Source organism: Nyctereutes procyonoides, unplaced genomic scaffold, assembly GCF_905146905.1.
Source record: "Nyctereutes procyonoides isolate TBG_1078 unplaced genomic scaffold, NYPRO_anot_genome, whole genome shotgun sequence".
Lineage (NCBI taxonomy): Eukaryota > Metazoa > Chordata > Mammalia > Carnivora > Canidae > Nyctereutes > Nyctereutes procyonoides.
In genome coordinates this window covers 146541-290719 of record NW_026575023.1, presented here as the reverse complement: position 1 = coordinate 290719, position 144179 = coordinate 146541, and the positions used below count along the sequence as shown (strand labels likewise).

Here is a 144179-nt window from a genome sequence, read left to right as displayed (position 1 = left end):
TCCTTGAGAATGAGTTTGCACATGACTTGTGCTGATGCTGTCATTGGTAATGTCATTGCTGATGCAGGTAGCATTGTCCCATCTGTTATTAATCACAAATTCAAAAAGCAATATAAAAATTACTTCAAAATATTTCTAAATGACTGAAGGGAGAAAAGATAAACTCAAAACTCTAACAGATCACACAGAAACTTGCTGGGAATTTCAGAGGCTGATTTACCCTCTAAACCAAACTATGAAAAAAATAAATAAATAAATTATGTATCTTAGGGACTATCTGCTGGATTGATGGAAAACAGAAAAATTTCCATGTGGTTCAACCATTCTGAGTACCTTAAATCATTCTAATTGGTCGAGAACTATGCTGAGACCTGTGTGTTTCTGGTTTTGTGGTGTGATTTTGTTTTTTTCCGTGGTATTAGCATCTCTCAGCAGGTCTGGCATTTCTATGCCCAGGATAACCACAGGGACGGGCTAGACCTATAGCCTGCTATTATGTCAAGTGTCAAAAATCCATAGATAGCAAAATTAAGACTATAAGATAGATAAAATAGTATGTAGTAAGAGTATTCAGTATATTGTGTGTATATTGATATTTCATAAATTGGAAGCTCAAGCCAACGGTGGAATGAGGCTCAGAGGTGCACTGTTATAGGACAGCTTACACGGCGAAAAGGCAGAGGCCATTTTTCATTACAGTAATTAGTTATAGCACAAGAATTTTCCAAGCCATGCTGCTATGGGAAAAAAGTGGTCACCTCATGCCAATTTGGGCTTAAGTTTTATTCATGATTCTCAGAGAAAAAGCAACTACCTAGGTTAAGTTTCACGTATGTTCATGAAACAAGATAGATTTAGTTTTGCTTACATGATTTATAGGGTTTTATCCACTTAGGAAATTTACAAGTTTGGTCTTCATTTTGTGTTTAATTTTAGCAATGCAGTATGCTTGTCTCACTTATTTTTAAAGATTTTATTTATTTATTCATGAGAGACACACAGAGAGAGGCAGAGAGGAGACATAGGCAGAGGGAGAAGCAGGCTCCCTGAGGGAAGCCTGATGTGGGACTCGATCCCAGGACCCCAGGATCATGACCTGAGCCAAAGGCAGATGCTCAACCACTGAGCCACCCAGACGTCCTGATTGTCTCACTTTTCTGATGTATGTTTTACTTTTCTTTGGTAACAGAACCTTACTGTGAAACTTAGCTTTCTTTCTTTGATTCTGGAAGCTTGCCTGTCTTCTTGATTTCCTTTCCCTTATGCCTTATTGTCCAAACTACTTTATTTTTAGGCAGGATCATAATCATAAATGTATTTTTCAGGCCACCACAACTAGTTGTATTGCTACCTGTCTTATTTTTTAGTATTGCCTCCCAGACAAACATGTTATTCTCTACTATATTAAGCCTATTGAGTATAAGTCAAACACACACACACACACACACGAACACACACACACACACACAAAATCAAAGAAGTACAAAATCAAAAGGTGACAAAATGGAATTAAGGTTTTTACAGCTTCAAGGCCTGACTAGGAACTGGTACAGTTCCTAAAAATCTCAATTCTTGCTATTTCTGAATGAGAATCCCAGAATGCTACTTAGGCAAGTAATGGGTTAGATCTCTTTTTGGTTATACTTATATTTAAGAATTTTAATTCCAGAGTCCCTACCCACAGTACTAATATTCCCTTCAAAGTTTGTCCAATATGTGACACAACATTTTCACATTATTTATTTTCATATTTTTACATAGCCTACCTGGATGAGAATATATTTATGGTAAATCTGTTGCATATATCAACTTCAAAGTGTTAAATTTCTTTTTCTTTTTAACGAATAATTCACACTTTTTTAATGAATAAGGCAAATGGTTTGTAGATAGAATCTAATCTCCAACATTTATAAATGTATCCTATATATATTCTACTTGGTCTCAACTATTAACAGAAGAAAAAAGGGTAGGCATAAAATGCAATGATTTTGAAAATTTATTTTACATTGAGAGATGAGAAAAATAAGTTTGTAAGCTGTCATTTATTCACTTATGCATGCTTTTGAAATATTTATTTAGGATCTATTATTTGTAAATCAGAAGTAAAATAAATCCAGAGGCCCAGCTTTCCAATTTTTAATCTAGCACTCTGATCAGAAAAGATCAGCTACTATATTTACAGCCATTATTGGTTCTGATCTATTGGCAAAGGATTGTATTATGAATAGTTTTGGTTGCTAATAAGTATTCATCGTTCTGCAACTTCATCTTTCTAAATTTGGCTCAAACTTGCTTTATAATTTTTTACACACATCACTGTGTAAATATCATATAACCTGGAAAATATTAAAAATAAAAAAACATATTTTATTTTTTCTCAAAAATATAAACCATTATCAGTTTTTTGTTTCATCTGTTAGGCACATTTAATTAACAGAAATATTTATTATAAATATATTTTAACTGCTAATAATTCAAAAACAGAAAAAGTTCTTAAAGTTTCCATTTAAAGGCTAAACTTAGCTTTGGCAGGTGATTTTAAACTCTGTCTAACCAATTAACCCTAGATACTGATAATTCAGTATAACATGGAGTATATATCTATGATTTATGAATATTATTTTTCTATATTTTTAATGTGAAAAAGCAACAATAGTATTTACAATGAAACATATGTGAATGAATAGGCTTGATATATTTTAATGGAAAATGTTTGGATTAACTATTAGAAATGACTAGATTGTAGCTAATTACCTTTTTAAAATTTTTTTTTTTTGAGAGAGAAAGAGAGAAATAAAGAGGGATAAAGAATGTGAAAGCAGGGGAGGGGCAGAGGGAGTTAGAGAGAGAAAATCCTCAAGCTGACCCCAGACTCTCCCTGCTGGGTGCCGAGCCCCGGAGCTCAATCCTAGAACCCTTAGATCGTGACCTGAGCCAGAATCCAGAGTCAGAAACTCAACTGATTGATTCACCCAGGCACGTCTAATTAATTTTCTATCAAACCTCAACAAGTATTTTTAGGAAGTGTCCTCTTTTAATCGTATCAGTATACATGTATTGTATATTGTAACAGCAACTTTCTAAAAACATCTCACCAAAAAAGTTTTCAGGAAAATATTTTAGATTAAAATTCTCTATTAGTCTATTCAGTGAAAGATAATAGAATATTTCTGTGTTATAGCATTTCTAAATTAACCTAAGTAAGCAAATTTTATTGTTCTATTCTTAGGTCTTTGTATGACAATGAGGAAAATATAATATCACCTTTATTTTTTCTAAATTGTTAAGTTAAAGTGTTTCTCATGTACACCAGAAACTCTAAATCTCTTTTGTTATAAAATCTGTTTTATAGTAGCACTAGGGAGGCTACTTTCATTTACACCTTAATTGAAAAACAATAGCGAAAAAACGTTAGCAAGATGATAAAAAGAAGCCTATTTATTTCACCTAAACTTAGGTGTCACTTGTTCATTCCTGCAAGATAGGAAAATAACAAGACTATCCAATTAATTAATTACTCACGTAGATTGAAATTTTGCAGGCATCTCCTGGCAAAAATGAGAAATCTATTAATCAATGAAAATGAAATGAATCATAAGCTCCCCTGCCCCCATGCACAATTTTTAATTTTTGTCTGCTGTGGACTGGGATGTTTGTATAGATTTGAAGATGAATATGCTCATTTATTTAGTCAGATTTCATTCATTAAATTGTTCCTTGTGTCTATGCTGTATGATATCAAACTACTTGAAATAAAATCTTATTCAATGCTTAAGACAAGAGGCTTATTAGCCCTAAAGGATGGCCTGAGTGTTGGAAGCCAATATGTGATGTGTTTATAATTCCTTTCTTTTCAGTATAATTGAGAAACTACTATTTATAATGCAGAGGGATTGTACTACTGCATATTCTTAATCATGTTGAAAAATTTCTGGTGAAATTATAGTGATGTTTCCCATCAAATAAACTTTGTATGTGTGGGTAAAATAGTTTAGCTGTTTTGCTAAATAAAACTACCTATTAATTTCCTTCTAGTAGGAAAATATAATATTTGTAGGGCCACACTTATTGTAGATTGTCTTCTAAACTCCTGAATATTTTTTTTCCTTTATCTTTGGGATAACCTGATCAAGTGTCTTTTATTCAGATCTGTAGAGAATTTTGTGCCTTAGTGTTACCATAACTTCAATATTGTGTTTAAAATAACTATATCTATATAATTCTAAATTCATTATGGAAATCATTGCGATTTAGGATGGAGAAAAACAGGAAAATACCAGATGTTTCAATAGTATTGAGGTAATATTATTGACCTAAGCAAACTGTTATCAAAAGCCAAGTTGAGAAGATCATGGATAAATATTAGTTTTCATGAGATAAAAATTAACTAGGAGTATTAAATTGCTACTCTGTGATTTTATAAAATCTGTTAACATTGAGTAAATCCACAAGTATATTTTGGAGGTTTCCATCATATAAATCAGAAACTTTCCCTTCAGTCAGGCCTCTTAACAAAATGTGAAATTTAACAATAAGAAATGAAAATATGTAAAGCCAGTTGTTAGCCATTTCACTATATACCCTGGATAAATTGTTTTTATTGTGATAAACACAAAGGGCAAGGTGTTCAGCTCTACTTAATACTATCAACAACTGAAGAGAGGCTCTGAGCAAGTCATCATCTTTTATGTCCTCCACTACTTCACCTCCATTATGTGCCCAGGCAGATCTCAGTGGGATTCCTCTTATCATCATTCTTCTGATCACTTCATGTCCACCAACTCTCTTTGATATTCCCATCTTATCCTTATGGTTAAAACAATTTTTCTTCTGTTCCAGCATTGGTAAGACTGCAAGGCTAGGATCAATCTTCAGAAATTCAGAGTAAGTCCCTTTTTACCTAGAATATTGCTTTATCCTTGGAGCTGTTTCTTATAATTGAAATGATATCCTCTGTTTCAAATTGCACAAGTGTTTCTAAAAGTTTTAGTTACTCTTTGGTGTTTTGTCTGTGGAGTATATAAATATTTCTGTCTATGATATCACAATATAACTCGTGTCTACCCCTCCATCCATCCATATATTCATCCATCTATTCACCGATCCATTGATCTACTATCTTAAAAATATTTATTGGATATCTACTGAGTGGAAGGCAATGTTCTTGGTACAGGGACTACATAATTACACAAAGCAGATAAAGTTCTTGCCATCATAGTCTCACATTCAAGTGGCATAAGTAATAAACAAATTAACTCTGCAAGAAACAAGTGTTGGTGAGGATCTGAAGAGAAAGGAACCCTATTGCTGTTAATGGGAATGCAAACTGGTGCAGCCACTGTGGAAAACAATATGGAAATACCTCAAAAATTTAAAAAGAGAACTACCCTACTATCCAGCAATTGAACTACTAGGTATTTACCCAAAGAATATAAAAACTCTAATACAAAGGGATGCATATGCCCCTATGTTTATAGCAGCATTATTTACATTAGCTAAATTAAGAAGGCAGCCCATGTGTCCATCAAGAGTAGAATGGATAAAGAAGATTATTCAGTCATAAAAAAAGAAAGAAATCCTGCCATTTGCAATGACATGCATAGAGCTAGAAAGTATAATACTAAATGAAATCAGCCTGCCAGAGAAAAACAAATATCATATGATTTCACTCAAATGCTGAATTTAAGAAGCAAAACAAATGAGCATATGGAAAAAAGAAAGGAAAAGGCAAAACACACACACACACACACACACAAACACAAAAAAAAAAAAAAAAAAAACACCAGAATCTTAACTATAGAGAACAAACTGGTGTTTACCAGAGGGGAGGTGGGTGGGAAGATGAGTGAAATGGGTTATGGGATTAAGGAGTACACTTGTGACGAGCAATGGGCAATATATGGAATTTTTGGATCACTATATTGTACACCTGAAACTAATATAACTTTGTATGTCAGCTATCCTGGAATTAAAATTTAGAAAAAAATTAAAAACCCAAATAAATTATATGTGCCATATAGTTATGTGAAGCCTGTTGATAAGGCTAAGGGATCTTAGGTGTGCCTGACTATTTCATAGATGGTAACTAGCAAGAATCTCTATAACAAGGTCACATTGGAGCAAGTTAATAAAAAAAAATACAGATGTGAACATCTGTAGTGGCATCAGGAGGGTTTCCAGGAGACAAAAGAGGGAGGGCAGAGGCCTTGAAATAGGAACCTTCTTGGTGTTTTCCATGCCCAGAAAATAATCAAATATTACTGGAAGAGAATAAGCCACAGGGAAAAAAAACTGACAGTGAAGTCAGAGAACTGGATATGTGGTAGGGGGAAGACTACACATAGCTTTGCAGAGCATTATAAAGACTTGGATTTATAATCTGAATAAAATGGGAGGCAAATGTAGTACTTTTCACAGACTGTTAATATGATTTTATTTTGTCTTTAAAAGATCTTTGACTGCTGTGTGGAGACGCATGTTAGAAAGAGAAATAAAGTTAATATTGAAATAATCCAGGTAACAGATTACTCTAGTTTGCACCAGAATAAAAAGAGTGGTTGGACTGTGTGTTTATCTCTGTGTATATGTGTTTGAAAATTTTGAGAAGGGAGAATGTTTTTGGATAGTAAGATGATTTGAGTGTAGAGTAAAAGAGAAAGGAATCAAAGATAGTTTCAATTATTGTGAGTATATTTGTGTGTGTGTGTGTTTATGTGTATGAATGTGTGTGCCACAGTAACTAGTTAAAGCAGTACCCATCAACTGAAGTAAAAGATTGTGATAGAATAGTTTTACAGAAAGGATATATTCTGTCCTGGATTTATTAAGTTTGAGATAACTTCTAAAGGCAGAGTTCATGTTTGCAGGTTGACACACAGATTTGAGTTTAAAGGTAGAGTCTAGTTTGAAGATGCAGAGTTTGAAATCTTAACATGTTAATGGTATTTGCAGACATAAACTCAAAAACAGTGTTGAGTACAAATAAAAAAAAAAAAGAATGGGCCCTCTAAGATGTAGAAGCCTACATCTTTGAAGTTGGTTAAGAATCTACAGAAGAAACTGAGTAGAAATCACACGATCTACAAGAAGAGAACGAAAATGAATAGTGTTTCAGAATTCACATGAAAATTTCTCAAGAAGGAGGATATGATGAACTTTTCCAACACTCCTCATAGTTCCAGTAAGATAAAAGCTAAAGGTTTTGCATTGGATTTGGCATATAGAAGCCACTTGTGACCTTGACAAGAAGGTTCCTTAAACTAGCAGGCAGGATGGCCTGACTAGAATAATTTGAGTAATAATTGGAGGTGAAGAAATGGGAATAATGACTGTGATGATGTTTATTTAAGTGTTCGGGTTTCAAGGAGAAATGAAAATGAGGTAGTTGCTTAGGGAGAAAGCAAAATCAAGAAGATACTTTTTTTTTAATCTTTTGAAGATGTTATAATGTCCTTTACTATTATACCTATAGCATCAGAATGATAATCAAGAGGAAGAATATAGTTCCTAGTTCCTCATCTAGAAATATTCTCTCTAACCTAGACAGAGGTGATGTCCCTGGAACCCCATATCTCTGGCACTTGAAGGCTCTGATGCACCACATTTTCCAGGGGTATATAGCAGTCCATAAGTTCACAGTGGAAAGAAACGTTATGAGTTCATGGCAAATGGCAAAGATGCTTCTAGACTTGATTTTACAAGATTGTTGAAGGCTCTCTGACACAGACTCCAGATCACAACAGTGGGAACAGTTCTTTGGTGTGCAAGAAGGGATGAAATTTAATTTACAAAGGAGGCTGTCATATAAGAGTTTACCCATCTTAACAATACTTAAAGAAATTTATGTGGAAGCAAATTCATTTATGTGTAAAAGGAATGTGTGAAATGTCTTTTTTAAATTGCTCCTATTTCCACTGATAAATAGGTAGCATATTTATCCATAGAGTTTAAAGGTAGGAGAAAAATTTCTGGAAGCTTGAAGAGATGAGAAAATTTGTGAAAAAGGCATCTTGGAAAGTGACAGAGCAGAGTAGAAAAACATGGTAGACAAATTGGAAAATACTCAGAAATTAGATATTTTTGGTCCCGAATATAAAGTGAGTGCAATCAGTGTGGGTTTCTGAGATTTTCAAATATATACACCCATCTAGAATTAGGTAAAATTAGGCAATACTTTGGAGTTAGCCAGAGTAGGAATTAAGGTAGGCAAAAGAATGGCAAAATTGATACTCATGACTTGTAATTGACATTGTATAGGCTCAACTGAATGGAATTTTATACACTTTTATATTAAAAATGAATATGACATTATTTTTACTGGAGAAAATAGAATCTTTTTCCCTATGTTTAAATCCATAATAGCTGAAAAAAGAGAAGAGAGAGAGAGAGAGGCAGAGGGATTCCTCTTTCCTTTGTTACCATTCTTATGTTGTAATATTTTCAGATCTAATTGAAGCAAAATCACTTTTCCCCTAATTGCATTTAAGACTAATTTGCCTAATTTCATTGATGCAATTGAAGGTTAATCCCATTGCTTTTTTTTTTTACTTTAGAGTAAAATTCTCCAGTCTCTTTAGTTTAAAATAAATTCATTTTATTGATCAAAATATCTACTTATTTGTAATGATTAATTTTGTCGACTTTGCTAGGCCAAGATACTCAGGTCTTTGGTCAAACACCAAACACAACACTGTATGGTAACTATGTTGGAATTTAAAATACAAAACAAAATGACAACAAAATGTCTAGATGTTTCCATTAAGGTATTTTTTAGATAAGATTAACATTTGAATCAATAGACTTTGATTAAATCAATCAAAGGATATTGGTCAATATCCTTCCAATGTTGGAGAAGCGGCCAGGCCAGTCTTAGTTGACTAGCACAGTAATGATCTGTCACTGACATTCTCTAAGTTCTAGGTAATCACACTCTGTCTTTCCTGAAAAGCTTTGTAGGCTTTTCAAACTGTCTTCTGCTGGGGACCCCTCACCTGTGTTTCACTTACGAGAACTTGTATTTCCACCAGATGGCCACTTAAAATTCTTCCCCTAACTCTCTTGATATGGTCCATGCCTCCTCATGCAGGCAAGTGAGAAAGATGTAAAAATAACTGCCCTCCAGCTTTTTTTCTTACTCCTGAGAGACAATTCTAAGCATTCCTTCCTTGCTCCAACACACTCTAGAAGCTGTCTTTAGGAAGATGCCTCTCCAGATTCTGTCCTCAATTAAGTCCTCTTGGAACTAACCCTCTAGCTCTGTAAGCAGACTCCAGCAGACAAACATCAAATTCTGTTTGCTCTTTTCATAAAGCTTTTTTGACTACACTAATTGTGAGACTGAAAATAATTCTCTCCCTTTCTCCATTGTGAGAGAAGAGGATCTATTACAGGGTTGTGAGAGTCACCAAGGAAATTCTACTACCCAATCTATTAAAGTTTTAATTTAAATCATTTTTTTTACATGCACCACCTGAATGGGCCACCAAGAGTTACAAAACATAATTGTTAAGCCTAAGTGAAGCAAATGTCTTCTTTTTATAATTTGTTTTCTTTTGTGTACCTTTAGAATTATAAATTCTAAATCTAATGCAATAATATATAATTCTAAATATAAATATGCATCTGATTCTTTATTTTCCAAGTAAAAATACTAATTATAAGATATTGTTGTTTGTGTTGTTTTGTTTTGTTTATCTCTACTTTTATTTTTTTTTCCATTCAAGGGAATATTAAGTCGTTCATTGATTACACATGATAATGGATGATACACAAGCTTTAATCGCATCTATAATTTTATCTGATGCCATAATTTATTTTTTAAAATATTTATGTATTTATTTATTTATGATAGACATAGAGAGAGAGAGAGAGAGGCAGAGACACAGGAGGAGGGAGAAGCAGGCTCCACGCCAGGAGCCCGATGTGAGACTCGATCCCAGGACTCCAGTATCGTGCCCTGGGCTAAAGGCAGGCATTAAACCACTGAGCCACCCAGGGATCCCCTGATACCATAATTCAATTTATATATATTGCATAGGATGTGCCAACAATCATAATAACCAAATAAGCTCCAGGCTGACCCTTTTAATGGTGAACTCCAGCAGCACATTAGCTGTCAGTTCAACCACACCAAGGTATGTGGAGACAATGGCTTCTGTGCCCAAGCAGGTTGCAAATAAATTTTGAATGGAACCTGGCATCACCCTGAAGGAATTCTAACTTCACATTGTTGGGGTAGTTTACTAAGATGGATTCAGAGTAGACTAACTTTACACAGCATATTTAAAAAAAAGACCCATTTATTCAGCGTCATGATCAGACTATTACATTTAGCAATCAAGAGCATGGGTGCAAAAAAAAAAAAATCTACATTAAAACCCTTTGTTGGAATGCTTTACACTTTCCACAGAACATAAACTAAAATAACCTGTTATACAATTTGTCACAAATACAGTCCTTGAGTTTTTTGCCCATACACATGAGTATTGTCTAAAATATGTCTTCTTTGTAGCAGCGAGGCCCTGCCACCACTGTGCTTGGTTGAGTTCACAGATCTGTTGTAACCTGTAGCTTCCCTGTCACTTCTCTGGGTCTCCTCTCCTGCTAAGCTTTGTTTCCTGGCAGTAATTAAAACCTTCTGCCACTGCCATAGCTGCTGCTGCTGCTGCCGGAACGGCCATAGCCACCTTGGTTTTGTGGTTTGGCAAAGTATTTTCCTCCACCACCATAGGGGCCAGAGCTTCTGCCTCCAAAATTTCCTCTTTTCCTGGGTCCAAAATGTGAGGATTGATTGTTGTAATTGCCATAACCATTACAGCTTCTGCCACCTCCAAAGTTGCTTCCTAGCACATCATTACCAAATCATTATAGCCATCCCCACTGCCACCATATCCACCACCACTCCGGCTGCCACCGAAGCCACCTCTACCACTGAAGTTCCCTCCATGACCAAAGTTGTCATTCCCACCAAAACCACCTCCACGACCACCACCAAAGTTTCCAGAACCACTTTGGCCTCTTTGGCTGGATGAAGCACTAGCCATGTCTTGCTTTGATAGGGCTTTCCTTACTTCACAGTTGTGGCTATTCACAGCATGGGATTTTTGAATGACAATCTCGTCTACAGAGTCATTGTCATCAAATGTCACAAAAGCAAAACCTCTCTTTTTGCCACTGCCTCAGTCAGTTATGATCTCAATCACTTCAGTTTTCCCATACTGTACAAAATAATCTCTTAGATGATGTTCTTCAATGTCTGTTTAATGCCACCAACAAAAATCTTTTTCACAGTTAAGTGGGCACCAGGTCTTTGAGAATCTTCTCGTGAGACAGCCCTCTTTGGTTCCACAACTCTTCCATCCACCTTGTGTGGCCTTGGATTCATGGCTGTATCCACCTCCTCCACAGTGAAGGTGAGAAACCCAAAGCCTCTGGAGGGCTTGGTGTTGGGGTCTCTCATTACCACACAGTCTGTAAGCGTCCCCCATTGCTCAAAATGGCTCCTCAGACTCTCATCAGTTGTTTAGAAGCTCAAACCTCCGATGAAGAGCTTCCCCAGCTGCTCAGGCTCTTTGGAAGACTCTGACTTAGACATGATGGCTGTGGGAGGGGAGATTTTAATGTTGCTTACTCGGCGGTGCCCAGGGGCAGAAAGGAGTAATATAACGAATGTATCTTATCTCTACTTTTAAATTTGATCATTTCTGGTATAGGGCTCCTCTCCTTTACCCCTGTAGGATTTAATTCTGTATTTTCATTAACCACTTGGAACACAAGTACATAAATACGTAATGAACAAGCACACAATTTAACAAATGTGTGAGGATCCTGGCAGTTTATGCTGAAGGCCTGAAGCAGGGATGAACCCACAGAAGTGACTTCGTAGCCTATTCACCCTGGAAGAATGAAATTGGGACTTGTGTATGAGAAAGTTTGCATGCAAACTGAATTTTTACCCATTAACAGGAAATATAAATTGAGTTTCTGTTAGAACCTGAGATGTGTGTTTCTCTTTTTGTGTGTTAGAATATATTTTTTCTCTTTTTTGGAAGCTTTCCTACGAATTTTGAAAAGACTTGTAAGAAGGGATTTTGGTACCTACATTCACTGAAACTTATTTTTCTTATTTCTGTGCTGAGAATTTTATAGAAAATAATTCTCAGTTGGAAAAAAAATCACTAAAATATGTATTGTGAACATGATCATTTTTTAAAATCAGTTAGTGCCTCTCATAGCCTGTGTTTCTATGAGAATGTAGCCAGATGACTTATCATGTGAGTTTCCCCAGAAACTAGCCTGTTTGTCAAAAAAGTAGCAGGAGGGCAGGAATTAAATTTTTATTAGTGCTATTGTACAAGTTTATATGAGAAACATATACAAAATACATGTGTATTGATATATTTTGCTTAAATTTAAAGCAAAATGCAAAAATGTTAAGGGAGATGCAGAATTTTAGTTTAGTGTTATAGTTCTCTTATTTGAATTTTAATTGTATATTACAGAACTAGATATTTAAAATTAAAGAAATGATGGCATTTTATTCTACTAATACTATTTAGATAAAATGGAGTTTTGATGGAAGAAATATTAATATTTGATATATGTTTTGATAGTTAAAAGCTTTAGCCAGCTTATGACTAATTTCAGGCTATTTAAAGGGTTCTATAATTCAAGTATGTATTTGTGATAATGATTTAGTATGCACATTTAGTATTATCAATTATACATATATTATTAAAGCTGCAAAACAGATAAAATGACTCAACTTGGAGGAATTAAAGACAACAATATATTTTTAGTTAAACTGTTAAACACATGATTTTTTTTTCTGGATAATTTCTTCTGACACCATTATTTTACTTGATGCCTATCTCTATTTCCATTTTCTGTGCTGTTTTCTTTGATCCAACAAATTTATGGAATACTCCTGCTTCAAATGGGATAAGTTAAGTCTACAGGGTAACCTTACAGAGTCCGAGAACAGAGAAGTTGAGTTCTAGAGAAAACATATGGATAAGCAAAACTGTGTGAGAGATGAGACTCTCTAGTGGTGTTCAAATAAAGCAGATGTACAATCAGCTGAACCTTGAATAAACTCTAAGCAGTTTATGTTCAGTGTTATTGAAATTAAATCTTAGATTATTGATTCTTACTGAAACATTCAATATTTTATACATTTTTATTGAGAGTTTTCTCTGTGCTAGACACTGCATTATGCATTTGTAGGATTCAAAAACTAAAGCGTACATTATTTCATAAAATTTTGTTAGTGATTAATCTAGTGGAGAATCCACACTAGGGTACAACCTAGGACACATCACATGTATGATACATGATGGGGTTAGAGACACTATGAGTTAATAGTGATTGCATTGTAGTAATTACTGGATTACAGAGTTATAGATAATTTCTGAATCCAAAAGATAGTTTATACTCATGTGGGTTTTTTTTTTTTTTTTTTTTTTTTTTTTTTAGTGATTAGTAGAAAATGTCCTTTCTTTAGGATTTTTGAACTTGGGTACCAACGTTAGTTGTTTTTATGTGTTCCCCATAGTGGCTAAAACTCTAAACAGATACTGGTCACCTGATTTTCCATAACATACAGAAAGTTCATGTGTAGAAAGAAAGGAAAATGAAATGGAGCTACAGAAAAATATAGAGATCACAAATAGATAGAAAATCCCTAAACCCAACAAATTCTGTAGCCCTAATTATAATTATCAAATTCCCAGTAAGTTTGCTCAACCAGACACTTTTTCCTCAACTCTCTTTTGCATTTCATGAAGTACCCTCATGTCCCAACCATAAATCTCCCTTACTCCTACTTCTCCCCCTTTTTTTGTCTTACATTAAGATTGATTTCAGTCATTTGCGATCAAAGTAGTACTTATCAATAGAGGACATAATATTTTTGTATACTAAAAAGAAATATTTTCTAAAAACAGAATGCCATAGTCTTATCCAGAGGAATCCTATCACTCAATTCCAATTTCTGATCAGTTTTTGTATACATGTGCCATTTTTCTCAAAATAAAGATTCAAATAAATACATTGTAACTGAAAAGATAGTGGAATGCATTCAAATAATTTAAACAAAATAGCCTCCTAAAAGAAAAGGCTTGATTCTTGCATGCTTTATTTATTTTTGTGATAGAAAAAAGTATAAGTGACAAAGACAAAAATCTTGAGAATTATCCTTTAAATATGTTGTAGGTTTTTAATTTCTCTTAGGGTGACTTGTGTATTTATTAATAATATAGTTATAATACTACTATGAATAATTATTTTGAGTCATTTTATTTTTACATTGTTATAATAGACTCCAACTCCCATTTGCTTCATGCTTTCGATTTTGATGGCAATATTAATATTTTACTTATTGTTTTGTTTTGCTTTTTTCAGATTTATTTATTTATTTGATAGAGAGCAAAAGAGACTTCACATGAGCAGGGGAGCTGTAGGGGGAGAGGAAGACAAGCAGGCTCTGCATCAAGCCGGGGGTGGGGGACTGCACACAGGACTTAATCTTACAACCGGGAGATCATGATCTGAGCCAAAATTATGAGTCAGAGGCTTAACTGACTGAGCCACCCAGGTGCCTTTTTTTTTCTTTTAATAAGAAAAAATCAAATTGCCCAGCCTAGAATCTTATGCCATCTCACAGGAAGCAATCACTTTCTCTGTCTCTTTCTCAGGAATAACCCAGTTCTCTTTTTGTGTGATGATAAATCATCTTCTGAAGATCTCATTGTCAGTTTCAAATGGCTTAACAAAATATTTCTTCCCAGTATATGCAATGCTCTCATCAAGAGAAATTCTAATGAATAAAAAATATCCTTGCCCCATTAAAATATTTATCAGATGATAATATGCAAGAACCACTGAGTTTTGTGGGGTATTGCAGTCAATACCACTCAGGGTTACTGGTTACATGCTATAGAATTCAACTCTAGCTGTAAGAAACAAAAAGTAGAATTATTTTAAAGGTATGAGAATGTGGATGGGTCACTAATAGGCTGGAGAAATCAGTTTTAAGTAGCGCTTCCTCTAGCACAAACTGTGGAAGTTAATAAATTAAGGAGTCAGTTAATGCATTTCACCCACTCCTGTGTATCAGCACTGCCAATGGGTGTAGCTGTCCTTGCTAAATACCTCTGAGTACTACACCTTACTCACTCTTTCCAAATGAGTCACTCAATCAGGAGCCTAAGTTGCTGGCAGGAGAGGCTAGACTAACTATCAATGTCTTGTCTGGCAAAAAAAAAAAAAAAAAAAAAAAGGAATAATATCCAAAGGGAATAATAGAAAATTCCCAAAACTTATGAGAATATTAAAATGCCCTATGGGCAAGAAGTGACAAATTTTGGACCCATATTTACTCCACAAATTAAAGACATGGATAGCTAGTGATAATAGAGAATAAAATATGAAGCAGGAAGAATCTTATGGTAGTTTTGCTCAAGTATTTTTAATTAAGTTTGTTTAAAACCCATCTGATTTGTTCCAATTAAAGAGCACATTAAATCAATTTGAGATGCACTTTTATTCACAAAATGTATAGCATTTATAAATAGCAGTATTAGTATTCAGGAGTATGAAAGAAATAGTTACATTGCACTGTTCAGGAATGCATAAACTATGAAACTATTTTGATAATAGGAAAATATATAAAATGTACATATTTTTTGATGGAGCACTTCATTTTCAAGGCCTTATATTAAATGAGTAGAGATTGCAGTATGCTTACTAATAAATATGATCTCCTGATTGTCTTTTCCAATGCTTTCCTACCATGGTCACTCCTGACACTCTCCTGCAATCTTAAGTTATTCATAACCAGCCTGCCAGCAATTCATATTTCCTCATGCTCCAGAATTTGAACACAATGCATGATTCCCACTGCGGCCTCCCCATTAGAAGTCCATCATTTTTAGCCTTGAGCATTGAAGCAACCTCCTAACTAATCTCATTGCTTCTCTGTTTGTCCAGGTATTACTCTATCCTTAACTAGACAGCCAAAATAACACTAGTTATTTAGATCATGCTACTAGTTTGTATTTTTAAGAAATCCCCCAATGCATTATCATTTCTTTCCCAATAAAAGGTAAGTGCTAACTATGACCCCTAACATTCAGCATGACCTGACCCTCTGCTATCTCCTGATGTCATCCTCAAATGGTTTTTCACGTCTAGTTCAATGTAGCACTTTGGCTTCAACCCCATAGTATGCTGCCACTATGGGACTTTGTACTTGCTGTTATCTCTTTCTGGAATGCTCTGCCAGATATTCACATGACTGGTTTCTGATTCATGTCTTCATCAAAATACTTTCTCAGAGAAACTTTTCCTGATCACTCTATTATTTCACACAGCAAACCCTGATAATCCGTATCTGCCTTTCTCAGTATTTAGCACAATACAAAATACTACATCTATACTATTCTGTTATTTGTGTTGGTTTTCACCAAGATTGCAAGTTCTATAAGGGTAAAGATTTTTGTTTGTTTTTATCACTATTATATCCTAATAACAAAGCATAGGAATAGAAAATTGGAAACAAATCTCTAAAAGATAGATAACTGATTAAATTGGTTTTGATATATAAATCATGAAGTCACTAACATTCTTTTGAAAAGTGGTTTACTAAATAATTTTGTGTTACATTGGTTACGACATTCTTTATAAAATGTTATTAAAGCATAAATAGTTTCATATATTGAACTGTTAGCAGTGATTATTTTTTGGAGATTGATTGATAAAGATTTTATTTATTTATTCATGAGAGACATAGAGAGATAGGCAGAGACGTAGGCAGAGGAAGAAGCAGGCTCCATGCAGGGAGCGCAACGTGGAACTCCACCCTGGACTCTGGAATCATGCCTTGAGCTAAAGGCAGACACTCAACCACTGAGCCACCCGGGTGTCCCTGGAGTCATATTTAAAGGCATTTTTTGGACTTTCCATATACTAAAAATGAACCTGAATCTTAACTGAATCTAAAAAACAAACAAACATGATTTTCAAAGAAAGTTAATTTAAGGTTAATATTTGATGAGAAAATGACCAAGACTTATACAAAATGGAATGATACCAATTCTCTCAATCTGTTAGCCTAGTTGACTTCCAAGAATGGTCAAAAAGAAGACATCCACATCCGACTAATATTTGATAAAGGAGGAAAGACTATCCACTTATCCACTGGAAGAAAGACAGTCTCTTCAATGAATGGTGCTGGGAAAATTGGACATCCACATGCAGAAGAATGAAACTAGACCACTCTCTTGCACCATACACAAAGATGAACTCAAAATGGATGAAAGATCTAAATGTGAGACAAGATTCCATCAAAATCCTAGAGGAGAACACAGGCAACACCCTTTTTGAACTCGGCCACAGTATCTTCTTGCAAGATACATCCATGAAAGCAAAAGAAACAAAAGCAAAAATGAACTATTGGGACTTCATCAAGATAAGAAGCTTCTGCACAGCAAAGGATACAGTCAACAAAACTCAAAGACAACCTACAGAATGGGAGAAGATATTTGCAAATGACGTATCAGATAAAGGGCTAGTTTTCAAGATATACAAAGAACTTATTAAACTCAACAGCAAAGAAACAAACAATCCAATCATGAAATGGGCAAAAGACATGAAGAGAAATCTCACAGAGGAAGACATAGACATGGCCAACATGCACATGAGAAAATGCTCCGCATCACTTGCCATCAGGGAAATACAAATCAAAACCACAGTGAGATCCCACCTCACACCAGTGAGAATGGGAAAAATTAACAAGGCAGGAAACCACAAATGTTGGAGAGGATGTGGAGAAAAGGGAACCCTCTTGCACTGTTGGTGGGAATGTGAACTGGTGCAGCCACTCTGGAAAACTGTGTGGAGGTTCCTCAAAGAGTTAAAAATAGACCTGCCCTATGACCCAGCAATTGCACTGCTGGGGATTTACCCCAAAGATACAGATGCAATGAAACGCGGGGACACCTGCACCCCGATGTTTCTAGCAGCCATGTCCACAATAGCCAAACTGTGGAAGGAGCCTCGGTGTCCACCGAAAGATGAATGGATAAAGAAGATGTGGTTTATGTATACAATGGAATATTCCTCAGCCATTAGAAATGACAAATACCCACCATTTGCTCCAACGTGGATGGAACTGGAGGGTATTACGCTGAGTGAAATAAGTCAATCGGAGAAGGACAAACATTATATAGTCTCTTTCATTTGGGGAATATAAATAATAGTGAAAGGGAATAGAAGGGAAGGGAGAAGAAATGGGTAGGGAATATCAGAAAGGGAGACAGATTATAAAGACTCCTAACTCTGGGAAATGAACTAGGGGTGGTGGAAGGGGAGGAGGGTGGGGGATGGAGTGACTGGGTGAAGGGCACTGAGGGGGGCACTTGACAGGATGAGCACTGGATGTTATTCTGTATGTTGGCAAATTGAACACCAATAAAAAATAAATTTATTATTAAAAAAAAAGAAGAAGACATCCACATCTGGATATATTTAAGGGACCAAAGATAAAGAAAGGATCTTTAGTTTTACATTTCCCTGATAACTAGTGATGTTGACCATCTTTTCATATGTCTGTTGACCAATTTCCTTTCTTTTTTTGGAAAAAAAAATGTCTACTCAAATTGCTGTCCACTTTTTAATTGGATCGTTTGGGTCTTTTAGTTTTGAGTTGTATAAGTTATTTATATATTTCCAATATTAACCTCTTATTGGATATATCATTTACAAATATTTTCTCCCATTCAGTAGATTGACTTTTTTTTTATGATGGTTTCTTTTACTTATGAAAAAGCTTTTTATTTAGATGGAATCCCAATAGTTTATTTTTGCTTTTGTTTCCCTTGCCTGAGGAGACATATTTAAGAAAATATTGCTATTATTGATGTCAGAGCAATTATCTGTATTTTCTTTTAGGATTTTTATGGCTTCAGATCTCACACTTAGGTCTTTAATCCATTTCGAGTTTATTTTTGTGTGCGGCGTTAGGAGGTGGTCCAGTTTCATTCTTTTCCATGTAGCTGTCCAATTTTCCCAGTGCCATTTATTGAAGCAACTGTTTTCTCCATTGTATATTCTTGTCTCTATGGTGTAGCTTAATTGACCATATGAGCATGGATTTCTTTCCAGGCTCTGTGTTCTGTTCCATTGATCTATGTCTATTTTTTTTTGTGCCACCACCATCCTGTTTTGATTAATAAGGCTTTGTAGTATATCTTGAAATCTGGAATTATGATACCTCCAGCTTTTTTTATCTCTCAAAATTGCTTTGGCTTTGGGGTCTTTTGAGGTTCTTTACAAATGTTGGGGTTATTTCTTCTAGTTCTGTGAAGATTGTGTTTATATTTTGATAGGGGTTGCATTGAATATGAAGATTGCAATCTCTGGATCTAATTTGAATTTTGATACAGATTAACAAGCTGTTAGCAAAAATGATGGTCATGGGGAATTTGGGGGAAATTTTATACCCTGACTAGCTTTTCTGATGTTAGTAAGGAATTATTGTGGAATTAAGGAGTGTTATTAAAGAATTACTGTGATTTTTAAAAATATTTTATTTATTTATTCATGAGAGACACAGAGAAAGAGGTAGAGACATAGAGGGAGAAGAAGGCTCCATGCAGGGAGCCCATTGTGGACTCTATCCTGGGGCTCCAGGATCACACCCTGACCAAAGGCAGATGCTCAACTGCTGAGCCACTCTGGTGTCCCTATTGTGAAATTTTTAGATGGCAAAGGTATTTTTAAAATATTTCTGAAGATTATTTAGCTTTTGACATGGATATAAAATATTTATGTGAAAGTATTTGAGATTAACTGAAAAATAATCAGAAGATGAAAGGGACATGGATGAGGATAGCAGATGGAAAGTGGATAGAGATGACACAAGATGGCTAAATCAATTAATATCAAATCCAAGTGATAAGTGCATGTAGATGTTGCTTTTCTATACATTTTAAACTTTTTCTAATAAAATGGTTTCTTAAAAAATATTTTCTAGACAGGAGGGTCTTTAGAGCATCCTGGAAAAAAGGAAAAAAAAAAAAAGAAAAGAGGGGGTAATAGATTACTTAGAGAAAAATGAAAGTAGACTGTTAATACCTTAACAGTAACAATGAAAGCATAAACAACAAAATAATATATTCAATAACTGAATACTGATTGCACAGTTAATTAAAAAAGGGAAAATATTTCCAGATGTACAGTAGCTTACTACTTTTGTTCCAGCAAAGTATCTCTGTAGGAAATTGAAAAATGAATTTAAGAAGAAGAGAAAATTCATTCATGAAATCTGAGAAAAAAATCATGATCAAAGGAAACAGAAAGTGTTTGAAAAATCTAAACAATTAAAAAAATCTAAACAATTTAAAGGACTACTGACTTAATACTAATAATTGTAGCATGAATAAATCGATATAAAATAAACATATTAGAGAACAAAGTATGACTATTAAGAAATTAATCAGACAAAATAATCTAAATTCATTATATTGCTTCGGACTGAGAACAACTATCAAATAGCATCCACATTTTAAGTTTAATATGAGTGTTAAATTTTTAATTTACTAATGAATATAAGTAAGTGTGAAATTCCCAAAGAAAAAGGAATAAGGAGAAAGAAAATAGTGTAACAAAAAACAGAGGATGCAATATAAACCAATTCAAGAAAGTGGTTAAAGACAGAGTAAGAGAGAAAATCATAAAAGTAATGGAAATTAATCCATATTAATCATTTTAATATATAAGAAATATGTGATAAATGTAAATGATCTAAATTATCCAGTTCTAGAAAAATATTATCAGAGTTGAGTTTTTATAATTCAGATTTGAGACTTCTTCAAAATAAGATAGTATAATCAGTGACAGGCTAATTATTACACTGAGAATAATCAGGAAAATAATTTAAAATATAAAAACCATTAATTTTTAAGGCATAAGGTAGTTGCAAAAGGAATAGGAGGAAGAGAAGGCATACATTTTCAATGACTGTAGAAACTCTTGGAGTTTAGCTGGTGGCTTTTAGTTGTTTTTTTTTTTTTTTTTTTTCCATGGAGGTTTGTCTGATTCTTACCTTGGCCAAGAATTTAAAACGTTGATTTAGGTCCAGGCAGAGGACTACTACCAATAGGAAAAATAATCTAACAGAACTTTTGGTGGTCTCAAGGAACTGCAGGGACAAATATGGATTCTTGAGAGTATTTGGACCCCAAATCCTGAACAACTAATGGGTCAAAGAAGATATCAAAAGAGAAATTCAAAATATATATTGAGACAAATAGTAAAACACATAACTAATGGAAAACAGCAAAAGCAGTTCTGAGTATCTATAACAGTAAATGCCTATAGAACAAAACAATACAAAACCCCAAAGATCGCCAATAGACAACCTACCTTTATATATCAAGGAACTGAAAAATGAGAGCAGACTAAAACCAAAGGTAAAGCAGAAACCAATGAAATAGAGACTAAAAAGATAATAGATCAACAAAAACTAAGAGTTGGTTTTTGAAAAGATAAACAAAATTGACAAGTCTTTAGCTAGACTAAGAAAAAAAGAGAAAATTTAAATAAAATCAGAAACAAAAGAGGAAACTTTTCAACTTATACTACAGAAATCTCTTTAGAAGACGAGGAGAGGTTATTATGAACCATCATACACCAACAAATTGAATAACCTAGAAGAAAGGGACAAATTTTAGGAACATACAACCTACCAACACTGGACCATGAAGAAATAGAAAATGTGTACAGATCAAAAACAAATCAAGAGAATAAAGCATACTAAAAAGTTTCCCAACAAAGAAAATCCAGGACCAGATGGTGAATTCTACTAAATTTTCTATTTTCTAATAAAAAAAAGGATTCTATTTATTTATTCATGAGAGACACAGAAAGAGACAGAGACAAAGGCAGAGGGAGAAGCAAGCTCCATGTAGGAAGCCCGATGTGGGACTCGATCCTGAGACTCTGGGATCACTCCTTGGAGCCAGAGGCAGATGCTCAACTGCTGAGCCACCCAGGTGTCCCTCTACTAAATCTTTTAAGAAGGAGTTAATGCTAGTTCTCGTCAAACTCTTCCAAAGAATTGAGTAGGAAGGAACATTTCCAAACTTAATTTACAAAGCCAGCATTATTCTGACACCAAAGCCAGGTAAAGATATTACAAAAAAAGAAAACTGCAGGCCAATATCCCTGATGAGTATAGATGCAAAATCCCTCAGTCTGGTATGGGATTCTGGTGCTTCTAGAACCTTTGTTCTTTTCCAAATCCTAACCTTTGTTCTTAGTGGTCTCCAGGAGACCATGGCTTACCAAGTGCAGTCAGTGCCCGAAGAGGGAAATTCCTGCAAGCTCATTAGACCTCCAGGGGACAACTAATTGCCTGCCCGGTCAGCTCCTAGATAGGAGCTAATTGGAAGCCTTTCTGGCAGCAGTTGTGAGATGTCAGATACACAGCCTACTTCCTTTCAGGGAGAAACCAGGAGCTGGGTGTTTTTCCTACTGGCCCTGTACTGAGCCAGGGGGATAGCCACTTGTGCATTCATATAAAATCACCTGTTTGTGCAGTGTGTCCTGTGGGACCCAAAAATAAAGAGCTCCATCAGCTCCCAGAAGCTATTGATGTTGAGAGCTCTCCCCTGGGCGACAGTCTCCTAACGAGAAGCTGGCGACTCTTTTATTATTGGAGTGAGCTGGAAGGAGAAGATGGCAGACAAAGTAACTATAAACCCATTCAGGCTCCTAGAGGATCCCAGTCAGCTCCCAGATGCAGACTTATTAGGAGCCTGACTCTCAGACAGCCTCTGGGAGAGCATAGAGTCAAACCCCATCCAAGGCAGACACTGGGAGCCTTGCCATTTTGCTTGCTTCTTCTGCCCTGGTGCTGCTGGAGGATTCTGTTTAACACTGTCTCTGTTTACCATTATCTGCAGGAGACTTGCAAACACAAAGCCTGATCAGCTCCCAGAGCCAGGTGAACTGGTAACCAGTCCCTAGACTGGCAGCCATGAAAGGAAGGGTGCTAACTGTGCAGTCCAAATGCTTTGCTCTGTCAGAAGAACTTGGGGGTTGAGGTTTCCCTCTCAATTATAAGGCTCTGTGCCCAAGGATGGGGTTTAAGGTAGGAGTATGTCTCCGCTTTTCCAACCCATTTGAATGTGAGCACTTTTCCAGTCACGCCTTGTGTAGGAAACACTCAACTAGTTTTTGGATTTCTCTCGAATGGAAATGATTCATGTGTAGCTGTTTACTCAGGGTGTCTGTGAGAAGAGGGGAAGTCAGGAGCTTCCTACTGCACCTTCCTGCTGATGTCTTCCTCACCATTTCTTTTTAAAAATGAGTTACAGGGGTGCCTGGGTGGCTCAGTGGGTTAGGCCTCTAACTCTTGATTTCAGCTCAGGTCATGATATCAGGATTGTGGGATCAATCCCTGTGTCGGGCTCTGTGCTCAGAGCAGGGCCTTCTTGTTCCCCTCCCTCTATACGTAGGTTTTAATCGTTTTATCTTTGAAATATGTTATAAATTCAAAATACCTCATACGACATACTTTAAAGTTCAAAATGTATCAATAAAGCAAAAAACTCAAGTTTCATGATGTGGCACTAAAAAATAATATTTAAAGTTTTCTTTGTGATCTCAAAAGCATCTTGCTTTCTCCTTCAAATTCCCCTGCAGTTTGGATTATTTACCTCTAAATAATATATTCTGTTGGGTTTCAGAAACCACTTTTCAATTGCTTTTCTTTGTTTTTAAATATTTATTTATTTGTTTGAGATAGAGAGAGAATGAGAGGGGATGGGAGGCAGAGGAAGAAAGATCCAAGCCGACTCTACATTGAACACAGAGCCAAATGCCAGGCTCCATCTCACTAGCCTGAGATCACCACCTGAGCCAAAATCAAGAGCTTGTCCCCTTAACCATCTGTATCACCCAGGTGCCTCTGTCTGTGATTTGACACTGAATATTTGTATTACATACTTGTCATAGCTTGGGGATTTCGTTTTCAATTATTTTCTTTGACAATTTTGCAAAACAATTTTGCAACAAAAATCCACGTACATCACAATTGGTACACACAGGAAAATATCTCAGTATGTGTTTAACACCCAGAAGTACAGTACTGTGCCATAAATGCAGGCATGTTCAGTTGTGCTGAAAAATGAAAATCATTTTCCAAAGTTATTGCATAGATTTAAATATTCAGCAGAAGTCTCTGAAATTTCCATTGCTCCACAACCTTTTCTGCTTTTGATATTGTCAAATCAATTGTGTGTGGTTTCTACCTAGTATCTGAATTTTCATTTCCAATAGTTTTCATGAGATTGAGGATGTTTTCATGTTTTTTGATGATACGCTTTTCCTTTTTTGTCAAAATCACCTCAAGATTTTTGTTTATGTTTTATATTGAACTGTTTATTCCTTTAAGTGATTTGCAGAGATTCTTCAAAGTTTTGGTATTTAAATCTTGTATTGATTATGTATATTGTTAATATATTGACCAGACTTTTTACTTGTCAAATCTCATTCTTAGTTTCTTAACTTTGCAGTTGCCTAATTTATCAGGTTTTTTTTCTTTGCCTAATTGCTTTTGGACCTTTAAAGCTTTTCATTTGCTGAACTAATAAATCTTGTCTTCTATATTTTATTCATAAGTTTTCAAATTTTGCCTTCTAAATATATCATTGTAATTCAATAAGAATTGATTATTATGTTATAATGAGTGTCCCATTTTTCCCCACGTATAATAAATGGATCCAACACCATATACTTAATAATCCACTATTGCCCTGATAATCTGCAGTGCCAGCTGTATATGTACAAATTTTTCATATAAATAAGTACTGATCTGATTCTGTGGATAGGTAAGTTGTCGATTCCTGCACCATTGTAATAGTATTTGTTTTACTATAATGTTATAAGTAGCTATGAGATAAACTGGACAATCCTCTCATTTGGTTGTTCTGCTGGAGTATCTTGTATATGTTTGGTTCCTTTCTATTTTATATTAATTTTTGAATTATGCTTTAAGTTCCTTAAGAAGCTTGATTGTGAATAAAATTTGGAGAAAATAACATTTGTATTCATTTTAATAATTTCCTATCCCACCATACCTACAGAAACATGCATAAACTCAAATTGGAGCCTATTAGGGTTCAATCCTTAACACTCAGCTTCCATTACACATAAACACTTTCATTTTTCTTATACATATTTTCATTTTTTGCCGTCTACCTAACTAAATTTTTGGTTGAATTACAGGTGGTCATTACATTTTCCTCAAAAGACCTGGGGTCAAGCCCAGTTGTGCCCTCTAGAACCCTTGTCAAATTGCCTAACTAACCTGTTTCATAGCATCAAATTCTATTTAATGAAGATAAACTTATGACACATGACTGTTTTTGAGTAACAAGATTATTGGTAAGTATATGAAATGGCATTACAAAAAATGGGCAATTTTACTTGCTGTTTGTTTTCCAACATCAGGGTACTTCAGAACATGTATACATATCTATATGCATTTTGAATTTGTGTTGACATAATTTGAAACAAGAAAATATTTCCTTCCTTCTATATTAAAAGCAAGCATTATCTCATAGCATTTGACTTAGTCATTTGCTAAATTAATGATGACACAATCAAAATAACGCAATGTGCTGGAAGTTTTTCCACACAATGGAACTTTCAAAGTGCAAGGTGACGGGATCCCTGGGTGGCGCAGCGGTTTAGCGCCTGCCTTTGGCCCAGGGCGCGATCCTGGAGACCCGGGATCGAATCCCACGTCGGGCTCCCGGTGCATGGAGCCTGCTTCTCCCTCTGCCTGTGTCTCTGCCTCTCTCTCTGTGTGTGTGTGCCTATCATAAATAAATAAAAATTAAAAAAAAAAAGAAATTCAAAGTGCAAGGTGACCTACCACAGACAGTTAATGATAGCCCAAGCATTTATTAAAAACATCAATTTATTTGTTTCAGGTTGGTATTAGATATTCAACTAATGTATGTAATTATCAAGTATTTAATTATTTTTAAAGTGTATAATTATTAAGAAAAGTATAAAAAACCTATGCATTTATTTTTTAAAAATATATACAGTAGAATATACAATGCACATTTGAAGATACAGTTGAATATGAGGATTAAACAGTATTTTTCAAGTAAACCTAGTTTTATTTTATTTTATTTTATTTTTATTTTTTATTTATTCATGATAGACAGGGAGAGAGAGAGAGTAAGAGACACAGGCAGAGGGAGAAGCAGGCCCCATGCAGGGAGCCTGACGTGGGACTCGATCCCGGACTCCAGGATAGCGCCTTGGGCCAAAGGCAGGCGCTAAACCACTGAGACACCCAGTGATCCCCCTAGTTTTTTTTCTTAATCAAATTTTAGCCAGCAGAACAACATCCTAAGACATGGATATAGCCTTCCTGAATTCCCTTCAAACATAGAATTTGTGAAGCTAGGAAAAGCAATATAAATGGATATTATCTGCTCTACTAATCTAAATAGAATATCTTTTAAAAATTAGCCAGACTTTATAAAGTTGAAATAAGTAGTTTAAAAAAAAAAAGAAATAAGTAGTTTAGAATGAAGATGTGATTCTGAACAGCCTGTGTATGTGATGAATATGTTGTTTTACTGATGTAAAACTTTGACACTTTATGTAAAATACTAGTATACACCATAAAACAGAGGTCAGCATTTAAGGGAAAGTAATTGTAGAGAGAAAATTCCAGATCTCAGCCTTCTGTACTAAGTTTTAACCCTCAAAATATATTGTCACCCTGCAGAATGTAACTAAGCTTTATTTTAGTGCTAGGGGAATAGTTTCATGAGCCATGTGTTTCTTACTGTATCAGATAGAATATTTATTTTCAATTCTATATTTTTCATGTCAACATTCTATTTAATATTATTCTTTACTGGAGTAACTGGATTAGTAGATCATTTAGTTTTGCCAATTCAATAAGCATCAACACAGAGAATATGAAATACTAATAAATAACAGAAGTTGATTTTCATGAATGAAAAATGAATGCTTAGAAATTTGATGAAAGTACTGTGATATAATTATGAAGTGGTTGGAGGGGGGGGAAGCTGCCAGTATAGTGCACTAAGTAAAATACACATAATTTAGTTAAAAGAACTATTTCATAATTACTTAAAAACTTTTTTTAAATAATTGTGACATTTAAGCATTTTTTTTTAATTTAAGTTGTTGCTGAATGTATCAGGTAGTCAGTATTTGTCTGTGTTCTCAAAACTGAGATGGTTTGCATCCATGCTTTTTTTTTTACTTTTTTTTAATGGAAACTCAAGATACCTCTTTAGACTGATAGCCAAGGAATATTAGTTCTTCTCTATTATTCTCTTGCGTAATATAGTCTGTCTGAGAAAACAAGAAAAAAAAATCCTAGAAACTTATTTTTCTTCTTTTGAGACCAAGAGAAAGAGAGAATGCATGTACCTGTGCATGAAGGTGAGGGGCATAGGGAGAGAGAGAAAAATCTTAAGCAGTCTCCAGACCCAGCATGGAGCCCCATGGGAGGCTCGATTATCATCTTGAGATCAATCCAAAATCAAGAGTTGGTTGCCTAACCTACTGAACTACCAGACACTCCTCCTAGAAACTTTTGAGAAGAGTCAGAGGTATGAAGGAAATAATTTCTGGTCTATGTTTTTTTCTCTACATCAAGTATATATACATATATATGTATATATATATAAACATATATATCTATATTCTTAGATTTTGATAGCTATCAAACAACTATATCTTTTTTATTTTTTTTTCAAACAACTATATCTTAAGACAACTTTAAACTACAATAATCTATAGCACATTTAAATTGCTTGCCACACATTTAATTTGTTCAATATACATTCAATAAATATTTCTCATAAACTTTCTACTATGTTGCTGACAATTATTCTTGGTGTCAAAGACACAATGTTAAAGAAAATAAACTAATTCCTACTCTACAGAGCTTATATTCTAATGGAGATAAAAGAAGGATAAAAATACAAAGAATTGCATACTTAATGGGTCAAATGGTGATGTGTGCTCAGAAAAAATAAAGGTGGGTAAGGACCCAGACTTGTGGCCAATGGAGATGGAGTGATTAGGAATGTCCTCTCTGAAATAGTGATATTTAAGTAGAGAAAAAAAAAAAAGCTTTTAAGTACTCTTGCAAATATCTCCTACAATTAGGAGAAAAACAATGCTTATTTTTATGGCATTTTTTTCCATAGTTCCTGGTATCTGGTATAAAGTAGTTGGTGCAATGTGAATTTATAGTAATTTTATGGTAATTACACATTTCTATAATTTATTAATTCTTTATGTGTGGACTGCACTAAAATGTAAATGATGTAATGTAATAACAGTTAAAGTCATTGCAATGAAGACTAGCCAAAGAAGCAAACTACTAACACATTTGCCAGGAGGTTAAGGATTTCAACATGTCATGGATTTCTGGATAATTCCACATTGGTATTATCTTTTTGTATCAAATCTCATTGCAAATGAGCAATACATTTTAAATTAAACGTTTGTACCCTAATATACTTATCTTTCATCTCTTTTGAGATGATATATATATATCATAACCTCTTCATTTGTAACAAAAATCCTTATTTTTAAATAGCTACAAGCTTAAAAATTAGTAACAATAACAATAGAAAGAACATCTATAACCCAGATTACATTTTTTTTTAAATTTGTAGGTATATACTATATTTTCCTAAACTATTTGAAAGTTAATCTCAAATGTCATGGTCTTTTCCTCTAAATAATTCAACATTTATGTCCTAAGTACACTCCTTTTATAGCTATGATAAAATGATCTAACTTAGCACATTAAATCTTTACCCAGTAATATTATTTAATATATAACTCATTATTTCTTTTTTTTAATTTTTTTTAAATTTTTATTTACTTATGATAGTCACAGAGAGAGAGAGAGGCAGAGACACAGGCAGAGGGAGAAGCAGGCTCCATGCACCGGGAGCCCGACGTGGGATTCGATCCCGGGTCTCCAGGATCGCGCCCTGGGCCAAAGGCAGGCGCCAAACCGCTGCGCCACCCACGGATCCCTAACTCATTATTTCTTCGATTATCTCAAATTCATCCTTTTTTTTTTTTTTGAAGTATCATTGACATAATATCCTGTTAGTTTCAGGGATGCATCATAGTGATTCCATATTTTTACACATTATGAAATGACTCAAGAAAAAAAAAAAGAAATGACTCCCATGATCATTCTAGTTGACCTCTGTCACCATACAAAGTTGTCACAATACTATTGACTAATTCCCTATGTTTTTGTGGATACATTACATCTCCATGACTTACTTATTGTAGAGCTGAAGCTTTTGCCTGATCCTGCCCCTATTTGAGAATAAAATATTAATTATTGATCATGTTTCTTGAGTCTTTCCTTCATTTGGAGGAGTTATTTACTCATTGCCTTATGCTGTAACTTTTGAAGAATGTAGCCCAGATGTCTTACTTATTGTTATCTGATGTTTTCTTATGATTAGAGGAAGCAATTGTGTTTGGGAGGATATTACAGAACCAATATGTTCTTCTTAGGACTTTGCATCAGGGGACACAAGATAATAATTTATTGCATTTTTGTTTGTGTTGCAATAGATCACTTATGGCAATGGCTACCAAGTTTCTTCAATGAAACATTGCACTTTCCCTCCACACTTAGTTGTGACTTTATGGGGAGACATTAAAAACTATGTGACTATCCTGTTTCACTGTCCATTGAAACTGTTGGTAAAATTATGAAAAATTATGATGGTAGAAAAGTGGTATCTTTGTGATTCTATTATTCCTTATTGGTTGGTATTCACCTGCAATGAATTGCCATTGTTCACTATTTATGTGATTATGTAGACCACTAGAAGATACACAAGCCTGGATTTTGTGTCTTCCTGATAAGTGATTTCTCTTAATTCATCCAGTGTCACTCCATTCCACCAGTGGAGACAGACAGCAGAGTTTAAATATGTCTGCTTTTGTCTGGATCTTTCTTTCTGAACATAAGCAAAGGAAGATTCTGGCCCAGGTACATCCTAGCCCAGTAATGATATTGACTGTACTTATTAACATAAAGCTATGTTTTATCTTTTTAATACTGTCTTTAGCATACTTTTATTTCCATTTATTAGTGTATCCATTAAAATGGTTTGAATGTCTGTCATTTTTACACACTAGGTACTATGTTTATTATTTCAAAAATAGATTAAGATAAATTCTGAAACTTTAAAATAATGCAATTCTTTCATAAAAATGCATAATATACCAAATCAGAAGACAAAACAAAATGACTACTCAGCACAGTGCAGTTTAATTCCCTTATATAGCAAACATAATGACCCCTTACTGATCTACTTCAGTCCTTAAGAAATTTGTGTAACTCTAGGTATCATTATGGCTCAAGTAAATCCCAGAATAGCTGTGATGTAAGAATGGCAGGAAAAGTGACTCATGGAGTAAACTTAGAGTGAATAAAAGCCAGAGGAGTGTGAGCCTATGTATTTGTCAGGGGACATTATGTTTGTTATTTCATTAAGGGTACACTCCCCAAAGAACACCACCAATTGCTCTAAGCCATCGTACCTACACACACACATGCATTTGTATGGACAAACATACTCACACATAGATGCTATTGTTATGTGAAAGATCCATAGGTATTGAAAGCGTGTCACTGAAAAATGTGTGTGTGTGTGTGTCTACCATTTTGCAGTCACAGTTATATTTTAAGCATTAAATGTGAAGATAATAGGCCTTTTCATACATACATGCTCAGCTCTGTGTATGTATGTGTGTGGTCATGAAAAGTGAGGCTGGGAAGTGATCAGGAACTTAACTGGTTTGTGACCACTTTTTGACTATGGTTTGGTCAAGTTATGTGTCTCAGTTTCTGCATCTGGAATACATGCCACGCTATAGAGTTGCTATATGCATAAGCATGGCGTACACTGCCTGGACCATAATAAGCCTGACCTGAGCATGGGCTGTTATCCTGTTAATATCAAATACTCTAGCATAGACATATCTCTTCTTTTTCTAAGTAGGTTTAAACTATGTAAATCTTGTGGTATAAGATATATCAAAATGAAAATAATATGACGATGCCAGAGAATCATAAAACAAGATACTTCAAATATTGATAGTCAATCACTCTGCTTACAGCTGAAAATGCACTTCAAATACCTCAGGCCATATTACTTACATTTATTTAAATGTGCATTGAAAACACCTGAATAAAAATATCATTGAATTTTAAATTATGAGGATGAATAATACCCTCCTTCCATTTTTACTGCTTCATTATTAGTTCTCTGACGTATCTTAAATTTCCTTGAAGATCTATGAAACCAAAGCAATTCACCTGCTTCGATCCTCTCACTGGAATGAAAAAAACCGGTACATGTAATAAAAAATCAAGAAACTGAGTTCTTGATTCTCAGACTAAACCTCAAATTTTTGTTTGACCATGATTTCTCCAAACTTACCAAAATGGCGGGGTGGGGGGGGGCACCTGCATAAGAAGTGTTCAATTTTGTTTGTTTGTTTGTTTTTTTTTTTTTTTTCAGGCTTTTTTTTTGAACTTTGTTAAGGAAGCTCTATAGTCCACACCAATCCTGACAACAAATCCCTAAAAGAAGGATGAGAAATAGGCTTGGCCTAAGCTCCCAAAATAAAGGGTAGCTTGTGCCAACACACATCAGCGAACAACTGCAATCTTAAGACAGGCTCTGGGGAAGGGCAGGCCTGAATGATCTGGAAATTCTCCAGGAATGATTCAAAGAACGCAAGAGAGGGCATAGCCAACTGCCCTAATAAAAGCATAGTATGCAATTAAGGGAAATGAAGCAGGCACTGAATTAGAGACTGAGATTGTTTGTGATGAGTTTATAATCCGTAAAAATGATTCAAAGGAAACATTTTAGTAAATATTCAAATCAAAATTAAAAGAACAAACACAATCAAGAGAAACAGAAATCCATGGTCAGCTTGAAACTGTGATATTAAGTTCTGTCCTTTCCTTTTCCTTTTCCACTTCCATGGAAATTTTAATTTTACAAAAAAAAAAAAAAACAACTTGGTTAGACACATAAAATGAGATTATATTTTACTCAATTTTCTTTAAAAAAGATTAAATCTCAGTCCAATGGGTATGCCTTTCAGTAAACCATTAAATTCATTGTAGTCTTGGTGAAGAACAGATATTTAAAATCCAGTCTGATTTATTAATAATAATGTCACAGATTTTAGAGTACATTTTTACAAACATTACTTAAATTCCAATGTCCTTGTGATTGAAGGACTATTATGCAGATTTTATTTCTCCTTCTTTGTTATGGTTGATTTATTTTATTTTATTATTATTATTAATTATTATTATTATTATTATTATTATTTTGTTATGGCTGATTTTAAAGAGGAAACAAACTTTTAAATACTTGGATACAATGTAGTATTAGTTTCAAGTGTAAAATTTAGTGATTCATCACTTATATATTGGAATTTAAATAAAAAAATTTAAAAAAGATGAATAAATAAATAAAATATTACTTGGAAATCACAGTTACAGGGGTCATTTGAGATCATGATGAGAATGTACTCATTTCATGAATGTTATAACTGCTATTCAGAGAGGTTACCTAGTTTATCCAATATCACACAGCACATGGTGGCAGAATTAGAATATTCTAAGAATCTGTATTTCTTTCTTTAATACCTGAGCTCTTTCCACTAGGTTTCAGCTACACTGTCTTTTGAATAGAGCAACTATGATTTATCTGTAATTTGAACTGATGCATTTGCCATTGTTTTTTTAATTGATAATTGGTTCAGATCAATTATCCTAATCTGTTAATCAAAAATGTAAAATGCAAACTTCTTCATAATAAGAACATCTGTTTTTCTCTTCTGTCCCTTTACTTCTATTAAGAGTGATTTATTTTATGTGACCAAAATAGTTTTTCAGTTACTATGTATATGTTTTTCAATTATTACGTATTAGTTGAAATGTTAACATCAGTGATTTTAATCACTTAATAGTTTCAGGACTTTCAGAAGCTTGTATAATAGATTAGGATATAAAATATTATTTTGGGAAAATTCATATCCTCTGAGGACTCAGAAAATAATTTATTTTTTATATTACTAAGGTCCTTCCTATCTGCTTTAGCCTGCTGATTCAGAGCCCATTTCATAGTTCATTGGTATCACTAACATTGGGAAAAATGGAGGAAAAAAAGGACCATATAAACTTCACAGGGGACGAGGATAATTCACTTGTGGATATTTTGGGGAGTCAACAGAACTAAGTTAGAACACTGCTTGTAACTGTGGTTATTATGAATAAGTTTCACTTTCCTGTAAACTAGTATTATAACTATTCAGGTTTAGAAAGGTAGAGAACAGAAATAATTTGAATGCTTGTGTAGGGTGATGGAGTGAAGGAAGGCATAGATCTGATTTGGAGAGGCATAAATCTGACTTTGGAGACCAACAATGAGAAAGTTACAAGTATAAATTGGGAGTGCCTGGCTGGCTCAGTCAGTAGAGTTTGAGACTCTTGTAAGTACATATTGAATGCCTTCTAATTTTCAGAAACTTCTCTATGTACTCCATATACATTGTCCTATTCAGTTTTATAAAAATTTCATGAAATTTATAATATGATCAAAGTGTGAAGATGATGGAAAGGTTGATATCTCACAGCTATTTAATTACAAGTAACTTCTTGAGCTCATACTATTTCCACTAAACAATGTTATTTTCTAGGCACATGTTGCTTGCTTATGTATTTGCCTAGGTTCAAGAATAGCATATCTTGATGTATATTTTGATATTCTGCTCATGTTAACTTCTTAAACTCCAATTCTTTGTAACTAATATATGAGATTTTCCCATAAGCTTTGACAAAAAAAAAAAATCCAGGACAAGTGGTTTGTCTTTTGCTTCTTATATTTTTCTTTTTTACCCACCTAATCTCAGATTTAGTGTCTTCCAGAAGTTACTCAAATGACATACAGCACTGAATAAAAGCATAGTTTATCATGAAGGCCTTCCTACCAACAAAGATGTTCATAAACTCCAGTCACTACTTTATTGTGATATTAGTCATTAATATACCAGTTTAGAGGGAAAAATTCAATTATATGATGATTTGCTTATTCAACAAACGTCAAGTACTTACTATATGTCATGAATTATACTATGCCTTATCGGTAGAGTGATGGACAAAACCACATCTGATCTCAGCTTCATGAATCTTAGGCAGGTGACACAGTTCTTGGTAAATGTCACAAACCTGGGACACCTGAGTGGCTAAGTGGTTAAGTGTCTGCCTTCCTGGGATTGAGTCCCTCATCAGGCACCCCAAAGAGCCTGCCTCTCTTTCTGCCTATGTCTCTGCCTCTCTCTCTGTGTGTCTCTCATGCATAAATAAATAAAATCTTAAAAAAATGTCACAAATATGTATAGATGACTATAATTTCCATTGTTTGACTAGTCTATTGACAACAAATGTTAAATATAGAGAATTGAACTACTCTCTAGAGGAAGGGCCAACAATTATTTATCCACTGATGGGCATAAGATCCCTTCCTTTTTTGCATTTTTATCAGTGATTCAGAGCAAAGGTATATTAGTTTTGCAAATATCCAATCCTATGACCTTATGAGAAAAATTCATTGTTAACATGCAAGTATTCAAATTTGATAGAGTGTGATTTAGAAAATATACAATGCAATTTTGGAAACAAATGGAGTATTCATGATAAAAACTGGACCAAGACACAGAAAAGCTCTCACAATACTGAAGAACAAACTTGGATGACTGACACTACTCAATATCAAGACTTACTATAAAACTACGCGAATAAAAGACAAATGTGATGTTGGCAAAAGAATAGATAGATCAGTGGGTCAGAATAGAGACTCAGAAATAGATCTACACAAACATAAGTTACCAATCATAGGCAATTCAATGGAGAAGAAGTAGTCTATCCAGCATCTGCTACTAGTACAACTATGCACTCACGGCTAAGCAAAAATAAAATGAATCTATACACAGACTTTAAATCTTTCACATAATTATGCTAAGTGACAGAAGTCAGAGAAAGACAAATAGCATATGCTTTCACTCAAATGTAGGATTTAAGAAACAAAACAGATGAACATAGGGGAAGGGGAAGGGGAAGAAAAAGGGAAGCAAACTGTAAGAGACTCTTAACTACAGAACAAACTGATGGTTGATGGAGGGAGATGGGATACATGGGTGATGGGTATTAAGTAGGGTACTTGTGATGAGCACTGGGTATTTCACGTAAGTGATGAATCACTAAATTCTACTCTTGAAACCAATATTATACTGTATGTTAGCTAAAATTGTAAAAAATTAAATAAGAAGTTAACAGTTGAAATAAATTAAGTTTACTGTCAAAGGAAATTTCTTTTCACATAAATTAAGACAAAATAAATCATAGACCTAATTGTAAAGTGCAAAACTATACAATTTCTGGGATAATATGGGAGAAAATCTAGATTATCTTTTATTTGGTGATGCCTTTTTCAATAATACCAAAAGCATGATCCATGAACAACAACAAAAAAAGATAAATTGGGCTTCACTGAAACTAAAATCTTTTGCTCTGCAAAAGATAATATTAAGAGAACGAGAAGACAAGCCACATACTGGAAAAAGATATTTGGAAAAACGTACCTGCTAATGGACTTCTATCTAAATTCTACAAAGAACTCTTAAAACTCAACAATAAGAAAAAAATACAAAATGAACAAAAGATGAATAGATACCTCATCTGGGAAGACATACAAATAAGCATAAGAAAAGATGCTCCTAAAAATGTTTCACATCATTTTCCACTAGAGAATTGCATCTTAAACCAATGAGATACCATGTCACACCTAGCAGGATGGCCAAAAATCCAGAACACTGACAACACCAAATTCTGATAGGGATGCGGAGCAAGAGGAACTCCCACTTACTGCTGGTGGGAACGCAAAATGCTACAACCACTTTGGAAGACAGTCTGGGGCAGCCCTGGTGGTGCAGCGGTTTGGTGCTGCCTGCAGCCCGGGGTGTGATCCTGGAGACCTGGGATCGAGTCCTACATCGGGCTCCCTGCATGGAGCCTGCTTCTCCCTCTGCCTGTGTCTCTGCCTCTCTCTGTGTGTCTATGAATAAATAAATAAAATCTTAAAAAAAAGAAGTCTGATAGTTTCTTAAATAGGCTTACCATCCAATCCAGCAATCACACTCCTAGCTATTACCCTAATAATTTGAAAATTATATTCACACAAAAACCTGAACATGAATGTTTATAATAGCAACCAAGATACTCTTCGATGAATGAGTGAATATACAAACAGTGGTATATCCTTACACTAAGGTATTATTTACACACACAATATGCATGACAGAGAGAGAAATCTCAAATTATGAAAAAGCATGGGGGAAACTTAAAAGCATACTGCTAAATGAAAGGCACCCTCTGAAAATACTATATATTATATGATTTCAACTAATAATACAGAAGAAAAAGTGAAACTTTGAAGACAGAAAATAGATCATTCATTGTCAGGAGTTTGGATTAGGGGAACAGTGGGGAAGTTGTAACACAGGACACTTTCAGGTCAGTGAAACTATTCTGTGTGATACCATCAAGGTGGGTACATGACTTTATACATTTGTCAAAACTCAGAGAACTATAAAACACAAAGACTAAAGTCTAAAACAAACTATGGACTTTGATTAATAAATATCTGTCAATATTAGTTCAGTTTTAACAAAAAATCCACACTAATGCAAGATATTAATTGAAGGTTTGGATCATAGGGGAGGAAGGGAGTATAAGGCAATGCTGTATATTCAATCATGTATTTTTTTTCTGTAAACTAAAATTGCTTTTAAAAATAAATCTGTTAATTATTTAAAATAACCTCAGAAGAAATGGAAAGTGAACTGAAATGGATAACTTCTGTCAAAAATAAATGAAAATTATGAGAGTAAAGAACAATAATATCTTGGGGTGCCTGGGTGGCCCCCCAGGTGGTGGTTGGTTAAGTGTCTGCCTTAGGCTCAGGTCATGATCCAGGGTCCTGGGATCCAGCCCTGCATCAGGATTCCTGCTCAGCTAGGAATCTATTTCTCTTTCTTCCTTTGATCATCTCCACTGCCTTGTGCTTGCTCTCTCTCTTTCTCAAATCAATAAATAAAAATCTTAAAAAAAGAATAATATCTTAACCACCCTCCTTCACACTTTATTATAAATAAATGCAATTAGAAATAAGATTCCTATTTGACACTCCATCTTTTTGTAAACTTTTTGTATTTAAAATATATTTTGAATTGCAATCTATTTTACCAAGGCATATCCCAGGTCTACTATTAAACAAATATTAATTAAGGGTTTTATTTTCATTATGATCCATTTAGCAATAATCTTATAAGAACACCTTAGCAGGGACACCCTTATGGCTCAATGATTGAGTGTCTGCCTTTGGCTCAGGGTATGATCCTAGGGTACTGGGATCAAGTCTTGCATCAGGCACCCCATAGGGACCCTGCTTCTCCCTCTGCCTATGTCTCTGCCTCTCTCTCTGTGTCTCTCATGAATAAATAAATAAAATATATTTTTAAAGGGCACCTTGGCAAATATAAAACATTTTATTCTATTTTTTTAAAAGATTTATTTATTTATTTATTTATTTATTTATTTATTTATTTATTTATTTATTTATTTATGATAGAGATAGAAAGAGAGAGGCAGAGACACAGGAGGAGGGAGAAGCAGGCTCCATGCAGGGAGCCCGACGTGGGACTCAATCCCGAGACTCCAGGATCGCGCCCTGGGCCAAAGGCAGGCACTAAACCACTGAGCCACCCAGGGATCCCCAAACATTTTATTTTTAAAAACTACTTCAAAAATACAAAATGCAGTATGGAATAATATAATACCTTAGGCGATATTTATTCTCTTTCCAATTTTTAACTTGAATGATTGGCACGGATGAAAACCTGAGTTTCTTTCCTCTTTAAACTGTCTTTCATATCCATTTTTTCCTCTTTCTCCATTCCTTATTTTATGTGTTGGTATGAGTGTGTGTTTCTTTTATGCTTTGCATTTTGGAAGAGTTCTACAAAAACAACGAAAAGGAGATCCAGAGGGGTTTTTTGTGTACCTTTTACCTGGCTTCTCCCAATTTTAACATCATGTATAACCATGGTATGTTTATCAAAATTCAGAAATTAGCACTGGCACAATACTATTAATTGAACTACAAATGTTTTTCTCTTATCACTGTTTTTCCATTAACTCCTTTTTCTGTTCCAGGAAACAATCTAGACACCATTATCTTTTTTAGTCATGTTATCATATAATCTCTTTTCATCTGTCACAGTTTCTTAGTTTTTTCCTTATTTTCAAATTTTGACAGTTTTGAAGAATATTAAGTATGTCTCTCAATTTATATTTTCTCATGGTTAGACTAAAGAAGTGAATTTTGGAAAAATCCTGCAGAGGTCTTTACCTGTCTTCATTTCATGATACAGTGGGTACACAATAGCAACATGAGTTTTCAGGGTGATATTCAACTTGGCCTCTTGGTTTAAATGCTGTCTTCCTGCCAGTTTAGTCCTCCATAAATTGTCCATCTTCCTTTCCATTCATTATTTTTTGTAAGGGTGTCACTATGTGAAAACCACACTCAGGAAGAGAGTATACTTATATACTATTTGGGATTCCTGTGTAAAGAAAATTCATTCCTTATCTCATTTATTTATTATTTATAAAATCATTTATTCTTAACAGTATGGACTCATGGATATTTATATTGTTCTTCGAGTTAGAATCCATTTCTATCAGTATTTATTTTCTTATTTAAAATATTCCAGCTTTGGCAACGGGAGCTCTTTCAGTTTGGTTCCTGTGTCCTTTAGACTATTGCCTTTTTTTTTTTTTTAAGATTTTATTTATTTACTCATGAGAGACACACAGAAAGAGAGAGGCAGAGACACAGGCAGAGTGAGCCGGACATGGGACTCGATCTGGGGTCTCCAGGATCACATCCTGGGCTGAAGGCAGCGCTAAACCGCTGAGCCACCCGGGCTGCCCGAGACTATTCCTTTTTTAAAACAGAAACTATATTTGAAGAGACATATAGGTTAGCGTTTATGTCATTTTAGTGTAAGACAACAGTTTACCTGAGCATTCTATTAGCATCACACCATTCTGCCTACAACTTCAAGATACATTTACTGATTATTTATTTATAATAATAAATATATATATTCACTCTATATAATATATATATTATATATAAATAATATAATATATAAGTTATATATATATATTCACTCTAGAGAGTTTAAGGAATGAGATCAGAGATATAACAAGGTGCTGATGATGCAGACTTTGCAGACCTTTGCAAAGAACTTTAGCTTTTTTATTCTATAAAATGGGAAGCCTCTGCAGTGTGCTGAGCAGATTATTAGATTATTCACTTTAGCATAGACTCTGATCACTCTAGCTGAGGTATTAAAATACCAGATTGGCCAGTGTTGGCACAGGGAGACTAGTTTAGAAAAGCAATACAATTCAGATTGATGCTTTGAAGGTAGCATAGGATGGTGACAAGACTGTGTTCTTGATTTCTGATGGGTTAGAACTGAAGTGTGGGAGAAAGGGAGATGTTATGATGATTCCAAGTTTGGAGTCCTGTACAACTAAGGTGATGAAATTGCACAACACATGTGTGTGTGTTTATAAATACATGCAAATGCACACACAGACATATATATCCTTGTCTTCTATATTTTCAAAATATAAAATATTAAGAACAATGGTTGTCTAGAGTACGAAAATGATAACTGAACAATGTGTAAGTGGATCTCTTTTGCATAAAGTTTGGTCAAAATTAAAAACCAATACATTATTTTATTATAGAAATAAATTTAGCCTCATAGAGATACATAGATTCATCTCTTTATGATTATTATTATTATTATTTTAAGGGAGCCCCACACCCAGTGGGGTTTGAACTCATGACCCTGTGATCAAGACCTGAGCCATGCACTCAAGAGTCTGTCGCTTAATAGACTGAGACACTCAGGTGTCCCACATGCCTCTATAATTTTAATCATTTTCCTTTTCATGTCATCATTAAAACTAACATCTCAGAATATTTTCCTGTGATATCCCTTTATATCAGTGACAATATGTTTTGGATATTTTTCAGTTGTTTCTTCACCAGATATACCAGTTATTCGAGTACTTGGGATTCTTTTCCACAAACTTCCTTTCTCAGGTTAACATTTTTCTTTGTTCTTCTTGAGATTATTTCAGTCTGCCATAGTTTAGTGTTGTGGTAAATATGGGGTTTAGCACTGACTTTCTATATAAATTCAAAGGTTTTCCAGCAGTTTATAATATACAGAAATGTTGAAAGGAGATTTGCTTCTTTTTCTTCCAGTTATAAAATTGCTTTCTACATATTCTAATCTCATAGATGATTTGCCATCTTTCTATTCCCTGTACAAAGTGAAGAATTCATCCATTTATATCATATATATAGCACATTTGTATATATACTATACAATATTTGTATTGGATTATAATATGTACCATGTTTAATATTTATATTTATTTACATTTATTATATATTATTTAATAATTATATTTATTTATATCTATAATTGAAATATGCACAAGTGTTTATCTTGACAGCATTTATAAAAATTTTCTTATGTAATAATGCCCCAGGAGTTTTTAAATTTGTCTCTAGGATAGCCCTAAACTGATTTTAAACACATTTAAATGGAAACCTGTGAATAATAATATGTGTGTTTGGAGATTAGTGTATACAGAATTCAGAGATAATAAAAATTCTTTCTACTCTCTCTCTCTCTTTTTTTTTTTTTTTTTTTTTTTGCTTTGGAATTTCAGATACTAGTGACCATATTAAGAAGCAGAGATAAAAGGAGAAAGCAAGAAATAACTGGAAGGCTGGTAAAGTAATCCTCTACGCTGCCACAATTTACAATAGCGTGTTACAGATAGAAATAGATCATTTTTTTCAAGCCTGCTAAATAAAACTGAACTCTTGGAATGGCATGGCACTTGACCTTTCCCGGTTTCACCAGCAGTATTTAAACTGGTGCAAAGGCAATGCTCTTGCAAGTGTCTTCTGTTGACATGACAGATTCTCTTGCTAGTTCACACCATGTTCAGGAGGCATAAGTCCCTGGCTTCGGATCGCAGGAGAGAAGTATTTTCTCGAGGGGCTGCACGGTCCCTATTGAAGAATGACCTGAGAAACTTTCAGTGTTTGTCTCAACTTGTGCTCTCAGCGGGCCCTCTGAAATCAATTCCAGTAGTTAAACATTCAAAAACTGTGCACTTTGAGATTGAAATACTTGATGCTCAAACCAGAAAGCAGATATGCATTGTGGATAAGGTAAGTTCTATTTGCTCATTAAATTTTTCTTATCTGTCCCAAAGATTTTTACTTTTCGATTTAATGCTGACAAGTCTGTATCAAAATATATTCCTTGCTTTTAATGTTAGGTTTATGAATGGTAGCATAGATTGTATATGATTTCAGTGGAAGATACTTACTGCATCTTTCATAGTTTAAATGGTAGCTAATAATTATTAGGTTCTGTTTTTCTTGCTAACAGTCACCATTGTCCAAAATTTCCTTTGCTCAACTTCTTAAGCCTACATCACAAAATTTCTCTAGGTTTTTCTCTCCATGCACTTCATTACTTATTCAAATTATCACAGTTTTATAGTGTTCCTAGAAAATAGCAAGCAAAAGGCATTAAATTTACTGAAGTAAATGCTATTTAGCGTATATGGTAAAGTCTAATCATTTAAAAGTTATTTAGAGTTAATTATCTGAAAAAGGAACATTTCACTTTTTACAAAAACTTTACTTATTTCAAAGTTACAGTATTTAAGTTCCTAAAGAAAAGTCTTGCTTAATACATTACACTTTTATTTTCACATCACAGACGTTTCTCTCAGGCATGATAGGCACTTGCTGGGTTAGAAAATCAACACATAAATAAATAATTAAATAAATAAATAAAATAAACAAACATTGTGGATATACATATGTGAATACAGTATTTCAAATATTTTCAGTTTTTAAGTTTGAAAAGTCACTAGTAATTTAATTTTTTGAGAAAGATTGATATTTTAAAGATGATGTATTTTCACTTATTTTGCTATAAAGACATTATAAAAAAGTTTTGCTATTGTTCTAAAAATAAAATTCAACTGCTGATTTCCTTTAACTATACTCTAGCTATGTTTCCAGATAAAAGGGACAGAGACAAAATGTTTACAGCTTCTAATTGTAGATGATACATAATTTCTTGCTTAATAATAATAATTCTAACACTGTACCAACCTATTAGTTGAGTAATATTAACTGTTATTTACAGATGGAAATAAAAGATAAAGAACTCTTACAAGTTCACACAGGTCATAAGTGGAATGCAAGAGATTTAGAACTATTTCTGTGCAATTCTAAATCACATTCTTTTTCTGTTTCCACTAGTCATATATAAATGAGAAATATATAATACTAATAATAGAATTTTAACTTATTAATTTCATGCATGTTATAACTTACTTCTATTTCATATCTTAATAAAGTTTTTGTATTTTTTAAATATCATACAGGAATAAGACAAAAAAATCATCCAGAATTTGCTTACATTTGCATTATCTCACTCTTAAAAATTCAAAACTTATAAGAAAAATACAGTTAAATTAAAGGAAATAAGGTACTGAATGGAGTGGATATTAAACTGATCAAGGATTTCCATACACCAAGATTCTAGACTGCGACTGGTTTTTGTGCCCTTTCTGATTTGATGCGAGATACAACTTAAAGTAACGAGAAATTGCTAATGGGCTGCTAATTATTTTCCCCCTACATCAAATTTTTTATATTGAGATTATCCTTGAAAGTAAAACATGGAGGTTTACATTTCCAGTTACTACTTAAATTGCAAAAAAAAAAAAAAAAAAAAAAAAAAATTAAGCATGCAGAAAGCCAGCATTCTTTAGAGATAAGGATTTGGCTTAGGAATTTTGATTTAGAAATTTTGCTTACATTTGAATAGTCCTGGTTGAAAAAAAAAAAGAGTCCTGGTAATTGGATTTCCAGTGGGAAACCTTTGGGAAAACTCACTAGGCCAACTAGGGGATTACTCTGGATTCCACAATGGCCTTTATTGCACAATGAACACCATATGATGTACAACTTGCAACATAGAGGTGTTTGACTTGTCAGAAATGGATTTTGTTTTGCCTCATTTTAGTTTTGTCATTTGATTAATTAACTCAACAATGAAAGACATTTAAAAGAAAAAAAAACTGAATTAATTTACATTTTTTTGCTCCATGACTCCTACAAGTTCGAATTTGTAAACATGAGAAAGATTGATTTTGTTTGCTGTTTGAGATACTGGTTTTCTTAGACAAAGTAACAGCTATATTGACAGTAAGGTCATGTGAAATGTTTTTCATTGTACTTGGCTCTACTCAGTATACTAAATAAGTGTTGCTTATGACTTAGTCCCTGTCTTTTAGTAAGTATTGTGTTATGAAGCAGTAAAAGTTAAAGGTCATGTACTTTGGAACTAAGTATATCTGGACCAAATCCCAGCTGCATCAATCATATTTATCAAGGCTCAGGCAAGTGAATGAATTGCTGATCAACAGGACCTTTATTTAGAAAATAGGTTAATAAAATCTATTTTGTAAGCTTAGAGTGAAAAGTAGGAATAGTATGTGTAACCTGCTTAGCATAGTGCCTTGAACACAACAGGGACAAGGTATATATTTTTAGTTTTAATAATCATTTGGAGTAATAAAATTAATGTGCATAAATATTCAAGAGAAAATTAAGTGATGAGTTTTGTAATACCAGCACAGAGTTTAAATTTTATTTCTTGATAATTGTCCATTGACATGATTGTCATAATGCTTTGGTCATATATCAATACTCAAATACCGTGAGTGGAATGTACGTATTTTAGTAATAGTAGAAATTTAGTTTGCATCCAGATCCTATAACTTAAATTTCAAATGGGCAAGATATCTACTGAAGATAGTCATGAAACAGAAACATTCATAGAATTCCTGGGGTTAAAGAAGATATACTGAATCATGTCCTTTTATTTAGTATTTTTATTATTTATTTATTTATTTATTTATTTATTTATTTTCTTTTATTTAGTATTACACACACACACACACACACCACAAAGAAACAAACCCAAACCTCTTGCCCTCACTACCTTCAGCTTCTGTCCCATTTCTCTAATAACTTTCATCCTTTTCATATTCCCTATCCACATTTCTCTCTTCTCATTCTATCCTAAACCTACTCCATTCAGGCATTTTCCTTTGTAAACTGTCAAGAGTTTGAACTGGCCAAGATCACCAGTGAGGCAATGTTGGATTTCCTTGCTGAACCCAAAGGTCAATACTTTAGTGTATCAGCAACATTTGCCACTGATAAGCATGCCCCCCTCTTTAAAACACTTTTCTTATGTGAGTTTCAAAACAATAGATGCGTATTTTAAAAACTCAGTTCATTGCTTCTTCCTTTCCTTTCGCTGCTGCTTCATCATCTGACTTAACTGGGCGTGGACTGTCACTAACTCAGTTATCAGAACTTCTCCCCATCTTTATTCATTCACCTTATTGAGTCTGATAGCTTTAAATATTATCTATTGATGACTTATAAATATGTAACTACACCTTCTCCTTTTCTCCTGAGCTGCAAATCCACTTGTCTAAATATGTACACATCTAGGTATTTACTTACCTATGTGTCTATGTATCTATTTATATACTACCTATCCATCTATCTTGATGTTTACTAGGCATCTCAAGCCTACTGTATCTAAAACCGAGCACTTGGTCTTACCCTCAAATTTTATCACAGAGTTTCCCAAGTCAATAAGTGGCAACTACATCCTTCAAATACCTCAAGCCAAACACTTAGAGGCATCGTAACTCATATCTTAATCTCACACCGCACATACAATCCATCTTCTCAGTGATATTTTCAAATATATCCAAACTGACATATTTTCACCCTCTACTGCTAGCACTAAATCTTTCCTCTACTTCTGTTCTTAGCATCCTCAGTATATTCCTTATGTAGCCACCAGGACTAGCCTGCTAAACCGTGTCAGAGAATATCATTTCCTACATAAAGTTATTCAGTGTCTTCTTTAGTTCTGCTTAATTGTCACTTCTTCTTTGGGGGCTTTTGCTAACTACTTTTTTAAGACTGTAAAATCGACCAATATTCTCTGTTACCCATTCCTGTTCTATTGCTTTACTACTACTAATTACCATCTAACATATTGTTTATTTTCCCTTTTACCTTTTGTTTATAATTTGGCCTATTCCTGGTGCGCCAGCTTCACAAAATCTGGGTTCTAGTGTTTTTTTTTTTTTCATTCCTATCTCTCCAACGTCCAGAACAGTAGTTGACACAATGAAAATGTTTAACAACAGCAACACCATCAAAAAAAGTGTTCCACCAATATGTACTGAATAAATGATACCTGTTCAAGAAATGTGGGATTTAACAATGCGCTCATGGTTAGCAGTGATAGTTTTGAAATGAAGGAGGAGGATTTGAAAGTACTTTTTACTATTCTCTAAATCACATTATTATTGAAATAAATAGAAATATATTCACAGAACAAGACATTTGATCAAATGGTTTCACTAAATGCCAGAATTCTTCCTAGGTTGCTCCCAGCCAAAATGTGTAGGATTTAACTCTGTATTAGTGTATAATTTACTGACAGTCATGTTCTGATTATAAAAAGTGAACAGGTTTTTTGTAAGACAGACAATGCAGAGGGGGGTATTTATTTAACTAATTTAGTTATATCCCATATGTGATTAAAATAATATGACTAATCAAGGGTGATAAGATGAAGAGCTGATTTAGAATGTAAATATCATTCTTGTTTTGATTGGAACATAAAACATGTATGGAAAGCAATTTTTAAAACTTTAACAATGAGTTATTTTCAGTTGCTCACTATCTTTGTCTCACTTCTATTTTGTAAAATGTCAGAAGCTTATCTAGTGATATATTGATGATTCAAGAGCACAGCAAGAACTCGAAAAGCTAGGATTGATAAATGTTTCCAATATCTTCCCATTCTTTTTTCTTTAATCTTTTATCCAAGGAACTTGACCTCAAGAGCCCTCTCTCTCCTATTATTTTATTTGCTCTATGTCAAAACTCTAAAAAGCATTTTAAAGACTACTTAGAGGAATGCACTTGTGATGAGCACTGGGTGATGCATGGAATTGTTGAATCACTATATTGTATACCTGAAACTAATAAAACACTGTGTGTTAAAAAAAAAAGGCTACTTATAAATAAAAGAAACCACTCAGTAATTCTCCAATCCTTCTAATGGTAAAATATCAGTTTTTATTTTTTATTTTTTTATGATAGTCACACACAGAGAGAGAGAGAGAGAGAGGCAGAGACAGGCAGAGGGAGAAGCAGGCTCCATGCACTGGGAGCCCGACGTGGTATTCGATCCCGGGTCTCCAGGATCGCGTCCTGGGCCAAAGGCAGGTGCCAAACCGCTGTGCCACCCAGGGATCCCCAAAATATCAGTTTTTAAAATAGGAGAGAGAATTATAAGGTAGTCAGACTGAATAAAAAATGTGCTTTTAATACTTGAGTTAAAAATTTTGAGAATTCTTAATTTCTAATATTGTCACTTTTAATATTTTACCTTGGGCAGCATGCAACTAAGCATACATATGCCTCAATTTGTTCATTTGTAAAATGAGAATGGCATCTGTCTTAAAATATCCTCATGGAAGTTTTCAGTATTTCATGTGTATACAATGACAGTATCTCATTTTTCTTCCATTCCTCTCCTTCTTCCCCCTCCTTCTCTTCTTTTTTTCTTCTTCCCCTTCTCCTTCTCTATCATTCACCTTTTTCTCCCATCCCTGTCCCCTTTCTCCTTCCTTCTACTTCAGTCCTCTTCCTCCTATTTCTCATTGTGAGCATGATATAATTGAAGCTTATGAGCTTTGAATTCACATAGAAAGAATTTTAATATGAATCTGATTGCTTTTACTTTCTCTTTAGACGTAATCCAGTATCTCTGCACTTTATTATCATTTTCTGTAGAAAAAAGATTAGAGTATTATTACTCATTTATAAAGGAAGAACAGTTGCACAGAGACTTAAAATGAAGGACTTATTGTATGTTAGAATCAAGCTTTGAACTGATCAATATATGTCCTGGTCTTTGCTCTTTACTATACACTACCACTTGACACATACTAATAGCTTCCATTAGTCCAAATTCTCACATTCTCTTTAATTTCATAATTGGGACAGGGCATCCAACTTCTGATACAAACAATGTGTTTCAGAACAGAGATGCTATTTCCTTTTTTTTTTTTTTTTGCATCTTCCATCACCATCTTCTTTTCTTTTTTTCTCTTTTTTTCAACATTTCAAGCTTTTATTTAAATTTATTTAGTTAACACATAGTGTAATATTAGTTTCAGGAGTAGAATTTGTGATTCATCACTTACATATAACACCCAGAGCTCATTACAAGTGCCTTCCTTAATATCCATCACCCATTTAGCCCATCCCTCATCAATCTCCTCTCCAAGAATCCTCAGTTTGTTCTCTACAGTTAAGAGTCTCATTTATGGTTTGCCTCCCTCTTTTTAAATTTTTTTTCTTTCCCCTATGTTCATCTGTTTTATTTAAGGGGCTATTTTTGAAGGATATCTACCTCCCTTCCATTTGATATAAAAAAGTTCCAAAACATTTTTTCTATTTTTTATATACAGACATATGATAGCATATTCAAACCTAGAAATTAAACATATCTTTGAAGTATTTTTAATAATAAATTAAGCAACAAATTTGTTCAAAATGTTTATATCATTAAAAATTATAAAATTGAGATGAGCAATTCCTCCCCCAAAGGGGTAATTAATATAATCATTTTTATGAGCCTAGAGGAGCCTCAATGCCCCCTCCTTTTTTTGGATATACTTGGGAATTCCATAATACAGTGCAATTCTAATTTCAAAAGAATCAGTGTACTTTGGTCTTAATATATTTTAGTATCATCTCCCCGACTTAGATTTCCCTCAGCAAAATTGGACTTACTATATTTAACAAATAGATAATGCCATGGGAGGCAATGTGATGCAGTAGTTTATGCATAGAAGTCAGGCATTTGTGTCTGCATTTGAGCTTTGCAAATTATTAATGATTTATCATCTTAACATGTTACTTAACTACTCAGATTTTTGCTTTTCCAGGTAGGGTAAATATCAAATCAAAGTACACTAAATATCTATCTTTCAGGAGTAGAGTTTTTATGTTAGTGTAAATGTGAAAAATATAGCACCGTATCTGCCACATGATTGGTTTTCTGTAAATGAGTGCCGTATTTTAGATAGTGGCAGTATATCAGTAATATTGTTCCACTGATGTGGAAAAATAATTAATACTTTTCTAACTGTCAGATTTTAGTCATTTTTTATGACAGTCCTTATGGTTCCTTTCTGAAAAGGTTAAGAAGCATTAGAATTTGAAAGTATAGTCACAGAGACCATCTTTGTATTATCACTTTCTGCCATCCTATATCCAACTCTCATACTCCAGGTGATATGCACTGGGTACTTATACCATGATATACCATGAATGATACCAATGGATATATAAGCATTGCACATCAACATATAGTAGAGAAAAATTAGTATACTCTAGAAAACTATTCATAAATAACATTTACAAAACAAGTATAAACTATTATGTGTATTCTGTTAAATTATGTCTGGAGTCACCTGAACAAATACCATCTTCTAGCAGATATTTCCATGAGGAAATGCCTATGGCCCATTGCCTTGAATTAAATAGAATGTTGCTAACAAATTCAAATCTACAAACGTAATAATAATATAAACATGTTCACATCATTTAAATATATTAAAAACTATAAAATGAAGGGAGGTTTAACAAAGTTTTCACACTGTATTAAGAGTATTGAAGTTAATTTTTTCTTCTTTCTGTATGTGTGTATTACCCATATTTGGGGAGTAAGTAAAAAAAAAACAGTTTAAATCAAATATAAATCATTGGGCACATCTTTAGGACACAATTGAACCTTAAAGTAATAAGCATATACCCATATATTTCTAACAATCTTTATTGGACAACACAGTTTATGTAACAAAACAAAATAATTATGTAATAAATATACTGTAGTTTCTATCAAATGTGGTTACAATCTACGTGGGTTAGACAAGATGTATATAACTGAGTACAACAAAATATAATGTGGTATTATAGGTCAAAGGAATATGATATTCCATTACCATTTTATTTCAGTTAGGTTTAATTTAACAGGGATTTTGCTATTTGAACTTGTGATGAATCAAGGCAATCTTCTTTTCATAAACCTATTATGAATCCGTCAAATGAACACATGTTAAGTGAAACGCAGGGTGCCAGATGGTGAGCCAAGGTTCTACAACAGACCACAAGAGAAATGAAGATAGAGAAGTTTATTAATAATTCACAGGTTCTGGCGGAAGTATCCAGCAGGCTTCAGAGAGCTCCAGTGGGAGGTGAGAGAAGACGGGGTACAGATATAGATACACAGGACCTGGGGCACATGCCTTTATTAGGGTTTGTGATTGGAGCACTAGGGGTTCCTGTATTAAGGCTCAGTTAGTCAATCCAAACCAAAAGAGGAGGTTTTGGTAAGCCCCAAGGAAGTCTTATCCTAGGGGCACATAAAAGTTGTCGGGAAACGGGAGATTGTTAGTCCCAAGGGCTGTTGAAAAAGTCATATCGGAATGTACATTTACTTGTGACTCTGAGGGCTGCTATCTTGGGCATGTTCTTGTCAGAGGTCTCATGTCAGGTGGAGGTCACTGCAGGCTGCTTGGTCAAACAAAACAGATGCCAAAGCAGCAATAGCTTAGTCCAGCTAAACTCTTGACAAAATCTGATGAGCAGAGTGTAGAAGTTATCAGGAAGTTCATGATGGAGGAATTCTTAGTTCTTTCATGATCTAACAGTTCAAACAAAAAAGGATTAAAGCCTGCACTTACATACATATTTCAGGGACATAGTTTTGTTTTGGTATTTTTATGTTTTCTTTGATTCTTGTTTTTAAAGAAATTTTAAAAAATTATATTTTAAGCATGTACCTTGTCCAGATTAACATTATACTGCTACTTTTGGGTAGCCTGATAAAGAACTATCAAAATCATTACTGAACATGTTGCTGTGATCCTAACATTACTTAAATGCAACATACTTTTTTTAAATTGTTCCTTTTATAGACCTTTAGTGCTCGAAATGTTCTAGTAACAACTTTCTTTCCTGTACTATAACTCATAACATTAGTATTTAACCAATGAGGAGTAATTTAAGGCAATATTAAGAAATAAACATTCCATTTTTTTTTTAATCTCAGGGCTTCAGGGCAAGAGGTCTGAAGGTACAAGATCGCAGAAAGTGGAAACTAATGTTGATATCATTTAAACCTTTTAATATCCTCACAATACATGTCTGTGCTTCTTGACAACATAGACTATAGCAGTGACAAAATTTATATTTTTGTTAGAATTTGTGTAATGATAGAATCTAAGTTCCATGCGGTCCCAAATTATACATAAATGTGAGTGATCTTAGATTTATGTATGCTTACATTGCATTTTACCATTTGCTGTGAAAGCTGTGGTATTTGCATGGCTACATGATAAGATCTCCAAGGTTTGGAGCCAATCATTGTTTAAAGGTGATAGTATCCTTAAAAGTGTGTTCAATTGATCAAGGTCCTACAAGAATATCTCACAAGCGCAGAATCCTAGAACATCACCTTTCTCTTCCCTTCCTCCCTCCTTCCTTATTTCCTTGCTTCTCGTTTATCTTTCTTTTTTTCGCATACATTGGAGAATACCAATCTTCCATTGTAACAGACCCTGGGAACACCAGCATGAAAATCAAACCAAACCCCCCAAAATATGTTCTGTCCTCTTCAGACATTCTCTGTATTTTGATGGATAATCACACGTAAATAGTCCAACAGAAGATAATATGCCATGAGTCAAAATAGAGGCATGAGCAAGATGCTGAGTCCAAGTGGATGATTTTCCTTTTTACTGCAGAAATTGAGAGAGACTTTAGAAACCTCCTCCAGGGATCCCTGGGTGGCGCAGCGGTTTGGCGCCTGCCTTTGGCCCAGGGCGCGATCCTGGAGACCCAGGATCGAATCCCACATCGGGCTCCCGGTGCATGGAGCCTGCTTCTCCCTCTGCCTATGTCTCCGCCTCTCTCTCTCTCTCTCTGTGTGTGACTATCATAAATAAAAAAAATTAAAAAAAAAAAAAAAAAAAAGAAACCTCCTCCAGTTATAAGCAGTCCCAGCACACTGACGGATCATCCAGAGGATATCTCTTAACAGTAAAGGGCAATATCCTAAAGTAGAAATTATCTCCTCTAAATGCTTTATATCCTCAGCTTTTCAGGCTTTAACTGAAGGCAGAGATACCTCTGGAGAATTTAGGAAGCAAGGCCAAGATGAATTCTCTACCCACTTAAGAGTTTCAAATGTGCAAACTTTTTGGGCTCTGTAACATTAGTATGTTATATTTTATTAGTGGATTTTTAAACTGACAGTCATCAAGTAATTTTCAATCCCTGTTGATCTACTGGGATTCAGCTAAGTAACCCGAGCCCACCAGTCTGTCACCACATGAAGCCTATGAATGTCACACTCATTTATTTTCCTATGAGAAGTTAGTTCTCTTTTTTAGAGAGATGTATTTTGAACTGCCTACTACCTCAACAAATTGGATATTTTATTTGAGAATTGATCTTCCTCTTAAGAATGCTGTGCCTCTGCCTTCTTATAAACTCATCATTTTAATATCATTTTGGGAAAAGCGTGTATTAATTATCACTTGTCTTTTTTCTTATTGCAGTTTAAATTTCCTTATTACACATTTTCACTGCCTCCAAAATAAACGTTTAATATTACTTCATATTTAGGCATTTCTGACTTTTCAATTATTGGTTATTTGATTTCTTAAAAATAAAAATGTAATATAATTGTAATTTATTTTAGCAAAACATTTGTTGAATGGCTGCATAACTGAGTCCTTCATTTGTCAATACTGGTCTATGTGCCATTGAATATGTATTTATTATCTATTTCTCATTACCTTCATTTAACAAGATCCATTCATAATCTGAATTTAATTTAATAAGGACCTTAATAGAGAATCTTGAGACATCCAGAAGATATGCTACTTCTCCTCACAGGAAAATTTCAAAGAGCTTTCGCACTAAAATTCCTGAGAAACTACTTTTGCCGTAAGAGATATTTTGTGTGGAATCCTTTTAACTCAACGTTATAAGAAGAACATAAACAGCAAGAACAACCACAAACCCTGAGCTGTTGATTGCTAAAATAAAATCTGCTTCATTTCAAATGGGAAGGAAAAAAAATTCAATGTTCTTTTCTATAACTATAAAAAAATAGATTCAGAAATGTACTGATTTGCTTTTACTTTTAATCAGTGTTTCTGGCATTCCATACCTATAATGTCTCCTTTTTTAAAGAATTTAAAAAAAATCAGTTTAGTTAACGTATACTGTATTAATTTCAGGGGAACATAATGTCTTCTTAGACTAACTTTGTTAATAATAGAATTATTCTAACTTAAATTAATGGTTCATATATGTCATGATTTAAATATGTAAGTACAATTTCAATAAAATACTTAATTTCAAGCTATTTCTTCTTGGGGATCTACTGTCATATAACAGAAAAAAAATCTGGATTTTCAGCTTAGCTTCACTTCTGTACACAATAACACCATATCCCCTCTGCCAGATTATATCTCTTCTCAATACTCATGTCATCCAACGCCATATCTATCCTAAAAGAAGGGACTAACCTCTGGAGTACTATAATACATAATGCATGTGTGATGTAGTGTTTTTTTTTTTTTTTTTCAGATGGGCCCCTGTTCTTGGCTCATGATTATTCATTTGGAAGGTTGAAGACACCAACACTCAGCAAGTGATTACAAGATAATCAACATTTCTCCATCAGTGGAGAATCCATGGAGCTAATTCTTTAATGAGCTAAAAACTTAGCTTATCAATCTGCTTTAACTCTCTAGAATTTCTCCCTGTCTGTACTACATTCAATCAGTAAATCCTTTTATTCTATACACAATATATCTTCTCACTGAACTTTACCATCCTATTTCAAATCCTTATCACTTCTAATGTAAAGATTGGTCTACGTGGGTCTTCACTAACCACCCACTGTGTATGTAGCAAAATAGTAAATATACTATACTTCAGATCAGCCGTATTTATAGCCCATACATGTTCCACAGTATCACCAAGTATCAATAGAAATTGGAATTTGTTATTATAGTTGAAATCATTTATTATTGCATTATCTTTTTACTTGTTACCGAGAGTCTGTTTATCTTACAGAAGCCAGATTGATTCTTTTAAAACTTGAATTATATCATGTCACTGCTCTGATGAAAACCCTCCAACAAGTACATATGCAACTCAGAAGAAAATCCAAATTACTCTCCCATATTCTAGAAGGTTACTCGTTACATACCGCCCTTGTCTCTTTGGTCATGTCTTTGACCATGCTGTGGTTACTCACTCTGCTCCAGTCATATGGGCCTGCTTGCTATTTTTCAAGTACTCTGGATGTGATGAGCCGTCAGGGTCTCTGTCCTTGATTTACCTCTATCTGGAAGAATCTTCTTCAAGCAGATACATATCTGGCTTTCTATCTAGGCTTTTGCTCATATATCTTTTACTTTCAGAATCATATTTCTTCTTCCCATCATTCTGATCTCTTATCTCCTTTATGTTTTCTTCTTAGAACTTATCATACTCAGATATATTACATATGCATTTCTTTATTCTCTGTCTCGTTTCTTAAATATTAGATATAATTGAATATTAGTTCAATGTGTGCCATTGTGTCATAGTTAGAAAGTGCTTTCAGGTATAGGACTGGGACTGAAAGTGTATATAACCCAGTTCTGCTTCTTACTGGCTATGTGACAGCACACAGATCTCAAAATCTAAGTGCATCAGTCTCTGCTCTGTTAACTGTGGAAAATAGTGCCTAACTCTTGATTGTTACAAGTTCACATGATTAACTGTTTAGAAGAGTACCTGGTACACATAAGACACTACGTAAGTGCTGATTGTTATTTTAAAATAGAATGAGAGAGAGAGAGAGAGAGAGAGAGAGAGAGACAGACAGACAGAGTTTTTCCACTTTGATATAGAAAAGTTACTTGAGCGTATTTGGTGCTCAATATTTTTTTTATTTTAAATATTTTATTTATTTATTCATGAGAGACACACAGAGAGAGAGAGAGAGAGAGAGAGGCAGAGACACAGGCAGAGGGAGAAGCAGGCTCCATGCAGGGAGCCCGACGTGGGACTCGATCCTGGGTCCCCAGGATCAAGCCCTGGGCAGAAGGTGGTGCTAAACTGCTGAGCCACCCAGGCTGCCCTCAGTTAATATTCTTGAATGAAACAAAACAAGCCCCACACATATGTACCATATCATATTTGTTGTTAGTCTGAATCCTTTATTGCATTTTGTATTTTATCTTAATGAAAGATAAATTTGTATATTCGATAATTGATTTTTTAATTAACAATAATAAATATCTAAAATATAATTCTTGGAATAAATATTAATGAATAGTAAGACACGACATTGAACAGTTTCTCAAGTGTGTGTGTGTGTGTGTGTGTGTGTGTGTGTGTTTAACCATATTAGTAAATTTACTGGTTGTGTAACTTCAGGAAGACACTCATATTTCATGACCATAATCTTCATCTTTTAACAAGTCTCACTGTCATTTACCTCATAAGGTTGCTTATGATGATCAAGTGCCTATCTGGATAGGCCATAAAGCAGTACTTACAATGATAAATAGTCAATATATTTTCCTCCATCCTCTACCTTCACCTTTTCCACCCTCTCCACTAGATGGTACACCATGGTGAAGAATAAGTTTTGGACCTGGCTATTTGCATTCAAAGTCCATTCTTGTTGCTCGTTAGCTGTGTCATGCAGATAAATTACTTAATCACTCTGAGGCAGTTTCCTTGTATGTAAAATGAAGATAATAATGTTATATCTAAAGTCATAAAGATGGTGTGTGAATTAAATTACTTAATAAAGGGAAAGGTCTTGGAATTGTGCCAGACTCATCAAGCATTCAGTGATGTACTTATGAGTGCTAGCAGTATTCTTAATGGTTTTCAATGCTATTTCTCCATTATATATTAATTTAAAACAAAAATGAGATAAGTAATTTAATTACAACATAATACTAGATAGCAAACACTTCAGTGATGAAACCTAGTAATCTATATCAAAATAATGGATGATAGAAGAGCTAATAGTATATATCAATATATCAATATATATATCAATATATATCAAGCATTTGAAAGTGATCAAAGTTCTAGGTTTCAATAACATTCAGTTTCTTTAAGGTCCATAGTAGCTGTTTAGGACAGTTAATGTCCAGAAGAGAAGTGATAGAACTCCTTACCTGGATCATGCTTTTTATCCCAGTTTCCTGGTGCATATAATGGTAACATTTTGTTCACACTTAAAATTGTCTTCATTGGAATTATAAAATACCTGGTCGCCTTTTCTACATTTAAGCCTGTGAGAAATGTGCACTCTAGAAGCCTATGTCCTGCTAAACTACTTTTGTAAGAAATTGATAAAAGTGGGCAGCCCGGGTGGCTCAGTGGTTTAGCACCGTCTTCAGCCCAGGGTGTGACCCTGGAGACCCGGGATCGAGTCCCACGTCGGGCTCCCTGTGTGGAGACTGCTTCTCCCTCTGCCTGTGTCTCTGCACCTCTCTCTCTGTGTCTCTCATGAATAAATAAATAAAATATTAAAAAAATAAATTGATAAAAGTTATTGTTAAAGAAATTCTAGCTGTACAACAATGGGGAAAATGATGCTGTTATGCCTCATAGTTGCCACTTTTGTACCATGAGGAACAGTGGCTAAGAGCCTGCCATATTCAGTGAAAAAGAAATTTTGATTATTTGCAGTCATGATTTTATGAACACTATACCCAGCATGACATGTTTATGATAGAGGCAATTTTATAATTGATGTAAAAAAATAGTAGATCTTTATGGAATTACCGAATCACTATATTGAAGCTAATGTAGCACTGTATGTTAATATAGTTAATATAGCACTGTAAGTTGACTACCTGGAATTAGAATAAAAAACAACAAGAAGGAAATAATAAAAAATAAACTGGAGAAAACAAATAGTTGATTTTATATTTATTTAACATGTGATGATCTGACTATTCTTATTTCTGTCATATGCCTAAGAAACTAATGTCTTGGTCAAGGATAGAAATCATACACCTTATGTGAAGGAGGGAAACTGAATTATTTTTCATATCCTATCCCCTCCCCACACACGCGAATGGAACCAGTATTTTCCAAAAATAATGTTTGAAATACATAATATATAACCTATCTATATATCTATATCTATCCATCAAGAGGATAGATACATAGATGAGGACATGGTGTGTGTATTTTGAAATGTAAGGTATAGAAAACCAAATATTTGATGATCAGAAGGATAAACTCTGGTAAACATTAGTGCTGTTTATTAACAACTTTTGGTGGATTCTCACACAGAAAATTGGTAAAATTGAACTTGCCTACTTCTTCGAAGTAACTTGTTTTGTGCTGTGAAATAAGGGTGAGAAGCATGCATTTATTTCCTGAGGGAAGCTTTCAGAACCTAATCTAATTTCACCTCCTTTTCTTTTTTAACTTCTGCCTTGGAAATAAGCAGTGTTCCATATGATGTCTGCTTCATCAGTGTAGATCCTAGAGTGAGGAAAATGTACAGTAGATCCATCAGCTAGTCTGTGATATACATGTAGTATGTGTGAAAAATAAGCATGTGTTTTTTTTTTGAATCGTTTTTTGTGGTGCAACCTATTTTGAGAAGTACACTCAATGAAACATGCATTAAAATGATTAAATCATTTTAGAGAGGTAATTTGAATATAAAAATCATTTCATGATTTTGTCAGTTCATTATTAAGGATCCTTCTATCATTAGAAAAACTTACAACAAAGAGAAAGGGAGAGAGAAGTTTTATATATAATTGTCATTTTTATTTTCTTCCACTTAAAGCTGTAATTCAGGACTACATCAAACTTAAAAAAAAAAATCTGCTTAGCAAAGGAAATCATCCACAAATGAAAAAACAACTTATAGAATGGGAGAAAATATATGCAAACCAGATATCTAATAAGAGGTTTATTTAAAGAATATAAAAGGAACTCATACCACTCGAAGCAAAAGAACAAATAACACAATTTAAAAATGAGCAAAGGAATTAAAACAGTATTTTTTTCAAAGAAAACATACACGTGGTCAATGGAAATGAAAAAATGCTCATTGTCACTAATTATCAGGAAAATGCAAATTAAAACCACAATGAGATATCACCTTGGAACTCCTATGATCGCTATTTTAAAAAAGACAAGAGGTATCAAGTGTTGGCAGGATGTGGAGTAAAAAGAACCTTGTACACTGTTGGTCAGAGTGTAAATCAGTACAGCCATTGTGAAGACAGTATGGAGGTTCCTCAAAGAATCAAAAATAGAATTATCATAGGGCAGCCCTGACGGCCCAGCGGTTTGGCGCCGCTTTCAGTCTGGGGTATGATCCTGGGGACCCGGGTTCGAGTCCCACGTCGGGCTCCCTGCATGGAGCCTGCTTCTCCCTCTGCCTGTGTCTCTGCCTCTCTCTCTCTCTCTCTCTCTCTCTCTCTCTCTCTCTCTCTGACTATCATAAATTAAAAAAAAAAAGATCCTCTCTCTCTCCCTCTTTGTCCCTCCCCACCAACTGTTGTGCTCTATCAAAAAATTTTAAATAAATAAATAAATAAATAATAATAGAACTATCATATATGATCATTCATCCAGTTTTGAGATATATATCCAAAAGAAGTAAACTCATTATCTCAAAGAGATATCTGTACTGCCATGTTTATTGCAGCATTGTTTACAGAAGCCAAAGTATGGAAACTGTCTAAGTGTCTATCAACAGTTAAATAAAGGTGTTGGGTGTATGTTTGCATAACGTGAAATACTAATCAGCAGCCAGGAAAAAAGGAGATTATGTGATTTACAGTAACGTATAAAGCTGGAGGGCATTATGCTAAATTAAATAACTCAGAGTGGGAAAGACAAATACTACATGATATCACTTATATATGGAATTAAAAAAAAATGAACTCCTAGAAACAGAGAGTAGAAAAGTGGTTGTCAGGGGCTAGGGAGTGGGGGAAATAAGGAGAGGTTGGTAAAATGATACAAAATTTCAGTTATAAGATGAATAAAATCAGAGAATCTACTGTATAACCTGATGACTTTAGGTAATAACACTATTGTATGATTGGAATTTGCTACGAGAGTAGAACTTCAATGTCTTCACCATAAACAAACGAACGAAAAAGTGAGATGATAGATGGGTTAATTAACTCAATGGGGAGAAATGCTTTAACCTTGTAAATCTGTTTATATCAAATCCTCACATGGCACATTTTAAGTATCTTACCATTTAATTTGTCAATTATACCTCAGTAAAGCTGAAAAATATATAATAAAACTATTTTAGTGATGGTCTAAAGATTTTTTATTAGTAAAATATTTCATTACTCAAAGAACTCTTTATCCATCCTGAGTAAAATATATGCAGTATATGCAAGTCCATATTCTATTTGGTAATGTAAAATCTCCCAATGGAAATTCTTAAAGGAATTTATATATTTTTTATTTTCCTGATATAATCAATCTTAAAATATGATTGTCCAGGCTACTACTCTTCCTTGGGACTCAAAAACCAGGGACAAAAAGCTCATGCCAGTTAACAAAACTGCACTAGATGTTTTGTATATGTGTGTGTATTTTTGTGCCTCTCTATCCATTTCTATTCAATTCATCTTTTATTCTGTTTTTCTGTGTCTTTACTGTTGGACACATTCCTTTTCTAACCAAAGTTTACTGACAATTTTTTGGTTTGTGCATTGCAATTACTGTCAAATGAATTTCAAAGAGTTTGTTGTTTTTCCTTATCCCTTAATTTTCATTTCTTTAAGCAGGATAAGCAGTATTCTGTAGACATCTGTTCATTTCAAGGAGTTTCTGAGAAAATAGCTAAAAATTTAGTTCTAAAAAGTAGCAATAGTACAAAGAGTTCTTTTGTGAAATTTTGCAGTATCTTCATAGGGGACAAATTCAAGCAAATCCTAGATTTCACTTGAATGTGAAAAGCTTTTTCTAAGTCTATTGATTTAAATCATTGGATACAGTAATAATGACCCCAAACTGAATGATGATCAGTTGAAATTAGGGGTACATTTTTGATTCAACTAACAAACACCATTTACCTTTTCTATTTAACATTTTAAGATTAATTTCCTCTAATGAGAAAGAAACATTAATGAAGAGAATTTCTAGATTTCAGATGTTATAATACTTATGTCTCCCATCTGCACAATTAATTGTAATTTATAAGAGTGAATACATTATTGTGATGATAGTTTGTCCTTTTTAAGAGGTATTAAAACTGGCTAAAAAGTAGACATTATTATGAATAAACTTCCTGATGAAGCTACAGAGACATCTATTTTAGTAATCAGAAAGTCTTACATACTCTGTTAATTATCATCTTTTCCTCTCTTTGTGCTCTAAGTACAACTGAAGAACTGGAGGAGTTGATCAAGCATAGTCTTGTGACTAATTGAGCAATGCCGTCTGAATCATTTAAGAGTTAATTATTTTTTTTCTTCTGTATTTAACAAAAATTGCTCCAGATAGGGCAGTTCTCAAAGATTTATTCAAAATCAGCACTTTCCTAACATGTGAAAGTCAAATATAATTTTTAAAAGGTAAATTAAAAACTTTGTTAAGAGCTTGGCAATAACAACCCATTTCCAATCTAGGTTTCTTTCAGGAGAATATAATTTTAGTTCTGAAAGTTTGTAATTCAGCGAAGAAAAATGCATATATCAAATTAGAAGATTTTCATTAAAAATATCCTAGTAAAGCACATACCTTTTAGACAGAAATCTACTTGGGAAAGACTTTTCATGCCAGATTTTAAAACTTGTTTTCACATGACTTTGCAGTCACAGATCTATTTTTTATTTCAACAGAAGTGACTTTAAACATTATGATATACTATTTGGTACACTAGATGTTGAAGTGCAGACTACAATGACGCCAGGTCGTTGTCCTCAAGGACTTTACAGACAGTTGATACAATCACTATGTAAACACAAGATAATGCATTCATTAAGTGATAGCGAAGCAACAGCAAACTCTGAGGAGTTATTGATTATGAAAATTATCTGTTTTCCCAAATTAGATGGCCCTTGAATGAGTGGTAAATAGTTGATACTCTAGAAAATTGTATGTGGATTTTAGGCGTCCTTATCAGAGGAAGCAACGTATAAAATTGTTTTGTGACACAGTAACATTAAGATAAAACAATAAACAATGTTAAAACAAAGCACCATGCTTTAAAAAAATGCAATTCAAATATAAAAGTTAAATTATCAATACTAAAATGAAATATATGTTCAAGTATTTAAATATATATTACCTTCTCTAAAAACTGTTTTACAAATGTTTTCTAACATCTTCCAAACAAGAGCAATGTTATAAAATATTTGAAATTTTCATACCAATTCTTTAAGCTCCTTTTGTTATTTACTGCACTACTCACATGGGAATTGACATCATCATTCAGTGCTTAAGTCTTAGAACTTTCTTACTTAGTAAACTATATCCATAGAAGAAATCAGAAAAAAAATTATGAATAGTGTAGCATATCCTATTATAGATCTACTAATCAGAGTGGAATATGGTAAAATAAATGCATTCATTGTTATACTTCTAATATTTAATTAAATATTTAATATAATAATGTTAATACGAACTGCTTGGGGTATTATTAAGTGCCGTCCATGACACACTTTTATCTTTCACTTCCCTCTCCCAAAATAGCTATAAGATTTTAGTGTATCAACACAATAAATCATGAACATAATATTCTATATGTGTTTAGAGAAAATAAATATATTTGTATGGGAATGAATATGTCCTTTTCTATAGACTTTGAAGTATTGTCGGTTTTTTCATAAGCCAATGAAAGGCAACACAGTGGGGAAAAATTTCACTTTGCAAGTTTGATATGATCAAAGGCAGAAAGTTAAAAAATATGTGATGGTTTGAAGTATTTAAATAAAACTCTTATCCTCATACGTTTTGCAATTCTGATGAAACCATGTATCTAACATGAATAAATAGTAATAATAAAATATCCAATTATTTATTTAATACATCTAACTTGAATTTTGATTGACCTATAGCATTTTTGGATGACAGTTTTAATAACATAATTAAGGAGAAGTTGGATAGGCTATTTTTTCTGATGATATTTTGAAGTAAACATTACCCTCTTTTGCCCATGTAAATCAATTTCATATACTGAAGCTCCTCTCTATAAACTCTTTTACCTTCTCTCTATCTTGTATATTTATTCATATTTTAATTGATAGTCTCATCATTGAATATAATGGGAAAAGAACATTCAAAAATATATTTTGGAGATGAACATTTAGATAAACTTATATAACACCATTACTGCTACAAACAAAATTTTAGAGAAAAGATATTGATGCAATACTTCAAGGTTGTCAAAGCAGTAATGATTAAATAGTCAAACAAAACACAGTGGCTAAATCATAGTAATTTTATACTTTTGAAGACTATATTTTCTTTTTAGATATATAGCAAACAAATACTTTTTAAAATAATTCTCTGTATATGTTTTCTTTTCTTTCTTAGGTGGTGCAAACATCTACTATTCATGATGTTAAACAAAAATTCCATAAAGCATGTAAGTTTTATATATAATTTAGAATTTATGTTATAGTTTTCTCAAACTGATTCAATTTTTTCTGTAAGAATAAGTTCAATATAATGAGGGAAAGAATGTATGGAAACCGTATTTTTACAAGAAACTCAGAAATAATATGGTATACCCCTCTTGACTGTGAATATTTTCATATCTAACTCTCATATCTTAGTTTTTTCACAAAATTATTTTCTCCTTCATTTTTGGACATTTTTATTATAACAGGAAACATTTTATTTATGAGGAATTAATTGGTACAAAATATTCCTATGTAAGCAAAATATTAAGCAAAAGTTTTACTCCATGTATTTATACTAGTCAAATTTCTTTCACATAGGAATTCTTTACATAGTAAATTGAAACTGTACTATTTAATTTTATTAATAGCTAAATTTATCTCATTAAGAGGTCTCATTATTACTAACTTACAAATATTTATATGAGGTCTGTTTTAATTAGATTTTTATTTTACGACTTTCCAATAAAGTTTATTCATAACTTAAACATGGTGAAAATGTTTATAATTACTAGGAAACATTTTTTTTGTAGACTTTAATTTTAAAGCAGTTTTACATTCATAGGAAAACTAAGTAGAAAGTACACAGTTTTTACATTCTGCCCTCACACATGCACAGAATATTTCACCAACATTTCACATCATAGTACACTTGTTACAGTCGATGAACCTATATTGATGAATCGTTATTTTTCAGGATCCCTAGTTTACTTTAGAGTTCATTCTTGGTGTTGTTATAATGTATGGTTTTTGCTAGTGAGCGTTTTCAATCTCTTGTATTTAGTTGAACAATATTTTTTCTGAAAAATCTTCTCATAATTTAGTGTATCAAACTGTTTAAAAATACCTTAAAATAGGTAGAGTTTTTAATGGTATATACAATAGGGGGTAGAATTATTTAAAATATGCTTAACCTGTTAAAAATTCTTCAAAAGGTAAGTTCTAATATTTCCCACAAAGACATGTAGGTTTGGATATGCAGAAATGAATCAGAAAGGGATTATGGTAAGGAAAAAGAGAACAAAACAAGCATAGAGATCTGTCATGAAATTTGTTCTCTAACTTCTGGCATGAAAATAAAATTCCCTGGATATTTATGCCAGTCTTTCTAAGTTACGGAAAATTTTTTCAAGCTCAAAATTTGTGCCTCATCACATTACTTATGTGATAACCATGTTATCCTGATTATTTACATAAGTATTTCCAGTTTATTTACATACTAATGCATTGGTTTTGAGTTATTCCTATCTTTGCATAAAATATGGATCTCAAACTAATAATTGAGTTGTCATCGTTGGAAAGGCTTGGTTTAAACTTATGTAATGAGGTGGTTTCAGAAAGTGTAGACTGTAGTAATAAGTGAGAAGACATATGAAAACAATATTTTAACTAGAGAGTAGAAAGTTGAAAGAAAATGATTGTCTTTAAATTAATAATGACAACATAATAAATATGATTTTTATTATTATATGGAAATGAAGAAAATAATCAAAGGCTAATGCATGTATAGAAAAAATGTGTAAGGGGATCCCTGGGTGGCGCAGCGGTTTAGCGCCTGCCTTTGGCCCAGGGTGCGATCCTGGAGACCCGGGATCGAATCCCACCTCAGGCTCCCGGTGCATGGAGCCTGCTTCTCCCTCTGCCTATGTCTCTGCCTCTCTCTCTGTGTGTGACTATCATAAATAAATAAAAAATTAAAAAAAAAAGAAAAAATGTGTAATTATCTTGATGTGTAAGTCTATGCCTGCTTTTAGGATGGTTTGTAATATATAGAGACATACATAACCAGAAATCTTAAAATTTTTTGAGCCAGAAGTTCTGTATTTATGTAGTCTAGAGCCTATTCTAGTAATAAGTGAAATTAAGAAGCTTACAGAAAATATTAGAAATGCCCAGTTTCTGAACTGGATAATTAAAAATACAACTGGGGCACCTGGGTGGCTCAGTTGGTTGAACATTGGACTGTTAGTTTTTGCTCAGGTCATGATCTCAGGGTTGTAGAATTCAGCCCCAATTTGGGTTCTGTGCTTAGTGTGGATCTTGAGTTTCTCTCTCCCTCTCCTTCTGCCCCTTATGCTCTATAGACAAACAAACAAATAAATAAAATCCTTTAAAAATATTTTACAATAATATGATTAGTTTTAAAAGCTATATCAAGACTTAAGGATTTCTTTTTTTTTAGACTTAATAATTTCTTGATGACTATCATTTTATTCATTTTCCTAAGCACAGTTCTAACCTTTAACAACTTTATGTAAGTTATGACCTTTGCACTTTTTAAAAATTAGTGCTAATATCCCATTACTTACAAAATAATATTCAGGTATTTCTGTAATTATTATACCACATTTTATGTGCCTAACACAAAAAATGCTCAACATCACTAATTATGAAGGAAATGAAAATTAATACAATAAGAAATCACCTCACATCTTTCAGAATGGCTATTCTCAAAAAGACAAGAAATATAAAGTGCTGATGAGGATGTGGGGAAAAGGGAATCCTTGTGCACTGTTGGTAGGAACGTAAATTGGTTCAGCCACTGTGGAAAACAGCATGGAAGATCTGTAAAATATAAAAATAGAACTACCATATGATCCAACAATTCCTCTTGTGGGTAATTAATCAAATGAAATAAAAACACTAATTCAGAAAGATAAATGCACCCCTATGTTCATCAGAACAGTTTTAAAATTTTTTTATTAGAGTTCAATTTGCCAACATCTAGCATAACACCCAGTGCTCATCCCATCAAGTGCCCCCCTCAGTGCCCATCACCCAGTCACCCCATCCCCCCGCCCAACTCCTCTTCCCCTACCCCTTGTTCGTTTCCCAGAGTTGGGTGTTTCTCATGTTCTGTCACCTTCACTGATATTTCCCAGTCATCTCTCTCTCTCTTTTCTGCTTTATTCTTTTTCACTAATTTTATATTCCCAAAGGAATGAGACCATATAATGTTTGTGTTTCTCCGATTGACTTATTTCACTCAGCATAAACCCTTCAGTTCCTTCCACGTTGAAGCAAATGGTGGGTATTTGTCGTTCCTAATGGCTGAGTAATATTCCATTGTATACATAGACCAGGTCTTCTTTATCCATTCATCTTTCGATGGACACCGAGGCTCCTTCCACAGTTTGGCTACTGTGGACATTGCTGCTAGAAACATCAGAGTGCAGGTATCCTGCCGTTTCACTGCATCTGTATTTTTGGGGTAAATCCCCAGCAGTGCAATTGCTGGGTCATAGGGCAGGTCTATTTTTAACTCTTTGAGGAACCTCCACACAGTTTTCCAGAGTGGCTGCACCAGTTCACATTCCCACCAACAGTGCAAGAGGGTTCGCCTTTCTCCACATCCTCTCCAACATGTGTTGTTTCCTGCCTTGTTAATTTTCAGCATTCTCCCTGGTGTGAGGTGGGATCTCATTGTGGTTTTGATTTGCATTTCGCTGATGGCAAGTGATGGGGAAGATTTTCTCATGTGCTTGTTGGCCATGTCTATGTCTTCCTCTGTGAGATTTCTCCTCATGTCTTTTGCCCATTTCATGATTGGATTGTTTGTTTCTTTGCTGTTGAGTTTAATAAGTTCTTTATAGATTTTGGAAACTAGCCCTTTATCTGATATGTCATTTGCAAATATCTTCTCCCATTCTGTAGGTTGTCTTTTAGTTCTGTTGACTGTTTCTTTTGCTGTGCAGAAGCTTTTATCTTGATTAAGTCCCAGTAATTCATTTTTGCTTTTGTTTCCCTTGCCTTCATGGATGTATCTTGCAAGAAGTTGCTGTGGCCCAGTTCATAAAGGGTATTGCCTGTGTTCTCCTCTAGGATTTTGATGGATTCTTGTCTCACATTTAGATCTTTCATCTATTTTGAGTTTATCTTTGTGTATGGTGTAAGAAAATGGTCTAGTTTCATTCTTCTGCACATGGCTGTCCAATTTTCCCAGCACCATTTATTGAAGAGACTGTCCTTTTGCCAGGGGATAGTCTTTCCTGCTTTGGTGAATATTAGTTGACCATAGAGTTGAGGTGCCATTTCTGGGTTCTCTATTTTGTTCCATTGATCTATGTGTCTGTTTTTGTGCCAGTTCCATATTGTCTTGATGATCATAGCTATGTAGGACAGCTGATTTCTGAGCATTAATTTTGTATCCTGCCACACTGCCAAATTGCTGTATGAGTTCTAGCAATCTTGGGGTGAGTCTTTTGGGTTTTCTACATACAGTATCATGTCATCTGCAAAGACGGAGAGTTTGAGTTCTTCTTTGCCAATTTGAATGCCTTTATTTCTTCTTGTTGCCTGATTGCTGAGGCTAGGAATTCTAGTACTATATTGAATAGCAGTGGTGAAAGTGGACATCCCTGTCATGTACCTGATCTTAGGGGAAAGGCTCCCAGTGTTTCCCCATTGAGAATGATATTTGTTGTGGGCTTTTTGCAGATGGCTTTTAAGATGCTGAGGAATATTCCCTCTATCCCTACACTCTGAAAAGTTGTGATCAGGAATGGATGCTGCATTTTGTCAAATGTGTTCTTTGCATCTATTGAGAGGATCATAAGGTTCTGGTTTTTTCTCTTGTTGATATGATCTATCATATTGATTACTTTACAAGTGTTGAACCAGCCTTGCATCCTGGGGACAAATCCTACTTGGTTATGGTGAATAGTCTACTTAATGTACTGTTGGATCCTTTGGCTAGTATCTTCTTGGGAATTTTTGCATCTGTGTTCATCAGAGATATTGGTCTATAATTCTCCTTTTTTGGTGGGGTCTTTGTCTAGTTTTGGAATTAAGGTGATGCTGGCCTCATAGAACGAGATTGGAAGTATTCTATCCCTTTCTATCTTTCAGAACAGCTTTAGTAGAATAGGTATTGTTTTTTCTTTGAACATTTGATAGAGGGGAACCCTGGGTGGCTCAGCGGTTTCGCGCCTGCCTTTGGCCCAGGGCACGATCCTGGAGTCCCGGGATCGGTCCCGCATCGGGCTCCCAGCCTGGGGCCTGCTTCTCCCTCTCCTCTGCCTGTGTCTCTGCCTCTCTCTCTATCATAATAAATAAATAAATAAATAAATAAATAAATAAATAAATAAATAAATAAATAAAAATAATAAATAAATAAACAAACAAACATTTTGATAGAACTCCCCTGGGAAGCCATCTGGCCCTGGATTTTTGTGTCTTGGGGGGTTTTGGATGACTGCTTCAATTTCCTCCTTGGTTATTGGCCTGTTCAAGTTTTTGACTTCTTTCTGTTCCAATTTTGGTAGTTTGTGGTTTTCCCGAAATGTGTCCATTTCTTCTAGTTGCTTAATTTATTGGCATATAGCTGCTCATATTATGTTTTTAAAATCGTTTGTATTTCCTTGGTATTGGTTGTGATCTCTCCTTTTTCATTAGTGATTTTATTAATTTGAGTCTTTTCTCTTTTGTTTTTACTAAGGCTGGCTAATGGTTTATCTATCTTATTCTTTCAAATATCCAAATCCGTTTTTTTTTTTTTTTTAATATGTTCTACAGTTCTTCTGGTCTCTATTTCATTAGTTCTGCTAGAATCTTCATTAGCTCTCTTCTGCTGGTGTAGGTTTTATTCACTGTTCTTTCTCCAGTTCCTTTAGGTGCAAGGTTAGCTTGTGTATATGAGTTTTTTTCCAATTTTTGAGGGATGCTTGTATTGTGATGTATTTCCCTCTCAGGACTGCTTTTGCTGCATCCCAAAGATTTTGAACAGTTGTATCTTCATTTTCATTAGTTTCCATGATTTTTTTAAATTCTTCTCTAATTTCCTGGTTGACCCTTTCATATTTCAGCAGGATGCTCTTTAACCTCCACATGTTTGAGTTTCTTCCAAATTTCTTCCTCTGATTGAGTTCTACTTTCAAAGCATTGTGGTCTGAAAATATGCAGGGGACAATCCTAATCTTTTGGTATCAGTTGAAACCTGATTGTGACCCAGTATGTGGTCTATTCTGGAGAAAGTTCCATGTGGCTTTGAGAAGAATGTATATTCAGGTGCATTAGGATGGAAAGTTCTGTATATATCTTTGAAATCCATCTGGTCCAGTGTATCATTTAAGACCCTTGTTTCTCTGGAGATGTTGTGCTTATAAATCTGTCATTCGCAGAAAGTGCCATGTTGAAGTCTCCCTGTATTAGTGTATTACTATCTAAGTATGTCTTTACTTTGGTTATTAATTGATATACTTGGCAGCTCCCACAGTAGGGGCATAAATATTGATGATTGTTAGGTCTTCTTGTTGGTTAGATCCTTTAAGTATGATATAGTCTCCCTCTTCATCTCTTACAGTCTTTGGGATAAACTATAATTTATCTGATGTGAGGATTGCTACCCCAACTTTCTTTTAAGGACTGTTTGATTGCCAGAGGGTGGGGGGAGTAGGGAGATGAAGAAAATAGGTGAAAGAGATTAAGTGTAGGCCTCCGTTTATGAAATAAACACATGGGGATATGGTGTAAAGCATAGGAAATACAGTCAATGATATAAAAATGTTGTATTGTGACACATGGTAAATTTACATATAGTGGTGATCATTTCATAATATATATAGGTACTGAGTCACTATGTTGCACACCTGAAAATAATATATTATGTGTCAATTATACTTCAATAAAAAAGAAGTATAATATCAAGGCAATTCAAATTCATTATACATTATTTCAAAAACTTACTGATCTTCAAGCTTTTCAAAGCACAAAAACATTTTTTGCTGTATCAAGTTACAGATAATTACCAGTAAGTCAATTAAATTGGAGATTATGTTGAATGTATCTATCAAATAATAAAGGCAAGCAAAAAATAATTGTTAACACTAATAATTTTACAATGTTAAAATGAAACAAAACAAAGTTATGTGTTGATTACCTTAAAAATTTATATTTAGCATATTTAAAACCCAATAATATTGAATTCTTTATTGAATTTCATAAATACACTCAAATAATAATAATCTTATATATATGTATATATATAACTATACTTGTTAGATTTTTACAAACTTACTTCTTTATTTTCTGAGACAGAATAAATTTTTTATTAGGACACTTCTGACACTGTTTATTTTCGGGCCCTGCAGTTATAATAAGAATTGTTAATCCTGTAAAGAAAGAAACGAAGTCATCAGAGGACTGGATTTACTGGGGGAGAGTTCTCTTTATATGTCTTTTATCTCTATTCTTTGTTCTCTTAGGTGTTGTGATTGATCTTGATTTCTGGTCTCCCTGTTTTCTTGACTTTGTGTCAGCTTTGCATTTTTCGTGGTTCCATTTTAAAGCTTTATTTACTGTGATTTTTCTTGCCCTGTAAAATAGTTTTCTTATTCTTTTCCAGGGTTTATAATTTTTTAGTTCTGCTCTGTTATGAATCATCTTTTAGATTGTGCTGGTGATACCATGACACTCAAACTGGTGAAGAAATGGAATGGAAAGGAAATCACAATTAAAATATTAGCTGTTAAGATGAGAGAGAAAAAACAATGGTTTCATGAAAAAGATTCTAATAAAACTTTATATATATATATATATATATATATATATATATATATATATATATACACACATATACTTTCATCTCTTTTTCTTCTCATTTAATGGACCAAGATTTTCTGAAATGCCTCAGCTGCAATACTCCCCTGATCTTTCCAGACCTCCACACACATCTTTATTAACACTTGTGATGACTGCTCCTGTTTGTATCCTAAAGCCTCTCTTAGAGAGTCTCAGTGATCATCCTGCTCACATCCCTATAGGTCATGCTCTATTTACTCCCATTTTCTCACAAAGGTTGTGCAGAAGAAGGAAATCTTGTTGTTAAAGCTGAGCCAAAAAATTAAGACTCATACGAGTCCAGGTGACACTCTGACTAAAACTATGTGAATGAGTCCTAAGAGTTCAAGGAATTAAAAAGAAAAAAAAAAAAAACCCTCCATGTTCAACAACAACAACTCTTATATATTTAAGCTGAGTAGCATTATTTCACACTACTCAATTCAACAACTATTTCATGATTTATTTAAAATTTAATTTATTTCCGTCTTTGGGTACATTATGACTTTATTAGAATAGTTCCTAATAGTTTTAGAACATAATAGAACTTATAAAAAGCCACAGCCAACTGTATATATTAATTTAAATTTGTAATGTTCTATTCCATTTTGTGGATTTAATCATTCAACAATCAAAATGTTTGCCAGAATAACAAGTAAATTACAGTGGAAAAATTTTGCCTGAATGTTATTTTGTTATGCTTCATCATACCCAAATATATTTAAGTTCCTATAGTCTAGATCTCCTTAGAAACTGGATAAAATAGAAGATATATTTATAAAAAGAATTGAAAGGTTTTTTAAAGGAAAGCTCAGTGGATATATTCTTTCAAAACTGTGCTATTATTTGTCTTAGGAAAGAAGCCAGGGAAAATAAAGCTGAGATTAGACAATACTATTGCTGTTTAAAGTTGTATAAAGGTAGGATTTCATCTAAATAGTCTAAAAAAAAAAAAAAACACCTTTTCTTCAAATCCTTAAAAAATATTACTGGTCTTGTAGCTAAAGGTGATTTGCAACCACAACAAGATAAGGTACTCTGAATGCTATTAAAATGTCATGTGTAATCTCTAAAAATAAATAAGCCATCAACCCCTTATTGTGAATGATGACTTCTGTGATTATTTGGTGGAGGTAAAGACCATAATTATAATTAAAATGGTTGAGAGAAAAACTCTCTGAAGATCTGATATACAAGGGGGAAACCATTTTAGAGTTCTTTCCAAGTTAACAGGAGTGTATATAAACTTCATTTAAACCAAAAGGCTGATTAATGGCCTACCAAGCGTACATTGTAAATGAGTAGCCTAAAGGAAACCATCTTGCCCTTAAGATTTCAATGCTCCCACTCCCTGCATTCCATGCCACTAAAATATGTGATTCCTGCCTATATGCTAATCCATAAGCTTTTAAGCTTTTACAAAAAGTACAAAGTATATAAAACTGCAAATACTCTTCATTCTCCAGAGCATTTTCTTTCATATGAAAACCATATTTCCAGGCAGGATCTTAACTTAGGCTCATATAAAACTGTCTTTTTTTAAAAAAAATTGAGTTATTTATAATATGTATATATATTATGTATATATATATTTTTTTATCTTTTTAAAATTTTTACTTGAATTCTAATTAGTGATCATATTATGCAATATTGACTTCAGGAGTGGAATTCAGTGATTCATCACCTACATACTAAACCCAGTGCTCATCAAAAGTGCCCTCCTTTTAAAGTTGGATGAGAGATAAAATCCAATGGATATTTGAAGAATATTGAATGAAATTCAATTTTTTAAAAATATTGTATTTATTTATTCATGAGTGACACAGAGAGGGAGAGACATAAGCAGAGGAAGAAGTTTGCTCCCTAAGTGGGAGCCCCATTAGGAACTTGGTCCCAGGAACCTAGGATCACACTCTGAGCCAGATGCTCACATTGTGGAGCCACCCAGGCATCTCAAATTCAATCTTTATGTAGTAACAAATCACATAACATTTACTAAATATTTTTAAGCTTATATCAAAACCTATATTTCCAAAGCTTATATTAAAGCTTGTACTTAACTGACAAGATTAATCACATGAGATTTTGATTAATATGAGCATTTGTACTATACACTTGAATAGTTTCTTTCTAGATAGTTCATCATAAATATTTTGGATCCTTATTTGAGACTAATGTTAAAAAAATTTTTAGAAAATTTTAAGTAGTAAATGCTTTTGATTGTTTCTAGATCATATTTATTTTTAAATTATCAAAATAAATTTGTATGCTGCAATGTTTTGATTTATAATAAGAAATATACATTTGGTTTTCATCCATTTCTGGCACAAAGCTCCTAAAACCCTGAGAATATCTTAAGTAATGAAAGCAATAAAGGTGTTTTATGTAATGTTCATGAGGTAAATTGAAGACTACACCTAGGAATTGGGGGTTGTTGCCAGGAGGTTTGGAACTTCTGATCTCACCTCCAGGCCTACGGGGAGGGGAATGGATCTAAAGTTTGAATCAACCGTCAACAGCCAAGAGGACTGGATTCCAAGAGCTTCTGGAGGACATGTGGAGAATCAGGGAATGCAGTTTCCTGGGAGAAATCATTGAAGCTCTGAGGCATTTCCCCATCCCCTCTGTATGCATCTCTTCCCTGACTATTCCTCAGTTATCCTTTCATAATAAACTGGTTATCTTCTAAGTGAAATATTTTTCCGAATTCTGTTAGCAGCTCCAGCAAATTAATGATACCTGAGGAAAGGTTTGTGGGAAACTTTGTTTTATGACAGTCAGAAGCAGAGGTGACAACCTGAACTTGCAACTGGTTTCTGAAGGAATGAAAAGGCGGTCTTATAGGACTGAACTCTTAACCTGTGGTATCTGTTGGTACCTCCAGGTAGATAGTGTCAGAATTTAGTTAAATTGTAGGACACCATGGTCGTATCCCAAGCCCACACTCCTTCCCTCCAGCACAAGTTGGAATTGGGTGCAAAACTCAACATAGAATCTTATAGCCAAAAAAAAAAAAAAAAATCAGAAATATTATCGCCATGAAATTAGAATGGTATTCCAAGGAACTTTTCTACTCATCAATTTTGTATGGACTAGTAACATATATGTCAAAATTGATAACCAGTTATGTTTAAGAACACTGGAGGAGGGGTACCCGGATGAGTCACTTGGTTAAGCATCTGTCTTCTGCTTAAGTCATGATCTCAGAGTCCTGGGATCAAGCCAGGCTCCCTGATCAGCGAGGAGTCTGCTTCTACCTCTCCTTCTCCCCATCTCCCTCTGCTAGTACTCTGTCTCTTGCTTTTTCTATCTCAAATAAATAAATAAAATCTTAAAAAAAGAATAAAAATAAAAAGGAAAATTAGAGGAAACCCTGAAGGCAAGGAATATGATAAGAGAAGCTCTTTCCTTGTGACGTTTATCTTGTTGTTCTCTCTTCTTTCCTCAAATCTAGGTGTCTCTAATTATTAGTATCCTTGTGCTTTTCAAACATTCCTCAAAAACATAACTCTCTTAGCTTTCATTAGTGTCTGTAGGCTGCAGAAATCTATTTTTATTGGAAAATCCATTTCCAAAATCTATAAGATTTTTCTCCCCGTAACTGACTCTTGATATTTATAACCCCTATTTCTCCTTCAAATGAATTTCTTTTTTTTAATTTTCATTTTCTGCGAATGATTATAACATCGTTTTTTACTTATTTTTTGGATATTTGAATCACTTTAAAAAATTGTTTATTAAGTTTAAATTGGCTCTTAGGCAGAGTATCACTATTCCTTCCCCCTATGTTTGCTCATGTCTTTTGTATTACTTGTAAACATCTGTCTATCTTTAAAAGTTTACTAAATTATCAAGACATAAATGCCTTTTTGTTCTCTATGAGAATCTCTGATTTTTCTTAATTATATTCTCATTTTTTAAATAGAAAGATTATAGCTGACATCAAAGTTGAGTAGTTACTATCAAATATTGTGCCTTACAAAAATATCTTTTCATGTCCTACTCTAGTTACCTTACATTAGCATTCATAATGAGGAAAATAAATATAGCTAACTTTTATTAAAGTTACTCTTTGTTATGAATATCCTAAGAAAAATCTGTGCATAAAATATTTAAAAAATAACTTTATGATCATCTAGTAGTATTTTAATTTCCATTTTTACAGATAAAATTATTTGAAAAAGATTAGATAACTTTCCCAGAGTCACATAGCTAATAAGGGGCAGAGTTGGAATTTAAACTCAGGGAATATGACTCCGTAACCTGTACTTGAACCACTAACCTCCATTGCCTCTATATTACTGAGTCATATTTTTAATTATTTTTAAGGCAGAAATTCACATAATACTTGTGTATTTTACTTCAGAAATGCTGTCAGTAGTCCTCATTTGCAAATAGAGAACCAACTTAAAAGTTAGCTTTAGAAATTACGTAATGAATAATATTGTTCTAAGTCTAAGCGTAGTTCACAATTAGTTATAAAAATTAAAATCCCTATGTAATATCACATGGCACCATGTAAGATTGACCGTTAAATTAAAAACAACAGTTAATATAAATAAGAGGAATGAACACAAATTTGGTTTGAGATTGCCAATGGAATTTTCTCCTGTGAGACTGATCTAAGAATTAATAATATATGAACTGAAGTAAAAAGTGAAGGATAATCAATTGAAGTATAATTTGTGCAGTCATTCTGTCATAAAAGAAGTTTCTGAAAGAAGAAACTAGTCATTTTACTCATGATCTATGTGTTATTTATTAGTTAGCAACACCATACAAACTTTCAGTGATGTTCATAATCTATTGGACTACTTGTCTTCAAGTTTCCAGAAAAAGCCTGGGGTAGGCGGAGGGTGAGAAGAGAGGGAGAGAGAGGAACAATGAAATTAGCAGACCAATTGCAGTTTCAGCCACATGAAGGGCTAAATAATTTATTGTGACAGTTGAAATGTATATAATTTTTTGCCAAAAGGCCAGGGGGATATAAACAATGCTAAACTTTGAAAGGTTCAAGGAGAATAATTCAAAACAAAGATATCACAGTAGAAGGATTTATGAGATATAGTGTAGAATAATGAGTATTCTCTAGGCAGTCTGAAAGGAGCCTCTTGGACAAGGCTGTAGAATTCCCTGATTTCCATGAAAGTGCTAGAAAAATGATAAATGTAACCAAGGGAAGAAGTGGCAGGATGTTTTTCTTAAAAAAGCTCTCCAACCCTAACTCTAGATGTAAACATTCTTTCTTTAATAGTTTCTTCAGCAACAAAAATTATGAGCCTTATAAGTAATTTAGATAAAGATATGGAATTATTTGGTAGGTTATTCAGCCTTGGGTCAATAGCTGAGGTTACGTTTTGTGAAATCTATGGGAATTGACTCTTTCCCTTCTAGAAATCTCATCACGATGGTCCAGCAAGACCCTTCACTAGTAGTCAGAAATCTCACCAAAATTTTCATATTACATGTAGATTTCAAGATTGAGATAAGTTAATAAATCCTGTTAATATTGATATTCTGGTCATTGAAAAAAATTTAATGAATGTACCAATTGACACATTAAAAATAGATTTTAGGGGATCCCTGGGGGGGTGGCAGTTTAGCGCCTGCCTTTGGCCCAGGGTGCAATCCTGGAGACCCGGGATTGAATCCCACATCGGGCTCCCGATGCATGGAGCCTGCTTCTCCCTCTGCCTGTGTCTCTGCCTCTCTCTCTCTCTCTCTCTCTCTCTCTCTCTCTGTGACTATCATAAATAAATAAAAAAAAATAAAAAAAAATAAAATAAAAATAGATTTTATGGGTCTCTCTGAGCTAGAAGTAACAAAAGAGATTTATTATTTAACAGCAACCTTGATGAGCCTTATGCAAATTATTTCAAGAAAAGAATGAATTTTTATGAATCATATTTATCCCACTTAAAATTTAACAGGATTTTCAAAGTATCTGTGTATTTAACATATTACATTTATTTTTATTTTTACTTTTTTAAGATTCTATTTATTTAATCATAAGAGACAGAGAATGAGAGGCAGAGACATAGGCAGAGGGAGAAGCAGGCTCCCTTTGGGGAGCACAATGAGGGACTCAATCCCAGGACCCCAGGATCACGACCTGAGCCAAAAGCAGATGTTCAACCACAAAGCCACCCAGGTATCCCTCTATACAACATTTTAACAATTTTTCCCACATATTTTTAATTTTTCTTCAGTAAAGAAAGAATCATTACAATTTGGAGCCAAACAATATTTGGTAATTAAAAAAAATTGTTTCACAGAATATGTGTCCACATGATTGTCTTGCAAAATAATACTTTAATATTTTTGTATTTTCAATCTTTTTAAGAAACAAATTTTTTGCTACTTGAGTAGCAAAACTTATTTAATTCAACTTAATTCAACAAATACTGATGAATTAAATTATCAGGTATTAGGCAGTACTAAAGATGCATATTCATAGTCTAACCATCAAGAGTTTTTAGCATGCAGAAACACATGTACATACGCACAACCATCATGCATACACACAAATTGAATGACCTTCCATAACTGCGTAATTAGTTAAAAATAATTAATTTTTTACATTAATATTAGTAAATGTCACTCTGTATGGCCACAAATGTTCTCTTGATTCTTAAAAGGAATTGAACGTTCTTTTTCTTGAGTATATTTCAAAATAGTCAACATCTTATATATGTCAATGAAAATAAATGTCAAATCTAAAAAGGAAAAAAATAATGCTGACAGACAATTGCTTCTCTAATCTTGAAATTTTAGACGGATTGATGATTAATTTGCTCTTAAGGTGGCAAGTTGAGACTTTTGAAAAAAAAGAGAACTAAAGAATGTATCACCCACACATGATATTAAAAGCTGCAAACATTTTGTGATAATAATATTTTGAAAAGAAACTACATATCAAATGTATTCTATAATACTATGCATGCATGACGTAATCACAAAGTATGATATATTGTTCAAAACATGGTTTCTTACAGTACCTCATTAATGTTTTCTATTATGAAATTCAGCTAATGATATATAGAATAATATGATTTTGTTTTCTCTGTCTTCTTAACCGACTAAAAGGCCCTTGCTATAACTTTCTTATTTAAGCCAATATTTTCTTTGTGGCTTCAGTTCAAATCATAGTATAAAATACTGGGGTATATTAATGTACCAGGTATTGCAAATAGATCACTTCTCACTGTGTCTACTTTAAAATACTGGTCAACTTTATATTACTGTATACTTAATATCATCAGAAATTCATATATAAGTCTTAAAAATTCCATTTACCTATGTGATGTATTATTTTTTGCAGAATCTAAGAAGACCAAATTGTTAGGAAGGGATGTCCATTTTGCCAGGCTTCATGTAATACAACTGTCATAATTAGAACAATTCTTAAAGTGCATGTGGTATCATCCTGTCTGTAGATTGTTTTGTATTTCATTATGGCACGTTTAAGCCTGTGTGTTGCTGTGGAAAGTCAGAGCTGTTTTTATTTATCCTTAATGACATGCTGATATTCCCAAAGCCTGATATTATGAAATAATTGTATTTTATAATTTCCAAGCATCAAAATAGTTGGGATAGCAATATTTGAACTTGAACATTATATATTCACCAAATATTAGAAGAGATAGTCTATCTTTTGCAGATGATTGATTTCCAATTTATATTTGAATATGTGTCTGTGTGAGGAAATTTATTTATTTTTTTAAAGATTTTATTCATTTATTCATGAAAGAGAGAGAGAGAGTCACAGGCAAAGAGAGAAGCTGGGTCCATGCAGGGAGCCCAAAGCGGGACTTGATCCTGTGACTCCAGGATCATGCCCTGGGCAGAAGGCAGATGTTCAACCCTTGAGCCATCCAGACATTCTTGCGTGAGGAACTTTAAATTCCAAAGGAATCAGATACCTTGGCAGTGAAATATCTGAACTGGTTATTATACTGTATAAACGAATGTTCTCAAATATACAAAACCAGAAACACAGGGCACTAAAGCCACTGGTATGAAGGCAAAGGTCATCTTGCAAACTTTAATGAACAAGCAAATGTTCTTTTAGTTGTTTTTAATTTTATTTTCTTTGTTTTTAATTTTGTTTTGCTGCTGTTTTTGGTTAAATTTCAATCATTAGCAGGATTATGGATATAATGTTTGATGAGTAATATAAAAGGAGCAAAGAATCTATTAAGACATAGTAGTAGCAGCATTAGTCCTCTCTTTTTGAGATTTTATTCCTTAAGGAAATTTTCAGAAAGTCATGGAATGCATCACAATTAAATTCTATGTGAAAAATCCAAAATCAAGCACATGAGCTTTTAAAATGCTTTATTAATTGTAGCTCATTATTACAAGAAAATGTCTAAAATAGATTATTCTTTATATTTAGCCAACTATCCAGTTAGGTAAAAATATCTTTAATTTGTCATATTCCAAAAAATAGGTCATATTTGAAGTTAATTGGATTGAATTACAAATCTGAAAATATAATTTCATTGTTAAATTCAGATGTGCTAAAGTGTATCACAATATTTTTTGTAATCCCAGAAGATATTAGTGTGTAAATGTCTCATTTTCTTTTCTTTTTTTTCTTAGATTTTATTTATTTGAGTGAATATGTGTGAGAGAGAGAGAGAAAGAGAGAGAGAATGAATGGGTGAGAGGAAGAAGGAGAGGCAGGCTCCTCATGATTACCTGGGATCATAATCTGAGCAGAAGATAGATACTTACCTGACTGGGCCACGCAGGCACCCCACAAATATCTCATTTTCATATATGATTTTTTTGTTTGATATGCATGTACTTTGTTGGCAGAGCATCAGATTCAATAAATGAGATTATTTTGCAAGATAACAATAGCTTTGCCCTATAATAAAATAATGAATAGACATATAGATATATTATTGTGTAAATATATCTTAATCTACATCACTGGAGATATATTATACTTTTGCTTGGATGGGTGATACATATTTTCTGGAAACACATTCTAATTATTCTATAATAAAAGAATATGCTTATCTACTCAACAATATTTGTTGAATGCTGAAAATATTTATTGAACATTTAACATGTACCATGCCTCAAAATATTGACCAGAATAATTCATGCTTGTGAACTTCCTTAGGTGTATTTATAAAAATAATAACAGAAAAAAGTGCTATTATAAAAAATAAGCTCATTTGAAATCCTAATGTATATTGCCAAATTTTCTCTCCTAGTTTACAGACTTAAAAAAATACTTCAGAATCTTTCTTCCCTTTCCTCAATGGCACTGGATATTAATAAGTTCATAAGCTTTGATAATTGATGTATGAGAAAAAATCATTTATTGAATCACTGGTGAATTAATTTTTTTCTTGTTTGATATGAAATTATCTGTTTCATGGTCTTCACCCATATCTTTGTCTACTTGGATGTTTTTGGTGTCTTAATAAAATAAGAGATCTTTATCAATTAGCATATAGGACATAGAAACTTTTCCCCATTTTTGCTAGAAAAAATCATTTTTACAGATTCATACAGATTCAAATTCATTATTTATTTTATTTTCCCTGTTTTGAATAGCCTATTCAGAAATATTATTTTCATCCTCTAATCTTTAAAGATATTGATTACTCTCACACTTGTAAGTTATAGTTTTATTATTCACATAACTTTTTAAAAAGGATCCATAATTTGGGCAGCCCCAGTAGCTCAGTGGTTTAGCGTCGCCTTCAGTCCAAGGCGTGATCCTGGAGACCTGGGATGGCCCTGTTCCTCCCTCTGCCTGTGTCTCTGCCTCTCTCTGTGTGTTTCTCATGAATAAATAAATATTAAAAAAAACTATTCATAATTTATCCTGGAATAAGGGATGGAGTACTGAATTCTCACCATTTTAATTATATTTTATTGTTATGATTTTAAATTCTAATCATATTATTATTCATGAATAAATATAACTATTTTATGTCTTTCAGATTTATTTTTATTATGTGCTTCAGTTTTTAACAAAACAGTATCTAAATGCTAGGGTATTATTTCTACATTATTTATTTGGTATCATTATTTCTCCATTATTTCATTGATAATTTTGATTAGATAACTTCTTGATACCTCTTTCATATATTGTTTAGGGTCTATAAGCTTGAATTACATTGTCAGGGATGCAATATTTTTGCATGTATTATAATCTAAACATTTTTATAATACTGTTATATTTCATTTTCCAGTAATTACCAGATATGATCCTGCATAGCACTCTCATCTTTCCACCAGTTACTTTAGTGCGTACTAATTCTTTCTTAAAATGAGTTAGAGTAAAATATTCTTAGACTAAATCTACATTGACAAAGCTTTTAGTTACAGTATCATTTAAATGATAATAGGGTGGTAGTACGTGCTAATGCACTATGTGCATTTTAGTATGGAGACCTCAAGTGTGTGTGTGTGTGTGTGTGTGTGTGTGTGTGTGATTATATGCCAAGGAATTGTCATAAACTATATATGTAGTTAAAATATTTACCGTTTTTACTATAGGGCTGAGAAAGAGTAGAGATGATCTAAAGTTTGTTTTTAAAAAATTATCAAATGCATCTATATGAAGAAAGCAGTCTTTCTGGCTAACATTCTTTAGTATAGAAAAACATTTTCAGAAACTCCAAACAATATATATATACATATATATATGAAATTTTTTATTTTTATTAACATATCAAAACTCATTATAGATTTATGTTCTTAACAATAGATTATCTAAATTCCCTTTTATAGCATCTCCTGAGTCTAAAATCTTAATGTCAATAATTTTCAAGATGTACCTAAATAATGTGAAAAAAAAAACCACAAAGATTTACTGTAGGAAGAATATTTTAGATATTTTTATAGTATCATTTTGAGGTTGACCAAATGTTTAGCAAGTGAAATCTATATATTTTGTTACAATCCACAGTACATGTTTTATCTATTTTACTTTCAAATTTAAGTCATAAAGTTTTCTCTCACATAAAATCTCTACCTACTAAAAGATTCATGTCATTCTAGTATATTACTATGTATTCTTTGTTTTGTACTTACCTACCCAAACTTTTTGCACTACCCAAACTTTATTTTCTTTGAGGGATCTAACAAATTCTGCCTATTAGATTTCCCCTTCATTTTAAGCCCTGGCATTACTTTGAAAATTACATTTAAAATAATAATAATCTGGGGATCCCTGGGTGGCGCAGCGGTTTGGTGCCTGCCTTTGGCCCAGGGCACGATCCTGGAGACCCGGGACTGAATCCCACGTCGGGCTCCCGGTGCATGGAGCCTGCTTCTCCCTCTGCCTCTCTCTCTCTCTCTTTCTCTCTCTCTCTCTCTCTCTGTGTGTGTGTGTGTGACTATCATAAATAAATAAATAAAATTAAAATAAAATAAAATAATAATAATCTAATATGCTAATGTCAAAACTATTTGCTTTTCCTGGAATTTTCACTTCCACTCTGCTTTAGCTACTTACCACTTATCCACAGCATGTGATTTGACATTAATTATAATTGAATTTTAATATTTGAAACCAAACAAACAACTTGTCCATCTACCATTCTAAACATCTCACTCTTTTGTCCTGGGGCTCCTAGTTTTTGGAACTCAGAGAAATATAGTCTGTAGAACATTACTTTTCTTCTGATTATCATCTAGCTTAAATTTTATTTTATACTTTATCTAAACTGAGCTCCTATTGGTTGATTCATGTCAATCTCTAGCTTAAAACTATTTTGTACATTGTCTAAACTGCTCTCTGATAAATTCATTCATATCAGACTTTTAGCTCTACTGGTCAATTCTCTCTCCAAATCCTTAGAAGATTTACTCCATTAAGTCTTATTTTTTTTTCTATATCTCGAAAAGCTTCCTAAAAAATATTTCATCAAAAATTTCCCAGTTAAAAAAAAATTCCCAGTTTACAAACCACTTAGAGCAATACTGTCACTCTTCCTTTCTTCATCACTCAGCACTTACTTCAAAACACTTTCCTTTGCCAGCATGCCAAAGACCTTTATCTTTTTCTTTTTTTTAAGAGATTGATTGATTGATTCATTGATTCATTCATTCATTCATTCATTCATGAAAGACACACAGAGAGAGACAAGGACACAGGAAGAGGGAGAAGCAGGATCTATGCAGGGAACCCATGTGGGACTCGATTCCAGGACCCCAGGATCATGACTTGAGCCAAAGGCAGACGTTCAACCACTGAGCTTCCCAAACATCCCGCCAAAGACCTTTCTAGGGTCACTGGCCATTTTCCTTTTGTTAGGAAAATGGATCATTTTTGGTCATGTGCAACCTGAACTCTCAATTGCATTTGACTTGGTATATACCACTCTGACTCCTTTTGTTCGTTTGACTCTTATTCTGTCCACTTGATTCTAAGAATTTCTTTGTCGTCTCTCTGACCATTCTTTCTCAGACTTTTTGAGGACTTCTCATCATTCTTTCATTTCTTTCTTAAAGATTTTTATTTATTTATTCATGAGAATGAATAATTCTCACACAGACAGAGGAAGAAGCAGGCTCCAAGCAGGCAGCCTGACGTGGGATTCGATCCTGGGTCTCCAGGATTGGGCCCTGGGCCGAAGGTGGCGCTAAACCTCTGAGCCACGTGGGCTGCCTCATTCTTTCATTTCTTAAAAGCTAGTATTTCCAAGGTTCTATCTTCAACATTCTTCCATTTAATTCTACATTTTCTCCTTTTTTTTGTACTCTAAACAGTTCCCATGGTTTAGAGATGAACACTAATGAATGAATGAAATTAAAACTGTATCTTTCCCAGAACTTTCAGCTGCATGATAAACCACCAAAATAGCATATCAGTATATTGTATCTTTTTCAGACACTTAAGCAGATTCATTACAGTTTTGACACACAAAGCTGAGGGAATAGATTCAGTCTGGAAACATTCAAGGTTTTTTCTCATATTCCAAGAACTGGTGAAAACTAAAATAAAGTAGTTCTTCGGACAATAGATAACGAATGCAGTTCATACTGAATTATTTTGCAGTGTAAAATTGCCATAAAAATACCCAGGGTTAAAAAAAAATACCCAGGGTTTATTACACAGAAGATTTTAAATTTGTCAATTGTTTATCTGCCTCTGCTGAAAACTGTTTTTGAATTTCTCAGCATTTGTCACAAACTAATAATGAGAAACCATATTTCATCCTAGGCATTCTGTTTATATTTGAAGCTACTGGGTTTGGAAAATGGCAAGTTAATGGAAACTTGCCTAGCCCTGAAATAAATGAAATATCTCAATGATAAGAGCAACTAAGTGTGCATGTGCTTAAGTGTGTGTGACTGTGTAGAAATCCTTGGATTGGGTGTTGAAATATGGTTTTCTGAGAAGTGTCTCTAATTATTAAATAATTGACTGCTACTAAGGATAAATGCCAATTCTGTACCATTGGCATATCTGAAATTTGCACATTATCTACTCATAGCCACAGTTCATGTAGATACTAATTTTTCATGTAGATATTAATAATAGTCTTTTGGATGCACTGTCTCACACATTGGTTGGCTCTAGTATCTTATCTCTACTTATCCTTCCAACATCAAGTTCAAGCTCCTCATGGTATATAAGGCCATCATAATTTTTTCATACTTTATATGTATTTGTGTGTTCCTTGGTAGCAGCAAAGAAAAATCTATTTAATAGATAATATGAAAGGTAGGGTGGGGAACGTTCTCTTGGTATTGTTCCTAGATAACAACTGTATTTTGACTATGACGATGACATTATTCTTACTTGATTTTTTACTTGCTATATTTATTTCTGTGACAATAATCAGTTCATATATGACTGATAAATAGGAGGATAATATTAGCCTAATGTGGAATTTTGAATTGCTCATATGCATTTTTTTTTCTAAGCATAGTATCATTTTGAGGGACCAAGGAACAATAGTTAAATGCAGAGTATGTAACACGAACACATCACTTTGCAGATGAATAGATACTATATCACAATATCTATTTCTTACCAGGCTCAATTGCCCCTGTGCTCTGTCTTAGAAGTGTGGATTGTCTATTTCTTCCTTATCATTGTTCTTCTGCTGTTACAAATATTACTTACACACAATTCCATCAACTTCTCTTTGCTTTATTAAAAAAAGGTAAAGCCTCATATTTTCTGCTATGTATTTATATTTATTTTTCATTTAAACACCTTTCCAATTGTTTTGGTATTTTTATTATAAATTATTTCTGGTTTCTCTTAGTGATCACAATACAGGGTTGTACAGATTTTAAATATTATGCCCTTAACTACTTTTCATAACCCATTATTTTCACAGTATGATTTTGTAGAAGACATGTTTCGAGAATGTATCATTTGTTAGAAAATCTTGTATCTACACAAATGATTTAAAGGTTTTCTGTTGCTTTGTTTTAAAAATTAAAGTTAATCACACATTTAAATTAGTTCTTAGTAGTTTTGAGTACTTTCCAAATATTATCTCACTTAATACTCACAACATCCCTAATAGTTAGATACCTTTGTTATATTTATTTTTTTTTAGTTTTTTTATTTTTTATTTTTTATTTTTTTTGCTTAACAGATGAGAAAAATAAGATTCATAGAGGTAACTTGCCTAAAATAAGACAGTTAGTAGCAGTAACTGGGAAACAATACTGGGGTCAGATAGCATCAGGGAGATTCTCTCTGTATAGAAATGATCCAGAAACTCAGATATAGATACAGAGAACTAAACAGTTGAGTAAAACTGCTTAGTGTTTGCCAAGTAGTGAGACAGAAGGAAACTAGTTAAAAGTAGTTAATCATTGATTAAGGAGTGTCATTGCAACTATAGGCTTTGGAATTGAGCCTAGAGACAATGAACATGTGGGAAAAATAATGATATATTATGATAATTGTTGGAAAATACTTGAAGAATCAATGAATATTTTAGTTAGAAATAGCAGTTAAGTAGGAGAATGGCTATGATGAGAAAGTAAGATGTTTGAAATTTATGTTTAGGAGTAGTGAGCATAAGACTCTGGGAAATAATGAGAAAGTAGATAGAAAATCTTTGGATTTGAGTAGATCGAGAAACTAAAAGACAGGAATTTAATGTGGGTTTTTTTTTAAGATTTTATTTGAGAGAGAGAGAGAGAGAGAGAGAGAGAGAGAGAGAGTCAGAGAGCACAAGAAGGGGGAATGGCAGAGGGAGAGGGAAAAGGAAGCTTCCTTTTGAGCAGAGAGCCCCTCTTGGGGCCTCAATCTCAGGACCCTGGGATCATGACTTAAGCTGAAGGCAGAAGCTTAACCGACTGAGCCACCCAGGAGCCCCAGAAATTAATGTTATATTAAAATCACTAACAATGATAAAGGAGTAGTGGTGGAGAGTATGTTCTATGTTAAAGGTTTTAAGTGGAAGGACCAGTCCACCACAGATGGCAACAAGAAGAAATAAAATTAGATAGTAAAATTTGATGATATGAAATCCACAAGGAAAATGGAAGACACTGTTTTGGAAGCAGAATTTAATAGCAAGGATTCCTAACACATTTTCATGTCCACCATTGGAAGGGTTTAGTGTGAAGAATAAATATTTAGTTGAAAAATATGCAGAGAAGTTTTCTATTGAGGGAAGAAGATCATTCTATTGAGTGGAAATTGATCATTTAGAAGTTTTTGCTGTTGATAGACTTTGAGTGTCCTCAAGTGCATTTGGGGAGTATTATAAGGCATAGAGAGGTGTGTGATCAGGTCTGATTAGTTGTTGTGCAAAGCAAATTTGGGAGAAATGTCATTGTGCTGATAGATACTGTGGGAGACTTGACAGCTAATGGTGTCCAATATAAATGGGAATATGGGAGTGATGATCAATCCTGGTAATTTCTTAGAAGTATGGTTGATAATTTGGTGAACAAACTAGTTATAAATTTAAGCCAGTGAAGGATAAAGAAAATCTGCTTATACTCTGTGTGCTCTTCTCTCACATTTTTCTTACTTTATACTTTGTATTTACTGTGAAATTGGCTTGTTACTTTATGCCTCTTGCTTTCATGCTCTTTTATAATTCCGAATATTTTTTATGCAGCTTTTAAATTTTCCATTTTTAGAACCATGTCTGCTTTCCTGCAGAAGCCTTGCTTTGTGATTGCTGATTATACAGTGTGATAGCACTCTGTCTTTCTTATTTGAGCACTTCATAATGGCAAATTCTTTAGCAGATGCATTTTCTTTTCAAGGTCAGCAAAATTATATACACGGCTGGTGCTGGTTTTAGTGTTAATCTTGTTGTTGTTGGGATGAGATAGGAAATGGTTCTTTTATTTTTCAGATACATAAACACTATCATACAGATCATATCTTACTGGGTTCCTTGATTCTATTTTAGCTTGATCACTTAATTATGTAGGTGGCATTTATAAGACTGCAAATAAATGGTTTACAAGGAAGAGAATGGTCCATTTAGTTCTAGTGAAGTACTGTTCTGAATGAATCGTTTGTAACAGATAAAACTGATTCAACAATATTAAATCAGTGGCCAGCATTTTAGTACATAAGGAGTTTTGCGTAATATATTTGATATTTATTTATTTTAAAAAGGGAAGCAATTCATGTGTCTGCCCTTTTGTTCAGGCTTGCTTACAGGATTCTAGTGTTTGGAAAGACTATAGCAGTACTAATTAATAAAACAATATAACCAAAATGATAAAGCAAAGTGCATAGGACATTCTGTCTTGACATCATGTTTCCGATTCAGCATTCCATTACTTGGTTGATACCTCCTCTACGTTGATTTTATTTTGTACATATGAGAACTTTGCAATCAGAGCACATCTTTTGTCTGAGAGGAAAAGGGAGAGTTGCATACTTTGGATATATATGTGGAAGATATTTAGAAAAAGTTTGACTTAATAGAAATATGAAATTTTACTAATAAACCATTCGATATTTTATAAAAATAAATCTTTTGAGGTGGATGGATATCTCAACTGGCTAAGCATCTGACTTTTGATTTTGGCTCAGGCCATGATCTCAGGGTCATGAGATTGGGCCCCACATCAGGTTCTGCACTGGGTGTGGAGGCTTCTTAAGTTCCTATCTCTCCTTCTGCCTCTCCCTCTCCTTTGCTAAAAAATAAATAAATAAGAAAAAATATTTTCATCAAAATCTGAGACTGATGAATGTTTCTATATTCTTCTTAAATAATCCAAGGTATTTAGAATGCTTTAAGTCCAAATAGTGCTTTCCATTTTTTGGAGTGCTTTCCATTTATATGTTATTGTTATCCAGAATTCGTTTCTGTATATGCATATACATTACTGTTACATATATTATTTTATATAAAGATTTTATATTATTTTATAAATTTTATATATATATATATATATATACTCTGCTATTTTACATAGAAATATCCATATATATGCCAGTTCCTTTGCTCAATATTGTTTAATTAACCTTATCTCTTAGTCTTAGAATTAGTTTATCTTTCTAAAAGCCGATTATTTAGATGTTCATCTACTAACAGACAGAAAGGGTCTACTGAATGTGAGATTTCTCACTCTAGTAATGTCTTTATGTTTTCTTTAACAATATTCCATTTAGAAGTTACTTGACCAATATATTTTATTGCTGTCATTTAAAAATATACTTTCAGTTTAATTGCCATCCATGAAAATTTGAAAAATATGAAAACATTTAAAGATAATCAAAGACTCTAAATGAAGTTTTCTGTCTCCAGAGATTACTTATTTTTGCTTCTTTGGGCAGGAGAGCTGGACTGTGGAGATTACAGATCACTTGAATCCAAACAGGGATTGAGATGATTCAAAATTCAGCTTCATTTCCTGTCGGAACTGGCTTATTTCTGATTTGCCCTTATTTTATAATATCAATTAAGATATTGGGCTTTTACAAGGGCTTATACTTCTCAACTGGGCATAAAACCTGTTTTTCTGTTTCCAAAAACTTGTGAAACTGTGAAAAGACCTGCTCAGCTATTTCTTCCAATACAAGAAAATATCCCTAGGTGATTGTGGCTCCTGTTGCTGGACTCAGCATTCTGGGCTTCCCCTCCTGCCAGAGCTTGGATTAATAATTCTTCCATTTTTTAAATTACTCTGTGGAGATTTTGAGAAAATATTTTGTCATACTTTTCTAGTTGTCCTCAATTGGATGTATGGGGAAGAATATATAGTTTACCATTGTAATTAATACATATTTTTTGTTATGTTTGGATATGCCTAATGTATTGTTCAGTTTTAGCCACTATTTTTCTTTTAATCCACTTTTCATATTAATCCTTTCATGTTTCTACTTTCTTGGTGATATCCTCTGGTCCATCTTCCAACTGACTAATTCTCTCTTTTGCCTGGTCTAATTGTCTACACTATCATTCCATAATTCTTTTTATTACTAAAGATGAGTTGCTTATCAATTTGATTTCTATAAATTTTATTTGGTATTTCATTAGATAAGCCTCTGTGTATATAAACCAAGATAAATTATACAAATATAAATATATAATGTTATATATTATATACTGTAATACTTACATACACATATAATTTACTTTTTCTTTCAATGGGTTATTAGAAATAACAGTTGATATGCTTTATTTTATAATACTATGTTTTCTTAGAGTACTGGCTGACTTGGTTGGTATAGCATGTGACTCTTGATCTCAGGGTTGTGAATTCAAGCCCCACATTGAGCACAGAGATTACCTAAAAAAAAATGCTACCTTTTTTTGAGGCTTATTATCTAAAGGTTTTTTTTTTTCTCTTTTTGACAGGTATCATTGTTAATTTTCAGAATATTTAGGATCAATTTCCTATCTTGTATATATCAGTTATTTAGAAAATAAGGCTTCATTGCTTCTAACTCTCTGGAACTGTCATCTCCAAGATTAGCCTTGATTGCTACATTTGCATTTAGTGGCAAGTCACAGTGAACAGGCCAGACAAATTTGCTAATTTTCTTCTACATCCATTTCTGGAACCTTGAGGAATAAAACTGAGCCATGTGGAAGCTTATAGAATTTTATTTTTCTTCCACTAAACACTTAAACAGAGCCAACTCTATAGCATACTTCTTGGGACTATATTGTTTCCATTTATTTTTATATTATCTCACAATACCAGCCACAAATAACCCAGGATAATAAACAACAAAAACTGATCACTTTATTTATTCACAGAAGTCTTTATGGTTCACTATGGAGGTTCCATCATATTATTAACTTTCTTTAATCCTTAACTTCTCTCAGAACTTATTCTTTCTAGTGGGATTGGTGAAATCAAGAAAAGGTAGGAGTAAGGAGCAAGTGTTACCTATAGTCATAGTGAGGGCATAAGTGTTCTAGGTCATGAAGGATACTTACTATTTCTGAAATATTCCTCCAGTAGTTTTTTTCTTTTTTCTAAATTTCTCTTATTTCAGCAATAATATGAACATAGGTTTCAATTAAATATTTAATATCATCTGTAATCAAGAGCTATCAATAATCATTTTTAACATCTTACAAACTATGTCATGCTCTATATTTTCACCTACACAAAGTTAGAGTGGATGCCACTAGAAGATCAAGAATACATTTCACATATCTATAACCAATTTTTAGAATTGTAACTTTGGAAATATAAGTAGTTTATTTTTATAATGTTGACCAAAATTCAATAGGGGGAATTCTGATCATAATAAAATGGCAACTAATGTTTTCTTATATTAAAAAAAAGCAGGGCAGGCATCTGGCACATGTATTTGACTGAATATGGCTGATGATATATTTTAGCTGATTTATTATTTTTTAAAGATTTTATTTATTTATTCATGAGAGACACACAGAGAGAGAGGCAGAGGTGTAGGCAGAGGGAGAAGCAGGCTCCATGAAGGGAGCTCAGTGTGGGACTCAATCCCAGGACCACAGGATCACATCTGGAGCCAAAGGCAGATTCTCAACTTCTGAGCCACCCAGGCATCCTTATTTTAGATGATTTATATACAATATAACTTTTATTATTGTTCTTCCTTAATAATGCAAATTAAAAAATATTTTTGAAGAAGTAAAATAATTAAATCCTTTGAATCTGTTTAGTCTTATGGGATTTAATTCAATCACTAGTTCCATTTTTATGTGAAAGCTCTACACAAATAGAAACTAATTTAAGAAAATGAAATATACATCTTTTAGATTCGTGATTTCAAAACATTTTGACTGTGATTCAGAGTAAGAAATGGTTATTGGTTTTATAAATATACACTATATTTATGCAACTTAAACTATTGAATGGAGTTCAAGAAACAGTACTTAATCTATCTAGAATTTATTCCAATATATTACATACAGTGTCATGATGATCCATCTCTACTTATTCCACTTTATTCTATTGTATTTCTTTATGTAATGATAAGAATAAAACACTAATTCTATTTTTCAATTTACTAATGGGTCACAGCCAATAGTTTGGAAAATACTACCTTTTTAAAATAAATATATTTGAATTACATACTGAACTACATATTTATTGAACAACGTATATTACTCATTTAGAATGTTATCCCTTAGTGATATAAACACTTGTAATTAGCCTGGAAAGAACTGTAAGTCATACTTAGAATATGAAAAAAGTTACACAAATCAAGTTCAGTGTTTTGATAATTTTGGAGTCTGACAGATACACTAGATCTCCTATGTAGTCATATTTCATCCATAAGACACTTGTCTAACTTCAGTGTACTCCACAATATAAATAACCTTTTACACTATTTATTCATGCTAACAAAGTCTTTTTTTTATTTTTTATTTTATAAATTAATTTTTATTGGTGTTCAATTTACCAACATACAGAATAACACCCAGTGCTCATCCCGTCAAGTGTCCCCCTCCGTGCCCGTCACCCATTCACCCCCACCCCCCGCCCTCCTCCCCTTCCACCACCCCTAGTTCATTTCCCAGAGTTAGAAGTCTTTATGTTCTGTGTCCCTTTCTGATATCTCCCACACATTTCTTCTCCCTTCCCTTATATTCCCCTTCACTATTATTCATATTCCCCAAATGAGTGAGAACATACACTGTTTGTCCTTCTCCGATTGACTTACTTCACTCAGCATAATACCCTCCAGTTCCATCCACGTTGAAGCAAATGGTGGGTATTTGTTGTTTCTAATGGCTGAGTAATATTCCATTGTATACATAAACCACATCTTCTTTATCCATTCATCTTTCGATGGGCACCGAGGCTCCTTCCACAGTTTGGCTATTGTGGACATGGCTGCTAGAAACATCGGGGTGCAGGTGCCCCGGCGTTTCATTGCATCTGAATCTTCGGGGTAAATCCCTAACAGTGCAATTGCTGGGTCGTAGGGCAGGTCTATTTTTAATTCTTTGAGGAACCTCCACACAGTTTTCCAGAGTGGCTGCACCAGTTCACATTCCCACCAACAGTGTAAGAGGGTTCCCTTTTCTCCGCATCCTCTCCAACATTTGTTGTTTCCTGCCTTATTAATTTTCCCCATTCTCACTGGTGTGAGGTGGTATCTCATTGTGGTTTTGATTTGTATTTCCCTGATGGCAAGTGATGCAGAGCATTTTCTCATGTGCATGTTGGCCATGTCTATGTCTTCCTCTGTGAGATTTCTCTTCATGTCTTTTGCCCATTTCATGATTGGATTGTTTGTTTCTTTGGTGTTGAGTTTAAGAAGTTCTTTATAGATTTTGGAAACTAGCCCTTTATCTGATATGTTATTTGCAAATATCTTCTCCCATTCTGTAGGTTGTCTTTGAGTTTTGTTGACTGTATCCTTTGCTGTGCAAAAGCTTCTTATCTTGATGAAGTCCCAATAGTTCATTTTTGCTTTTGTTTCTTTTGTTTTCGTGGATGTATCTTGCAAGAAGTTACTGTGGCCAAGTTCAAAAAGGGTGTTGCCTGTGTTTTCCTCTAGGATTTTGATGGAGTCTTGTCTCACATTTAAATCTTTCATCCATTTTGAGTTTATCTTTGTGTATGGTGCAAGAGAGTGGTCTAGTTTCATTCTTCTGCATGTGGATGACCAATTTTCCCAGCACCATTTATTGAAGAGACTGTCTTTCTTCCAGTGGATCGTCTTTCCTCCTTTGTCGAATATTAGTTGACCATAAAGTTCAGGGTCCATTTCTGGATTCTCTATTCTGTTCCATTGGTCTATGTGTCTGTTTTTGTGCCAGTACCACACTGTCTTGATGACCACAGCTTTGTAGTACAACCTGAAATCTGGCATTGTGATGCCCCCAGCTATGGTTTTCTTTTTTAAAATTCCCCTGGCTATTCGGGGTCTTTTCTGATTCCACACAAATCTTAAAATAATTTGTTCTAAGTCTCTGAAAAAAGTCCATGGTATTTTGATAGGGATTGCATTGAACGTGTAAATTGCCCTGGGTAGCATTGACATTTTTACAATATTAATTCTGCCAATCCATGAGCATGGAATATTTTTCCATCTCTTAACAAAGTCTTATAAAGCATATATTCTTTATCTTTTTCTGCCGTTTTTTGAACGTATTCTAACTCCCCACAACAAGCACAGAACATTTCAGCAAATCTATTCTTTGCTCTTTGAGAAGGTGACTGAAACTAATTTTAAGGCTTTATAGGAACTTAATAACTGTTTTTTCACTAAGACACAGTGTTAAAGGGTCACAACTTATAAATGTCAAGTTTATTTCATAAGTAGATTCATAGTTTATCCATGTTGAGAGAATTGGAAGGACATAGATTGCCCAAAAAGTAAGAGCTTCTAATTTCTCTGATGTATCATTGTAGATTCAGTCAGTATTCAATCACTAGTTTATGGACAGCTCTATGGGCTTAAAATGATAGTTTTTCACTTCCCTCATAGGAGGCCTCAAAAAGTGCTTTTGCAAACAGCATCTCATGTGGATATTATTAAAATGGACAGAAATTGGCAGCTTTTATGTACTCCCATCATAGGTGCTCAATGACTATCTATTCAATATGAATAGATTCTCATTATGTTTGTGTTTTCTCCAATACCCATATTTGAAATGCCTGGGTGGCTTAGTCTGGTAAGTGTCTCCAAGGGGGGCTCAGTTGGTTAAGCATTTGCCTTCACTTCAGATCATGATCCCAGGGTCCTGAGATCAGCCCCACTTTGGTCTCCCTGCTGGAGGTGAGGGGGAGGCGTCCGCTTCTCCCTCTCCTCCCTATTCTTATTCATTGTCTCTATCTCTGACTCTCTCTCAAATAAATAAATGAAGGTTTTAAAAGAAATTAAAAACATATAGAAGCCTCTATTGTATGCATTTGCATAATATTCCTCTTTGGCAGTGGATTTTCACTATGAGTAATAAAAGTAATTATTTTAAAATATATTTCAGCAATTATTGTTAATATGCATTCCAGAACCACGAATGGCTATATAAATAATAATAATTTTATTAGTAAATACAAATACAAAACAAAAAAGTGTCTTTACCAGCATATTTTATAATTTTAAAAAATCAAATGTCAAAGTTAATTTTGTGCCTGCACATTTGTCATGTTATTACTGAATTTTGTTTAAATATAATCCTAAATAGTTTTAAACTTATGATTATAGTTTTTGACTTATGAGCTATTTATCTGTGATAATGTTCATGTATAAGTTATCTTTTTGCAATAAATTTAGGGAGAATTTATTACAGTACTCTAGTTATACCATATTATCATCATTCTTATTAATGCTTTAAAAAGTAATGTTTTGAAAACATAAGAGCAATGTAGAATGTTCCTTTGACAATGCTCTTCTTTTAATTTATTATAAATCAAGTTAATCGGCTTAGTGTTGGATATCAAGGTTAAGAATTAAATTTTCAGTAGAAACTTTAAAATAATAACATAGATTTCATTTTAAGAGAAAATAATTATATTCTGGTAATTTTGAGCCGATTATTTTTATGGCTGTGTATAATGAATGTATTTTGATTTCCTCACCCAGGTAGAATTCTTTAGTAAACTATGTATTTATTACTAATGGTAACATAAGGAGATACTAAAGTGGTAGTATGTTATGATCAATATGCTCATAATTATTAAAAGTCAGTAACTCATATTATTCTAATACTGTGCTTTACTTGGGGTAAAGAAAATAACCTACTTTCATTGCTAATATTTAAAAAAAGAGATCAAAGTTCTTCAGTTTTTAATGAAGGTGTTTAAGCATTGTATTGAAGAATAACTTACAGAAAGTGCACAAGTCCAAGTCCTATATCATATACCTTGGCACTTGTCTACAGATTGAACACATCAATGTAGCCAGTTCTCAGACTGAAAAACAGAAAATTGCCACCCCTAAAGCTCTCATCATAACTATCCATCACTGCTCATCAGCACACTGCCAAGAGTAACCACTATCTCCATTTATGACACTAGATAACTACTTTATGAACTTCCTTTTTTTTATGAACTTCCTATGATTGAATTTGTCTTCCAATAGAAAGTATTAGTTTTCTTATGGGAGGGGAGGTGGGTATCTATTAATATATTCTGCCTATTTTTAATTGGATTATTCATTTATTTTAAATTTTATGTAAATTCCATTTAGTTAACATACATTGCAATATTAGTTTCCGGTGTACAAGTGAGTGATTCAGTGTTTATATACAACACCTGGTGCTCAAGACAAGTGCATTCCTTAATCCCCATCACCAATTTAACCCATCCATCCATCCACCACCCCTGTGATAACCATCAGTTTGTTCTCTGTAGTTAAGAGTCAGTTTCTTGGTTTACCTTTCTCTGTTTTTCCCCTATGGTGATTTGTTTTGTTTCTTAAACTCCACACAGGAGTGGAATGATACGGTATTTGTCTTTCTCTGATTAATTATTTCACTCAGTGTGATACTCTCTGCCTCCATCCACACCATTGCAAATGGCAATGTTTCATTCTTTTTTATGGCTGAATAATATTCCATTATACTTATATACTACTTCTTTATTTATTCATCAGTTAATGGACACTTGAGCTGTCTCCATAATTTAGCTGTTGTAGATAATGCTGCTATAAACATTGGGGTGCATATATACCTTTGAATTAGTATTTTGTATTATCTGGGTAAATATCTAGTAGTGCAATTGCTGGATCATATGGTTAAAGACCTAAATGTGAGATCTGAAACCTTAAAAATCTTAGAAGAGAACACAGGCAGTAACCTCCTTGACATTAGCTATAGTAGCTTCTTACTAGATATCCCTCCTGAGGCAAAGGAAATAAAAACAAAAATGAACTATTGGGACTACATCAAGATAGGAAGCTTCTTCACAGCAAGGGAAACTAAAAGGCAGGCTTTAGAATGGAAGAAGATATTTGCAAATGATAATTTCTGATAAAGGGTTAGTATCCAAAAGATATAAAGAACTTATACCACTAACACCCCAAAAGTTAAAAATTCATTTAAGAAATAGGCAGAAGACATGAAAGATCTTTTTTCCAAAGAAGACATCCAGATGTCCCACTAACATAAAAAGATACTCAACATCACTCACCATCAAGGAAATACAAATCAAAACTATAATGATATCACCCTGCACCAGTCAGAATGGCTAAAATTAACAAGACAAGAAACAACAGATGTTGGAGAGGATGTGGAGAAAGGGGGAACCCTCTTGCACTGTTGGGAGTGCAAACTGCTGCAGCCACTCTGGAAAATAGTATGGAGGCACCTCAAAAGTTTTAAATTAGAATTACCCTGTCAACTGCAGTACCAGACAGCTACTCAAAGAAACTAGTAAACTTTAAAAGGTGTATTATACTTGTGTTGTCATTTAAATGCTATTATTTTTCATGGAATAGGTCCAAACTGGTATCCTTCCCGAGTTGGCCTGCAACTAGAACAAGGTAAGAATCAAATTTCACTGATCTATTTATATAATTTGGAATCCCTTTTCTGTCATCACTTTATTTATTTATCACTTACTAAATAACAGGCATTGCAATAAGTGTTCTAAATCAATTATGTCAATTGATTCTCCCTATAAGCTAGTTCTTCACTTTTAATCATGAGGAATTTTAGTCTCAAGGAGTTAAGTTTCACACATCCACCGTCATGTGCATTGGAGGCAGGATCTGAACTAACATTTTTCTGTTTCTAAAAGGTTTATTGCTTTATTCTGGCGTTCCACTACCTTCTAATATGTTCTCAGGGATACTTCTCAGCAATTTCTTTTCCTTTTTCTTTCTTTCTTCTTCCTTCCTTCCTTGATCCTGCTTGCTTGCTTTTTCTTTTTTTTTTTCTTTTCAGTTTAAAGCAGAATAAATGAGCTAAATAGGAGCAGAAATGAATGTATTTTAGGGAGAATATAAAATCCAATATTAAGCCTTAAGTTTCTCAAACTGTCAAATCCTATTCTCCATTCAGAAAATGTATAAATAACCTCATCAAGCAGCATGGCTTTAAGTATTAATGACTTTCAGATATCTACAGACACAGCTACCCTACTGCCTATTTGACAGCTTCTACTTCAATGTCTAATAAATATCAAAAAACTTAAATCTTAATTTCCACCCCCAAATCCTGCTTCTTTCCCAGTCTTCTCTTCCAGTTAATGAATTAGAATGCACGCAAGTGCCCAGGCCAAAAATCTAGAAGCTGTCTTTATTTCACTGTAATATTCTCTTCTCAAGTTGAACCAACTCTATGTTCAAAATATATTTGACGGGCATCTGGGTGGCTCAATCGGTTAAGTGTCTGCCTTCGGCTTAGGTCATGATCCCAGCATCCTGGGATCCAGGCTGATGTTGGGCTCCCTGCTCAGCAAGGAGTCTCTTTCTCATTCTTTCTCTTCCTCTGCCCTTTTCCCCCCACTCATATCTCTCTCTGTGTCTCAGATAAATAAAATAAAATAAATATTTGGAACTGATGAATTTTTAACATTTTTACCAGTGCCACCTCAATCTAAATAATCCCTTGCTTGATTAATTTTGAGTTCTTCCTAAGTAATCTTGCTTCCCTTCCTCCCAGTTTCCACACAGTATCATAAATACCTTTTTATTTATTTATTTTTCATAAAGATCTTTTTAAATGTAGATCATGTCACTCTGTGGGTGCTTGCAAATTTATTCACCCTAAATAATTTATCATATAATAAAAGAATTTAGGAAGGGTTCACATCAATGTCTACTAATACCCCAAATTATACTTTAAAAATACCTTGTATCATATTTGAGTATGATATTACCTGATATTACATTTTATTAGAACACTACAGGATAGTAACTAGTGGTAGTCTGCACTTTGTTTAGGTAGAGGTCGGAAATCACTGTACATTTGAAAAATTGCTAGATATTTTATAAAATGGGTTTGTTAACATTTCATTTCACTTTAAATATTTATTATACATTGCAAATTCTATGTATTTATCCTTAGCATTCAGAATTTTTCACATTAAAAATTGTTTGTTAAAAATCACTCTGTCTTGGGATGCCTGGGTGGCTCAGCAGTTAAGTGTCTGCCTTTGGCCCAGGGCGTGAACCCGAGGTTCCAGGAATGAGTCCCACATTGGGCTTCCTGCATGAATGAAGCCTGCTTCTCCCTCTGCCTATGTCTCTGCCTCTCTCTCTATATATATGTCTTAAATCAATCAATCAATCTTTAAAAAAATTCACAATGTCTTGAAATTGTATTCAAATACTTTTCCTTATTATTTAGGTGGGCCTTTTTTGAAGGACTACATAACCGTTCAAAGCATTGCAGCTTCCTCCATTGTCACTCTCTATTTTACAGACCTAGGTCGACAAGTCCGTTGGATTACAGTAAGTATCAATTTGAAGTGCAATATACATGTCCCACATTTTTATAGGAATAGTTTGTTGACAGGACAATTTTTATCAAGTAAATTTATAATGAAACGAAATATACTGAATGGCATTTTAAAATTTCCATTCTTGCTAGGAAGAACAGTGGCCAAAACTTCACACAAGTATTAGAGCAATGGAAATATACAAATGGAAGAATGAGGATAAATCCTTTTTTTTAAAATGTCAATCTAAAAATCTTATTTCTGCTTAACCTATGCTTTGTTAGTTAAATGGTATTTCTTCAGCTTTTCCTTCTAGGAACCTGGGAATATGAAGACTCTTGAAATTGGAAAAAAAAAAGGAGATAGAATATTTAATAAAAATATTCTAAGGCAAAGGGAGAGGATTTTGGAAAATCAGAATGAAGTACTGAGACTTCTTTGCATTAGGTGGTTGTGGCATACTTTTGGTTCTTGAAGAAGAAGCTTTCAAAGTGATGGCAACTGAATCCAATGGCATTAGAAGTAGGAAGACTACATTAAAAGACGTGGAGGACTAACAAGACTAACAAGGACTAACAAGGACACTAGTTCACAAGCATTAAACTATTATAAACTATAAGTAATGGAATAGATACATGGTTTAGCTTTAGTAGTAAGAGGGAAAACTAGGTGATATTTAGTGACAGGCAGTGAAAGTGTTAATTTGATAAATAATTTTGACACTGATATACAAAGAATAGTGCAATCGTTCTATTGTTCAATTATTTTATTTATATTTTCTAGAATTTTAAAGTTTTTCTGATAACATTCTAGTTCATTTCTGTGATGTGATTGCACTTTTAATGTTTTCTATGTTAAGATAGTTTTCCTTTTTGTCATCATTAACAATGACCATTATCATCCACAGTGTTTTAAGTTTTCCCTGTAAGCATTCAATTTTTAAAATCATTGCAAACACAGGACAATTTATTGATTATTATGTAATTTTCAAATAACACCAATTAAAGTTTGCATTTATTAAAATATTGTCAAGTCTTTTAATTTTCTGATGATTTCTTCTTTAATATACATTACCTTCTTGTATTTAGATTATTATTTATATTTTAGTGTTATTGGTTAAATAATTGCTTTGGGTTTCAAAGTTCCTTGGTTGAGATTTTGAGTACTGATTTGTTACACAAAAAAACTGAGTTCAGAATATTCTGAATCCTTGTGAAATATAATATTTATGAAACAACCTATTAATGCATGCATTATGTAAGGAAAAGTCTAAATATATATGATATCAACAGACCTTTACTACCAAAGATTTTAGACAAGCAGATTCTGATTTTCAAAGGTTAAAATATTCACAGGCTTTGTCCACATTTATGATGAAACGGGAATTCTGTCTACAGAAGTTTTGTCAGGATGAGTGGCATTAATGGTGAATTCATTAGAAATTCCAGCTGCATCACTTGGATAAGCACTGAGCAGAGAGAGTGCTAAGGTGGAATTCTAGGACAATTGTAGAGAAAATTATAGCTTATTTGGAAGGAAAGTCATTTAGGTGACAAAGAGAACTCTGGAAATAGGATGAATATTTTTAAGGCAACCCTATGTTTCACACAATCTTTTGCTCTAAATGAGTCAGTCCTATTAACTCCTAAAAATACACACATTACATTGCAATGGCACCCACTTTATATCTACTAAATTATACAATAAAAGCAATATTTACCACACATTCTTGTACATTTATAAAATATTAAAATGTGCTTCTAAATGTGCTAAAATGTGCTTGATAATAAAAGCATATCACAAGGTTGGGGTTTTTTATTTTTGTTTTTTTTTATTTTTTTAGAGACAAACACTTTAGCAAGGTCTAAATTAAGATTTTAATAATACTTTTCATCAAATAAGATTGTGCTGTCAAAGAATATTGAGAAAATCTTTGCCTCCTTGAATAGAATAGAGGTTTAGTTATTTAGATCCTATTAACTAAAGATCCAATTCACTTTTCACCATTTTTATGTTCACTCCTGTGTATACCTATAGTTTTATGCAATTTATCCCTTGTAAATTCAAGTATATACCACTACAATCAGATATAGAATGTTCCATTCCCACAAAGGAACTGTCTCATATTATCCTTCTATTTTTACACACTCTTTTTTCTATTCTGGGGCAACCACCAATCTGTTCTTCATTTCTATATTTTGTTAAGTGGCAAATGCTGTAAATAGAATTTGACAGGTTTTTTTGTTTTTTGTTTTGTTTAGTTTTTTGAGATTGATGTTTAATTTTCTAAGTGCAGTGCCTTTAGGATTCATTCTGGTTGTTGCATGTATCAATAGCCAGTTCCTTGTATTGGTGAGTAGTATTTGGTTGTAAATCGTAGCAGTTTATCCATTCACCCACTGACAGACATTTGGGTTGCTTTCAGTATTTTGCTACTACAAATAAAGCTGTTATCGATCTGTGTGTAGGTATTTGTACGAACATAGTTTTTAACTATTTTGTACACACTGTTGAGTTTTAAGAGTAACTTTTATACTCTAGATAAAGTCTTTTGTATAAGTTCTTTGCAAATTTTTCCTCTCAGTTTTTACTTGTCTTTTTTTTTTTTTTTTGTCTTTTCATTCTCTTAATGAGATGGGTTTGTTTGTTTCTTGCAAAAGGTTTTCAATTTCAATGCAGTTGCCAATGTTTTAAGGATTTTGTCTTTGCTGTCTTATGTAAGAACCTTTTCCTTACTCTAGATCTGGAGTTTTCTCTTATGTTTTCTTCTAATAGTTTATTTTTTTTTATGTTTTACATTTTAATCATAGTCTATTTTTGATGTAAAGAAGTATCTAATTTTATCCCTAAGCTTAATATTTTCTTTCAATTTGTTTCCCGTGTCCTACAATCCTTTTGTTCTGTTTTATTTTCCTTGCTCCATTTGGAATTAATTGCCATATTTTCTTTTCTTTTTTTTTCATATTTTATTTTCTATTAGCCTCTTGGTTATTTTAGCTATATCTTCTTTTTTACCAACTCTACTGATTAATCAAGAGATTATAATGTCCATCTTTAAAATATAAAACACTAATAGAAATTGTTTAATTTAGGTTTACTGAGGTGAAGATACTTCATAGATAATTGAATGATTTTATGATAATCTCTTCCAAATCTTCTGTTGGGGTATATTTTAATTTTATAGGTACTTTTAGGTTAAAATCTGCTATTACTATTTTATATGGCAAATATTTATTTAGATTTATCATTTTCACTACAATTTAATTATTCCTTCTAACCCTGAGCTTATATCTGTGATCATTATCATTCTTCTTAGAGAACATATCTTCACTGATTTATTCTAGTTCTGCCATTGATTGATTTTCTCAACTCAGTTCATCCTAAAATGTATTTATATAACCATTTTTGGAGAATTTTTTTGTAGAAAAAAAATCCATATTGGCAGTTATATTTGTCTTCACTTCACAGAACTTCATTATTTGATTTTTGACTCCCATGTTTCTGTTGAAAAGTCCACTACAATGTGTCTTTTCTCTGGCTCATATTAAATTTGTCTTTTGTTTGGTTATCACTGTCTGACTATTATGCACACAGTTACAATTATGTTTCTATTTATCCTGCTTTTGGTTTATAGTGTTATCTGAGTCTACTGTTCAGCATAAATATTTAATTTGAAAAATTATCATAATCTCTTTCACATTTTGTTTTCCATTATTTTCTTTGCATTCTCCTCCTGGGAACCATATTACATTTCCATATTTTTCTAGTCTGATGTTTCACATATCTGCTGAAATTCTCAACCTTGTTTTTTTATTTCTTTGAATATATAAAAGATTATTTCTTAAATGTATGTGTCTGATAATTCTGACATGTGGTTCTTCAGTTTATCTGTTTTGAATGTCTGCTGTTTCCTTCAGATTTGATTACAATGTCTTTACTCCTTTATACCTTTATACCTTTATATTTCTGATCTAGTGAAGGAAAATATATATAAACAACTTGTAAGGATAACTTGAAGCTTAAGATGATGTTACCCTCTTTTCAAACTGATTTATCATCCTGCAGATGGACTAATGGCATTATTTGGTCCAGATCATCTTAATCCAGTTGATGACAAATGCTTTCAGGCTGACTTTTATTACCTATACAGGCAGATCTACTTGTGCTTTATCAGGGCTCTTAGAGGGTAACTCTCCTAGATCTTAACCCAAGTTCTGGAGATTGTAGAAGGATATCTCTGTCTTTGAAAGATGATAACCAACAATTTTTGTCCCTCCATTCTCAGGTGCCCTCAAAAGATTAAGTCTTCCCAGGTTGCTATCAGACTTCAAATCCTAGGTTTGATCACTGTTGTAGAGTCCTGTTTAAAAACTCCTGATCTTCTAACTCTCAATGACTCAGTAGCTCTTTGAACCCTGAAAAACATTTTGATCAATTTTTCTTGTTGATCTCATTACAATGGTTTGAATAACCTAAATGTAATTCTCCATTATGCATTATTCATATAAAGGTTAAATTATAAAACGAAACCTTTTTTTAGTATTATATTGACTTTAATATTTCTTATTCAGTACAAAGTAATATTACTGTTGGGAAATGCTTTCATAATTTTTAGCTTTCCTATCATTAGAAGATTAAGGATGACACTACTTTATTTTGTCAGTAATTTTCAACAACTGTGAATATTCAATTTATTTTGTTTTCGACTGTTAATTGCAATTTCAAAAAAGAAATAAAGTCAAACACCATCCTAATAATAATAGGACTGAAAAAAGTTTTCTTTTTTTCAATAGAGGATGAACTGCATTAAGCACAATGTAAGTATAAAGATTCTAAACAGTTCACAATTGCAGCTGTGTATTTCAGTTTATATTTCTAAAACATCTTATTGTCTTCTTCCTTTTTTGATTTAGACATATTCCAAGTTGAACACTCCACAGAAGTTCCAAAAAAAATCGCAATTATCTAGGATACCTAGTATCAGTGGTTTTTACAATTATAGCAGCACATTAGTTTAGTACAGTGAAAATTCTATAAAGGAAAAGCATGAAAATAATTTCATATTGAACATAAGTTGAAATTTAAAAGTAGTGTGTATGTCTTCAAAATTAGAAGAAAGTATATTGGCTTATTTTGAATATATAATTTCTTCTAAAATTTGGTTTAAAATGGACTTCCTAGTCTTTGTAAAATCATTTGATTTGCCAGGGCTTAAAACTAGATTATTTGTTTATTTGGCTTTGTTTTTGGATTTGTTCTTTTAGAAGGAGAAGAAAAATTTCTCAGAAGTGTGTTTTATTAATATTTGTCTATCTGACCCTCATTTTTATTTATTCTAAAACTATTTTCTGATTACTTCCTATATTTAATAAAACATCTTTTTTCTTTTTTTCTATTTGTACCCAAATAGACTCTTTTTTTGAAAGATGCATTATGTAAAATTTATTTCTTATAATTCTCTACTGCTTTAAGGTCAAGATATAGCCTTCATACCCTGGGACTGTTTAAACCCCATGTTTCAGCATGAACAATATTTGTGATAAAATATTGGGCTTCCTTGAACATATTACTGTAAGCCACTATGTTCTCCTGATTTATTTTTAGTGTATGATGGAGATAAGACTGTAGTTTAATTTCCTGATTCAAAGAAACTTCATATTTATGATAGCATTTTTATTAACTTAAAGAGTGACATGTGGTCAAGGGTAACTATTGTTCATAACATTTTTCATTACTGATATATTACTAGAGGATTTGCTCAAAATTACTTGCCTAGATCAGATGGCATTAAAATTAATATTTTAAACTTTGTGTTGTAAAGAAAGTTATTCTAATTATTCTCAAGTATTTATATATATATATATATATATTTGAATTTTTTTTTATTTATGATAGTCACACAGAGAGAGAGAGAGAGGCAGAGACACAGGCAGAGGGAGAAGCAGGCTCCATGCACCGGGAGCCCAACGTGGGATTCGATCCCGGGTCTCCAGGATCGCGCCCTGGGCCAAAGGCAGGCGCTAAACCGCCGCGCCACCCAGGGATCCCATTATTCTCAAGTATTAACTAAACTCTATTATCAGACATTCAAAAGTGGTAAACATTTTTTTCTTTACATCTGAATAATCAGGCATGCTGTATGCCATCAATTAATATAATTTATCACTAGAAAGGTTGCTTTATACTGACTTTATCATATGTTGCATATCTTTCTTGGCTAATGGGATGATCAATAGTGTTAAATGGGAAAAATATACTCTAAGAAACCTACGTATGTAAATTTTTATGCTGTGCATATATACACACATATATAGTAATATAAAACATGCACATATATCATATATTCTAATTATATAGTCATACAAAGTTCTCACGAGAAATAATTACATAATTCCTTTTTTTTTAAAAGATTTTTAAAAAATGTATTTGAGATAGAGCATGAGCAGGGAAGCAGGACAGAGAGAGAGAAGGAGAAGCAGTCTCCCCATTGAGCAGGGAACTGGACAGTGTGCTGCTCCCAGGATACTGAGATCATGACCTGAGCTGAAGGAAGATGCTTAACCAATGAAGCCACCAGGGACCCCGAGAAATAAAAACATAATTTCTAATCAATGTGCACACCTGCATATTTGAGTAAAACATGTGCAGCGTTGAGTTTTCCTTCTTAGAAAATGATGAAAATTGGCAATGACAAAACAAAGCAGAAACGGCAGTTGAATTTATCATTGTCATGTCTGTATCTTTTCTCTTTGAGCACTCAGAGGTAAATTATTTTTCCTTTCTCCGTGTGAATTCCAGAGTGACTTTAACCTGGTTTTAGCATCAACACAAAACTAAATAATGGACAGACATAAGATTTAGAGAAGTATCAGAAAGCCAGTCAGCCAGTGAATTTTTATACAATCAAACAGCCTATTTTCCAATTATATTTCCAAATCTTATGATTATCTCTCTATAGATCAGATATCTCTCTCCATGTATATGGTTGACTCTCAGCTCCAAAATTCAGAAGGCAATCCTTTTAAGTACCTACTCAGACTCAGAATTAAAGTCTAAAGTTTGCAGAATAGAGAACTGAATTATTTCAACTTGAATCAGTGTCAAATCAATCAAATTCATGCTAAGTAAAAAAAAAAAAAAAGAAAATAAAAGAAAAGAAAAGAAAAAAAGTCACTGCAGCCAATTCCATTCAGTGATAGGGACAGTTCACATAGAAGATGGAGTGTGTATGGGGCTGGGCAGACACAAAGAAATGAGTCAATCGGAGAAGGACAAACATTACATGGTCTCATTCATTTAGGGAATATAAATAATAGTGAAAGGGAATAGAAGGGAAGGGAGGAGAAATGGGTAGGAAATATCAGAAAGGGAGACAGAACATAAAGACTCCTAGCTCTGGGAAATGAACTAGGGGTGGTGGAAGGGGAGGAGGGCGGGGGGTGGGGGTGAATGGGTGACAGGCACTGAGGGGGGTACTTGACGGGATGAGCACTAGGTATTATTCTGTATGTTGGCAAATTGAACACCAATAAAAATAAATTTATTATTAAAAAATAATCATAAAAAAGAAATATGTTTATCACAGTTTGGTTAGTTAAATAAAAACTCCTATGTGCTATTTATGAAGAAATCGTTACATTAAATTCAATATTTATTTTTATATATACCATTTACAATGATCTTTTCCTTAGGTCTAGGCTAGTTCTTCCAAAGAAGACTTCTTATGAATTATATTAGCACCCAGTATAATGCATTTTAAAGAATAGTTAAAGCTACATGTCCATTTTGCCAGTTCGTGCAGTAGGTAAAGTCTGTAGACGTGCTTATTACTTCTACGTATAAATCTTAAAAATATCTATAAAAATGTGTTTTTTAATTTAAGTGCTTCTTATTTTCAGATATTTTTGGCTGAATATACAGGACCTCTGCTGATTTATCTCCTCTTTTATTTGAGGATCCCATACATATATGACATGAAAGAGAGTTCTAGAAGATTACGCCACCCAGTGGTACAGTAAGTAATACATATAGTACCTATAGATTAAGGAGGAGATAAACTAGTACACAGATATTATTTTAAAGTTTGTTTATAAACCCAATTAAGATATATTACATTTAATAAAATACATTTTAAGTAACTTTAAATAATGTATACACACCAACTTGCAAATTTAGATACCAGGAACTATTGAGTATATCTTAAAGTTGAAACAATAGAAGTTCATAATGATCACAGTAAAAGAAATCTGGAAATTCAGAAATGTCAGAAGAAGCTTAAAATTAAAAAATAAAGTTTAGAGGTCATATATAGGGCTCAAAATAGAATACTAAATAAAATATAACAAAATATGTACTTCTCCAAAAATGTGGGCATCATTTATAGGAAAGAAACACCTAATAAACAGGGTTTTATAATTCCCTTTAGCAAGTCGAAGTCCAAAAGAAATTTTACTTTAAAGTAGAAAGTAAAAGTACAGAAAAGGATGAGGGAAATTATCAAAGTAGAATATATAGCATACTGTGAAAATAATCTCTCTCTCTGTTTCTCTCAGTTTACCAAATTGAACAGAAAGAAAGGGGCACCTGAGTGGCTCACTCAGTTCAGTGTCTGCCTTCAGGCTCAGGGCATTATCCTGGGTCCTGAGTTTGAGCCCTCCTTCCCGCTCCCTGCTCAGCTTGGAGCCTGCTTCTACCTCTGCCCCTCCCCTTGCTTGTGCTCTTTCTTGATATCTCTCTCTCACGCTCTCTCTCTCTTTCTGTCTTTCAAATAAAGTCTTTTAAAAAATAAAGAGAAAGAGAATAACTATTACTCAGGATGCTACACTGAGATGTAGTGCTAGAGATTTGTTAAAAAACAAAGAAGAGAGGGAACGTGATTTAATGACTAAACTCTAAGTGAATTAAGAATCAAAATTTAGGTCATAGGGATACTAGAAGACAGAGAATGATTTGATTCCTGACTTTCTCATCTCACATCGAGCTTTCCTTATCCTTCATTGCTGTACCACAACCACACTGACCTTCCTTTTCCCTGAGACCTACCACGTTCCCTTTAACATGAAGGCATTTAAACCTGCTCTCCTTCTTCCTCCATCCCAAATACCACTTTCTTGCCTCTTATTTTAACTTTAAATAGAATCTCAGTATTTCTTATTCAGGGTAACCATTCCTATTCCTTCAAATACAAATATGCCACTGAAATGTTCTTGCTTTATACAGTTTATTACTTTAAAAATACAGGTTCACATCATCACTTGTTCGTATCTTTCCCTCTATAAAGTTCTATGCACTTTGATGTCCAGTTTATCCTCACTGCTTAACATTACCTGATTTACTGGAAATACTCAATAAACATGTTTTCAATGATTAGATAGATGAACCAATTACAAATGTGTTTATTTTACATTCAGCACTGTTAGAGTATAAGAGAGGAACCCAACCAGGATGGGAGTTCTGACATGGCTTTTCTAAGAAAGTGGCATTTGACCTATTTCTTTGTTTGCTGGAGGGATCAATCAGATTTCAGCTAGCAAATTTAAAGAATCTTCATTTGGAAATATTTGTGGTACAAAGAAATGTGGTGGTTTGCAGGAGCAAAAAGAAACCTAGTAGGGCGGAAGAAGCACAGAGAGACAAGGGGAAATTGTCTCTTAAGGATAATGGGCAAGTTGTTCAGAGCTTATTAGAACATTGCCATCTTTTTTCTCTCTAGGAAGGGAATAAAGGGCTCATCAATTTTTTTATAAAGGCTGGAGTTGGAGGGTTCATAAAGGCAGTGTAATTGTATTCATATTTTAGATCAGCATATAACATATCCTAGATATATAACACAGCATGAAAAAAGAGCACTTTTTTTTCCCTAGTGGCATGCTAAGGGAATTGACTAACAGCTGGTTACTATTCTTAAATACAAACACAAGCATGTTTTATAACATCTCAATGATAAAAGTTTATACCACGTTGTTCCAAAATAGCAAGAATGTTAAGTCTGTATGAAATCATTTCAGAGCAGATACACACAAACACACAAACTACTTGTGAAATTTAAGTGTCTAGCAGAGACGTATAAAATAATCACACAGCTTCTAAGGCAACTCAATTTTAGGATGGATGATTACCATTTCCCAAGGTTAAGAAGATCAAGTGCCCAATGCCATGTCCAGTTGCCACATAATCTAATGTTAATTCTCCAAAATGACTTTGAATCATTTCACAGGATCAAAAGTATTTTTTCTGCTTGGCTCAGATTTATATGTGACTCAACTACCACAAAATTATTTGACTGTCTTAGAAACCTGCGCACAGGAGAACTAAGGCAGTATTTCCTACAGTACTTCCATCCCTATCAAGTAGTGAAAAGAGGGTCCACAGCTTGGTGAAACCAGATGTTATTTATTCAATCAACAATAGTTAAATTTAGAAGATATGTACTTGAAAGTGTCAAGGTCTCTCCCACCATGGGGTCAAGTGAACTCTGAGTGAACACTGAGGTTGATGCCACACCTCCATAAGAAATTCTGACTGCCAAAAAAATAAAAAATAAAAAATAAAATAAACAAAAAAGAAATTCTGACTGCCATCATGAGGAGTGGAAAAAGCAGTGTTTGAAACCTCTCCTACACACAGCATGGACAGTTTGACTGTCTTCCATGAATGCAAGAAGATACATTGGTTTGCATGCTTATATTCTGGTTTAGGTCCCTCATATCATTAACCCCATACTTTCAAGCCACCCCTCTTCTCTCATACTCTAGCTCAATTAACACCACAGTCCGTGTTGCTTTCACTGAGTTCTTCCCAATTCCTGGAATTTTTGCATGGGCCTTCTGCAATTTGAAGTCCATTATTAGCAAAATCTCTTATATCTTCAACATTTTACTTGAATATTGTCTTCATATTCTTCCACAATAGAAACCCGGCATATCTCTATAAAATTGAGACTGTTTTCTTTTATTTTTTAAAAGATTTTATTTATTTATTTATTTGTGTGAGAGAGAGAGAGAAAGAGAGAGAGAAAGAGAGAGAGGGAGAGAGAGAATATGAGCTGGAGAGATGAGGGACAATGGGAGAGGGAGAAGCAGACTCTGTGCTGAGCAGGGAGGCCATGAGGCTCAATCCCAGGACTCTGAGACCATGACCTGATTGAAGGCAAATGCTTAACTGATTGAACCAACCAGGTTCCCCAAGACTGTGTTTTCTTTCACAGTCCTCCGTCCTGAAACTTATGTAATAAGTGATATTTTTGAATATTATGATTGGAAAAAAGAATTGGCCCCAACCTATTTATGGATGTTCAATCAGTTTAGCACTGCACAGAGGAAGAGTTGATATTTGAAAAGAAGTCAACCATAATTAAATAGAAATATTGTGGAATGGAATCAGACATGGAAAGTAAGTGCAGAGTGACATATATCCAAATAGTAAGTACAGTTGTATGTGCTATGCTGGTAAAATAAAACATTAGAATAATAAGCTAACTAATTTAATCACAGTATGAAATAAAATTTTTCATTTAGAGTTCTACTATGTAGCTGGGTATAACCTCACTTTATACTTTCTTACAAAGTGGAAAATTTTACACTCAAATATTTTTGTCAATACTCCTACAAAGAACCAACAAGGTAGGAGAGATATTCTTTTCCCTTATTGATCTTTTAGCCTACAAGGCTTAAACCTTTTCCTAAATCAGAACCTTTCCCTTTGCTTGTCTTACGGTCTAGAAAGCTCTCTCTCTCGAGATATTCACACTTGGTCCTCTCATTTCTCACAGAATTTGCCTATTGTGTATTGATATACACACATAGAACATGTCTCTCCCCTAAAATGTTCACAGTTATATTTTTATGAATTAATGAATAATAATAAATTCCCTAATGACAGGTTATCATTTGTTTTCCCTAAAGTCACTGTTATTATTAACCAGAAATCATTAATTCATTCTGTTAAAATAAACTCCCCGTAGAGACTCAATGTTTGATTTTACATAGAGTAAATGATGCACTGATTTTTAAGTTCAAACTCTATTGATTTAAGTGTGCAATTTTTTATCCATACTGATTTTCTTGCATAACAACCACATTTTTTGAAATTTTATATTTTTATCAAAATCAGTACAGATTTTAATGGAAATATATTTCATGTATAAGCAAGAAAACATATTCCTATAAATCACATCTGACATTTGCTTTTAAAACAATAGTTTTATAAAAAGCAACAAGAGGTGGTAATTAGAAAAACAGAAACAAAAACAAACATGCAAAGAGACAAAAAAATATTACAATTCATTTGGTGGGTAAAAACCAAGCATAAAACAAACTAAACAAAACAAAATCTGCATTGACTCCATGAAAAATGAAATTCAAACTTTTTAAATGTATGGTTCTTGCTAAAGGGCAACCAGACAATGAAAACGTTATTCTGAATACTATAAAATGTCAGATGAATTCTAAGTAGATTTGGGTTATTTTTAAAACTTCTAAATTTTCCCCTCTGGCAACTATCAGTTTTCTGTATTTATAGGTCTGATTCTGCTTTTTGGTGTGTTTATTCAGCTGTTTTTTTTTTTTTTTTTTTTAGATTCCACATGAGTGAAATCATATGGTATTTGTCTTTCTCAATCTGACTTATTTCACTTAGCATAATACCTTCTAGGTCCATCCACATCGTCTCCAATGGCAGAGGGGAGAGGAGTGGGGAAGTCAGGCAAAGTGGGGGTAAGGGATTAGGAGACACAGGTTTCCAGCTATGGTATAAATACATCAAAAGAGTAAAAGGCACAGCATAAAGAATACAGTCAATGATATTTTAATAACATTGATGATAGATGACAGGTGCACTTATAGAGTGCATAGCATAATGTAAAACTTGTTAAATCACCACGTTGTACACATGAAATTGACATAATATTGTGTATCGGCTATACTAAGAAAAAAACAAAACAAAAGAAAGTTTGTACATTTTCTGCTTTATTCTTGAGACATTTTGATATGAGTAAAATTATAATTATTATATATTCCTGGGGTAGATGTGAGCATATAGATTATGACTGGTATTATAAACTATTCTGAGTATCATCAGAAGTAGATTTATAGAGATTGTTGTGACCATACTGTTATTGTGAAATAAATTTAGAAAATTTCTAGGGTAAAAATATTAAAAGAAACATTAGTGTTTTGATTATTGGAAACATTCCTAATAAATTATAATGTAGTAAACTAACAAAAAAATGTCTTATGCATAAGGCAAGCCAGACCTATGGAAGAACTTAATATGTTTATGTTTTATTTTCTTTCTAGCTTGGCTTGCTTCTGTCATTGTATACACTATATCCGATATCTTTTGGAAACCTTATTTGTTCATAAAGTTTCTGCAGGACATACATCTTTGAAAAATTTGATAAAGGTGGGGATTGATATGTTTTGTAATTTTAATTATCACTGAGAAATTTTGTGTATTGGGTCATCCATAAAATGATACAATCATGTTTATTTCCCTCATGCTTAGATTTTTCTGTTCAACCATGTCAGTATATCTTAAACATCCGCTCCTGAAATGCTATGTCCTTAGTGACCTATTTCACTGGAGCAGCTCTGAACCAATTAATCCTACATAAAAGACTTGCCGTGTCCTTTTGTTAGAGCAGCATATGTTCAGGCGCCTTTAATTTTGGAAATATTTAGCATTGAATTCAGATTCTTTAAGTGCCTCTTGAGGAAGAGGGATGTCATATATGAACCCTCCTGTAAAAATACATCTGTGTGATTACAATGATGAAACTATACCCTGCACTTATGACAGTTGTCAGTGTGATGACAGTGTCTTTGCTCTTCCAAAAATGGTGAATGCAGGGAGTTAATAACCATCTAATCAAATAGCTGTCAAGAAAATGGGAAGTTTTATGAAATACTGAAATGGAAATGCACATTGGATAACATGCTGCAATTCAATTTTCCAATTCTAATTCCAGTTACTTTTAATTTCCAATTTAAAATTTACTTTCAATATGAAATATTTCCTTTTTAAAAAAGTGTCCTTTTTTTGGCAAATATCTGTTTTGTAAAAAATTCAACAAGCCTTTATATTGTTGTCATTGTAATGAATAAACTCCCAAACCTCAAAAATCACTTAGACTAGCTTCTATTCTGGCAGAAGGTATTAAAATTTATCATTTCAGTGCAAAATTAGTATTATAGCCTAGGACTTTAGAAACTAGGACGTTCCCCTTTATAATCTATCAAGATATGTTTTACTAATGATTAAATAATTCATTATTTTATTCATTTAAGGTTGAAAAATTAATATTAAGATATTTTATGTAATACATTATTATTTTATTACTTCATTCATATTGATTACTGAATAGACAACCACTCTTGAAAAATATTTCTAAAATATATTGCTACATTTTCCTTATACTCTAAGTACCCATTTATATTAATAAGGGTTGAGCAAAGTAATGCCTTTCCTTAGTGATATCAAATGGGTACTTGTAAAATGGTACTTTATTGGGTGAGGAAGCATTTCATTTATCTTGCTTAAAACATAACATTTTTCATGCAAAAAAAAAAAAACCCTGCAGTGTGACATAAGTATATGGGAAGATTTCAAATGATATGATGGATTTTATATATATTCCCTGACTTTTATTATGCTTTATTTGTAGGGCTGTGCCTTTTATTGGGGATTTACTTCTTGGATTGCATACTATATTAATCATCCACGGTATACACCGCCATGTATGTAGAATTTCTTTCTAGTTAAACACATCCTAAATTGCCAGCATCTAAGCCATCTTCTAAACTACACAGAAGGGGCACCTGGGTGGCTCAGTGGTTGAGCATCTGCCTTGGGCTCACGTCTTGATCCCATGGTCCTGGGATAGAGCCTGCATAGGGCTCTGGTGCTAAAAGGGTTGAGGTTTCACATTTAATTGACAATTATTTTTTGTGATCTATTTCTGGTGCTTATAAAGTTTGAAATAATTGGAAATAAATGGAGTAGTCAAGCTTTATTTTATTTTTATTTTTTTTTAAGATTTTATTTGTTTATCAATGAGAGACACACATACACACACACACAGAGGCAGAGACATAAGGCAAAGGGAGAAGCAGGCTCCCTGCAGGAAGCCTGATGTGGGCCTTGACCACAGGACCCCAGGACTATACCCTGAGCTGAAGGCAGAGGCCGAACCACTGAGCCACCCAGGCATTCCAAGCTTTATTTCAGATTTTATAAAATAAGTTAAACCATCTTAACATCTTTGCTTGAAGTACCAACAACAGAATCTTTGGTAAAATCAGCAAATCTAGTTGAGCACGCTATAAGTAAATCATTCCAATGTTCAAAACTTGAATTCTTCTAAATCTAACAATTGACTATGAATATTGAAGAGGAAAATTTTCTAAATCATATAACTCTCATTTTTTAAAAAAAATATTTTATCAGAAGATGTACCTACTAATTTTCAAACATTAACCGAAAGATATTTTTGCCCCACAGTATGTTTAAGAGCCTCTGAAAGATGTTACATTCTAGGAATCTGATACAAAATAATAGAAGCTGATTGTTATTAACATATGCAAAATATTTATTGAAAACTTAATGTTTGTCAATAATTGTAAATTTCCTATTTCTTTTGTAATGAGAAACATTATTATATAAATGCTAATATTCCTGATTATAGATTAGGAAAATGAGGCCCTGAAACTCTAATTTTACTGTACTCAAGATTCTTAAATGCATAAATTATAAATAGGACTCAAATTCTGTGAAAACATATATCGCATTACAATACTGATTCCAACTGGAAAGTGAATAAATATCATATATAGTCCTCAACAGATCTGGCTGCATAAAATTAATGGCATCTGTACATTTACACACATTGACTTAAATAAAAAAACAACATATTATGTATTTCCACCACATATACCATTAAGGAGGTAATTTTTAATACTTCTTGAAAATATTTAAAAGTAAACAGGAAAACATTATCATAATTGAAAACTACCCAATGGTAGGAATATTCCATTAACTGCAAAATGGAATGCATATGTTCAGAAAACTCAATATTTAAATGTTGGTATCAACATCAATCAAGGAAAAATAACCCATTTGGGTTTTTTTTTCTGCGAAATGTGAAATATTATAAAAAGTATAAAAAATTATAAAAAGTTTTAATAATGGCTGAAATTTTTTCTAGAAAGTTTTTTCTATCTGTAACTTTGCATTTTGGAAATAAATATTAAAAATATTTAAAAATTATACTCTTTGTCCCTTTACCTGTTTTTATCACATCATATTTATTCTCATTTAAAAAATGAAAATGGAGTATATCTTCACTGCCCTCCTATATGAAATGTTTTGCACCCCTCTCTTGTCTGTGTTAATATCTATTCATTTTCTAAATTAGACTTCCACAATGTTCTTAGAGAGTCCTCTATGATATCCCTGATTAAATCTTTCATTTTAGCTCTTACATTAAATACTATATAGATCTTTCTTTGTAACACTTATCCGAGTTGCAACTTCCATTTGTTATTTTGTGATTGTTATTTGTTTCCTTGCCAGACAATAATTTGCATTAAGATAAGAGTTGCTTTGGGCTTAGTTTATAATTGATTTACCACAAGCACACAGTATAGTGCCTCTCATATAAAGTCCTAACAACTATTGTTGAATGAACTAAGTTTTGTCTAGAAGTAGACACAAATAAAAAAATATTTCGATTTAGCTAGAGAACAATGTTTAATTATAGGAAAGTATGCTTAGTTATATGGCAAATGTAATATTAAGGAATAAGTGATGATAAAATTGTTTTATCAGATATTATAAAGAGTGTATAACAAATATGTATCCTTCTAAGGGAAAATCTGAATTTTAAATGATTTACCACAGATAATGGGATTTTAATGCATTTTCTTTTACATTTTTATCTATTTCACAAATTTTCTCCATTAATGTATTTTATTTCATAATTAAATATATGCACTTTATAAAAACAAAACTTCCAACACTTCCACATATTTTATATACAGAAATATATATGTATGTATATATATCCATGCATAGATACTTATATAACTTTTGAATAAATTATACTTTTAAATTGCTAGCCAATCGAAATAGAACTTCCATAAAAGACAGGAAGAAAGATGTTTGAGGTAGTATTATTTACACATAAACTTAAAGTACCGCTAATTTTGCAGTAATTAGATAATATTTAATGTTTTTAGAGCTAGCCACATTAAACATTATAGTGCAGATGCTGCTGCATCCTTTATAATGAGCTTTTAATAATATTAGAAAAACCTTTAAATATAGTTATAAAATATGCAAAATTTAAGATGAGGTGTTATGTTTTCTTGCAAATATGTTTACTACATAAATATAATTTATATGTATACACATAAACAGAAAAAAGAAATGCAACTATTAATATAGATGATGAGCCTTTCAGAAATTTTTATTTGTGGTCCTTTGGTATATTCCACTTCTCTACCATGAGAAAGGTGAATTTAGGACACCTTCATTACTCTATATGATTTGGGAACTTATATAACCTATATTCTTCTTTATTTCAAGATGAGGACATTAATACTTGCCTCATATATTTGTTTTTAGATAAAAAATATAAAACACTTATAATATAAAACACATTCAAATTATAATGCTTAAAATATAAATATAAAATATTTATAAAAATAAAACATCAATGCAAAATATAAAAATTGTTATTAGCATGTTTATTTTTGCTGTTAAACATTAAAAAGCAAGCATATTATTGGGTGCCATCAAATATTTTGATATGTGCTTTTACAGTGACAAATGAGAGATAAAATCAGCCTTCAAAGAATTTAATGATACAAATTAAAAGTAGATTTCTTTTGTATTCTAAATATAATTAGGTGATTAGAAAAAAAGTACTTGTTGAAAGCAAAAATATTTTCATCCCTTTAGATTGCAAAGTGTGTCATTCCAAAAGGCCAATTACATACACCACAGACTCTGGATTAGAGGATAGCAATATCCAATAAACGTTGCCTGAACTATGTTTATAGTGTGGTTTTCCAAAATATGAATGTCTGCATGACATCTTCTTTCCTACTTTCTAGCATTTGGTAACCGCCAAGTCACAGTATCTGCTATCAATTTTTTGGTATGTATTATTTATATTATTTGTTATTCATGCTCTCATTGTAGTGCTATTAAGAATGCAAAACAAATTATATTTGAGGATTTCACATGTAGAAAATATCATCTATTTTTATATTATATAGTTAATGGCATTAAGTGCAGTAAGTCAAGCAATTACCTCGAATTAAGGCATTAGCTCTCTAAATTTTTCTTTTTAGCTCTCCAGATCTTTTTTTTTTTTTAAGATTTTATTTATTTATGAGAGACACAGAGAGAGAGAGACACAGGCAGAAGGAGAAGCAGGCTCCATGCAGAGAGACTGATGTGGGACTCGACCCCAGGACTCTGGGATCACACCCAGAGCTAAAGGCAGACGCTCAACCGCTGAGCCACGCAGGCATCCCAGCTCTCCAGATCTTTTAGTAAAAATGTTCTACTCATCTATAAAGGATGATTAGAATAATTTGAAATATAGTAGAATTTGAAAAAATCAAACTTAGTAATACTTCTATTGTCTATATACTTTCAGAAGCCTAAAAGTGAGTTTCAGGAGTCTAACAGATGAGCATCAAATCACTTTGGCATAATTGTTAATTTAACTAATTCTGAATGTAAACAAAGTCTACTTTTTAGAATAAAACACAGGGCTTTTCTAAGTGTTCACAATCCAGTTTTTTAGATTATTCTATTTAACTTTACATATTCATTGTTTGAATTAGGTACACATCAATCTGATTACAACAGATTATTATTTCTGAAATGCATTATTTCATTCAACACATTTTGCTTTATACACCATATTCTTCCACCAAATAACCCATGCTTTTATTCTTTGTTCATGTTCTTCTTCATTCCTATCCTTGATAGATTAATCCCATAATTCCTGTTCCCGATGTATTGATTAAATTTCCTTGATTCATATATAAGTCTATGCCATTTGTGAAATTGGTATTGAATAAATTATATCCCACCATTTCATACAAGGCACAAATCACACACACTTTGTTAAAAGCTCTCATGCAAACCAATGTGTGTATTTTAGCTAATAATTTCGTTAAAAACATCCTCTACTTGTTGGCTGTGGTTTTGTAGAAACTATCACCACCTTTTAATTTTCCACATGTGTATATTATTCATAGATAGCAAGACTTCAGTTTATTTGTTTTGATGCCTTTATTGCTAACCTACATTGTACCAAGTGTAATGATCTCAGAATATTAACTATTCAGTAAATTTGAGCAACTGGAAAAAATTAATTAGTGATAGAATAATAACCACGTACTTGGTCTTCATTCTGATACATTTTTAGATGTTCATATCTGTTATTTCGTTTTTCTCCTCCTTAAAATGTTAGCCACTATACATTTTTGCAACTTGTTTTCTGTTAGTTCTGTGTAATATTTATACATCTCCCATTTTATATAGCATTCTTTTTTTAAAACTTTTTTTTTAATTTATTTATTTATGATAGTCACACACAGAGAGAGAGAGAGAGAGGCAGAGACACAGGCAGAGGGAGAAGCAGGCTCCACGCACCGGGAGCCCGACGTGGGATTCGATCCCGGGTCTCCAGGATCGCGCCCTGGGCCAAAGGCAGGCGCCAAACCGCTGCGCCACCCAGGGATCCCTTATATAGCATTCTTGATTCATTTCCTTTTCTCAAATGTGGTATAGCAATGAATCCATTAAAGAAAAGAAAAAGAAAAAGAAAAGAAAAAAAATAGGGAAAGTTATAGGTTTTTATTTTTTTTAAGATAGGTTTATTTATTTATTTGAGAGAGAGAAAGAGAGAAGAGTCCAGGAAGCAGAGAGAAAGGGAGAGAGAGTCTTAAGCAGACTCTGTCCTGAGCACAGAACCTGACATGGATCGTGATCTTACACTCCCCCAGATCACAACCTGAGCTGAAACCCAGAGTTGAACACTTAACTGTGCCACCCAGCCACTCCCGGAAAAGTTACAGCTTTTTAAAACATTTGTCATAGCAGTCATAATATTTTTAAGTGAAAAATAAAGAGGCATAATTGGAAATGGGCAAAATTCTAATAATTTGTAATATACATTTTTCCCCAAAGACTTTTAAAAGACATTGCCTCCTAAATAAGCTATTCATGCTTATTCTTCACAAATTATTTTATTAATGAATGCTTTTATATATATTTCACATGGGAAAAAATAAGAAGTAGGAGAAACAGTCAAGTCATAAAATTTTATCACACTTGTTGTCTTATAAGGGCCAAGGTGTCAGAATAAACAAATAGTGATAAACAGTAGCATTGACTACATCCAATACAGACAGTAGGTAAGTGTGATAACTTTAATTCCACACTTCTAAGTACATATCAAACTTTGACTCATTCAATCATAGATTTAAATTAAGATAAAAGGAACAACCTGTGTTTTTATTTATAGATAGTATTGAGGATATGAAGAAAAACTATGTAAAAGTCAAAATTTTGGATGTAATTGTATTCTATTGCAAATAGAAATTTGGAAAAGAGACAAAAGGGCCACTACGAGTCTCTTAAAATTATAAATAGTGATGAAAAATTAAAAACTCCCGCTAGCCATGAATTTCTTGATAATGTTCAATGTAGGCAAAACACATTTAATTTTCATAAACAAAGTTTGATATTAGCATATAAGTTTTAAGAAATTGATTCCAATACAGGATATAACAACAGATGAGTTGTTTGAATTTGCACATATATCACCTATTGAAGATGCCTACTATATTATTGTGAGCATACATTATATATTTCAAGGTTATTTTTTTTCAATCATAATAACTTGAATATCTAAAGGTGTGCCTTTCACATTTATCATAATAAATGTATATGCAAATGGTTTGGAAAGAACAGCACCTATTTTTAAGTCAAGTGCATTTAAAATTATATTACGATTATCAGCATATAATATAATCAATTATTATGTAGAAAGAACAGAGAGGAAATTCATAGCCCAAACTTGTATGATATAAAGTTTAACCAGAAAATGCCTACCTTAATTTTTTTTTTACTAATGTTTGCAAAACTTCCTGTTCTTCATTTCTTGATATATATACCTCCTTAACATGGGAAAAATGCATTATTCATTTCAAGTTGATTTTGCTTTTCTGCTATTGTGTACCCAGAATATCACCTTGTTAGGAGATAATATATTAGAATTTCTGAAATACAGTCATAGTTAATTCTTAATTACTCATGTGTGAATCATCCATTTTGTGGACTAACCATTTACAAATTTTAACTGTCTCTTCTGCTCCCTCTTCCTCTTTTTTTTTCTATTGCTATTCTGAGTTTTCTAACATACTAAGCAAAATCTATTTTAAGCAAAACAATGCACTTTAAAATGCATACTTAATGTATTCCAAAGTGAAGTATAATTTCTTGTGGAAAATCTTTGATTTTGGTGAATTTTGTCATGTTTATACTATATATTCTGAGAAGTTATTTCATCACCTCTTCTTTTCTTACTTTCAACAAGACTTTGTTTCCTCAAATATGTTCTGATATCACAAAATCTACAAGAGGATAAAAATCAAGCAAGTAGAATCAAGTATAGGCAAATTTTTAAAAACATCAGAATACCTTTCCCCACAACTTTTAGATCTTTGGTTGTGTTTTTTTTTTTTTTTTTTTTTTTTGTCTCCTAGAAATTGTGGAGATACACTATAATCCAATCTCTGTATATTTCTATGATCTCTATTCTCTGAAACCAAATCCACCCACAAAGGAACAAAAGCACTATTGCAAAACAAAATAGAATTTATGATTTTAAATATTTTGCTATTGTATAAATAACAATCTATTTTCTTTATCCATTTTTTCCTCTCAGTTTATGTTTTACTCTCCAGAAGCAGTTTATGGCTTGTCAGTTCTTTGTACATTGAGCACTTCACCATAAAATGAATTTTTCCCTGATTTTTTACTGTCTTCAACAATGTAGGAAATAAATAATAATGTAGAAGACATGGTTTGTAAAGTACTGAAAATCACTCCTCTCCCTGGTTTTGCCTCTGTGTCTTCAGTCTCACTATTAGTTACACTCATTTAGGTTTTTTTTTATTAAAATGCAAATATTCTTGGAGAAGTAATAAATCACTCTCTTATCAAAAAGTCACACCTTCTCCTGTAACACTGAACGGGGAAGAACCTTGGGCACAGAACAGTAATTTTTGATTAGAGGAGAGGATGCTGGGAACAATATATCACAGCTTTTAACAAGGGTGGAGGAGAGTGAGGCCATACTATAGAAACTGCAGTAAGGCCAGGAAACTGCTCAAATGTTGGGTACTTATAGAAGGAGATAAATGAGGAAAGAAAAGTGTGCCAAAGGTAAGTGCTTTCATTGTCAGGCAGCATGCTCAGGTTTAGTTGTGACACTTTTTTCTGATCTTTTGCCTACTGTTGATAGAAGCCAATAAAATGACTGACAGTACTTTTTATTGAAGATTTAAAACACAATTCAGGACTCCACATTTTCTCATCATTCTCCAATTTGATTTCCTCTCAAATCCCTTCAAGTATCTAAGGTAAATAATAACATAAGTAGGAATCAACTTTTACACAAAACTTTGGTTGGAGTATTGCTTCTTCAATATTTTGTTTAGAAAACTCATTTTAATATTAAGGTAAAATTAATGCAAGTTTATTTTATTATAATTTTTATAACTATTATTTTTCATCTGAAACTGACTTACTCGTAAAAATAGTAATAATATAAATTAAAATCAGCAGCTACTATAATGATAAAAATATTGCTAAAATATAAAGTATTAAAGATAATATAAAAATAATTTCTGAAAAAAAAATCATAGTGTGTGTTGTTATTTTTTATTTGTTATTATTATCATTTGTTGTTGTTGTTTTTTTTAATAGGCACACCCAACTGGCTTGTTTTATCATAAGTATGTTTTTAGCAATGATTTACTCCAGAGTCAGTATTTATGAAGTATTTTTATTTTTAACGTTTTACTGTATGGTGTTATTTTTAGACTATATCCTGGTACTAAATGTGCACATTCTTGCATTATATGATATTTCATGAAAGCTCAATGGATTAAAAATAAATAAATAACTCCTAATCCCTAGAATTTGGTAATGAGATGGGCTACAGAAATAAACAGTGTTTAAACATTAAATCAATTTCACGATCAAATACTCTGAGTTAATTTATCGAGTGAAAATATCTTCTCCTATAGCAAGTATAGCAGGTTTATACAATAAAATTTTAATTTCATGCAACACAAAAATTCATAAAATAACTATTAAAACTTATTTTTCATATCCTACAATCATATAAATGCAATAGCTGAACTTTTATTTAGAACCCTACAGTTATTCATTTTCAAAAGTGACCAGTATTGTTTAGAGCAAAGATAATACAATAGAACAAATTAGTCATAATAAATGGTGCTGGAACGACTAGATATCTACATACAAAAAGAAAAAAATGAATCTAGACACAGAACTTCTACACTTCACAAAAATTAACTCAAAATGGATCACAGGCCTAAGTGCAAAGTGCAAAACTGTAAAACTCTTAGATGATAACATAAAAGAAAATCTAGATGACTTTAGGTACCACAATAAAGCAATAAGGAATGATCCATGGAGGATGTAATTGATAAGCTCATTAAAAACACATTAAAGACTTCTGCTCCACAAAGAACAATGTCAAGAGAATGAGAAGAAAACAAAGACTAGGAAAAATATTTGCAAAAAACACATCTGATAAAAGATCATTATCAGAAATATACAATGTCCTTAAAATGCAAGAATAAGAAAACAAACAACTCAATTCAAAAATACGAAAAAGATTTTAACTGACACCTTATCAAAGAAGATACACAAATATCAAATAAGCCTATGAAAAGATGATCCAAATCATATGCTATCATGGAAATGCAAATTAAAAGACATAGCACTACAAACCTATTAGAATGGCCTAGAATCCAGAACACTGACAACACCAAATGAAGATAAGGATGTGGAACAAGAGCAAGAACTCTCATTCGTTGCTGTGGGGATCCAAAATGATCCAGTCATTTTGGGAAACAGTTTGGCAGTTTCTTACAAACCTAAATATACTTCAACTATCCAGCAATTGTGCTCCTGGATATTTACCCAAAGGAATTAGAAACTTATGTCTACACAGAACCCTACAAAGGATGTTTGCAACAGTTTTATTCATAATTGCCGAAACTGGGCAAGCCCCGATGGCTTAGCGGTTTGGTGCCGCCTTCAGCCCAGGGCCTGATCCTGGAGACCCGAGATCGAGTCCCATGTCAGGCTCCCTGCATGGAGTCTGCTTCTCCCTCTGCCTGTGTCTCTGCCTCTGTCTGTCTGTCTCTCTCTGTGCCTCTCATGAATAAATAAATAAAATCTTAAAAAAATAAAAAATAAAAAATAATTGCCAAAACTTGGAAGCAATTAAGAAGTCTCAAAGTAGCTGAATGGATAAACTGATACATCCAGATAATGGAATACTATTCCATGCTAAAGGGTAATGAGTTATCAAGCCATGAGAAGACACCAGGAGAAATGAAAAGAATATTATTCAGTAAAAGAAGCCCTTTCAGACTGAATACTGTTTGATTCCAAATAGATGAATTTCTGGGAAATGCAAAACTGGAAACAGTAATGAGATTGGTGGTTGGCAAGTGTTGGGGAGAGAGGAAGAAGAAGAGGATGGTGGAAATACTCTGTATGCTACTATAATGATGGATATGTGCCGTTATACATTTGTCCAAGCTCAGAATGCACAATGCCAAGAGTGAACTGTAATGTAGATTATGGACTTTGGGTGATTATAATGTGTCAATGTAGGTTTATCAGCTGTGACTAACATACCATGATGGTGGGGGACATGGATAATGGGAGAAGTTATGAATGTGCAGGAGCACGGGGGTATATAAAAAAATCCCTGTACCTTCCCCTTGATTTTGCTGTCAACTTTAAACTTCTTAAAAAATAAACTCTTATGAATAAAAGTATTGGTTACTATATTTTTTTTCTGATAAACCTATAATGAATATATTGGACATATATATTCTGGAACATAATGCATGTTATCTTTTTATTGAAATGTCTATAAATGGGTTTCCTAATTTTAAAAAATCAAGATTGGGAATTAGAATAAATTTTATAATGTTATCATAGTGATATGTTATTATAAGTCCAATATAAAACTTATGATGCTAAAAGAGTGTAATATTGGCCTATATTATTAAATAGCATGTCTATGCAAATATGTTTTATCCTTTAGAGACTAACTTCTCAAGATGATAATAGTTGATACAGATCATGATGAAATTTTCCATAATTATATAGTGATTGAAGATTTTTCTTATTCTTGATATATTACATAAAATAAGATGTGACATGATAAATATCATTAGAAATAGAGAAAATTAAAATAGCTGAAATTCAAAACAAATCTGATTATTAGTGTTAGAAACATTCTAGCAGATTCAATTTTTAATTATATTAATAAAATGACCATTACATTGCTCAAATTATAAACTTATGTCAAATTATAAATAATGATTAATGATAACATGTATAAAACTTTAGGGAAAATAGATATATACAGAAATAATATAGATAATTTTCATTCCTATAAAACACTATCAGATTACAAAATAAAGATTACTTATCTTTACTGTGGAAACCAAAAGAATTTTACTAAGACAAAATGAGAGCCTTTTGGATGTCTACAAATTCTGTGTTTGAGTGTTTAGATTTTATTCCATAGACACATTGTCTTCCCTTATATAAGTAGAGAACAATTGCTTGCTGAAGCTTACAAGAAAGAACCATACAGAAATTATATAAAAATGGATCTCTACAAGTTGGGCAACTCCTACACATCTGCATGTTTACTATATAAGATGATTTAACATGTAAATAACGTAGAAATCAAACCTTAATGATAACTTTCTCAAACTTTATTTATGAAGTTGTTGTGTTAACATGTAATATGCTAAATGAAGATTCCTAATTTAAAGAAGAATCAACCCAGTAGAAATGTGTAAGTCATGCTGGGAAATGTTTCAGGGTTTCACACTGAATGTGCTTCTGAAATTTTATTCAACGAGAGAACCATATATTGAGTTTTACAGCACTGACTGAATTTTCTAATCTTACTCAGCTCTGACAGAAGAGGAAATTATATCAACCACTTTTATCTAGGTCAATTAACCTATACTGGACACATTCATTCTTCAGAGTTTTAGAACCAGTGCTTAATGTGAGCATTGAAAATAGATCCTTAAAATCCATTACAGATTTGCTAAGTTGATGATAAACTAAGTATTTCTAAGGATATAGTATAGATATAGCTGATTTTTTCTCTCCACTCCTACAATGCATGTAGATAGGCATTTCAACTGTAGGTGGAAAGATGGAAAAGTTGGATTATTTCCCAGCTTTTTTATCCCCTTCTCTCATATTTCTTATTTCAGTACATTATGTGGTTTATTTGGGGGTTGGAGGGAAGGGGCACCTAATGATAAATTATGGGATATAGCTAGTGGTCTTAATAAAGCTTAAATGCTCTATTTCATGGCCTATATATAGTTGTGTTGTGAAAAGTAGTTGTTCAGATATAGTTGTGTTGTGGAAAGTAGGAAGGAGAAAATATTTTGATGGTTGAATGAATTTAAAATCTTGATAATAATAAAGTGATTATGTTTTACCAGAAGAAAACCCATAATTTCTAACGTCTAATTTGTTCACAAAGATTTGGTAAGTTAATTTGCTTATTAATAAGTGTTTTTATCATATATCCCATTTGGTATTTGGCACTGTGAGTGATGAAAAATAAGTATGACATGCCATTTGCCTGAAAGATTAGAAATATATGTGAAGACCAAACAAATATAACAAATTATTAATTTAGTAATTATGTGTTTTGTAGTGCTACCATTGTGTGAGATAGAAATTTAGAGAAGTGAGATTAATCAGTGTAGGAACATTCTCTGAAGAAGTTTTTAATTAATGACATTGGTAACTAAAATTATCATAGTTTTATTGGGTAATTCATATGTCAGACACTTGATTTCATTTAATCATCCTAAAATAACCATCATAAGACAGGAAGTAATATTAGCATTTAGGGGAAGAAATGGACTTTCATATGTCTTAGTCATGTAATCTCTAGAAAGTAAGTTAAAAGATGAGGCATTTGAGCATAGATTCATCCAACAGTGGCTCATAGTCTTAACCACATTCACCTAGAAATAAGTTCAACTATAAAATTATTATCTGAAAATGTAAAATTCAGCTTTTATTCCTAGCGACAACTTGAGAAACTAGGAACCTCTTCTACAGTTAGAAAACTATTATATCTGAAGAAATCCATAGAGAGATTGTTGAAAAGAACAAAATCAGGTATATTGGAAGAGATTATTAGCATTAAAGATACTGAGTTAAAAACATGCTCAATTTATGGGATATATTATAGTGAAAATTTGGATGACTTTAAACCAAATGGTTTTGGATAACAATCTGTTATTAACAACATAGTATTTAAATGTTGAATACATACTTCATGTTTATCAGATAAAACATATAATGGGGTGCCAGCGTGGGTCAGTCAGTTAAGTCTCTGCCTTTAGCTCAGGTCATGATCCTGGAATCCTGGGATGGAGCCCCACTGTGGGCTCCCTGCTCAGCTGAGCGTCTGCTTCTCCCTCTCCATCCATCCCTCCCCTCTCTCACCCTCCTCATGTTCTCTCTCTCTCTCTTTTTCTTTTATTTTTATTTTTTTTCTCTCTCTTTTTCTGATAAATAAATAAAATCTCTTTAAGAAATCAGGTAAAGCATATAGGTAACAAAGGAAGGGGTACTAACTTGTGAGGTTCCATGTTGCAATTTGGGAACAATTTTAACCTCATTCCCAGAGATGTTAGACTAGAGTTTCTTAGGGGGTCACAGTGGCCTATTCACTAGGATGGCTAGGGCAGTGTACATGATCAAGGGGTCAGATGACAGACAATCAGCAAGTGTCTTTGCAGGACAGTACTGCTTACAATAAGTTTTCTAAACTGAGTTGAAACTGGGGCGGGGGGTTGGGGGGAATCATGCTATCATCCTTGCAGTGGTAGGGTTGCTACTGTGCTAATAAATTTAGGATGTGTAAACCTATGCCAGGCTTATCTTCTCTGACATGACTTGTCTCTTCATGGCGTGGAAACTTACCTACTAACCAAGTACAAAGCATATAATCAGCACAACCTGATTTTTAACAAGGGAATTTGAACTTAGTTATCAAAACGGATCAATAGGGGCACCTGGGTGTCTCAGTCAGTCAAGTATGTGCCTTCAGCTCAGGTCACATCTCAGGGTTCTGGGATGGAGCCCAGCATTGAGCTCCCTGCTCAGCGGGGGGTCTGCTTCTCCCTCTCCCTTTGTCCCTCCTCCCATCTCCTACTCTCTCTCTTACTTTGCTCTCTCTCCCACAAATACATGAAGTCTTCAAAAAAAAAAAAAAAAGATCAATAATACCTTCAAAGTTTCTAACTCAGGGTGATCCATTAGGTTAATTCAATATGTCTACAACAGCTTCTTCATTGTTGTGATACAAGCTACCTTCTCCTTACAATTAGAGTGATAATATATCTCTTGGAACTTGAGATTAATATCTTACATGGATGTTGGTAAATCTATAGAATATAATTTTTAAAGAGGAATATGTTGATCACACTGAAAAGTTTAAAATGTTTTACAGATTTGTGAAGCTGGAAATCATTTCATCAATGTGATCTTGGCTCATCCCAATCATACAGGTTAGTCTCTTTATCTCTTCTCTAAACAATGTTAATTATTTTTATTATTTATTTATTTATTTATTTATTTATTATTTTTTTAATGTTAGTTATTTTTAAAAAGACTTTAGCAAACATTTTTAAAGCAATAGTTGGAAACTTTTAAGACAATATGCCCCAATTCTAGCCCCTGTATGACTAAGTTTTTAAGATATTTGAACTAAATCATATTTTCTAATAATGGTTTCTCTAAAATAAAATGCACATGCCCCCCTAAATCAAATGACAATCTCACTTAAATATGTGAAAAACAGATGATTAAGAAGTAAGGGAGTATAAAATCCAGTGATAAATTTCAATTTCTTAGCTTGACTCCCAATCTTAATCTAATTTGCATAATAATTTATGTAATCCCACTATATTTCAAGAGACTTAAACTTTTTCTAATAAAAGCGATCTTTGGCAAATTCAAAGTTTAGAAACAGTAATGCCTAGGAGGACACTTAGAATTTAGCTGTTAGTTAAATTGATGACTATATAAAGATGATAGATAGATGATAGATAGATAGATAGATAGATAGATAGATAGATAGATAAATAGATAGATGATAGGTGATAGATGATAGATAACATGATTTGAAAATATTTGTACCTTCTCTTGCTGAAAAATATTAAGAGAATAATGACAGTGCTATTGTGGTTTATTGTCTGCTTTTACATTAAAGTAGAGTGGCTGAGGGGTGCCTGGGTTGTTCAGTCAGTCAAGGGTCTGCCTTCAGCTCAGTTCATGACCCCAGGGCCCTAGGATCAAGCCCCATGTTAGGCTCCCAGCTCCTGGGGAGTTTACTTCTCTCTCTCTTCCCTGCTCATGCTCTGTCTTGCTAGCTCTTTCTCTCTATTTATTTATAAATAAATAAATATTTATTTATTTATTTATAAATAAATAAATATTTATTTATTTATTTATTTATTTATTTATTTATTTATTTATTTATTAAAAATAGAGTGGTTGGATATCATTTTTATCTGATCCAAATTTATAGATTTACTGAGCTCTCTTTGGATGTATTTGAAACCCAACTGTAAAACTTTTAGTGTAGAAACACAATACAACTCTGTAAAAATACTAATATTGCCAAAGTTATGAATATCACTAATTTTAGTCTTGACTATGAACCTCTGTGTCATCTTGCTCAAGTTTCTTCATGTACTTGGATTATGGTATCATGATTTGAAAATAAAAATTTTAAATCATGTTTCTGAAGTCAAACAGGCCTTTGGATTGTTCATGAGAAAAAGACTTTTTTTCTTTAGTGTTTATTCCATCCTTTAACTTGCTTATACGTTGCTCTTGAGAAATCGGATGCCAATCTAATCTTCTCTTCTTTATTAATTGACTTGGTCTTTTAATCTTGAGACTCAAAGACTTTTTCTTTATCACTAAGTCTATTAATTGTGTGGGGTATGTCTTAGACTTCATAATTTCAGGTCAATTTTCCAGAAACATGATGTAATCTTCCAGTAGGTTGATTCATGTCTTTTTTTTTTTTTACTTCCAGAAAGTTTTCTTATGGTTTAAAATTTGTTTACTTGTATTGTTGAATGTATTAAGGGGTTAAATTATATATATATATATATATATATATATATATATATATATATATATAACATATTTATGTCTTATATATCTATTACTTTCTATTTTTACCTTTTTATTTGTTTTTGGCTGTTTTTCTTCATCTTAATATCCCCTATTCTATTAAACATTCCATAGGCAAATTGAAATGTCTATATTACTAAGATGACTTTTTTCCTTTTACTACAATTTTTTTCTTGAGTATAATCACTTTTCATCTATTTTTTCTTCCTGTTTTGGCCAAATCTATTTTGAGTTTTGGAATTCTTAGTGGTTATGTTCTCTGTATCTGTAAATGCTTCTGTGTAGGCAGATTCTGTTAAATAAAAAAAAAAAAGATTCTGTTAAATTTTTTCAATTATCTTTTAGGGGGTATTTTTATCAGCATGGAAAAAATAGCTTTCTATTTTTCTTACATAGAAGGCTTATATGAATGCCAATCAACCTATGTTCATTTTTAAGTGTATGGGTTGTCCTAAAAGAGAAATAATAAATATTTTTACGGATGGGGTGCTTGAAGTGGAGTCTCTAAAGTGTGTTCCGGAAGGAAGAAGGGTTGTTTTATTGTGTCTTTTGATTCTTTAAACACTCTTTTTTTCTAAATGCCACAATTCCAAAGAAATGTTTCCCTCTTTTCCTTCTCCCCTAAGCCCCCAATCAATGTATTCCTCATGAGCTGCTCTCCGATACTTTCATGGAAGTAGTGCTTCCTAAGATGAAAACCTTCTAGTCTCACTACTTACAAATCATTTCATCTCATTTCAGTTCTTCATATTCAGTGTTCTGATCTGTCAGGTATCAGACCTTTTCTCAGTAGATCTACTTTTCCTTATCATGAATTTTAGATTTCTATACATACAGTGCATTCTTTTTTTCTTACATAAACTCCTTTTTAAACTATCAGTTCCTTTGTTGGCTTTTAAAAAGTTTCTGCTGTTCCTGGTTTTTTATTCCCCATTATGTGTTAATTGATCCTTGTAGTAACATCTGTTTCTTAGATGTGCTTTAGTCATAAATTATGTATAGGGGGACCATTTAATATTTATTATTTAAATAAGGTGTTACAAAACATGTTCCCCAGGAGACAGTTTGATATAGAATAAGTTTAAAAGAAGTTTATTACAAAATACGGAAAAGAAGGAGGGAAGGAGAATTTTGCTAAGTAGGAAATTAGACTGTGATGCTGTCTCACGAGTGACCTTAGTTAATTCTACAGGGGTATCTGAATCTAGGATAACTTACCTGAGTTGTCTTGTGTTGGAATGACTAGAAATAAGGTTACTTGAGTGTAGATCTCTCTGGGAAATGTGAATGACCGAGTATAAAACAGCTGTCTTTAGTCAAGGCCATCCTCTTGGAGGGTCTGGAGTTGAAAACTTTCTGCTACCAGTAGTCCCATCAGTTATGGAAGAAGTCTGTCATACTTGATGGGGATCTTGACATCATATCAGCTCGCATCAGTCTCTTCCTCAGGTTTCACAGATCCACTTCTTTGTAAACTTTCTGGTAATAACTCTGTCAGGTTGCCAGAGTGCCTCTCTTTCTGGGGAAATGTAAAAGAGACATGCTAGTGGGAGAGTAGTACACAGCCTTTACCACTGTACATGGTCTCAGTATAACAACGGATGTGCACTAATTTTCTCCTCCACAAACTGTTAGATTCCTTTTACCCTCAACATGCACATTTAATGTCTCAGAGATTACCTATTGTCATAACCTATATTCTTATTTTTTTTAAGAAAGGGAATGTGGGAGGGGGGGCAGAGGGAGAGGGAGAGTGAATCTTATGCAGGCTCCATATGCAAAGTGGAGCCCAGTGTGGGGCTTAGTCTCACAACACTGAGATCATGACCTAAGCTGAAATCAAGAGATGCTTCAGAAATTGAGCCAGCTACCCAAGATCCCCTATCTGGATCCTCATCTTGGAGGTAAAATTTTCCTGGATACTTGTCTTGGCATTGCAGAGTCTTCCTTCCTGAGGTCCCAGTTTGTTCTTCCACCAATGAATTTAGTGTCTTATAGCTGGTTAAAATCCAAAAACTGGGAAAGGAATGTTATATTGTCAGCTGCCCCAAATCTCTGGACTGTCCATCTCTTAATTTGTATCTAAATTCAGAAATAACACTGTTGGGTAAATATAAGCTAGCTTTTTGGAACATTGTGTTACTTTTAACCAGCCGTAACTTTTTGTAGATCGAGCCTCTTCTGATTTTACTACTCATTCTGGCTTATGACAACTAAGTGCTGTAATTAGAAATGCCTTTGATTTGGGAGAAGGGGAAGGAAGGATACTTAAATCCCAATCACTACTAGTCCATCCTAGTTCTAAAATGACAGCCCTTATACTCAGCCTGGAACTGCAGAGAGACAAAACTAATCTTAGTGCTGGTGGTGCCCCTTTCACTAATACATCCTTATAGCTTTGGAAAATGGTACATCCTCTAAATTATGTGGAACATGGGAAAGAACATGGGGATATGGAACATGAGAAAAACTTTTCTTCCATGGAAAAGAGCCTTCCCTTTTCAGCCTTATATAGACTATCTAATCTAGGATCCCCACTTTTCTAAGCCATTTGACATCTTTCTCCCCTGCCTGCCATGGGGATTCTAACATTTCTTCCTCACTTACTGTGCTCATGCTTCCAGGTGCATGTTAGTGTGTCTGTACCATTTTAGCAGAGCATTAACTCCTATATCCCAGAAGACTGCTCCAACATAAACCTATCCTTGTCCAATTTTATATTTTTCCTTTCTTATCAAGCATTCTCTGAATCCAATCACATGTATATTCTCCCATGATTTGCTAGCTGGGTTCCGTAGGTTGAGGAATAATCCTTTTTCTCCCTTCCCAGATCCAGAACAACCTCAGGTAGATTATATTGTTCTGTAAGCCTACCTTATAGCATAGAAGTTCCGAAGAAGACATAGAGAAGATCCTAGAACAGAATTTCTTGCAACATAGTGGCATATGTATTGCCTTTAAGCAAGAGGTTGTGCTAGCTTTTAATAGAATGGCCCCTTCATCAGGCTCATGGTTCACGGGAATCTATACCAAGATTTTGTGAATACCAACCTTGACTTAGCAGACCTAGTTTGGATTGGAGTTTTTTTTTTTTTTTTTTTTTTTTTTTTTTTTTTTCCTTTGGAGCATGACTACTATTGCAAGTAAGTCTTTGGACTGGTGTTCAGCTTTTTCTGTGTTTCTCCCATTCCAAGAGATTAGAGCTTCTGTGATGAGGTCCTCTGTTGCAGTTGGATTTTAATTGCCAATTGTCAATTTCGGTTTTAAGCTACCTTGAGTACTGATAGCAGTCACCACTTAATTCCATTGGACCAAATAAAGCATTCTTTTCCACCAGTATAGAATATCAGCACACCACTGGTAAAAAGGCTTTATATTTGCACAGCTACTCTTGTACCAGCAGCTATCTGTTTGGGATCTACCGTCAATGATGGGAGTCCTCATTGCAGGCTTTTCAGTTGGTCATTCAACTTTAAAATGCCATTCCATTATCTGCTTTTTGGGCCATTCCTGGTGGCAGCTACTGTCAGTTCAGTTTTCTAGGATGCGGATGCTAAGGTGGATATTAGCATTCAGGAGGTCTGTTAGAGATGATTTTATGAATGGGGAAAAACTAAGTCATGTTTGGAGAGAAAATTGAGAGTCATATAGTTTCAAGGGCAGTCTCAGGTGAACCTATGGGGCATTCTAAAGCTGGAATGATCAATCAATGTTATTCTGAGTTGAGTCATCAATTTACCATATTGATCAAATATTTGATTAAAGCTACACCAAAGAATGAATGTGACCTTGGGCACAAGGTTACTCCGTTCTGCCAGACAATCTTCTTAGGGGATGCTGAGAATTGAAAGTTTTCTGCCAGCAGCTATCCCTGAAGATGTAGAATAATCTCTTCTACCTAAAGAAGAATCTGGGTGGTGCACTATTGCAATGTAAAAAATCTTCTGACTTTTATGTAATAGAAGCTCTATTATATATAGTAAATATAGATTGAGAAAGCATTTCATCGCGATGTAAGTATTAAATTAGTAACATCCAGGCTTACATCTTAAAATTAACAGAGAAAATAGATACACAAGACAATGTCTATATACATTTTCAGGGTCCTGAGACATATTGGTTATTAAATCTATAAACTACATCTGGAAGAAGTGTGCATTTGTGGATCCTTGAACATTCCACTAACACTAGAGGCTGAACAGTCATAAACTAGATTTAACCCAGATTATCTTGCGTGCATCTTCCACCTCTGAAATTCAGATTCTATAACATGGATAGTAGGTTCCTCAATCACTTTTCTTTTGATGAATATATGGATATTACACAAAAGCATTTGCATGTATGTTATCAAGACAATCTGAAATATTAAATGGCATATGTATTTATCCTTATCTTGAAATGAACAGTACAGGAAATCTGCACAGTACCTAATATATTTTTTTACTTTGATATTTTAGCAATAGTTACAATTCTGAAAGCAGCATACTGACATTTCATTATGACTTTAGAATTATAACTAAAAGAGATTAGCTGATGTGTTATCTGATTAAACTTGCTATGGAGAATAAACAGTGATTTTATAATTCACATTTACTTTTACAAATGTCACTGCTCAAAGTTCAACTTGAAATCATTATAAATTTGTTATCTAAAATATTTCTTGAAAGAAATTGAAAGGCAAAAAATCACAAAAATCAAGTGACAATATGCTAAGTATAATGAAAACTGTAAATAACAATCCTGCTTGCTGAGCAGAAATAATTTATGTGGTATTTCTGAATATTAACTATGCTGATACTCACTGTAATCCTCTTATGAGAGATTTTCACACTTTCTTAATATAAATGACATCCTTGTAAAATTCCCTTTGGATTTTCACTAATTAAATAGAAAGGGAGGTTTGAAGTATTTAATAATCTCAACCAAAAACATCTTATTTGAAACTAAAAGAGAAAAGGCATGCAATTGTTAAGGCACATTTACTGATTTGAGTATGCAATTAAGCTGCAAATATTTTGCAAAATAATATTTACATATTAAATTTTAAAGAACTGATTATCATGGTATATTCTGTAATTTTGTAGCAATATAGCTGTAGACATAAAAAATGACAGGTATTCTGAGTCAAAAGGTCATAACATTTGAAACTGGGATTTTTCTGAGTAATTTGGGAAATACGTTTCTATAAATACATGATGACATTTTATGTAGTATAAGTTGTTCTAGAGAATTTAGAATTATACATATATGATTAAATTTGCAATATGTAGCATCACTGATACTTTACTCTTCTTTCTAAAAGGAATTAATGCCTGTTTTCCAAGTCCAAATTATAACCCCTTCACATGGATGTTTTTCCTGGTTTCATGTCCTAACTACACCTATGAGGTATGCTATTTATGCATATAAATAATTACACTTTATTATATGATATATGAAATGCATGTTTATGTATTTACATATATTATAGTTTAATATATATAATTATATACAGGTTTTATCTGTAGATTTGGCACAGAGTTATAAATTATGATATATATTTCAATTCAAGTAATAGGCATAGGAAATTGGAACATTCAACCACAATTTTCCCTGCAAAAATGAATATTTTTACATATATTTATTTTTAAAGAAAACTTTACAATCTCCATATCAAATATCTTGAGATGTTTCAGAATTTTGTTTTTTTTTTTCTTATCATTACAGTTTTTGGAACAATATGCTCCATTTTGTTTTATGAATATGATGCTGTTTGTGGGATTATGACTATCATATTTAAAAACAAAATTATTATTGGGAGAAATTTATTTCTACCTATAGTTTTCTTACTGTCTTTTAAGCTTTCATATTACCTTTGTAATATCACAAATGGTATTTATTAATTTATTCTTTAACCTAACAGATTGGATCATGGATTAGTTTCACAGTCATGACACAAACACTGCCAGGTAAGACCTAGGTTATTCCATATTTAAGTAAATGCACCTTTAGGAAAAGTGGTTTCTGAGAACAAGTTTTTATAGCGGTAAAGTCTGGCATTTTTGCAAAAGGATTTTATGCTTCTATTTTTATTTTTATTTCGGATATTTTTAGCAGTTTTAAAATATAATGAAACAAAAATCTCTAGGTAATTATGGCTTAATCCAACCTAGAAAAAGTAGCCCAAACATATTAAACAGCAAGAATTTATTAATAAAAAGTAATGGTAATAATGCACTTCACTTGAAACTCTGTTATGCATAAATGCAGACGTGTATTGCTGTGTCCTTCAAGTGCTCATAATGTCTCTGAAGGGAAGACTAGGAGCATAAGTGTGTAATCTTAAATGCTGGGCATTTTAACACACATAAGAGAGTTAAATTGCAATCAGCTGCATGTATTGGAAAAGATATGTGGTACAACCATTACAAGCATCTCATCCATTATTCGTTCCACTGTATAAAATTTTAAAATCATAATTAATGTGGTTTGCCATGTGTCTGTGTAGATGTATATTATATACATACAGAAAACTATTACTGAAAAATTCAAAGAGATAAAAATTCTTTATTTGGAAATACTTTGTAGCAGTGGGATATAAAAAAATGTGAATTTATTTTGATCTCTGCTGTGTACTTTCTATGTTTATTCAACCATGCAATGAAAATGGTTGAATATATATTATGCTAGGCAATGAATATAAGTAAAGAAAATTGATTCAGAAGTATGCAACAATTGAGAAATATTTTAAGAGCTAAATATGATAGTTTTTTAAATGTAACTTGCTATATGCATCATAGAAATAAGAAAGGATACTTATTTCTTTTTTCTTCTAGTTGGGGTTTTTACACTTCTGATGAGTATCCAGATGTCTCTGTGGGCACAAAAGAAACATAAGGTTTATTTGAAGAAATTCAATTCTTATATGCATAGGAAGTCAGCAATGATTCCATTCATACTGTAGGAAAAATGTGTAGAAAAACAGTCTATAAACCCACTAAGTAAGACTTAGTCAATGGTTGACTATAATGTAACAGAATTTCAAAAATAACAGTACTTTTTACTGAGTAAAAATTAATATTAGAATTTAGATAAATTTAGAATAATAAACTTAAGGCAAATAAAAAGTAGAAACTATAGGTATAATTAATAAAAAATAAAATCCAATATATTTTTAAAGGATTGGTACTTGAACAAGATTTTCTTACTTTATTAAATATTTCATAATACTATTTGCTTAAGACAAGTAAAATACCTGAATGCCTAAGTAAAAAATTGTGACATTTAAGTCACTTAAATTGCATACATTTTAATAGTAATTATTACTTACTTTATTGTTCAACATTGAGAAGTATATTTCAATTTCTTGTGAAAATTCTACCTATATTAAAAGTGAAACATGTAATTTCTTGTGTCATATTTATTTATTCATACGTACATTGTATGTTGCAATTACAAAATTAAAAGAATTAAAAATATTTTCTAGACATTATTCATAATTTGAATATATACTGCATATAAACATATTTATATTTACATAAAAATCATGTATTTATATAAATATATATTGAAATATGTATATTTCAAATTGATTATATGTGATGATAGAATATATTGGAGATTTTTGGGGATTAAGAGTGGAAATATTTTTTGCTTTACTTTACATATTTTAATTCCTTTGTCCTCTCAAAGCTTGTTTGCATATGTGTGTGTGTGTATGTGAAAACGCATATATATTTTGACAAAGAGATATCATGAAAGTCTGATATCATGAAAGTCAAGAACACATTAGTTAAACATTTAAAAGAAATTCTGGAGACGCCTGGAATGGCTCAGCGGCTGAATGTCTGCCTTTGGCCCAGGGCGTGGTCCTGGAATCCCAGGATGGAGGTCCACATCAGGCTCCCCGCATGGGGCCTGCTTCTCCCTCTGCCTGTGTCTCTGCCCCTCTCTCTCAATCTCTCTCTCTCTCTCTCTCTCTGTGTCTCTCATGAATAAATAAATAAAATCATAAAAAAAAAGAAATTTTGGGGTGCCTGAGTGACTCCGTCTGTTAAATGTCTGCCTTTGGCTCAGGTCATGATCCCAGAGTCCTGAGATAGAGGCCTGCATCAGGCTCTGAGCTTCATCAGGAGCCTGCTTCTCCCTGCTTCTGCCTCCTTCTCTCTCTCTCTCTCTCTCTCTCTCTGTCGCTCATGAATAAATAAATAAAATCTTAAAAAAAATAAATTCTGAATTTCTTAATTTTAAAATTGGGATTCTTTGGATTGGTTTATTTCTAGAGTCTTTCCAATTTCTACATAGAGATCAAAATATCCTCATTAAAGCTGTTAGATTATATACATATGTGATAAAATATCATTGGTAAATGTAGGCATGTATGCATTCTGTGGATATTTATCATAATATATGTGGCAAATTATTCAAGAAATAACAAAAGCAATTTTTAAAAAACTTTTCTGTCATTCCCAAATGTACGAGCATTACATTATCTCAGAGGAAGATGACCAACTTTCACCCCCTAATATCTATTCAGCAAAGTAGCATAGAATCATGCAAAAGTCTTCAGAGGAGGTACTAATGCATTAAACCACATACACCTAATAGATCTATGTTAATTAACCACCTGTGATAATTATTATTGTTGAAAAACAAATATAGTTTATGTTTTCTTGATTAGATCCTAACTGGGGCCAATCCAGGAAGTTTGCACATTCTTACAGGACTAGAAACTCTTTGATGGAGCAAGGATGGGATACACATAGAACAGACACTTTTATTCCCATGGTGCTGTCTTCCCTCATACTTGTCTCATACTAATAATTTCTTTACAGTTGGGAGTCACACCTTGGTTAATGGGTTATGAACTGCTTCTTGAAAATAATTTCTTTCTCATTTTTATTTCCTGGAGGAATTATTACCTCAAAAGATAAGACCTGATAAACTTACACCATTTTACTATCAACATTAATGCTGCAAGTATAACCAGTAATCACACTATCAGATGTTTACCCAAAGAATGCAAGGACACTAATTCAAATTGATATGGGCATCCCTATGTTCACAGCAACATTATTAAAAATAGCCAAGATTTGGAAGCAGCCCAAGTGTCCATCAATTGATGAATGGAGAAAATGAATAAAGAATATAGGTATAGGTACACACACACACACACACACACACACGCAAGGTCATATTATTCAGCCATAAATAAGAATGCAAATTGCCATTTGCTATGACATGGAAAGAGCTGAAGAGTATAATGCTAAGTGAAAAGAGTCAGTCAGAGAAAGACAAATACCATAGTATTTCATTCCTATTGGGAATTTAAGAAACAAAGCAAACAAGCAAAGGGAAAGACAACAATCTGATGATTACAGGGGCTGGGGTGGGTTAAACATGTGATGGGGATAAGGAGTGCACTTGTCATGGTGAGTATATGGAACTGTTGAATTACTGTATAGTACTCCTGAAACTAATATAACACTCTATGCTAACTGGAATTAAATAAAAATTTAAATAAAATGAAACAAAACAAAATATTTGGGCTACCCTTTTTATTATCCTAGGATTTCAAAGCAGGCCATAGAATTTGTCCTTAACTGACAAGAATAATAATTATTCTATGTAAATCAGTACTCAGCAGTCACATTGTTGTTCTTAAAGTCTTTTCAAAGGTAAGTGGATATGATGCCTCAGCAAACAGGATACTCTACAAATAAGATATTTAAACAGATAAGTTTACTTGAAGAAACACTGAAAAGAAAAAACTTTCTGTAGGGACACAATGACTGTGTCTTTTATTACTATATTTGGCAAATGGAAACATGTAAAATCAGTGTTTCTTCTCCATTAACTGACATAGCAATATAGAACTGCCTGCCAGCCCTTCATGATTAATAAAAACAACATAAAAATAGAATGTTATTATATTTTCATGAACTTTCCAAAGTAATACATAAGTTCTCCAAATGTTTTCTACTTTGTGATTTAAAACTTCTAAAGACATTATTAGGGTTTCTTTATGTTTTTGTTTTTTGTTTGTTTGTTTTTTATTCACTGGGCTGTATGGATAAAGCTAAAAAGGAATGAACATTATCTTAAACTGTAAATACCTGTTCAAAAATTATGGAACTGAGAATCTGATTCACATGATCAATTTTCTCTCAGGCCATTTCTCTATTGTAATATCTTCTAATGCATTTGCTCTTCATCTCTATCACTTTTGTAGAACATACCATTTATGAAAACAAAACAAAAACCCCTAAAGTCTAAACACCAAACATATACCATTAATGGTTATAGATCTTTTTTTCTGAGAAATATATAAATCTATAAATTCATGTCCAATGGTATCTTCATAGATTGAGTTATTTATTGACTTGATGTTTTATAAATCCTTTCCACACATCTAGACATGAATCAGTTTAAGAGGTCTTTAGAAGGCTGAAACTATGCAAAGTAAAAAGACTAGGTTGGGAAATGAATTTCACATGTGTCCCTACATCAACTGTGTCTTCACTGTGTCTTTACTAGTAAAGTCCCCAGGCCCAACAAAGGCTAGAAATAAACTTAGGTAGGAGTGCAAAAATATAATCACAGATTTCAGCCTCTATCCAAATTGTTTAATTAAACAAGTATTATGATCCCTGCAAAGCTATAGTTTTTAAAAACTTCCATGTGAAGTTTTTAAAAATGGTAGCCAATAAAATTTCAATTTAATGAATGTAATTAATCATATGAGAGTAAATAAATTAACATCAGAATCTTCTGACCAATACTGGGTCTGTATTACATGTAATATTAAAAAATATAGTTCATTTATTCTGATAATTATTCTAATAACTACTTTTAAAATAATTTTCTGGAATAATACTTTCTCTAATCCCAAATAAAATTTGCAAACAGTATTTTTAAAATACCACATCTTCATCTTTCACACATTCCTTATAAAAAGTAGCTAGTGAAAGAAAATAATCAAAAGAAAAACAAAAGTTAAGTCAGCTGCTATGCCACCCCAAATTATCACAGCATACTGCCTCTGCTCTCCACCCCTTCCTTCATCATGTCTACCTCAAGCTGCTATTTTATAGGTGTTTTTGGTTTGTTTGCATGTGTTTTGTTTTTTTTTAAATGTTTTGGCTAATTTTGAATAAAAATAGACCTATAGTACATTTTGTCTTTTAGTAAGTTTTGTGGAAACAAAAGTTATTCTCTGACACAAGGACACACATAGGCACACGCACAGAGCAATTTTAAGCACTGTCATTTCTTAAAAGAAAAAAATATATTGTCTCAATTTTTTGTCTTGATTAATTTTTTGTCTTGATTAATTTTTAAATAAATGAAGCATATTCTAATTTTTTAATGTGCTTGTTTCATCATCTCTGTAGAAATGTTATGTCTAGAATAATCAAATCATAAAATTCAACATTATAGTTGAATATTTTGTATATTGACCTTTACTCTTCAGTAATTAAACATATTTTCAAGATATTTTTAAGTTCAATTTTAAGTAACTGGCATTCAGTCCATGTTAAGTTTCAGCAGCTGATCTATTTCATTATTTTTTAGCTGATCTATTTCAGTTACATTTGCTCTCATAAGATAAAATAAAATGACCTGTGAATCCATAATAAGGGTTCTTTCTACTTTAATTTTAATAAAAAAAGAAAAGAAAACCTTTATGTTGCTCTTGGATATTAAAGGTGATTATAGCAAATGTTACTTTATAAGCACAATTAAAGGCATTTATGCAGCTTTTGCATAATGATAATAATTAAAAACCGTTTATTTTAAAGGCTGCTTAAAAGTTAATTTTCACCCAGGTGCATATTGAAGCCTATAATTAGCCTTCCTACAGAGGAGGTTTGGTTGAGGAAATGCATAAAAGCATTTCCAGAGGCAGAAGTTTCCTGCTAAAATGAGATTTTGGATTTTAACTTTAGCTTGATGATGGTGTTTAAAATATGTGAGAAAAAAATCCTCAGAAATATTTTAAAAAATGAATCTATAATCATCCCAGGTTGATTTCATTGAGAAGATATATAGAAGACATATTTACATACAATTTGTTTGAGAAATGATGTCCTATAAGATTGGTGCCTGGAAAATTTTATTATTTACAACAAATATAAGAAATGTTCAAAGCAATCACGAAACATAATTTCCTATGTATCTTGTCATTCTACTGCCTTGGAAATCAATGCTATTTCTATGATAAATTCTTACCTACAATTCATTCTTGCTCTAATGATTTCCTACTTACTGACCATTCACTGGATGGTTTATTTTCCAAAATCTCTCTCATACTTTCTGACAGAACCTCCAAGTAGAGGCAATCATTACACTTTATCTATTGGCTAATTCCAAAGAGAATACAACAGATACATAATGCCATTAAGGATTTTTTTTTAAATCCAAGTACTATTACTTTAAGAAGTTTATAGAAATAAAAAATAAGTCACTTATTATTGTGAAATATCAGACACTGGCTGAAGTTTGTTTACCTGTTTAGACATGAGGTATCCTATCTATAAAATGAGATGTTTGCAGTAAGTAACCTATAATATCCTTTCCTAATATTCTTGTAGAAAATTTTTATCCATTCAAATCATTGTCAATTCTTATTGCTCTCAAAAATCATGTATCATAAAATCCCGACTGAATTAAATGACCGATATTTACTTTTTATATAACATAATTTCTACTAATTTGTTAAATTTATTTATTAGTATATGCTATCCAAAAACCAGGACTGAGCTTTCCTGAACAAGTTAAATAAGATTTCTTCTTTCTTGGAGCATTCTATTTGAGGTACAATATTAGAATATAACAATTCAGTGAGTGACAAACCAATTTTAGACTGTGATCGATATTATAGGGAAATGAATTATGTGCTATGAGAAAGTAAAATAGTACGAGGGGTAAGATGAAGCAGATGGTGTGAACAAGAATTTACTTTGTAAGGGGATGGATGACCTTTTAGCAGACATTCAGAGTACTTAGCAAGGTGAAGGATTGCAGAGAGAATATATTAGACAATTGAAATTGACACACATAAGGGACTGAGACAGGAAATACTTGGTACACTTGAAGATCAGTAAGCCATCCAGTATAAATGGAATGTATTTAGTAAAAGAATGAATTATGCACACAGTGTTTGGAGAAATACTGAAGACATGTGTTGCATGGCCCATAGAGCAGTCTAAATGTTAAATTACTTGTTGTATGATTCTAAAAAATTCAATTCTGCTATAGAATATAAGAATACGTGTAAGAAGAGACACATAAAGAAATTGCGTCAAGGTAATTTCCAAGAGAATAATACTTAGATTTTTAAAAAGGATTTTATTTATTTGAGAGAGAGAGAAGGGGTATGAGTCTGAGCAGGGAGAGGAAAAAGAGGGAGGGAGAAGGTGGGGAAAGAATCTCGAGCAGACTCTGCACTGAGCATGTAGCCTGACACAGGGCTCCATCTCATGATCCTGAGATCATGACTTGAACCAAAACCAAGAGTGAGAAGTTTAACCAACTGAGAAACCCAAGTATCCCAATATTTAGATTTTATTCTAATTGAAAGAAAAAAAATCCAGGGCAATAAATAATATAAGGTAATGTTATGGGCTGGTTCCTACATTTTTTTCTCTAGTGTCATTTCTAAATATATTTCCTCATATTTTATATGTTCAAATAATCCCTAATTTACTTAACATCTATTGAACTCTTCAGGTGATTTTATATGCCTAAGTTTCTACATATATAATTTATTTTATAATATGAACTCTTTTAAATTAAATATTTTTTAACTTTCTGTTGGAATATATATATATATATATGCCAAATAGTATACATTATTCTAAGCATAAATAAATTTTTCAAACTAAGTATACTTAGAGTGTTGCAGAAACATAACATTACCAGCAGCCTGGAAGACCCCTACCCACTGCCCACTTCATGCTACCTTGTTTCTAATCATTATCTTCCTTAAAAGTAAAACTTGTGACTTCTGAGAGCACAAGTTAAATTTGCAGGTTTTGTGACCTGCAAAATCTCTTGTGTGTGTTTTTTTTTTTTATTCAAATCCTACAAGGATAATAAATGTTGTAAGTATTTTTGCCTATTTTTCTTCTAATTATGTGTGTGATATCTTATCCCTTTTGATATTTTTTTTCATCAGTTTTAATTTTCATGGGCATTTGGGCAAATTCAAGCTTTAGGTTATCATAAATAGTGCAGCTGTGAACATATTTGCAGTTTTTTGAGTAAACATATATACACAGGCCTATTGAGAATATATCTAACAGCTGAATTGCTATGAAATGGGTATGCTTATTTTCCAGCTTTAATAAAGACTATCATGCAGTCAGTTCTTCCAATACTTGGTATTTTCCATTTTGCATTTGGTTGGGGATGTACTGATATATCACTGTGTATTTAATTTGCATTTTTCTAAAAAAAAATTGCATTTTTCTGATGTCTAAAGAAGTTAAGACTTTTTCACATGCTTAGTAGTCATTTGGGTGTCCTCTCTTGGGAACCATTTATCTTTTACTCAAAAAGCTATTGAGTTTTCTATTCTATTGATATGTAGAAAAATCTTCAGTATTTAAGCTGTGAGTTCCTTGTTTTATATCCATCTACTTACTCTCTATTGTCTCTTTCATTTATTTCTTTATGGATCTATGAACCTAACAAATATGTTCTCTTGTTCTGTGAGTTGCTTTTCTAGTCCCTCAATGCATATTTTAATAGTAATGTTAACATTAATATGTAATATAATATAGTTAACATTAATATAGTAATGTTAACATTAATCTAACATTAATATAGTCATTTTTTGTATAGTTCTTGTTCTTTGTGTCTTTTTCAAAGGCTCTTTGCCTCCTCCAAGGTCACAAACATGCTCAACTATGTTTTCTGCTAAAAATCTTAATATTTTATCTTCCACAGTTGATCTCCAATATATTTGGAACTGATGTTTTTTGTTTTCAGAGTAAGATGGAGGCCAGAATTTTTATTGTGTAGATAGGTAATGTCCTAATACTGTTCATAAAGAAAATAATTGTCCATTGCCTTATACCTTTCTAAATTAAGTGACTCTATATGTAAGTCTATTTTAGAGGTTCACAATTTTATGTCATTGGTCAGACTTATGCTATTTTTGTTTGGCTTTGGGTTTAACCTTGCACTAATCTTACCTTGTCTTCATTTAATCATCTTTCTCAGTGATGTTCGTCCTAACTCTTCACTTTTCTTCTTCTTCTTCTTCTTTTTTTTTTTAAGATTTAATTTATTCATGAGAGACACCGGGGAGGTGGGGAGAGAGGCAGAGAAGCAGAGACACAGGCATAGGGAGAAGCAGGCTCCATGCAGGAAGCCGGTCGTGGGACTCCATCCTGGGACTCGATCCTGGGACTCAATTCTGGGACTCAATCCTGGGACTCAATCATGAGATTCCAGGATCTCAGCCCGGGCTGAAGGCAGGTGGTAAAACCACTGAGCCACCCAGGGATCCCCTACTTTTCTTCTTCTTAAAGACTATTTTGGTCATTTGTGGGCCATTACATTTTTATTTGAATTTTAGAATCACTTTGTAAATTAAAAAATCTCTTGAGATTTAAATGGGAATTGTGTTCAATCTATAGATTAATTCAAGGAAAATTGATCTTTGCAATACTGGGTTTTATAATTCACAATTTCTCAATTTATTTAGATAGTCTTTATGCTCTATCAATAAAATTGTTTCCATGTAGAGATCTTTACATTTTTCATTCGATGTACCTTAACAGGGTTCCCTGGGTGGCTCAGAGGTTTGGCCCCTGCCTTCAGCCCAGGGCCTGATCCTGGAGACCTGGGATCGAGTCCGTGTTGGGCTCCCTGCATGGAGCCTGCTTCTCCCTCTGCCTGTGTCTCTGCCTCTCTCTCTCTCTCTCTCATAAATAAATAGATCTTAAAAAAAGAAAAAGATTTATCTTAAATATTTTTATCAGTATTGTAAATTCTATCTTATCTTTTTAATCTTCCACTTATTTTTTTAAATACTACCTTTCAGAATTTGCTGCATCATCATTATTATGATTAATCTGCATTATTTCTT

General features: G+C 33.0%; 1 protein-coding gene across 1 annotated transcript; it reads left to right on the top strand.

Annotated features, from left to right (window-relative positions):
* Positions 1-41169: 41169 nt before the first annotated feature.
* Positions 41170-136232, top strand: TECRL (trans-2,3-enoyl-CoA reductase like). Its single transcript, XM_055342680.1, has 12 exons — positions 41170-41534; positions 62133-62184; positions 95592-95636; positions 97447-97550; positions 105436-105551; positions 110833-110938; positions 112200-112272; positions 115651-115694; positions 126405-126462; positions 133404-133489; positions 134004-134049; positions 134917-136232. Exons 1-12 carry the CDS (start codon positions 41301-41303, stop codon positions 135042-135044), a joined length of 1092 nt encoding a protein of 363 aa, XP_055198655.1. The 5' UTR covers positions 41170-41300; the 3' UTR covers positions 135045-136232.
* The last annotated feature ends 7947 nt before the right edge of the window (positions 136233-144179 follow it).

What these genes read in the sequence shown, in the direction of transcription:
- TECRL (XM_055342680.1), top strand. Translation starts at nt 41,301, where the DNA reads ATGTTCAGGAGGCATAAGTCCCTGGCTTCGGATCGCAGGAGAGAAGTA. An exon ending in ACAAAAATTCCATAAAGCAT is followed by an intron (nt 62,185 to 95,591) that starts GTAAGTTTTATA and finishes TTCATGGAATAG; the next exon opens with GTCCAAACTGGTATCCTTCC. An exon ending in CTTTGAAAAATTTGATAAAG is followed by an intron (nt 110,939 to 112,199) that starts GTGGGGATTGAT and finishes CTTTATTTGTAG; the next exon opens with GGCTGTGCCTTTTATTGGGG.